This window comes from Gallinula chloropus, assembly GCF_964237585.1.
Source record: "Gallinula chloropus genome assembly, chromosome: 8".
NCBI classification, from domain to species: domain Eukaryota; kingdom Metazoa; phylum Chordata; class Aves; order Gruiformes; family Rallidae; genus Gallinula; species Gallinula chloropus.
Window position 1 is genome coordinate 921,216 of NC_140093.1, and position 141,977 is coordinate 1,063,192.

At 49.8% G+C, this 141,977-nt stretch overlaps 3 protein-coding genes across 4 annotated transcripts; 1 reads left to right on the plus strand and 2 right to left on the minus strand.

Moving 5' to 3' along the window:
* Window positions 1-6,538: 6,538 nt before the first annotated feature.
* Window positions 6,539-49,810, plus strand: ARHGEF26 (Rho guanine nucleotide exchange factor 26). Its single transcript, XM_084267265.1, has 14 exons — window positions 6,539-7,585; window positions 9,050-9,089; window positions 10,980-11,125; window positions 15,445-15,501; window positions 18,698-18,858; window positions 32,765-32,917; window positions 33,912-34,041; window positions 35,944-36,018; window positions 37,170-37,259; window positions 38,237-38,391; window positions 43,629-43,838; window positions 46,760-46,827; window positions 47,262-47,366; window positions 48,085-49,810. Exons 1-14 carry the CDS (start codon window positions 6,554-6,556, stop codon window positions 48,225-48,227), a joined length of 2,565 nt encoding a protein of 854 aa, XP_084123391.1. The 5' UTR covers window positions 6,539-6,553; the 3' UTR covers window positions 48,228-49,810.
* Window positions 49,811-50,123: 313 nt separating this feature from the next.
* DHX36 (DEAH-box helicase 36) lies at window positions 50,124-70,494 on the minus strand (the record flags this gene model as incomplete). 2 transcript variants are annotated; one of them, XR_014617435.1, is made up of 26 exons in its annotated part: window positions 50,124-50,314; window positions 50,403-51,025; window positions 51,897-52,049; window positions 52,597-52,717; window positions 53,553-53,643; window positions 53,739-53,838; window positions 53,932-54,015; window positions 54,620-54,706; window positions 54,999-55,172; window positions 56,092-56,190; window positions 56,774-56,891; window positions 57,458-57,601; window positions 58,063-58,127; window positions 58,237-58,292; window positions 59,157-59,244; window positions 61,648-61,750; window positions 62,912-63,052; window positions 63,520-63,601; window positions 64,151-64,317; window positions 64,461-64,535; window positions 65,820-65,899; window positions 66,753-66,923; window positions 68,031-68,069; window positions 68,743-68,938; window positions 69,665-69,786; window positions 70,291-70,494. XR_014617435.1 is itself a non-coding variant. In XM_084267264.1 (25 exons), 25 exons carry the CDS (start codon window positions 70,492-70,494, stop codon window positions 50,840-50,842), a joined length of 2,946 nt encoding a protein of 981 aa, XP_084123390.1. In that variant the 3' UTR covers window positions 50,124-50,839. The 2 variants fall into 2 exon arrangements, 1 of the variants encoding a protein (XP_084123390.1); XM_084267264.1 differs by having other exon boundaries at window positions 50,124-51,025.
* A 3,636-nt stretch (window positions 70,495-74,130) lies between these two features.
* On the minus strand, window positions 74,131-96,008 carry GPR149 (G protein-coupled receptor 149; the record flags this gene model as incomplete). The annotated part of the gene is made up of 4 exons (XM_084267524.1): window positions 74,131-74,703; window positions 90,829-91,205; window positions 93,853-94,045; window positions 95,040-96,008. 4 exons carry the CDS (start codon window positions 96,006-96,008, stop codon window positions 74,131-74,133), a joined length of 2,112 nt encoding a protein of 703 aa, XP_084123650.1.
* Between the last annotated feature and the right edge of the window lie 45,969 nt (window positions 96,009-141,977).

Genomic DNA, 141,977 nt, shown 5'->3' on the forward strand with positions numbered 1-141,977 from the left:
GCTTACTTAATGCTTGTGTGTTCAGCACAGAGGTGCTACATCTAAGTGCTGAGGTGTGCCTGAGGGTTTGGTGAGCTTGTTTTATAGAGACTCCCAGAGATGCACACACACATACCCTGTGTGTTGTTTAAGGATGAGAACTGTTCTGGTAGAGCTAGATGGGTTCTCGTGCACTACCTAATTGTGCTCACTACTAACAGTCTCCTATCTTAAGTTATTTGGGAAAATTATTTCAGAAGGGCTTATTGTCAGAAGAAGGAAGAGCATCAGTTCTGAAAATGGAGGGGTAGGGGATGAGAAAATGGAAGGTTCATCCAGTACCTGTCTCCTTTCTATGGGATCTTCTGAGAAGCAGAGATAAAACTGAATTCCAAGTTCTCTCTGGTAGGTCAGGAAATGCGTCACAGCCAAGGTGAAGGATGAAAAAGGACTTGGATAATATCATAGAGTCACAGGCTGGGCAGGGTTGGAAGGGACCCCAAGGGTCACAGAGCTCCAACCCCCTGCCACAGGCAGGGACACCAACCTCCAGGCCTGGAGCTACACAAGGCTGCCCAGGGCCCCAGCCAACCTGGCCTTGATGTGACAGAAAGTTTTCCCAAGTGAGGAGAACGCTTAAGTGACTGTGAGAAAACAAGCATGAATCTGACTGGGAGGCAACTGCAGGAAACTTGAGGCTAGAGAAACCATATAGCTGAATATTGGCACACACACCAGCTAAATCCCACCAATTAGAATGTGTTTGGGCTAATGAGTGGGTTCAGAGTTGAATTAGGAAAGCTTCTAATAACTCAAAGAGGAACGATAATAATAGATGAGCCAGTTTTTCAGAATGTTTAGGAAAGGAACAGTTGTACCTAAACTGCTCTTAACCCAGATGAACAGCAAGGGTTCCAGACAGACTCCTCATGTGCTTCTCATCAATACATGGTGCACAGTGTGCTGCGGGTAGGGGGGCTGCTGAAACCTGGGAATGCTGCTCACCAGGTACGTGGGGAATCCTGTCAGACTCACCTCAGTCAGTCCCTTTGCAGCCAAACTCACGGTCTGGTCCCAGTTAGTAAGGAAGCTCCCACAGCCTTTCCCAGAACCAGGGGCTCCCCCGTTACGCACAGTTTCCACTGCAGGAACTGCAGCCAAGGAGCGAAGCATGGAATCTGCATGCAGAGAGTACAAGTGGGAAGCTGGAATTGAAGGAGAAAAGGCACACTGCAGAGTTACAGCTCACGAGGGAAAAACAGATAGCAGCTTCCAGGCCCCACACTCCAGACTGCCTCACTTTCTGTTGCCACAGCTCCATGAAGTTCCAGCATGTTAATGCAGCAGAGGGGTGGTCTGGTACCTAACTGTGGGTTAGTCAGCTGTCCAGCCACTTGAAGCTAAACCAGGCTCAGCCCTTCCAAAAATCAGCCCGATTTAAGTGAGGCATTCAGCTGAGGTATCCGACCTGAGGGATTCAGGCTTGACAGTCTCAGCCCCCACTTACAAGATCCAGCCCATGTGCAGGGGTGGGAGCCTGGTACATAGGGCCAGCAGCCAGCAGTGGGCAAGGGGGACCGTGTGCGTGAACCAGAGTGGTGACTCCAACCCATAAATTATTACCTGTTGTTAAGGAAGCCAATCAAACCCAGAGTGGTTCTCCAGAGTTAGAAAAAATGTTCTGTATGAGCATAGACTGGTCTGGGTTGGAAGGGACCCCAAGGGGGTTCTTTAAAAAAGAAAAAAAACCCCAAACTTAAAGTCAGAGGCAGCTCTTTGGAGCCGTCCCCACAGTAATGATCTCTCTTCCCCCTGTCACTTGTTCAGGCATTTTCTGTGCAATGTGCAGACAAGGAAAGAGTAAAGAGTGAGCAGACATAGAGAACAGCATCCTTCAGCTGCAAAGAGGTGTTTTTGCAGGCTCCCAGGCTTGCTTTAGTTTCTCATAGCAACCACAAAATGTCTTCAGCTATGGCAAGCAATGTTTCCATCCTTTTGTTAGGAAATGTTTGAAATACCTTATCTTCCTGCTGAGCTCTTTAAATAGCAACATCTTAAGAACTATAGTGATCAGTTAAAGGAGTTTAGATCTACATTTCTCAGAGTCTTTTCCTTCACTGTTGTCCTACAGAAAGGATGTTCTTAGAATTACGGGGTTGAAATTCACTCTCAGAATTTCAAACATATAAATGGAATCCTAAAACTGGGAAAACAAGGTCTGTGAATAAAGTGGAGGTGAAGGGACCCAGTTTTCAGTTTCACATCACATAGACAAAATTGGGTTAAGATTCTGACATGGCCAATACTTCTGCTGGAAGCCCCAAGCACCTCTACAAATGATGGAGCTACCGTAGCTCACAGTAGCTGATCTCTGGACCCAGCTCTGAGGCCATAAGTGAATCAGCTTTATCAGGAATATTGCTCTGGAAGTTTCTGGGTAACAAGTAACATCAGCTTAAGTGTTAGTAAACAGGAGGTTACTTTCAGGACGGTGCAGATGGGATTTGTGTTACAGAATGAAAGCGGGAGCAGTGCCACAGCCCCCAGGCACCCTTCTCAGTCTGCCTCACTCTCTGCTGCTCTGTTCCAAGCTACTCCCAGTTTAACAGTAAAAATAGCATCTTGTTTCAGCTCTGATACTCCGTGAGCATTAACAGGTTCGTTATTACTGCAGTACAATGTGATTTGGTTTTCCACTAAAGGCTTTTTAGTTAATGCTGAAAAGCTTTCTGCTCTTCTGCTGCTGACTCGAACAGCAGGGAAAAAAAAGAGAAGAGAAATAATTAAAACCCTATTGTCTGCTGCCTTTGATTGCTTTCTAGTTCAAATTTAGCTGGGCAGTATTCAGAGCAAAATCTCTCACAGTCTGCAGTGGTACAGAAAAGAAAGGGGGGGCTGGGAAGGCTCTCCCCTCGCTTTGTGGCGGGGCTGTAAGTGCATTGAGATCCCTCGTGTTGCTGGAGTAACAAGTGTCCTCGTGGTAACGCCGCTGCTCTGGCTGGCAAGAAGCTCTGCTCCCTTGTAGTTATGTCCCTGCCAGAGGGGAGAAAACAGTAACATGAGTATTCACCAGTGGCCTGGCTCCATCACGCTTCCAGCTCCTCTTTTCTTTTCCTCAGTGTGTGGTGACCTCTGTCCCTCCTGTTGTGGTGGTAGGGCTCTGGTGGGACAGAAGAGTCTTATTCCTCCATGCGTGCTAATCATGAGACAGGGACTCGGGCTGAACAGCTGGCTCTTTTTCAGCCCACTGTAAACAGGCTGCCCAAACTCTTGAAGAGAGGAGCTTGAGAAGAAAGTTATGGATGGGAATATTCCCTGGCTGCTGGTTGGCACAGACAGGACACACAGTGGATTGCACTGCGGACCAGGGAGCAGAGAGGTGCTTCCCCTTCACCCCTGCCTGCCTGCGCAGAAGGGGATGGGTGCTGCCCCAAAGAGCTGCGACCCCAAACAGCAGAGAAGCTCCTCGGTGGTTCGGGCTGGTTTGGGACCTGGTTTGGGGAAGGGGCAGTTTCCAGAGCATTGCAGCCCGCAGCGCTGCACGGGAGTGGTTTCTGCTGCAGTGGGTTTCCCCTGGCACGGGTCCTGGTTTCAGGATCTCCATCTGTACAGAGATGTACACTGATACGAGTGTGGGTTAGGGACAGCCAACAGCATTAACCCAGTTCATTTGAAAACACCAAATTACAGGTGTTTCCTGAACATCTCTAGGGTGAAGAGCTCCAGCCCAGCACACACCAGACATCCTGAGCTGGAAGTCAGATTTCTGATGGGTTAGCAATTCAGAGGCCCAACTGAGGTTTTACAGATCTCCTGCACGTTACCACAGAACATTTGATTTGGTTTTTACACAAAAAGGTATTTATTAACCCAGTAATGTTTCCAAAGCTGTGCTTAATCTTACTGCTACTTGTTGCTTGTTGTCTTGAGGGAATCTCCCCTGTGTCTGTGACAAGACACCACACTAGCGTTCAGGCTGTTTGCCCCAGCTAGGAAATGGTGGATTGACTCCAGATCTTCACTGGTAAATGCCAAGGCTGTTAACTGGAGGGCTCCAACTGCCACCAGGACATGGCTGAAGGTGTCACTGCCTGGCATTGTGGGGCCCCATGGAAGGACACGCTGTCCCTGCCTGTGCTGCGCTCACTTCAGGCCTCTGTGCCCTCACACCCAGCCCTGCCTTTGTCTGAGGAGCTAAGAACAACTGATACTTTTCCTTCTTCTCCTGACTGGTACCAGTGGGTTTCTGTGTCTGGGGATGGCAATGTCATTGCCAGGGGTTTATGAGTTTTCACCTCGCGTGGAATCGACCACCGAGGCGGCTGTTCAGACACACAAACTGCTCCTGGGATTGCATCACAGTTAATTACTGTGTGTGAGAGCCTAAGCTTGTCAAAGCTCATTACCTGGGTTATTAATAATTGGGATTGAGGAGTTAAGGAAAATGCTGCGACTGTGTCCAATTCCTGGCAATTCTATGTGGAAAGTCGGGGGATAATCTCAGGAACAATCCTGTCTGTGAGCTGTCTCTGCAGTGAACTCATGGGGCTGTGAAACCCCAAGCGAGGACTGAATTAGCCGGTTAGGTAACACCTGTGGCTTTTCTGGGGGGGCTGTGGCTGGTTGAGGCCAGTGTGGGCATTTCAAGTTTTGTCCCATCTGTGGGACTGGCAAAACTGTCGATTTTATTTCCATTGGGCTTTGCTCAGTTTTATTCTCAGCAGGATTTTTGGTTTTCCTGGGGTTTTCTGGCAGAAGGAGGAATACATCTGAACTTCATGTGCGTGTGTATGTGGTTGGCTGTTCCTAATGTTCCCTTCCAGATTTTTTTCTGTTTACTACCATCTGAACAGCCTTAGTGTAAATAATACTTGTATTTCAGAAGATAACAGACCACTTTAAATCTATCTTTTTTTCCTGATTCAGCCATAGATGAGCTCCTGCCAGTGTGGAGAGAACAAAACTCTAACCATCTTTATTATGGCCCTTCTCCCTTTGAGTTTAGCCAGGGGCTTAAGGGGTGCCTGCCTTTAAATAACCAGGGGCGTAAGGGGTGCCTGCCTTTAAATAACCAGGGGCTTAAGGGGTGCCTGCCTTTAAACAACCAGGGGCTTAAGGGGTGCCTGCCTTTAAATAACCAGGGGCTTAAGGGGTGCCTGCCTTTAAATAAGCAAGTTACTTTGTTGAACCTGAGCTGGAGAGTTCGCAGTCCTGAAGCTGGGCTTGTGTGGATGCCCCAGAGTGAGCCCAGCCCCTTCTCCGAGGGAGGCACCTGCCATCTTGTACCGCAGGCCCGGTCTCCACAGCAGAGCTTCTTCCCTAACTCTTTTCCAGTTAAAATCTGGGGAGAAATTGGATTTGCATCTCACAGGTAGTGAAAGCAAAGCGGGCTGAGCTGTTTGGCCTAACAAAGCTCTCTCAGCTCCCACCTACTTTCCCATTTCCTGAAGCTCCTGGAATGACCGGAATGTTTCACCCCTGATTAGGGTGCAGAAAACCAGTGGGTGAGGGTCCAGGTCAAGGGCAGTAGGCATGTGCCACATGTCAAGGTTAACAGGAGTAAGTATGTGCCCCATTTCCTTCCGTCCACAGCTCTGGCTGCCACGTCCCAGGCCGGGGAGGCTGAGCTCCCGCATGCTCCAAGGATGGATGTCCACCTGGGCTGAGGTGTTGCGCAGCAGCAGGAATCGCACCTGGATTTGGTCGAGGTAAGCCCGACAAATACCAATGCCGTTTCGCGGCCCCGGGCAGCGTCCTGAATCCCCAGCCCCCAGCCCCGGGAACAAGATGGCGCGGGGCCGGGTCAGCGCACAGGTGGCCGCGCTCCCCAGTCCCGGCCCAAACCTCTTCCGGGCAGGGCCCCGCTGGGCCTTCGGGCGGGGAAGAGGCCCCGGAGGCCGCCGCGCTCCCCCCCCCGCTGAGCTGCTTCAGTTTGGGTCTCGCCGGGGCGTGACCCCGGCTGCCCCTGCCGCCTCCTGGGCTCCTCCCAGGCCGCGCCGCCCTTGGCCCGGGTTCCCTTCGCTGAGGGCGGGCGGCGGCCTGACCCGCGCCCCGCTGCCCCGCGCTGGGCGGGGGCGGAGGGCAGGGGAGGGGCCCGGCCCGGCCCGGCCCGGCAGTGCCCGCGGCCGCCGGTGGAAGCCTGCGGGAGGCTCGTGTGCCGCGTTCCGCCTCAGCCGCGCCGCAGGTGGGGCGGAGAAGGGAAGCGAAGTGAAGCGGAGGCGGCGGCCGTGTCCCCCGCCCCCGGGGGCGCTGCGATGAGGTGAGGCCAGGCCAGGCCAGGCCGGGCCCTGGGCGCTGCGGACGGCGAGCGGGAGCGGGCCCGTCCATCCCCGGCTCGGCGCAGGTGGGAGCGGCGGGAGCGCGGCTGGGGGCGGGCGCGAGCCGGGGGCGTGTCCGCACCGCCGCGCCCGGCCCGCGCTGGCCCGGCGCCCGTGGGGCTGCCGCGGCCCGAGGAGCGGCGCCGGCGGCGTCCCCTTGGCCGGGCTGCGGGAGCGGGCGGCGGCGACGGGCGGGAGGCGCCGCCTCCCTCCCCCGCCTCCCCCTTGGAGGTCGCGGCGGCCCCGCGGAGCGGGCGATGGATGGGGCGGGCGAGGCGGATCTCTCCGGCGACGAGGCGGCGCCACGGTGGAGGACGAGGTCGGCCCCCCGGCCGCGGCCCCGCGCTTGGAGCAAGCCCCGGCCCCAGTCGTACCAGACCCCCAACGGCGTGCTCTGCACCGACTTCCCCGTGGAGGACAGGTGCACCTTCACCGTGACTCAGCCTGCCGGCACCGTCAGCGCCCGCCCGGGCGACGGGGCGCTCCGCAGGGGCCCCTCGTTCGGCGGCGCCGGCATGGGGCCGGCGTCCAACGGGCAGGAACGGCCTCCGGGCCGCCGGGCCGCCCCCCCACACCTGCCCCCTGCGCGCTGCCCCCGGGCGCTGCCTCTGGTTCCCAGCGGCTTCGCGGGCCCTGCGGCCGGCGGCGCGGTCTCGGCGGCGGGCAGCGCGCCGGGCCGTGCCCCGGGGAGCCCCCGCCAGCGCCAGCCGGTTGCTCTTCCCGCCAGCCCGCAGCCCTCGCCGGCCCCCGGTAAGAGGGAGGCGGCGGCGCCGTCCCCGCGGTGCGACCGGGTTCCGAGGGCGCCAGACACGGTGCCGCCGGCCCGGCCCGCGCTGTCCCCGGCCACGTCCCCCGGGCACGGAGTCGCTCCTGAGAGACCCGCGTCCCCTGCGGAGCAGCCCGTGGTGCTGAGCACCAACAGCCCCGCCGCTCTCAAGGTGGGCACGCAGCAGATCATTCCCAAGGGCTTGGCTTCCGAGATAAAGGCGACCAGCAAAGCCAACAGCCAGAGCGCCGAGACGAGCAGGAGGGTGCTGAAGGTGCGCAGCATGGTGGAGAGCCTCAGCCTGCCTCTGGTGGCCGATGCCGAGGAGGAGCCCGAAGGCGACCTGGACAGCCCGGGCACGCTGCGGCGCGGCCTGAGGTCCACGTCCTACCGCCGGGCCGTGGTGAGCGGGGTGGACCTGGACGGCTCTTCCAACTTCAAGAAGAAAAACAGAATGTCCCAGCCCCTGCTGAAAGCCGTCGTTGAGGACAAGGAGAAGTTCTCCAGCCTGGGGAGGATGAAGGTGAGTTGTGCCGGTTGTGCTGAGTCCAGCGGTGTGCACAGGCCGCGTGGGAGCGGGACTTGCAGGCTCTGTTTTCCCTACGTGATGGGTTTTTCACAGCTTCTTGCCACTGCAAAGCCTTTGGAGCTCGCGATGGGCCCCACGATCGCTCACAGGTGACTTCAGAGTTCAGCAGGGAGGTGTCAGGGCCGCGGTTCATCCGCAATCAGGGCAGCTCGCAGCGGGGCTGGGGGAGCTTCACACACTGCCTGCCCCTCTCCCCCGCTGCCCCCCGTCCCCGCTGCCCCTCCTGCTCTTCCTCACACTCTGGCTGATGGTTTGAAACCTGTTTAACAGTAGGGAGTAAACAGGGAAAAAAAAAGAGGCATTAACTTCATAAGAAGTGCCTGCAAGAGTAAATAAACTGTCAGAAAAACGACCTTCCTTCCTTCCCTACTTCCCTACCTGAGGCTTCAGTTTTAAAGTATTTTCTAACACCAGAGTGTGATCGTTTTTTTAAGTTGGTAGAGGCCACTCCAGGTATCGTATTGTAGTGTGGGTTTAATGCCTGCAAGCACTGAAGAAATGTAGAATGCCTGTTTTTAATTGTAATCCCTCAGATTTATACTGAATGTTAATATAGTAAATGATAAAGACTTGCTGAAAAAATATTCTCTTGCTTGCACATACATTGTAAACTTGCATTTCCATCTCTTTAAGTATACTTTTTAAATTTAGAAACCTAAGCTGTTGGCAGAGTTCTGGGAGTGTTTGGACCTGTGTAACTAACGCTGTACAACAGGCTGAGGGCTAATGCTGTAGCTATTAAAGTAATTAATCAGCTTTATGAGGGTTTTCAGCCAAATGAAAAATTATGGTTATGGAAACTTGAGTGAAAGTGCTACAAGTAGGGAAATAGTAGTGGAGCCAACTGTGAACCACTGAGTGGGGAGCTGGTTGGGTTGGTGTGGGTGGTGGTAGAGTTTACCAGGAGGCTGTGAGAGAGGAGGACGTGCTGTTGTCCTGCCTTTACACACAAAACTCTTTGCTAGGAGCACAGAACTTGTTGTACCAAACCAGCTGTTTTGTTTCAAAGGGTTGTTTTGGTCTCAAAACGTTAGTTTATAAAATACTTAATGTGGTGGCTCTTAGCAGAGCTGTGGAGAGCCAGCCCCCCTCAGCCCCGGGTCCCCCAGGAAAGCCCCCTGGCAGGGGGATGAGTTTCAGGCTCGCTGACCCCCCCTGCACAGCTCATGTCCTGTCCTTTGGACAGACCAGGCTGGGGACACATCCATGTGAGCAGTGCACAAGGGGAGGGGGAACTGGAGGAGCTCTTCACTTTCTGTGATGAAGCAATTGTGTTCATGAGTACTTGTCCCGTGCCAGAAGTTGATATTCAGGGGCTGTTAATAGCAGCTCCTGTTGCTGTTGGCTATTTTGCATTGTTCTTTTAACATGTGTTTTTCTCTCTCCTGTTTAAACTAGAAGAAAATGCTGAGAGGACAAGGGACGTTCGATGGGGAAGGTAAGCCTGTCCTGCTCAGTCCCAGGAGGCATTGGCTTCAGTTTGCACCCTTCTTCTGTACCTTCTCAGAGACTGAAGTACCTTGTTTTCCCGTAAACTGCCCAAAGGACAGAACCATGCCTGGCACTAGACATACTTGAGGGAGTATTTTGCAGAGTGTAGAACATCAGGTTAGAAATGGGGGTTGTTTGAAGGGCTTCTTTTCATCTTCAGCTCCTGCCCCTCCTTGTAGCTGTGCTGATGGCTGTGTCTGTCTCAGCCCCAGCAGTTGTGTGCAGTAGCAGAGGGAGCTCGTTCCTCCAGTTGGGACTGTCTCCTGCCCCCTCACTCTGCCCAGGTGTAGGACACAGTTTTTGTGGGGCAGCTGGTGGTGTTTTGGGTCAGCTCTTGAAGCAGGCACTTGGGTTCTTATTCCCTGAGTTGATGGTTCGTGCAGCTGTCTCTCTCCCTTCCTCATAAGGCAAGGGTGCTGGGGTGAATTCCTTGGCTTGCTGATGCTTTTCTTTTCCCTTGCTACCCAGGCTTCAAGTTTAAGTGTCAAAAAAAACCCTGTCCATGTATCTGCTCTTTTATGGTGCTCATTAATTCCGGGCTTTTCCAAGTTTGCTGCTTTTCCCAGTATTTCAACAAGAAAAAATGCTTTCCTGGCTACGAGTCCATGGAAGTTTCATTATAGTAACTGCTACTCTCTTGGCTTTTCTCTGCTTAATGCCTCCTTAAGGTCCTCTCAGCTGCCGTGTTACCTTCCTTTTCTTCTTGTTTCTGTTTCCAACCCTTCCCACTTTGTTCTATTTCATCACCTTACTCTGACTTTAATCCTTTCTCACACTGCTGTCCCCGATGACGTTTTCTGGGTTCCCTCCCAGTGGCTCCCTCCTCTCTTGGACGGACCCCAACTAATAACTTTCTCTGTAATGCCTCCCAGAATTCAGTTACTGTACACAATTTCCTGTCTTAAAAGCATATAAACGGCACAGAGTCGTTCCAGAGAAGAAATGCCAGAGGGCCAGACCTTGTGTAACACTCAGCCAGGGCTGCACGGTCCGAGCAGGTGGGATGGATCCACCCAGCCCAGCATAAGACCTCAGGAGTTGCAACCAAGGGGCCAGACCTTTCCCTTATTTCCCTTTTCTCTTGTAGGGAACACTGGGTATTGTTCAAAGCCTGGCCTGTCTCTAGAGTACCTTATGGAGCTTGCTCTCTTTACAGCTTAATCTGCCTGTCAGTTGTTCTGGTGTTGGATGTCTCTGTGCTTCCCTGCGTGCTGTTGAGAGGGGTGGGTGGTCAGGGCGGCTGGGGGTGGCCAGGGTGTGCTGGTGGCACCGCTGAACCAGCGCTGTGGTGCTGGAGGGTGTGAGGAGGCCCACAGGCCCGTTGGGACAAGCCTCAAAGTCGCTATTTGGAATCGTTCTGACCTCAGATTCTCAGCAATCTGGATCGTTTCCTTCTCTCAGTGAAGTGCAAAGGCTGTGCTTCGAGCTGGCAGCGTGGAAGTTGGCACAGGGAGAGGACTTGTCTCCTAGATTAAAAGAGCTAGACCTCCAGCTCAGTGACTCCCCTGACATGCTCCTTGCCTCTCCAGACTGCTGGCTGATCATGAAACCTCGTGCAGCAAACCAGGCAAGGGAGAAAATTGTGTTCTGTTTTTTCTCCACAAAGGACACAGCTGTTCTTTAATTCAGTCAGTGTGGATCTTTTTGGTAGGGGTACAGTGATGCATTGTTACTGCACTGCACCATTGTCCATCCTAAATGGGACACTGTCTGTGGCCCCAGGAGCGGTGTGGTGACGCTTCGCCTGCTTCCATTGTTTCACTGTTACTTAGGATGTTTAGGAAAGCAGTTAAGCTAACTTCCTAGTGATTAATGACATGCTCTTGTTGTTTTGTAGAAAACGCTGTGTTGTATCAGAACTACAAGGAAAAAGCTCTGGACATAGATTCTGATGAAGAGCCTGAGCCCCGGGAGCAGAAGTCGGATGACACGGTTGTGTTTCCATATAAGCCCCTGAGATCAACGTGGAGCCAGCTGTCTGTTGTGAGTACTTCATCAACATATAGCTGGAGATGTCTGAACACATGAAGCAAGTCTTCCTGCTTGCTGCTGGATGTTCAGCTGAAGTTTGTCATCTTTTTTTTTTAATTTTTTGCCCCTGCACTGGGCACTGGTGAGGCTGCACCTGGAGTGCTGGGTCCAGTTCTGGGCTCCTCACCATCAGAAGGACACTGAGGGCCTGGAGCAATTCCAGAGAAGGGCAACCAGGCTGGGGAAGGGGCTGGAGGGCAAATCCTCTGAGGAGCAGCTGAGGGAGCTGGGGGTGTTGAGCCTGGAGAAGAGGAGGCTGAGGGGAGACCTTCTCCCCACCTCCCCTGCCCTGCCAGGAGGGTGCAGAGAGGTGGGCGATGGTCTCTGCAGCCAGGGGACAGGAGGGGATGGGACAAGGGGCAATGGGCTCAAGCTGCCCCAGGGCAGGGTCAGCTCAGCTGGGAGGGAAAGTTCTTCCCTGGCAGAGTTGTGGGGCTGTGGCACAGGCTGCCCAGGGAGGGGCTGAGTACCCCCCTGGGGGTGTTTAACAGAGGGGAGATGAGGTGCTCAGGGAGCTGGTTTGGCACAGGACAGGAACAGTTGGACTTAAAGGGCTTTTCCAACCTTGTGATTCTGATTCTTTTTTCCCTCCCAAACTGTAAAGTATCTCTGAATACTCTTTTATCAACAGATTTGCAACTGCTCAGATGTTATCAATCCAAATGTAGAGCTCTCAGTTTAGCTTTCATTGAGGTTTGCTCCAACAGCTTCAAGAAAGCACAAGTGAAGTTTTCCCAGTCAGTTTAGTGGGTATAGACTGGTGCTCCTGCCAGAATCCATTTCCCCCATTGCCTGACACTCCCTTTTCCTGGCACAAGTGTTCCTGAGTTCGTGAGGCTGCACAGACTGGTTAATGAGCATCTCATCTGAAATTGCCAAGAAGAAGAATTTGGTGTGGTCTGAGATGAAATTAAGCCCAACTTTGAGGTGCAGAGGAATTAGTATTTCATCAGCTTACACTTTAAGATCTATTTCTGTTTCTTTCTTTTCTTTTTAAACTAGCCTGGGGAAACAAAAACCAGGCATGCCTTGAGAGTTTTGCTTGTGTGTTGAATTGAAGACCCTGATGTTGTACCTCCTGCAGTCCCTAGAGATGGCTGTGTGGGCTGTGCCTCTGCAGGGTGTTGGCAGCTGTATGGGTGTAGGTCCTGGGGAGAGTTACAGCTGTTATGGGGTACCACCAGAAAGCCTGAACAGGTTTAAAGCCCAACAGCAAGTAAAAATCAGGTGAAGCCTGTGCTTTTCAAGCTCCTTTCAATAAGTTGTAGTGGTGTGGGTCAGGACGACGTGGAAGTCCTGTTCATTACTGGTCTTTACTTCAGATGCAGAGCAGCACAGGTGAGAGTCCATTTCAGGGTCCTGTGTTGTTACTACTTGATGGGATCACCTGGAGTATTGGACAGCTGGGGCCGTTGCCTGGGTATATCCTACAGAAATCAGGTATTAAGCCTCAGCAAGATGCTCTTTAGATTCTCTTTAGCAGAGCTGCCTCATGGATGTTGATGACTTTCAGCAGTTTAAAGTATTCAAATGCAAAGCCCTCTTTGATTCAGTGGCTATAAAAAGACAAAACAGTGTGGTTTTGAAAAGATTTGCTTTAAATTTTCCTTCAACAACTCGAGTACTTCAAATGTCATTAATTTGCTTAATGTTGCAAACACGTTTGTTTATAATGAAGTCAGATTAATTTCTGTTCTGCCTTCTAGGCAAGCAGCAGTCAGTGTCTCAGCAGCTGAGGTATTTTGGAAGGAATCCTATTCAGTAATAAGAATTTGAAAAACACTAATTTGTTGTGAGAATAAAGCAGTGTGAAGATCATCTTGGGCAGAGAACCCTTCCTGTGCCATGACTTCAGCACAGCAGACTTGCTCAGGGTCTTCACTTGATTTACGAGGCTGGAAGTGGGGTGTGTATGGGAGAAGGTGAAACCAGAATGTGGGAATCTGAATCTCCTAGTGTCTGTGTTTATATCTCTCTGGAAGAAGTACACACTGTCCATGCCTGTTCAAAAGGGAGTGCACAGTTGGGACAGGAAGTCAGCTGGAGGATGTCAAAGTTGGGTTTCAACATACGTTAGGAAAGGAGGAGAATAATAGTTGCTGGGAGTGACTGTGCTGGGAAATGGAGGGGAAAGGCAGCAGAAAGAGCAGACTCATTCTGCAGGATGCTTCTTCCTCCATACAGCCCTGACACCTGATGATGCACTTCTGACCAGACTTTCTATTTTAGGGAGGTGCTGAAACCTTCATGTGTGGAGTGGTCAAACCCTTCGTGATAATAGCAGTGAAAAAGGGACATTTCTGTCTTCCTGCAGTGCATGCACACTGTGAATCTAAGGTTGAGCTTCTCAGCAGCTGTTTAAAGACTGAAATGAGGTGCTATTTAGATCCAGTCCTTTCAAGTTGGTCTCTTGAACCCTCTTCTTCTTCAGATTCCTGTCAGAGATAAGACAGCCAAGCAGATGATGAGGTAAAGAGCCAGCTTAGCTCTGTTCCTTCCAACCTTCAGCTGGTAATTTAAAAGTTCTTTGGCCAAAGTGTATCCCAGAAGTATCTCTGCAGTGAGAGTAATATATCCCTTGAAATCCCAGGGGCAGGTGGAATGAGAAGAGAAAGCTGTTGGTGGTACATGAGGAGCTGGTGTCCCATGACTTGCTGCTGCTCTCACAGACCTGGTGTTGTGTGGTGGACTCCTTAACTCTTTGGTTTGTTTTGGGGGTTTTTTAATGTTCATAGAATCACAGAATCTTTCAGGCTGGAAAAGACCTCTAGGATCATCAAGTCCAACCTTCTGTCCAACCCACCATGTCAACTCACCCACGTCCTGCAGTGCCACGTCTGCACGTGTTCTGAACCCCTCCAGGGATGGGGACTCCACCACCGCTCTGGGCAGCCTGGTCCAAGGCCTGGATGTTCTCCTGTTAAATGACACAATATATGTGATTTGCAGCAGGAAAGAATAAACTTTGGGGTGTCTGGTGTGGCCTGTGGCAGCTGAGCAGGTGGCTTGAGGCAGTGGGGAGCGTGGCTCTGGCTGGAGCTCCCCATGGCTGTGAGGAGCACTGGGCCAACTTGCCTTGGCTGACCTGGCAGAGGGTGCAGGGTGGGGAGGGACATCAGGACTCAGAGCAGAAAGACAGGGCTGTGGGTGGGAGACGTGGCCCTGCCTGCTTAGGGTAAAGCTTTGCTCTGGAATCACTTCCTGGTCAGTGAGCTCCTGGCTGGGCTGATAGGTGTGTTTAGCTAATGAAGACACAGTTCTCAGGCTGACCCAGAAAAAGAACCTTGTGCTGTACGTGTGTCAGTCCAGAAATCCCACGTGAAAGGAGAAGACTTTTCATGCTGGGGTGTGTAAAACCCAGGCAGGCTGGGCAGGGTGGCTGTGCCTCAGCTCTCTCTGCTTCTGCAGTGCTTCCCTGGGGAAGTTTTGATACATTCTTAAATAATGAAATGATTTAGTGCTTCCATTAAGTCTGTCAGGCATTGTCAACATACTTTGTTATTTCTGATGGCTCGTTGCTGGTGTTCTGAAGTGAAAGCTGAGTGTGCTCTGGCAGCTGGGAAGGGCGATGGGACCCTGGGCTCCATCAGCAGAGGGGTGGCAGCAGGGACAGGGAGGGGATTGTCCCTCTCTGCTCTGCCCTCCCCAGCTGGAGTCCTGTGGCCAGAGCTGGGGCCCAACACAAGGAAGATGTGGGGCTGGTGGAGAGGGGTCAGAGGAGCCACAGGGATGATCAGAGGGCTGGAGCAGCTCCCCTCTGGAGAGAGGCTGAGGGAGCTGGGCTGGGTCAGCCTGGAGAAGAGAAGGCTGTGGGGGGACCTCACTGCAGCCTCCCCGTCCCTGAAGGGAGCAGAGGAACAGGAGGGGAATGGGCTTGTTAAAGGGCAGAGACTGGCAGGACAAGGGGATGGGGTGAAGCTGGAGGAAGGTTTAAATTAGATATCAGGGGGGAGTTCTTTGCAGAGAGAGTGGTGAGGGGCTGGAAGGGGCTGCCCAGAGAGGGGGTGGGTGCCCCATCCCTGGGGGTGTTCAAGGCCAGGTCGGCTGGGGCCCTGGGCAGCCTTGTGTAGCTCCAGGCCTGGAGGTTGGTGTCCCTGCCTGTGGCAGGGGGTTGGAGCTCTGTGACCCTTGGGGTCCCTTCCAGCCCAGCCCAGTCTGGGATTCTGTGGTTCTTGATAATTCGGGGGGGGGGGATTTATTTTTAAATCTCTTTTTTAGATTTCTATTTCTCTACACAGGATGCTAAAATGTTACTTTATCTTTTCCCTCAGGTAAAGAAGAATGGGCTGTCAGAGGCAATCAGCCAGGAAGAAAGGAAAAGACAGGAGGTACTCCTCAGAGAGACACCCTTTGCTCTGCTCCTGTGTGGGGATGCGCCGCGTGCCTGGGCTAACGCTGTGTGTTGAGAAGGAGTGGAGTTCATCACTCTGCTTCCTGTCCCAGGGTGAAGCTCTGTCCTCTCTCCCCAGGGAGGATAAACAAACAAAGCCTGGCAGTTGCTGGTGTGCACGTGTCCCTGCCACGGGTCTCCTGCCACTGTCCTGGCTGGAGGAGGGGTCCTGGGTGCCCTGCAGCCTGGCTGGCGGCTGCACAGCCCCTGCCAGGGGAGGTGTGAATTAACCTTGCCTTCTCACAGGGTAGGAGGTGGCTGTGAGTAGCAAAGAGCAGCTTTTTACAGTGTCCCTTAGCTGTAAGTAACCCCTGAGCAGCTCTGGGTGTGTGAGCAGTGTGTACCTGGTATAACTCACCACCTTCCTGTCCCGCTGAGTAGGTGCGTCCACGCTGGCGCCAGCAGCAGTTACTGATGTAGTTGTCTTTTCTCTCTCTGTCTCTTTCCCCTTTGCTCCTTCTGTCCTCCCTTACCTGCTCCCCCTTCCTCTCTGCTCCTTTTGTCCACTTTCTGTGCTTTACCCTTACTTACAGGGCTATATCAAAATGAATGAGAGGTGTTGAGCAGAATAGCCTGACCTAGCCAGCTCTGTCCCTGCAGTTCTGGAGGTATGTCCTTCCCTAGGAGAACACCCAAGTCTCTTCTGGTTTTGCTCTTTACTAGCAATGCTGTAGCACTGCCTGCCATGGTGATCTGTTCCAGGATTGTTTGGCTTCAGGACATACCTGGGGGATGGTAGCCCAGTGAGGCCTGACTGAGGCTTTCTGTAACGTTGGCAGATGTGTTGGGCAAACCTGGAACTCTGATGTAGCTGTGTGACCTACAGCTGCTGTCTGTGTCCATGTGTGCAATGCAGAAACGTCTTGTGTTGCACACAGACAGCAGCTTGTGGGGCTCTCTACAGCACTCTGCTTTGTTGGTTGTCTTCTGCTTTTTTGGGCAGGGGTTGTGCAGAGGTTCAGGCCTGTGGCTGTTTTTCTGTCTCCTGCTGGGAAGCCTTTGAGACACGAGGCATTTAGTTCAGTCCTGTCCTTTAGTCTCTGTTTCCTGGAGTCATATTTACATCCCTGCAAAGAGAACAAGTTCATTATGTGCCTTTAAAATGTAAGGCCTTCGATGTTACAGAAAGGTTTTCAAGCCTGAGGGGTTTTTATGTGAATATTAGAGGCTCATCCCTTCAGAGGGAGCCTAAACAAGTATTCTTAAGATGTAGCTGTTCTACCAAGTCATGCTTTTGCTGTGTTTCTTTCAAGTTGCCTTTTATCAACTCTTTATCTATTCTTTAAATTTCTCTTTAGAGCCTGTTAGATTATTTTTGCCATCATAATATGCTGTTGTCACTGCAGAAAAATGCAGCTGGTTGCTTTCTGTCTTGCTTAAATGTCACTGTCATGCATTCATACACACCCCATCTTCCAGAACACATCACTGGGAGGAGCCTCTGCATCTTCTGTCCAGTGAAAATGTGGCATCCAGTCCTAACTAACATCATTTTTCTTAGATCTTCTTAACTGAGTATGTGTGTGTGAAGTGCAGATGCATCTGGCCTCTGAGGAGTGTCAGTGTCCATCAGGATTTGCACATCTGCTTACCTTGACACCAGTATGGACACAGTATGGGTTCAGGTGTTGAGAAACGCTGTTGGCAAGCACTGGGGAGCTGCTGCCCAGCCTCTGGATGTGATGCAGTTACTGTGTGTCAAAGTCATGGCTGTTCCTCAGTCCTTTCTTATCTTTTATTCTCCACAACACAGCGGGGACATGCTAAGATGATATTCTCTCCCCTTCCTTACACATTAGAAGCAAGGTGTCTTTCTTTGTCCCATTCATTTCTTCCTGACTCTGAATGGCCTTCTCCTGCCAGACTGGAAGAGGTCCCTGAGCATCCTCAGTAACAGCCTAAGCACAACCTCTCCAAAACAAGGAGAGTAAGAGAGCTTGTGTATTGTCCTGTGTTGGGAAATGTCTGGGTACAAACCAGTTAGCCATGGCACTCTGCAGGTAACTCCTTTCTGTGGGAGCACAGCCTGGAGAAGCACCAGGAGGTGGAAGCTTGGGAGTGCTGGGCAGAGGGCAGAGCGCTGCTGCAGGCACAGCTCTGCTGCCGGTGAGCCAGGCAGGAGGGAGGTGTCCTGACACAGCCTGGCTGAGGGACAGAGGTGCTCTGGGGCTTCTCAAGGCAGATGTTGCTGGCAGGCAGGCAGTTTAGCCTTGGTTTAAGTATCACCTTTGTGTATCTTCCTGCCCAGCAGTGTGACTCTGGGCATCACATGGATCATGCTGTAGCTGTTGCCCAGCTGCTGCGCTGCCTCTCGCCAGATCCCTGCAGCTTTTTAGGCAAGAGATGAGATGGAGACAGTGCTGATGGGTACATTCAGCTTCCTTTCCTGCTGGTAGAATGGGCTGTAGGTTTTCTGTTGAGTGCAGTTGTCTCTGAGCTGCAGAAACCTTCACAGCTGGGAGGTGAGGGAAGGTGTGGGAGGTGTCTGTCTGGTCACTGGTGGCTAAAGGGGATGATGGCTCCCCTTCCCATCTGCTCTGCCCCTGGGCTCCTGTCCCTGCTGCAGACAGCTTGGCTTCTCATGTGCCTGCTCCTAACCTGCAGCTTTGGGGCAGCCCAGGTATTGCTGCTGAGAACTGGAACCTGAGCTTGGCAGGGGGTTTGCTTTTCTGCAGGTGCTTGGCCAAGCAGAGCTCTAACTTAACAGCTTCTCTTGAAATAGAGCAAAAGCAAGTGCCAGTGGGTCAGCAGTAGGATGACTGCAGGCAGCTTCCAACCAGAGCACAGAAACAGACTTCTTGGGGTTTCTTAGATTGTTTATTAAAAACCCCCAACCCACCCACCCACCCACCCACCCTTACCTCTCAGGACTGTCAGTGGGCAGTGGTTGCAGTTGGTGTCAAGTTTTTGTCTTCAGGCTCCCAGTTTGCAGTAGCAATCAGAGCTCTGAATGTAATTAAATCACTTCTGAGTAAATGGTGCAACTACTATGGAGGTGAAAATCCATGTCAGAATGGCTAGCTTCTGTCCAGTACCTCCTCTTTGCCCCCTCCCTTCCTCCCTCCCCGTGCTCCTTGGTTAACCCTCAGAAGAGGCCCCCTGAGCAGTAAGCCTTGTCCCCCTTCACTTTGCAGGCGATATTTGAAGTGATCTCTTCTGAGCACTCCTACCTGCTGAGCTTGGAGATTCTGATCCGGATGTTTAAAGACTCCAGGGAGCTCAGCCTCACCATGACCAAAACAGAGAGCCACCACCTCTTCTCCAATATCACGGATGTTTATGAAGCCAGCAAGAAGTAAGTGTAGCAATGCATTTCCACAGCTTCACAACCCTAGGCTTTCCTACAATTAGAAACCTGAATTTAAAATTTACAAGTTAAATTTCAATGATTTACTTTTTTTACTTATACCTGAGGACTTGTTCCTAGTGCTCAAAATGTCTTTCAAGCAATTTTCAGTGAAATCCAGTAGACAAAAGTGTCCTTGGTGTTGCCACTAAATGCAGGAACAGCCACAAGCTAGCAAATCCAGTGAAAGTTTAGGCCTGAGGGTTCCAGGATGAAAAGTCAATGTTGCATGTGTTAATGTGCAGAGCCTTAATTTATTGAGACTTACAAAAAGCCTGGAGTGGGATTTGATTCTCTGCTCTTTGAGAGCACCAAAGTGTGTGCTCTGCAGTGTTGAAGAACTGTTTCCTGTCTCAGAAGGAGCTGGGGTTTATTTTGCCTGCTTATTTGGTGTGCAGGAGGAGTAAGCCCCTGTTTGCCTGAGTTTTGTTTCCTTTGTGGACCTCACCAGTGGATCTTTGAAGGGTAGAGCCTGGTTACACAGTGGTGTTTGCAGGCTCAGGCTGTGCCTTACCCACACTCCCATCCTCTGGAGCCTCCTGCTCTTAGAAAAATCTGAGCTTTTCCTGCCAGAACACTCAGGTTGAACAGTTCTTACTGGTACAGCCAGACCATAAAGGAGAACTTACAGGGAGGCTGAACAGGAGATGTCCTGTTGTTATTTTCATGCCCCTTTGACCATAAAAGCAAGTTTCTTACTGGAATCTCAGCTACTGGTCTTGGAGTGGTAACTGTTTCTTCCCAAGCTGTCCTGCTGGGGTGAAGGGGGAAGATACCACACATCCTGGTGGGTGTGCAGGTGAGTTTGGCAGGCTCACCTTGCCACTGAGTTTGAACTCCTGTTTAATGGGATGGGCATGGTATTAGCTTCTCTGAAAGCTGGTAGGAAAGGAGCAGTAAGCACCCTTCAGATCCAAACAGTCCCCAAGCTACGTGTTGGTCTGCTGAGCATTCGTTCCTAGCCTTTGCAGCCTGTCACATTAACCTGTCTGCCTCACTGAGCTGTTAGAAGTTGAGCAACTTTCAGTCTTGCCCTTAAGAATGGACTCTTACCAGCTGAATCACTGTTTACTCTCTGCTGAGTACTCAGGGTGCAGCACGAGTATCTTCTGTGTAAACAGTGTCTTTACCTCTGCTGAGCAGTGCTGAGCACCTGGCACAGGGACCTCAGCTCTCTGGAAAGGGAGATCAGCTGGGCTGGGCTGTTTCCTGTGAGCTCCTCTGTGCTGAGTCAAGGGAACCAGACACCCTACACACAGTGCCTGAGGTGGCAGCTCTTACACCATAGTGCTGAAGAACCTGGTTAGGGTGGCTGATGGTTGCTGCTGGCATTGTTTCACGTGGGCTGTGCACCTGCAGTGTGCTCTGGGGCTGTGGATACCTCAGGCTTGGTTTGCTGAGGCTGTGCTTTGCAGGAACGTGTTGGTTACCCTGGCCTGGGTAACAGCAATGTTACTACTCTGTGTAACTAGAGAGTAAGGATGTCTGTGCCTTGTACCTCCTTTCCAGTTTGACATCAGGCTCTGTGGCTAAAGGGTGAGTTCAGATACAGACTGGTCTTAACCCCAGTGCTGTGCAACCTTAAATGTACCCATGGAGCAGAAAAATACCAGCCTTCTTTCAGAGTGGGGTTTCCAGTTGGATAGGGAATCTGTGGGGCTGGGAATCTCTCTGGAGTCAGTCCTTGCCACCTTGTCAGCTGCTTTTCTTTCTTTCCTTTCTTCTTTTGTCACCTTTGTTTCCTTTTTGGCAGAAATTGGGAAGTCCTGAGTTCTTTAGCATTAAACCCATGTTTACCTCTCTGATATTTCTCAAGTTTGATGTTCCCAGTCATGAAGATGTCGTTTTGTGGCTTCTGTTTCTCTGCAGCCCCACAGGGTCTGTGGGACTCTGCATCTGTTGGGCAGCAGTGTGACTTGGTGGCTTCTGAGGTTCATGCAGTAACAAGGCTTTGTTTCACGTGGCATTGGTGTGTTGTCAAGCACAGACCTAGTCTGAGGTGTGTAACAGGGGGCAGAGCAGTGAAGGTTTGCCCTCTCAGCCCCTCCTTCCCTTCTGTTTCCCCCCTCCCTTACAGCTGAGCTCTCCTGGGGTTGAGGTCTCCTGGCTGGCAGGGAGCTGTGCCACTGCAGTGTTGGGAGAGCTGCTTGCCAAAGTCCTCCAGGCCAAAGGATTGTACCTCTTAAAGGCACCTGCTTTACACCTACTGTGAGGTGTAAGAGTGGAGTACCAGGAGCCCCTTTTTGACAGATGTCAGTGTCACAGAACCATCCTGTGTTGGAGGGTAATTGCTGTCTTTATTAGGCAGTTTAACAGGAGGGTCATGAAGATGCTCAGAGGGCTGGAGCAGCTCCCCTATGGAGAGAGGCTGAGGGAGCTGGGCTGGGTCAGCCTGGAGAAGAGAAGGCTGTGGGGGGACCTCACTGCAGCCTCCCCGTCCCTGAAGGGAGCAGAGGAACAGGAGGGGAATCAGCTTGTTAAAGGGCAGAGACTGGCAGGACAAGGGGCTGGGGTGAAGCTGGAGGAGGGAAGGGTGAGAGGAGAGATTGGGGGAAAGTTCTTTGCAGAGAGAGTGGTGAGGGGCTGGAAGGGGCTGCCCAGAGAGGGGGTGGGTGCCCCATCCCTGGGGATGTTCAAGGCCAGGTTGGCTGGGGCCCTGGGCAACCTTGTGTAGCTCCAGGCCTGGAGGTTGGTGTCCCTGCCTGTGGCAGGGGGTTGGGGCTCTGTGACCCTTGGGGTCCTTTCCAACCCAGACCAGTCTGGGATTCTGTGGTTCTGTGAAATCAAAGGTTTAATTAGCCCACAGGCTTGGCCTCTCCTTGGATCCTTCCTGGAAGGCACAGCTGACTCTGCTGCATCGTGGTGTGAATAGGTGTGTCCAGCTCTTCCCCCTGTTCAGCACACCTTCCAGATCATTACACACCCCAACACTTTTCCCTGCAAGTGTCTACAGCAGAGATGGGGGTGGGGAGAGCAGTTTTAGGGGAATTCTTACACCCTTTTGATTCAGAGGCTTCAAAGGAAGTGGGACCAAACAAGAATACGAAAGGAAAAGCACCACACTGGCCCAGAACGATCGTCTCACCCTTCTCATCTGGAAGGTCTAAGGGTGCAAGGGCCTGGGGGGTGATAACTTGGAGGGAAAGCACAGTTTGTAACTTCTTATTGAGAACTTGAAGGAAAACATAGTTTGTTTGCAGAGTTATGCAATGCTGTTAAACTGTAACAGAACTGTTCTCCCTATCTACAACCTCACTTGTGTAAACAGTGAAAGTGATTTTGAAACAGAAGCCTCTTTCTTGCTGTCTCCAAGCTGCCAGCTTCCCATTTTCGGGTGTTTCAAGGTAGCCAGAGCCATCCTTTTGTTATAAAACTGTAATAAAACTCAGCATCTGTCCCATCTGGCTGTTTTCAAGCAGTCTCTCCTGTCCTTAACCATGTGAAGTGTGTGTGTGTGGGGAGTTATCAGTGGCTTCGGTTGCTCAGACAAAAGTCTGGCTGGTAAAGAATATGAACTGATAAAAATACTATTTTTTTGGTCAAAATTGCTTGAAGCTTCTGTCTGTGAACTTTGACTTGGAACATGTTGAATGGCACCTCTCCAGAAGCACCCAGATAGGCTTCCAAGGCGTGAGGAGGCTGTTGCTGGTGGGACAAAGGCACCTTTGTCCCAGGCAGAGTGCAGACAGCCTGGAGCTCGCTGCTTTGGGGAGCTCCCTGGGATTGTAGGGAAGAGCCGAGCTGAGTGATTTGTGCAGTGTGTTTGCTTATGGAAATGCCCTGTGGGGTGGCCTCAGAGAGCCTGAGGCCTGATTGTGTGTTTGCCCCTGTGTGTAACACGGGAGCTGAGACCACAGAGCAGAGTCACACAGGGCAGCCCGTGGGAGCTGTTGTGTGGAGGTGTGAGCTCAGGGTGATGAGCCTGGGAATACTGCACAGCCAGTCTGAACAGTGGGAGAAGTGGGAGAGCTGTCAGGCAGAGAAGGACCTGGGGTTGTTGGGTGGCTGCAGGCTGAATGTGAGCCAGCAGTGTGCCTGGGTGGCCAGGAAGGCCAATGGCATCCTGGCTTGTGTCAGAAATAGAGTGGCCAGTAGGTCTGGGGAGGGGATTGTGCCCCTGGACTGGGCACTGGTGAGGCTGCAGCTCGAGTGCTGGGTCCAGTTCTGGGCTCCTCAGAATGTCCTCAGGACACTGGGGTCCTAAAGCGAGTCCAGAGAAGGGCAACCAGGCTGGGGAAGGGGCTGGAGGGCAAATCCTCTGAGGAGCAGCTGAGGGAGCTGGGGGTGTTGAGCCTGGAGAAGAGGAGGCTGAGGGGAGACCTTCTCCCCACCTCCCCTGCCCTGCCAGGAGGGTGCAGAGAGGTGGGCGATGGTCTCTGCAGCCAGGGGACAGGAGATGGGACAAGGGGCAATGGGCTCAAGCTGCCCCAGGGCAGGGTCAGCTCAGCTGGGAGGGAAAGTTCTTCCCTGGCAGAGTTGTGGGGCTGTGGCACAGGCTGCCCAGGGAGGGGCTGAGTCACCCCCTGGGTGTGTTTAACAGAGGGGAGATGAGGTGCTCAGGGAGCTGGGGCAGCACAGGACAGGAATGGTTGGACTTGATGATCTTAAAGGGCTTTTCCAACCTTGTGATTCTGTGAAAAACTCTCCGGTCCCAGGTTGTGGTGTGAAAGGGGTCTGTGTCCCTGGAGCCTGTCTTGGGAGAGTGGAGTTACTGGGAGTCAGTGAAAGGTCTCAAAGAACAATTACTTTGACAGGTCAGATGACTGAATTTATAGGAAGCCATCAGCATTTTGTGTGTGTGTCTGCCCTTAGGCCAGCAAAGGCAGGATGCTTGTGGAAGGTCACAACACAACCCCCCCCCCCCCATTTTGACAGGTTCTGACTGTATTTAAACTCTGTGTCTTGATTTCAGTGGAGAAGCTTGTGCAGGTTTGTGAGGCAGCTCAACATCTTGTCTGAGTATCTCAGTTTTATGTGTGAATGTTTGTTAGGAACCAGGTCAGCTTTCTCATAGTGCTTTTTAGTAATTTAGGTTAATGTTTCACCTCTTCCCAACATCACAGAATCATAGAATCCCAGCCTGGGCTGGGTTGGAAGGGACCCCAAGGGTCCCAGAGCCCCAACCCCCTGCCACAGGCAGGGACACCAACCTCCAGGCCTGGAGCTACACAAGGTTGCCCAGGGCCCCAGCCAACCTGGCCTTGAACACCCCCAGGGATGGGGCACCCACCCCCTCTCTGGGCAGCCCCTTCCAGCCCCTCACCACTCTCTCTGCAAAGAACTTCCCCCCAATCTCTCCTCTCCCCCTTTTCTCCTCCAGCTTCACCCCATCCCCTTGTCCTGCCAGTCTCTGCCCTTTAACAAGCTGATTCCCCTCCTGTTCCTCTGCTCCCTTCAGGGACTGGAAGGCTGAACATCCTTTAAGTGATGCAGCCCCATGTTGTAGCTAGGGGATACAGCCCCAGTGCTCGTGCAGACCTGTGTGTGCAAGGCATTAAAACCAGGACCTGAGGAGGACACAGGGCTCTGTTGCTCAGGGTTCAATTTCTTTGGAAGATTGGCACCCCCCAAACCTAAAAGGTGCATATAACAAAAAAAGTAAAGCCCAAAACTTAAATGCTGTGAGTTAGCCCCTTCTACTGCAAATGGGGTCTCTTTTGTTAGCCAGGAGGTTCCAGGGATTCCAGAGCACCAGAATACCCTTTTTCTTTTCTCCCCTGTAAATATGAGGTGCCCACACAGCCCATCGATGGGTTTGCATCGTACTGGTGACCTGGACAGTGCTCTCATCCTCATGTTTCCTCAGCCTGCTTCCTTCATGGTCTGTTTTGACATCATCACTGAACTCTTTGCCTTTAATATCTGGGGTTTGTTTTTTTAGAGAGTTCTTGTGGCAGCTGAAACAACTCCTTGGGATGCCCTGCACTGTTTCTTTGGAAGCAGCTAGCAGTGCTGGTAAGCAATTCCTTAAAAATACTTGCATTCCTGACCCAGTGATTGTTCCTTTATAATTAGGTTCCTTGTTGGAGCCCAGATTAGATACGACTTGGATACACAGGCACAGCAAATCTGAACAGTCATACTTCCCTCAGGTTTCTGGGGTGAACAGAACTGAGCAGAAGGAATGCTCCTGGTGGGGTTTCTCTTTTTAAACAAGCTTAGAATTTTGTATATATGCATGCACTGTCTGATGCTTATTTAGTAAATACCAGTGACCTACACAAAAAGTGCCCTTGAAGAAAAAGCCCAGTTCTCCAGACAATAGAAATGATCCTTTAGCTTCAGGTTACTCACTGAGCTGTATTTAAAAGAACCCCCCTACGTTCCATCCATCGTGCTCAGGGTGTGCTTTCATCACACTGTGTGCACAGGCTAACCCCAGCAGCTGGGAGCTGCAGGGGGAAGCAGTAGGAAGGTACCTGGGCAGTGACTGTGCCCTGGTGACTGGTTTCTGTGAGTCCACACGTCCCACTGCTGCTCCTTGGACACCCAGCCTGTGATCCCAGAGCTGGTGCCCCTGGTGTCACCTTGGTCACAGTGGTGCCTGAGGCAGGGGAGCCTGGTTCTGGCCGGTGCCTTTGGAGGGGTTTCTCAGCTGGGTGGTTACTGGTGATGGTGAGCTGGGTTTGACTCTTCAGACTGTTCCTGAGAACAGTCAGTGTTCACAAGTGGGCTGGTTTTGTGGCTCTCATTCTCCAGTGTTGAATCTATGACTGGTAATATTACTTGAATGAAATTCTGTACCCCAGGGGTCATTCACAGTGTCGTGTCACTGCTGACCCTGTACCCAGGTGTATTACTCCCTCTCTAGCATCCAGTCCCCATGGTGTTTTACCTGGTGGAGCTTGAAATGCTTGTCAGGCTTTGCACAGATGCAGTTTAATCCCTTTAAAATGATATTATTAGCTGATGCAGTCTTTTAAGGCCACTTCCAGGTCATGTTAATGATAGTGTTTATTTCCTTTCCTGATTAAGATAGACACTATGTAGCTGGGTTTGTTTTTTAAAGAATGAAATAAATCAAGGGAAGTGATTTGCCTGCGTTTTCCAGCTCCCTGGAGCTGCCATCTCGTGCTGTGCTCAGAGCAGACCCTTCAGGCATTGTTTCTGAGGGACTGTGTGCTGCAGTCTGTGCAGTATCTTGTTTGGGTTTGGGGGGTTTATCTGGCAGTGGAGATGTACCCAGCACACGTCAGCTCTTCCTACCACGTAAGCAAAACCCAAGTGACCACTGCTGGCTGAGATCAGCAGCAAGAGTTGAAGGCCCTCTGCACTGCTGAGTGAAGGTCAGGGGGAACCCATCCTTTTGATGAGTTTAACTCAAGAGTTCTCTGGAGTAAATCAGGGGGTTTCAGGATATTCTCTCTTCTTTCCCTCCAACTTCCCTGGAATAACATGAGTAGGATGTTCTCAAGCAGTGGCATGCCAGGGAGGGGAGGATTGAAGAGCCCTCCTGCTCAGCCTCCCTTTCCTGGTTTAAACTTCCATGACTTCACCTGGAAAGACACAGGCAGCATGTTTAGCTGCTTGGCTGTGTGGGTGTTACTTCTTGGGCTCCTCTGACTGCCTTCACAATCCCTCCCATGTTGTACTGTCTCTCTCATTCTCTCATCATTTGTTTCCCCCCCCTGCCAAACCTGGTTCTCCTTCCTTCTTGCACTGGTGCTGGGCTGGCAGCCAGTGACACAAGGTGGTGAGTGGTTGGTGTGTGTGTGTTTCCTGGGAAGAGGGTTGGGAAAGCCATGGCAAGGCTGCAGCTGCAATGGCACCTCTGCTGTGTGGCTGTAGGTGGGTGCTTTGGTTGGCTTCTAATCATGGTTGCTGGAGCTTGTGGATATTAACAGTGTCTGTTGGGTGAGAGGTTACTCAGTTTCTGTCTTAAATTTATGAAAACTCTATTCTTGAATAGCAGCCATGAGAATCTCACTTCATTTCAGCCCTCTGGAGGATTCAGTGATCCTTCCCTGCCTATCCACACTCGTGTTCAGAACTCCATCCACGGGCTGTCTTCTCAGTGTTCTTCATGTGCTGGTTACTGCCAAAAAGATTTTCACACATTAATTGTCTTTGTGGCCCTTTCTGGAAGTTTTATGACTCTGAAGCTCTGTACTGTCAGTTTGTCTTCCTGCAGAGATGCAGCACAGATGGTGCCTAGCTCAGTGTCCCACATTCTTGGGAGGAGAGACTCAGTGTCGGGTCCCCTTGGAACTTTTCCTCTTGTAATTAGATTGCTCCTCAGAACTCTGCTGCCAGTCCTTGGTCTGGGACTTTGTGTCCAGTTTTTCCATTGCTTTTATCGCTCAGTACTTTTGGAGATACCTTCCTCTAGCTGAGGTCCTCAGCCTAAGCACAGACGTTTCTCCACCCAGTTGTCTTGTAATGACCATTTGTAGTGTAACAGTACAGCTGCTTTTCTCAAAATAACAAATCCCACCACCCAAGCCCCAGATCTTCCCTCACCAGAGACTTACAATGCCTTGTGTTATCCAGCAACATACAGTTTTGGCATCAAATAGAAATAACTCATTTTGAGATGAAGTTTTGTTCAAAATGAGGATTGAAACCATATTCTAGATAAATGGCTTTAAAGTTGGGAGTTCAGCCAAGTCAGAACAGCCCTCTCCACTACAGCAGGCTTTTGTAGGGCCAGCAGAGTAAAGTTTGTTTGTATCCTTCAGTTTTTGCACAGGGATGTGGAAGGTTTGGTTTTGGTGCCTGGAGGTTCCCCCTTCCCCATTACTCCCTCAGTTCAGCCCGCTGACAGCCAGAGATGGAGCTGGGAAAAGCCCACAGAGCAAACCTGGCCTGAGCTGGCTTTCTCTCCCCTCCCTCCCATCCCCATCCCCACAGTTCCCAGGTCTCATCAGGTGCCAGCACACAAGCAGTTGAGCTGATGTGCCTGGGAGAGGGTGGCAGGAGCAGGAATGAGTGAGCTGGGTGAGAGCTGTGGCAGCTGGCATCACCAGAGCTGGGCACGAAGCTGCCATCTGCCATAAGATTTATTGGTACTGAAACCCATCCCTGTGTTATATAAACATATCTTCTGTTTAAAAATAAATAAACCCTGCAGCAGCAGTCACAGCAGCTCAGTCCCTGAGCTGGTGGAGCCTCTGGCTCTTCTTCTGAGGCCTAACCTCTGCAGAGAGTGCTGCTTCTGTGGACCTTTGGGTAAGGACAGCAGAACAGAAGCACTCAATGGTTTCAAGGCCTTCCAGCTGTGCCCAGAACCTCTGTATCCAGCGGGGGCTTGTGCCTCCTCTCCTGCAGAGCATCACTGTCACAGTGATGCTTGGTGCCCACGCTGGCCTCTCCAGCTGCTGGGCTTCCTTGCTGGGTCTTGCCAGGTTTGTTCCAGTAGCAGCTTAGGAATCTGTCTCCAGTTGTCAGATTTACTCTTGCTGCAGGAAGCACAGAGGAGGAAAACTGTGTTTATCTCTGTATTGCTTTGGTAGCAAAGTGGGTGGATGTTCAACAGCTACTCAAACTTGCATCTGTGTTCCTCATACAGAGGCTGATAGGGGATGGAGCAGCAGACTGAGTGATAAGCCTTCCGGAGGCCGGTCTGGTTTCGGAGCAGTGCCATTGCCCTCCTTGCATAAAAGGCATCTGTAGCTTTGAAAAGGCACCAGGCTGTTAGTAAGTCTAGAAATATCTGTGTTTAGCAGGGCTGTCACAGTGGGAGGATGTATGTGTGTTCCCTTGGCTCCTCTCATGTATCCCTGGGTCAATGTGCTTTGCTGCAGTGGGAGTTTTAAAGCTGTATGAACTCATATGGAGCCTCAACTTCCTGAGATGAACGCTGTCACTGCAGACAGAGGTGTTACACCACACTGCTCCTCTGGACAGCTGTGAGGTTGGTCTGTGCAGTGCTTACAGCTGGGAAGCCTGGCCTGCCACAGCGTGGGGTTCACTGTCATAGAATCCCAGACTGGGCTGGAAGGGACCCCAAGGGTCCCAGAGCTCCAACCCCCTGCCACAGGCAGGGACACCAACCTCCAGGCCTGGAGCTACACAAGGTTGCCCAGGGCCCCAGCCATGGGCTGCTGTGTGTGCAGACCTGGCGGTGCCTGTGGGGCTCCAGAGGGAGCACAACGGGGTCTGGGGGGACTCAGACTCTCCCTGGAGAGTTTCCCAGGCGAGCTGCAGGTCACCATTATTTCTAGACTGGTGGGGCATTCCCTGGCTGGGACACTTCCCTCCTGCAGTGGTTTTATGTGGCTCATATCCTTATATTAACAAGAGTGCTTCCCAGAGAGCGGACGGGTCAGCTCTGTGCACACAGTAACACGGAGGGTGGGTGTCTGCTGCTGACGTGGGTGTTGGAAGTGAGGGGTTGCAGGTGACGAGGCAGGTTTGGACAGCCTGCCACAAGTTGGTCCCGGTTCTCCAAGGCCTTTGCTTGCTTGCTTGGCCCTTGTAGCAAGGGTGCTACACAGGAACAGCCTCAGCCCTGTTGCTGGAAACTTCTCAGAATGGTTTGTACATGGGTTGTGACAGATGGTGTTGTTCTGTGGCAGATGAGCACACGGGTAACTCCTCAGGCTTGGGAGACAGGCAGAAGCACCCTGCCTGTTCTCTGCAGCCTAGAAAGCGTTACCTTGTTCAGCATGGGAAAGGCTGCTTTAAAATGGAGATTGCTGTTGTGATGTCTTCATGATTTACCCAGAAGATTGATGTTGCCAGTGCCACAGGGTGTTCTGTGTGGGGCCGTGTCTCAGCGGGCAGTAATTGGTTGGATGGAGACGTGTTTTCCCGAGAGACACACCACTGAGCTGGGTGCTGCGAGCACTGAGGTGCCACCTCAGGAATCTCCCTGTAGCAGAGTATCTGGACAGGATTGCCATGGCCTTTTTGTTGTGCTGGGCTCCTGCCAGCACACTGCAAACAGCTGAGGAGGCCAGTGCCTTGCCTGCAGCGCGGCGCCGTGCGGGCGGGCGTGCTCAGCGTTGCTCCCCTGTGTTGCAGGGTGAAGGAATGGGCTCTCGAGGTATTTCTTCCTTCCTTTCTTGTTTGGCTGTGTGGATATTGCCTAATAAAAGTGCTTTTATGGGCTGTTAGCTTTGCAGTGTTTGGTGTGTTAAATCCTGTTTTCCAGGATTCACCTTGTGATAACTCCTGTAACAAGGTGATTCAGCCAGCGCCCGTGGATGCAGTTCCTTGCTGTGGCCGTGCTCTCCCAGCCTGTCTTTTGCTAAAACCTCTGAATCAGCATTAAAAAAACCCCCAAACCTGTGAAAATAAGGCTGTATTTTTTCCCCCATTTTTCCTATTAAATTCCTTCCCCTCGAGATCCAGCTTTGGAGGGGCTCAGCAGTGCTAACATCACTGAGAGGCAAAATCTGCATCATAACCTTCTCCATGCCAGACATCCAGGTCACTGTAGCTTCAAAAACATTAAGCAGGGATAATGAATTTGAAACCTGTGCTGTACACACCACGTGGCAGTCCAGTTCCAGTATGGGATGGCTCTGGTGGTGACAGAGTGATGGTTTTGGTGATGGTGGCAGAGAAGAGCATGCTCCAGAGTGGTGAGCAGTGGAGGAGTACATCAGGGGTTAGGAGGTTGGACCAGGCTGTTGCTGAGCTCCCTAAAGACATGGGAAGACCCTTGTCAGGAGCCACTGGATCTGTGAGGAGGAAGCTCTTGCCACAAAGAAGGGGTGTGCTGCAGCACTGGTGAGGTCACCGTGCTTCTGGCTCTTGTGCCATGAAGACAAGGAAAGGGAAGGTGACCAAAACCTGTCTTCCTAAATTCAGCAGCTCCCTCTGGGTGAGGGGGAGTGATTGGATGTTTCTTTTCAACAATGTAAGGCCAAGATGAGGGAAGTCAAATGCTGTTTGACTTTCCCTTAATTGGATCTAAGTTGGACCAGGAAAGTTCTGGATTGAACAGAATCAAATGCTTTAACCCAATCCTGGTGTTAAGCACCAAAGCCAGCCACACAGAGCCCTGAGTTTGTAGCTGGTTAAACTAAATGTAGTCACTCAGCACTGATCTTTGGCAGATTCTGTCATGGAAATTCTAAATGAAAGGGGTGTTTTGGTGTGTCTGGTCCTCTGATTGTATCCAGCAAGTAGCAGAGGGGCCACAGTAGAGGACAGGCTTTGACTCAGACTTGGATGTGGGATTTCCACAGGGTGTGTGCTGAGGGTGGGACGTGGCCATGCTCCTTCTCTGCCCCTCTCTCTTCTCTTCCTTTCTCTCTTATTAAATATTGTACTGTACAGGACCTCTGCTGCTCCTTCCTGTGGCTCCAGTGTCATGGATGAAGCACCAGGGCAAATCTGAAAGGGGAAGCTGTAGCCCAGTGTGGTGGAATGCCCTGTCAGGGTGCTGTAACATCCAGTGGGAAGAACCCCTGCACTTCCCAGTTCCCCCAGCTGTAAAGGTGCTTGAGCAGAGCAGGAGCAAATCCCAGTTGTCTGCAGCCCGTGGTGGTCAGCAGTTGAAATCTGTTGTGGTTCATGAGAAACTAGAGACTGTGTGACTCGGAGGCTCTTCTTCTTGTAATCCTTTTTTTCCCCCTTCTTGGACCTCAGTGGAACTTCAGGCAGCTGGGGACTTCAGTGCTTGTCCTTGTGTTGCCCAGGGTTTCATCACAGCTTCCTGGGCTTTGCCACTTTGTGCTGCTCTTGGTACCAAAAGCCCTGTCAGCCACAGCTTGTGCTTTGAAATGGGAAGGACAGAGGGCAGAAGGAAGCTGAGCTCCCTGCCTTCCAGGGAGAAAAAAGAAGTTAGTTATTGCTTAAAGTACTGGGAAAAATACTGCTGCACCACTTAAAGGGGAAGAGTGAGGAGAACCCTGTGTGCTGTAGCACAGTCTGGTCTCTGGCTGAGGGCAGTGTCCTGTCCTTCATGAAGTGGCAGTGCTGAGAAACATCGCTCAGTGCAGCCTGGAGTTAATGGGTCAGAATGGGAAAAGACCAAAGGAAACCCAAAACCCAACCCAAACCCCCACTTGGTTCCTCTGAGTGTGTGCTTGATGGGGGGACAATCTGAAACCAGGTTCAGGCAGCTGCTTCTGAGCACACCTGAAATCCAGGGTGTGCTGTAGGGAATCATCCTGTACAAAGGCTGTGCACAAGGCTGGGAGTGGAGAGGCTTCCCAGCAGCCTCTGGATTTTTAGGGATTGCAGTGCCAGTATGGGTAATTTCCATGGCCTGTGACAGATGTCATGCTGGTCTGTGTGAGCCATCACACCCCAGTCAGCATGGTATTTCTGGTGAGCGTTGTGGAAGTAAAGGAGTTTGTCTGGTGAAGCTTTCTGAGGCCAAAGGGAATTTGATATGGAACAAGGGCTGAACAAACATGTTTAGGGGAAGAAGTCAGCTCAGGACTTTGGATTCTGTTCCCACTTTCACAGTTTACAATCTGTGCTTGGTTTCAGGGGTGGATGGATGGATGGATGTGGTACCTGAGCCCTTGCTCAGCTCAGCCAGCTGTGTAGGGTTTTGTTGCTAGTTTGGCAGTTCACACATAACTCTATTGCATTAAACATCTCTGGGGCTGTAGTTCCTTTATTGCAAGAGGAAATGTGTTTAAAATTGTGTTTGAAGTTTCATTTCTTCCTCAACCCCGTTTCTGGTAATTCTGGTCCAACCTGATGAGTGGTGCTGCTTTGGTTTTGGCGGGTGGGGAATGGGAAGTAGCCCTGCCAGCACTGCTGGGTCACACCACCACCCTTCCCTCCCCTCCCCTCCCCTCCCTGCCCTGCCAAAGCAGCAATGAGCTCACCCTTCCCCCAGCCTTTCCAGCTGGGAAGGTTACAGGTTGTGTCAGGTGAAGTGCTGGGAAGTACAATCTGCTAATTCATTTTTGTGTAAAAATGAGTCCTTTCCCTTGTGTTTCCACAGGTTCTTCAAAGAACTCGAAGCAAGACATCAGAACAACATCTTCATCGAGGACATCAGTGACATAGTGGGGAAGCACACCTCTTCCACCTTTGACCCCTACGTGAAGTACTGCACTAACGAGGTCTATCAGCAGCGAACGCTGCAGAAGCTGCTGTAAGAACTGCTTTCCCAGGACAACCTCAGAACCACCCTCTGCTGTAGCAGAGTGCCAGGCTGTGGTGCTTGGTGCAAAACCTGGGGCTTCCAGCTAAGCATGTGCTGACATGCTCAGCTCCCTGTAACGTGCACGGTCCTTTGAAGTAATGGAGAGCAAAGCTGTGCCTGGCTGTGCCATCCAGCCCTGGCTGTGGCCACCTGCTCCCCTCCTGCTGAGGAGTACAGTTTAATTAGTGTCAAAGATGCTTTGCCTCTGTGTTCAGAGGAGTCTGTGTGCTCGGGCCTGGGTATAGGAGAACGTGTCACTACTGGCCTTGGGTATCTTGTGAGGCCCCAGCTGGAGTCCTGTGTCCAGAGCTGGGGCCCCAGTACAAGGAAGATGTGGGGCTGTTGGAGAGGGGTCAGAGGAGCCACGGAGGTGCTCAGAGGGCTGGAGCAGCTCCCCATGGAGAGAGGCTGAGGGAGCTGGGCTGGGTCAGCCTGGAGAAGAGAAGGCTGTGGGGGGACCTCACTGCAGCCTCCCCGTCTCTGAAGGGAGCAGAGGAACAGGAGGGGAATCAGCTTGTTAAAGGGCAGAGACTGGCAGGACAAGGGGATGGGGTGAAGCTGGAGGAGGGAAGGGTGAGATGAGATATCAGGGGGAAGTTCTTTGCAGAGAGAGTGGTGAGGGGCTGGAACAGGCTGCCCAGAGAGGGGGTGGGTGCCCCATCCCTGGGGGTGTTCAAGGCCAGGTTGGATGGGGCCCTGGGCAACCTTGTGTAGCTCCAGGCCTGGAGGTTGGTGTCCCTGCCTGTGGCAGGGGGTTGGAGCTCTGGGATCCGTGGGGTCCCTTCCAGCCCCGACCAGTCTGGGATTCTAAGGGAAGCAAGGTGCAGGCTTAGTTGATATGGCTTGAAGCCACTCTTTCCTGTTAATAAAAATCATGATTTATTTAAAATCTCACAGCTTTCTCCCTTCTTCTCAGTTTAACTCTCTGCCCCTGTCCCACCAGGGCCACCAACCCAGCGTTCAAGGAGGTGCTGTCGCGGATCGAGTCGCACGAGGACTGCCGGAACCTGCCCATGATCTCCTTCCTCATCCTCCCCATGCAGAGGGTCACCCGCCTGCCCTTGCTGATGGATGTGAGAACAGATTGCTCTTTCTATTTTTCCTAATGCACAGCCTTTTCATTTTAGCATTATTTCATACTCTCTTCCTAGCTCATTCCAGCCTCCTCGTGTCTTCTCACGGGGCTGTAATGCTGGTCCCTTGATGCTGAAGTGCTGCCCAGTGTGCTTGCTCACTGTGCCTGGTGCCCCTGCTCCTGACCTCCCATGCAAAAATGAAACATTTTAGGCATTCTAGGGGAAAAATTGGGCAGTAAAGGGTCAAAATGATTCTAAACCCAAGGAGGACCCCAGCACAGAAATTGTATGTAGTGTTAGGATTAAAATGAAGCCCTACAGTTTGAAAAGCAAGGCCTCCTGTCCCAGGGAGTTGGGGAGGGTCCTTTTTGCAGTGAACACTTACTTTCAGGAGCAGGGTTGTTAGGACCCTCAGTTAAGGGGGTCCTGGTGTAACCCTGATGAATGAGCTCTGTTCTCAGGGGTGCAGGAGCTGTTTGGGGTGATGCACTGGGTTTCCCACCAGTGTGTGACGTGGTGAGTTGCTCCCTTCCAGTCACAGGGTGCCTTAGGATGAAGTGAAGTGCCAGTGAGTATTTGGGAAGCACAGCTCACACCACGATTCATGGCATTTCACATATGGTGTTAGAACTAAATATGTGGGCTGGCTCCCCACCAGTGGTGTGGATTAAAACCCAGGCCCAGATCCTGCCATTAGTAGGATCCAGAAACAGGACCAATAACTGTGTTCTCCTGTAGATTTATAAATTGTGCACTGATTAATTTGATCATTTGGATAGGTACTCAGTTCAGTCACAGACTCTGAGTGCTTTCTTCTCTGCAGTACAGTTCTAGGTTGGAAAATGTTCCAATCATCCTTCAGTGTGTCCCTCCATGTGCCTTCCCTGCTTTTCTTTTTCTCTCTCCTTCCCCTCTCTGGCTAGAAGAATCTAAAGAACCAAACCAAGTGTTTTATTTTCCACTGTTTCAGTTTTGTATCTCTGTTTTTCTTGGTAATGGTTGTTAAGTACCTTACAGTGAGACTTCAGAGTAAACTCGGTTTTTAAAGTTTCAGTTCCAGAAATGCTGCTGCAGCTCCAGTCAGAGAAGAGGAAACACAGTTAAACCAAAGGCACTGTAAAATACCTCACAATGGTTTTGTTTCCCAGTCAGACAAGTGGTTTAACTGATGGGTCATTGAGTCCAAATCCCTGTTTCTGAGAGAACTTTTGTTTGCCCCAACTCAGGAGAATAAACTCTTGTCAGTAGGTGTGACTGTCATGTGTAAGACACAGATTGGCTTTGCCTCTCATTGCTTTCCAGTGCTTCCTCTGTTTGGATGCTGCAGCTGCCTTCCCTTCAGTGTGCTTTTAGCTTTGATGAAATAATACCACTGGGTATCTTTTCTCCATGGTGCACATCCCAGTGTAGCCTTTAGAGCCTTCTCTGTTAATCCTTTGGCAACACCTAGCCTCCACAAAGATGTCAGGCACCAAAATCTGGCAGTTCCCTTATTGAATTGCAGCTGACTGCAGTGGGCAGCTCAGTTCCTGGAAAAGTGGAGCGTGGTGCCTGAGGCAGGAGGAACCTGCCTGTGTCTGGCTGCCATGAGATTTCACCGTGGTTTGCCACAAGGTAGAGGCAAGGCAGCATCTTTTCCTCTCCTGGAAGGATGTGGCTGCCTCTTCCACTGTGTTGCCATGGATGGAGCTCAGCTGAGAGGTGCAAAACAGCACTTTGCTCCAAAAGGCTTCCAAGGGGGGTGTTCAGAGCACTCTGAAGCAGTGATTTGGTGCTCCCTCGTTTATCCCAGCCCACAGTTGTGACTTCAGCTCTTTGATTTCATTAATATGTAGTAAAGTTCTGTGTTTGGTGCAGTCCTTGCTGCTTAGCCCTCTAAAGTTACACATTTTATTTCAGACAATTTGTCAGAAAACTCCTAAGGATTCACCAAGGTATGAGAGCTGCAAGCAGGCACTGAAGGAAGTGAGCAAGGTATGTTCTTGGGGGCTTAACAGGGATGCAGAACTCTTTCTGCTTTGGCTTTTTTCCTCCCTAAATGGCACAGCATGCTTTGCCAGTTCACAGATTCCCTGAGAAGTGGCTGCTTTTGTTTTGTGAGTCACTCAAGAGCTGGTTTTCATGGTCATTACTCACTTTGTTCACCTGTTTCGTTGTGCAGTTGGATAAATTGACCCTGCTTGCTGGCAGTGGTTCCAACAGACACCCTGGTGGCCCATAGCTGTAAAAACCACCCCAACCACCCTTCTGACAGCAGAGACAAGAAAGTCTGAATCTTCTAAACAGAATGAAGCATTCTTTCTACTTCTATTTTAAGTCAACCAGACCACCTTCTGTCACTTTCCTCTCCTGCTGCAGCCATGCTTTTGTGCCAGGAGCCAGTGGTGGAAGAGCAGCCAGTCCATTTCCATGTGCAGGCTGTGTGTGCCAGCAGCACACACTCCTACCCTGAATTCCAGTTCCTTCCATTTGAACCTGAGCAATGGCATTATCCATTTATGACTCTTCTTTTTCAATTGGCTTGAAGGTCCAGTCCCTGTGTTAGTATGTTTGTGTGCTGGGAACAGGCAGCTCTTTAAAACAGAAGGTTGTGGGATGAAGAGAAAATTACCTATCTAAGGACAGGCTGTTGTTTGCCTCCAAGATCTCAGAATTTTAGGGGCTGCAGCACATGACAGACTGGTGTGGAATGTGAAGTACTGGCCATTGATGTTTAAAAACAGCAAAGCAGTTTTGTCTCTGTGTGCTGGGGCTGGGCATTCCCATGGGCCTTCAATGCTTGTGTCTGCCTGAAGGCTGCTTGGTTTGGGTCAGAGAGCTGTAACCCTCCTCAGCCAGGGCTCGTGGCTGAACCTGTGGACTCCCTGAGGAATAACTCACCATCCCTGTGTTGTAGGGTGATTGGGGTTGAGGGGGAGCTGGGGAGGGCATCCAGTCCAGACCCAAAGCCTGGACCCAGAGCCACGTTCAGTCTGGTCTTGAAGACACTCTCTCTGTGGCCCAGTGTGAAAATGTGAGTTCTTGGTAAGCTTTATGTTCCTCAGATGTGCACTTTATAAAGAAAGGAGGTTTGTGTTCCAAGTGTGGAGCAGGTGAAGGCTGTTCAGTAGGTGTGTCTCTTCCAGCTGGTGCGTTTGTGCAACGAAGGTGCCCGGAGAATGGAAAGGACAGAGATGATGTACATGATTAACTCCCAGCTGGAGTACAAGATCAAGGTATGGTGGTGAGATTTCTGACCATAAATCACTGAGCACATGAAGAGTTTTGACAGCACAAACAGAGTAAACTGGTGTCCAGGAAGTTGGTATTCTGGGTGGCTGCAGCCCTGGAAACTCCACTGAGGACTCCTGGAACTAACCTGGAAGTTAAAGTTTCAGGTTGGGGCTTTTCAGGGAAAGAGAATATCAGGATATAGCTCTGCAGAAGAGTAAATTAGCATTAATGACTGGAGGATGAGGTATGCCCAGGCTCTGGGTTTACCTCTGTGGGTGGAAGCCTGGCAGTACACTCAGCAGTGTTCAGCACTGTGTTAGGGCCAGCCTCACCCTGTCTGCTGTCTCCATCACTTGCTGTCTGCTTTCATAGGCTCAGAACGTTCCAGAGTGGATTGCAGGGGGCATTTCTGTTAGAGAGTTCTGAATTCTGTGGGTGGTGGGACCCCCCCATCAGAGAGAGGGCACAGCATCCTTGCAACTGGCCTTAGGGACGTGGTGCAACACTGTGTGTGGGCTTTCTGTGGTGGAGACCAGAAGCTGACAGGTGCCTTTCCAACTGTTGAGGCAGAGCAGCTGAAGCTGTGAGCTGCCTGGAGGAAAACCCAGTGTCCATGTGCTTCAGGAAGGATTGCTCACTCTGTGAAATCTTCCCTATTCCTGCAAGAGTCTTTTTATTTCTTTTTAATCTCCTTGGGAGATCTGACACAGTCTGCTCCATCCCAAGTGTGACTGATAAGCCTGTTCCTTCTTACCTCAGGTGCCTGAGTGACTTTCAGGTATTTGCAGGCTGTCACTGGTGTGTGCAGGAGCCAGGGGGTTACCTCAAGCCACGATAACATCTGCTGCATGCTTGTACCTGTGAGCTCTGAGCTTTGAGCTTATTCAAACATTTTTTCCCCAAATATACAACAGCCTACTCTCTGTTTTTGAAAATCCCTGCTTTTGAAGAAGTAAACCCTTCCTTTCCCTCCTTCTAGCCATTTCCACTGGTTTCTTCTTCACGCTGGCTGGTGAAGAGGGGTGAGCTGACAGCCTATGTAGAAGACACTGGACTCTTTTCCAAACGAACTTCCAAGCAGCAGGTGTACTTCTTCCTCTTCAATGACGTCCTCATTATCACCAAGAAGAAGAGGTAAGAGCTTCACTGCTCTAAGACTGTCCCTGGGTGCCACTCCTGGCATCCCAGAGAGCAGCCGGGTCACCCTGGCACCCTGTGCCTCACCCTAGGGCAATGGAAACTGAACCTTTCTGGCTCTGGAATAGCAAACCTGATTGCATCCACAGGGGGCTTGCCTGTTTTCCTGCCACTTGCTTGCTTGTGTGAAAGAATGAAGGGGTTTCAAAGAGTAGTAAGTGAACCTGATACACCTGCAGCATAAACCAAGAGAAAATACAGACTGAACATGTCTCAAGTCCAGTAAACACCTCTGGAGGCATTTATGTGCTTTAATACACCATGGCTGAGAGAGCAAAGGAATTACCTGGATGTTTGGGTTTCTAGTAGGCTGAGTTTCCCAGTGGCAAGTGGCCATTCCCTTGACAGGGTGTGCTTTTGGCAGGTGCAGCTGAAATTCTGACTTGTCAGACTAATTAAAGTTAATCCTTGATGCCTGAGCCAAGGGGTTGGGAAGGATAAAGAACTGTTCATTTTCATTCCCTTCCACACTCTGCACAGTTGGGCTGCTTGAGGCTGAAGTATGAGGCATGACTTCTGCCACTCTCCATTCAGACCTTCAGCACTAGATCCGAGGGGACGTTCAAGTGAAGGCAGGGAAAGGAATGTGCATCCTCTGCTGCAGGGACTGGGTAGTACTCAGTAGGTGAACCTCAGTCCTGAGACTAGAGCCTGTTTTGAAGAACAAATATTTTGCTTCTGGGTTGGCTAGTTAAGCCAAAGAAGAGCTCTTTTTAAAAGAAACCCTTCTGTGGAGCTTAAATAAGTGTAATTTAAATAAGAAGTTTTGAGGAATGATACAAAATCTGGGGAGAAAATGCTGATGGTTAAGCAAAGAGAAACCCAAATGAGTCATGGAATGGCATGGGTTGGAAAGGACCCCAAGGATCACAGAGCTCCAACTCCCAGTGGAGGGGAGAAAATACCTGAGTGAAAGGGGTTTATAGAGATGGGAGGAAAAGCAAACAGGTCCCTCCCCAGCAATCTCACTGGTGTGAACTGGTTTCTGAGGCTGGGTGTTTATCACAGCTCAGTGGCAGTCCCTTGCTAAGTCACTGGCAGCACATCAGAGTTGCAGTGCATGTCCTCCAGCAGTGTGTTTCTCTTCTCAGGGGAGTATGGATAATGTGTTATGGTGCTGGTAGCTAAGTAAATGTTTGAGCTGGGAAAACAGTGAGGAATCTATTGTCTGTGTTGTTACAGTGTTTATTGGTTTCCAGTGTGATGGCTCGTTGTCCAGATTATAAACCAGATTTTTATAGCACTGTCTCTGGTCCAGGCTTTGGGGCTTTTGATTTGTAACAGCTTCCAGCTGCTGGGATTGCCCTGAGTGTCCCCAGCAGCCCTTCATGTCAGCGATGAGCTGCTCCCAGCCGCTCTCCCAGGCCCCCCCAGCAAAGGGGTGATTGCAGGGGACAGATTCTGCAGCCTCTGGGGTGCTCTGAGCATGGAGTGAGTGCTTTGCCAGAGAGAATAAGCTTACTAATGGTATCAGAGCTTCTGGTGATGTGTTCCCCCACCCACAGCGTTGCCATGGGTGCCACAGCCACGGGCAGGAGTCCTTGTTGCTAGTTGAGTTTTACTGTTTGTGTTTTTATTTGAGCTGCTGCATCTCAGAGGATTCCTAATGCTGCCCAAAGAAGCCCCAGCTCCTCACTGCTGGGCTAAAAATACTAATTACTTAGTGCTCCAATCCTGCTGTTGAGTACCCAGGAGCTGAGCTTCAGCTCCCCATCCCAGCTGTTTGCCTTATATGTAGAACCTTGCACAGAGCTGGGAACACTGTCCTGGCTGTGGAAGGCTGACAACGTGGTGCTGGCCAGAGGGCTCAGCTGGTAACTGCCTGAGCAGACACATCACTACTCACCCCCTTGTTTTGGGGACACTCTGCATTGCTGGAGAGCTGCAGTTTAATGCTGGGTGAGCAGATGCCCCAGCAGCCTTCCATAGTGAGAGCAGCTGAGCAGTTACTTCTCAGCTGGAGGAAACACAAGGGGAGATCTGGTGTTGGTGATTGCTCCAGCGTGCTCCAGAGTCCTTACATCTTAGTTCTAGTGATGCTTTATTATCATATGCTTCCTCAGCAAAGCTTCAGCTCCTGGCTGGAGGAATAGCATCCCTAGGTGGTGTTGCTGGTCCTGCCCCTGGCTGCAGAGGGATTGTCTGGGCTGAAATCCTGAAGCTTCTTCCTTAAAAATAAACACACCAAACCCAAAGCCAAAGGCAAGCCACCAAAAAAGCCCACTGAAGAGACAAACCTGCCTCTCCCTGGGTTAGGGGCTGTATTTTAAAAAGAATGAAGCAGAGGCTCATGCAGATATAAAGGGTTATTTTCCCTCTTCAGTGGGAGCCCTCAGGTGCCAGGGTGCCCCTTGGAACCGGTGTCCTCGAGCGAGAAGTAGCAGCATCTTGTTGGCAAACGAAGGAGTCTGGAGCTGGATTTAGGGGATGGGAAACCTGAGCCCACAGTCTGTGCTCCCTCCCCTCTCCCAGGGGCTTTCCAGCACAGGGTGACCACAGTGGTACAGGGAAGAGCTGTGTGTGCAGCCCCCCCAAAGCTGCATGCTCGGGGTGCCCGTGGACCGAGATGCCCTTCAGCATCCCTGGGCTCTGGCTGCAGAAGCCAAAACGTGCTGCAGTCCTGAGATTTCTCCCAGCTTCTCAGTGTGCTCAGGTTGGATTTCTTTAACTAGACCAAGACCTCTGTGGAATCTGTATTCTCTGACCTTTGGGGCCCCAGAAGTCAGGTCAGGTGTAGTGGTAATTAACCTGGCTTCCTTGTTACAGAGCTCTCTGAGAGTCTGGAAGCAACAGTCTGATGGATCCCAGCTGTGTGGGGAGGGGGTTTAATGCTGGTTTAGGTTCCTGCAGTAGTGCTTTCAGAAGTTTTGGGGTGTCTGTGCCTTCCCCAGTGGTACCTGAACAGGGAGTTGTGATTCCAGTACAGAAGGAGATGGGGGTGGGGAGGGGAGGTGTTGGTGTCTCTTTGACACTTGGAGACAAAGAACTGGTGAAGGAAAGTGTTCATCTTCTCTCATAAATAGTTCAGTCTCTAGGATTAGAACCTGGTGCTGCTGGACCTGTCCATGGTTTGAGGATGCACAGAGCTGCACTGAACCCCCCAACTCTGCAAGTATTTAACTGAGACAGGAACTCTGGTTTTACACCCGGTGCACAGGCAGGAGCTGCCCCCACACACAGGTACAAGCACGAGCCCTGAACCTGTCAGCACCTGAACAGGGGAGTTCTGATGCTGGGCAGCACCTCCTCTCTGCAGTCAGAGCTGCTCAGCTGAGGCTCAGCCACCCCTTCTCTGAGGGCTTAGAGGAGGAGTGAGCCGGGGTGCGGGTGTGCTGCGGGGTGCAGTGTGCCCTTCAGTCCGGCTGTGCAGCCACAGGGGGAGGCATTGCTGCCCCTGCCCCTGCCCCTGCCAGAAGGGGTTTGTCAGCTCCAGGTGCTGGGGATTGATTTGTACCAGTTCAGTGCTCAGGTTTCAGTGTGTCTCTGGCAGCCACACTAATCTGCTCAGGTATTTATTCAATTTACATTCTTCTAACGAGCTGTAGTAAGGAGAGGCTCTGGCACAGCTCTTCATCACTTGAGACTGAGCTCGGGATAGATTTTACTCTAAGGTGAGGTGTGTATCATTGTACCTTAAACCCTGCCAGATTCTGCAGGAAATCCAGCCCATCAGTCACAGCCACCACAGAATCCCAGACTGGTGTGGGCTGGGAGGGACCCCAAGGGTCCCAGAGCCCCAACCCCCTGCCACAGGCAGGGACACCAACCTCCAGGCCTGGAGCTACACAAGGTTGCCCAGGGCCCCAGCCAACCTGGCCTGGAACACCCCCAGGGATGGGGCACCCACCCCCTCTCTGGGCAGCCCCTTCCAGCCCCTCACCACTCTCTCTGCAAAGAACTTCCCCCCGGTCTCACCTCTCCTTCTTCCTTCCTCCAGCTTCACCCCATCCCCTTGTCCTGCCAGTCTCTGCCCTTTAACAAGCTGATTCCCCTCCTGTTCCTCTGCTCCCTTCAGGGACTGGAAGGCTGCAGTGAGGTCCCCCCACAGCCTTCTCTTCTCCAGGCTGACCCAGCCCAGCTCCCTCAGCCTCTGTCTGTAGGGGAGCTGTTCCAGCCCTCTGAGCATCCGTGGCTCCTCTGAACAGGCTGGGAGGGAGCACTGGCTTTGTCCCTGTGGAAGCAGACTTTTCTGGCCTGGTCTCATTGCACCAGGGCAGGACAGGAGCCTGAAAAGGGTTTGCAGGCTTGGGAGGGTGAGGAGGGAATCACCTCATCCGTGTTGGTGCTGTACCCTGGAGAACTGGCACGTAAGCCAGTTCTGGGAAACACACTCTGAAGCTTCCCCAGACACCCAGAGGCCTTTCCAGCTGGCATCTCTCTTCCTGTCACCAGGAGCTGGTTCTTAAGTGATGAGGAGTGTCCTTTGGCTCTTGAGATCAGCAGCACTTCTGTGCTGTGACTGAGGTGCCTGTGTCTGTGAGGTTCTACCCCTGGGAAACCACCCTGACGTCCTTCCAGCATCATTCAGCCTTCAGCAGCCTTGACATAAGAATTAGTGGTGAGGTCCTTTGTTCTGTGTGTCACACCCAGCACCCTGCCAGCCAGAGGAAGCATTGTGCCCCTCTCCTGCAGCCCTGGGGCAGCAAAGCTTGGGACTGCTCCTGTCCTGAGGGCGCTGGGAAGGTGCTGGGGGTGTGTGTGGCCACCTGCCTCTGGAGCACCTGGGCTTGTGCACAGAGCCCTGCCTAAGAGGAAGGTTGGTTGGAAGCAGTGTACAAACCCAGGGCCCCACAGGCACAGGGGAAAGGACATTGTTCAGCTTTCCCCATCACACCCTGCAGTGAGGGTCTGCTGCTTGCTGGGGTGAGAGGGGGATAAGCAGCAGTTCTGTGCTGTCACTGTGCCCGTTTCCAGCCTGAGTGGAGCAAGTTGAGTTTACACCATCTCAGGAATGCCAGAGTCTCTGCTGCTAAATGACATGGGGTTTAAAAGCTGTTCTGCTTTATAACTTGGAAAATGGGGAGTTTGGAAAGAGAAATACAGGGAAAAGATGAAGGTTTGGGGTGCCAGAAGACTCGACAAGGGGACTCTAGGATGGAGTTTGCTTCTGATGCACTTAATGGAAACACTGAGCATTAAACCTGTGGGTCGGTTTCTTCCCTCCTGTTTTGCAGTGAGGAGAGTTACAGTGTCACAGATTATTCCTTGAGGGACCAGCTGGTGGTGCAGCAGTGTGACAGTGAGGACCTGAGCACCTCTCCTGTGAAGAACACCTCGGCGATGCTGTACTCGCGGCAGAGCCCCGCAGCTCACCTCTTCAGACTCACTGTCCTCAGCAACCACGCAGGGGAGAAGGTGGAGATGCTCCTGGGAGCAGAGACTCAGTAAGTAAATAGTTAGGGGTCCTGTGATGTGTAAGGGGATGTCTCAGCAGGCTGCTCCCCCCTGCCCACGACAGCAGCTCGGTATGAAACCCCTCACCAGCTGTAAATGCAGGTCGTGGTGGTGGTGTCTGTCTCTTCCCTTGAGGTCCCAGTGTAGGGAGAATGGGAAATGGGAAAGCAAGAGCTGGAATGGTGTTAACTGAAGGATCCACCCTTGGTGCTGCCACCTTGGGGCTTCAGGCCAGGAGTTAAGCATGGCTCAGGGGTCACTGACCCCCTCTGGGGGCTGTGGGACAGAGCCATAAGAGGTTTGGATTTCTCAGGGGCTGGAGGGGTGTGGAAGGACTCTCCAGTTAATTTATTTTCAAGTAGTGATGCCATGTGTAAAGAAACTGTAAAAAAATCCAAGTTGTGCCAGGAAATGCAGGTGTGGAGTGGCTGTGCAGTGTGACAGTGACACCTGGCTGTACGAAGCCTCTTGCTGTTTAGTCTGAACCACAGCTGTGACTGGAGTATCTGGTTGTTACTGGTGTAAGTTGTACCACGAGTACAGTGTGTATTTAAATACTTCTCTGAGACACCCCCTGGGAAACAGAGGCAGGTGCATCCTGAGCCAGGACTGGCAGCAGCAGACAGTGGTGGGGTACAGATGCAGAACACCCTTGTCCAGGAGCAGTGACTTGGGGATGATTTATTGCAGCGATGGATGGTGCTGAAAACAGCACTGGAGTCAATGGGAGGAGGAGCTTGGCCCTGCTCAGGGAAGCTGTGTGGGGAGGGATGGAGGGATGGATGGAGGGATGGATGGATGGATGGATGGATGGATGGATGGATGGATGGATGGATGGATGGATGGATGGATGGATGGATGGATGGATGGATGGATGGATGGAGGTGGTCTCTGTTCTCTTGGCGCAGTCCTGGAGAGGGTTCTGCTTTAGCAACAAGAAGTTCTTGTTCTTTGGGGTGTGGGTACCCAAGAGGCACCATCACTCCTCTGCAGAGCTGCCACACACCCCTCACAGAGTGAAAGATGTGTCTGTTTGGTGGGAGCTGGAGGCAGGAGACACCGAGTGCTCCAGACGTGCCCTGAACGGGCAGTTTTAGGTTTGCTTTCAAAGTTTAGAATAACCCTGAAAGGAACTATAGCTCATTAATGAGTTCTATTAAAGATCTCATTATGAAGGGAGCAGATGATTCAGGCTTGCTTGGAAAGGCCTTTTCCTGGGGAAGAAATGCAGGACATTTTTAGTTGTCTGGCCCTTCTGTGAAAGGATGTTCTGTTCTGCAGACTCATCATTGATCTGCAGTACAGTGTTTGTCACGTGGATGGGCTGGCAGATTGTCACTCAGAGGATGGGGCTCTGAGGAGGACTTCACTGGAAGGAGGGGCACTTCACTGGATTATCCAGGCCTGGAGGTTGGAGCTCTGTGACCCTTGGGGTCCCTCCCAGCCCAGCCCAGTCTGGGACTCTGTGATCACCTGGTTTTGTGGAGTATGATCAAGTACACAGAAGGTGCAGAAAAACGTTGCTTTATCTCAGTGTTGAGAAGGCTGGGAAGGGAGCTGCAGCAGGAAGCCTGGCTGGCCCAGCCTGTGTGCCAGGCAAAGCTTCCTGCACATCAGACTTGTGGCTGTGCTGACACAGGTTTCTCACATGGTTTGAGGGTGTTTTGTCACTTGGGGTGTGTGTGGCGGGTCAGGAAGGTCACATTGCCCCTGAACAACCCCCCTGCTCTCCCCAAAACACAGCACAGGACTCTGAGGCTGATGTTTGCAGTGGTGGGACTGTCTGTGAGGAGGTGAAGGAGCGTGAGGAACCCGATGATCCCTTTGCCCCTGGTAGCAGCTCCAGAAGCAGAACCAGATTTGTACCCCTGGTGACACCTGTGACCACATCAGCACCCACAGCTGGGGCAGTTGGACAGGCACAGTGGTGCAGGTCCCTACCAGCCTCAGGTGGGGCTGGCTTTGGCTGTGCAGAGACACTTCAGCCAGGAGATGCTCTGGCATTGTCCCAGTTTGCTCAGCTGTCTGGAAGGAAAGGTGCTTTTCCTGCTGCAGGGGAAGGAAAATGAGAGGCTGAAAGTTAAACCTCAGGGTTAAGCTGATGGGGGCTGGGTATGGTTTGGGCTGAGACCCCCCTCTGACTCCTTCATCCAAGGGCATCTGACCAGGACAGGGCTGGAGCCAGGGAGAAGGGCAGGAGAGGGGAATGGACTGGTGACCTCTATGGTGGAATGAGGCACAGTGGTGTGTTCAGGGGGTCCCTGCCCTCCCTCTGCTCTCTGGGCTGGGTGTCTCAGGCTGAGTACAGCCCCTTGCCTCATCATGCCTGGGTGCTGAGTGCTGGTGTCAGCACGAGGTCCCAGTTCCCAACCCCTCTGGAGACTTTCCAAGCAGAGTTCTCCTCTGACAAAGGGAGGTCTCAGCAGATCCAGGTTCTTCATTGCTTTTAGTGAAAACTGGAGTTACCCAACACTAGCAACAAGGAGTATTTTTAGGGGATGGAGAACTGGACAATTCACCCCCCCAACTCCCTGGTGCCATTCCAGTCTGTATGGATGGAAAGGCCCCTCAGCAAACAGGAGAGAAAATCCAACTGCTGAGGATGTTTTCCCTCAGTTTCACAGGGTGAGATTTGGGTGGCTCTGCAGGGTCCCTGGGTTCTGGAAGCAGAAACGTCTCCTGTGAGAGGACAGAGAAACATCCCTTTCTTTGCTCCTGTTTCTTGTTTTCATTCTTCCTTTCCCACATGCTTAAAACAGGTAAATGTGTTTGAATAAGGTGACAGAGATGGTGTCACACCCTCTGGCCATACCTGGAGTATTTATATTTACTATAAATATAAGTATATATATAAATATAAATATATATAAAACCCAGGTGGGAGGCTGAGTTGTGTCTGTGCCCTTGGCAGGAGTGACAGAGCTCGCTGGATTACGGCGCTGGGGCAGGACAGACACGGGCAGAAAACGGACAGGACAAGTAAGTGGAACCTGAGCTGCCACCTGGGGCTCTGCAGAGGGGGCGATGGACACGCTGCCCCGGCGCCGGGCCGGGGGCTCCAGCCCCGGCACAGGGGAGTTCCAGCCCTCCCTGCTTGGGGGCTCTGCTGGGGGGTCCAGCTTCCCACAGTCGTTCCGTTTGCCTCGCTGCTGGGTTTGGGCAGCTGTTTGTCAGCACATGCAGAGCCCCTTCCATGCTTATCCCCAGCCTGGGTGTGACGCTCAGGAAGCCATCGGCTTCACTTGCTGCCCCCCCCGGGTTTCTTCTTTGGGTTGGGTTGGTTGGGGGTTTTGGGCTGGGGGGTGTGATACACTCTGAACTGGCATTTTAAAAAAATGAATTGTGTGTATATTTGAATCAAAGAGCCTCTGCTCCTGAATTCCTCAATTGAGGCAGGCTTGTTTCCTCCCCAGCCTTGACGCAGGTGGAGATCACCCGCACGTACACGGCGAAGCAGTCGGATGAGCTCTCGCTCCAAGTCGCTGACGTGGTTTTGGTTTATCAGAAAGTGGCTGATGGTGAGTGAGCGTTTTGCTGCCAGTGCAGCACGTGGAGCTGGGCAGACAGACCCTCCCAGTAGCGCTGGCTGGACCCTGAGTGAGGGTTTAGCTTCCAAGGAGGCCCAGGGCGTTGGTCGGGGTTCCTGGAGGACGGCCTGTGTTTCGGGAGCATCTCCCAGGTAACTCACAGCCCAGCACACTGCAGCTGCAGCAGGTACGTGCTGGCTGGTGTGGATGTGTGAAACATCCACAGGTAAGGAATGGGTTGTACATAGAAACAGAGCAGAGGTTTTGGTGAGTCAGCACCAGGACTGCCCGAGCAGAACAGCCAGTGGTGGTGTCATGTACCACACTTACTGCCTGTAGGGCCAGGGGCTGAGCACGGTGCCTTGGCCCACATTGTCCATAGTGTCAACTGCCCCGAGATCAAAACTGATTCCTGGCTGGAGGCACAAGTGACAGGCTGCCTGGTGCTGGGGGCTTCAGGCTGCCTCATGATGTGCGGACTCAGCGGCGCCTGAAGCCACCAGCACTTGAAGGGACCATTGAATGATTTGATAGTACATAGGGACTGCCTTGTCCTGAGCCGCTCTCTGTCACGCCTGTCTCAGCCCAGCACTTTAGTCCCCGCTAAGGCAAAGGTCTGTGTGATCAGTGTCAGCTGCCTCCACCCCCACACAACACAGAGCTCGGGCAAAGAACGTGACCCCACTAAACGGGCTGTGGCTCCTTGCAGGCTGGTACGAAGGGGAGCGCTTGCGGGACGGCGAGAGAGGCTGGTTCCCCATGGAGTGTGCCAAGGAGATCACGTGTCGTGCCACCATCGACAAGAACATGGAGCGGATGGGACGCTTGCTGGGCCTCGAGACCAACGTGTAGACACTTGGCTTCCTGTCACTGCAGGATTTGCACTAGCTGGGGCCGTGGGCCTGTGCCCTGTGGCTCTCCTGGAAAGGGCATCGCCAGTGAGAACAGTCTGGGTAACGCAGCCCTGATGCTTCAGCTACTCCTAATTTATGGTTTTGAGAGCTCTGACCCAAAACCTGGCTCAGCCAGTAGCAGATTGTGGCCAGAAGTAGCTGCTGAGGTGCTGGTGGTCGGCTGGGCGGCCCCCTCAGCTCCAGTTCCTCCATCCCTGCCTTGTCTTGCTCCGTGCTGAGAACGGGGAGCGTCCGGCTGCCACAAAGGGGTGTAGCAGCAGGTGTAACGGACCGAACACCAGAACCTCCCCCCTCCATTGAGCAGGAAGTGAACGTCCCTCCTGGGGGGTCCTGCTCCCAGAAACCACGTTTCTCAGCTCTGCACAGCGCAGCTTCAGCACGGCTGCCTCAGAGGAGTCCAGCTGCCTGAACTGCCATGGGCCAGCGTGTTTGCCCCATGTGTTTAACTTGGTCTTCACAGTAAGTCACTGCTGCAGCTCTGGGTTCACTTCATGGGGGTTTGGGGGGGGTGGGGTGCGCTCTTCTGTGCTGGAGGAGTTTTTATTTCCTTCTGTGGAGGCAAAAAGTTCAACTGAACTGCAGTTTCCCTGCATCTTCAGCATTCATCAGGTGCATTGGAGCCCTCGTCCCTAGAAAGGTAAGGCCACCACCAAAGACAGACACGGCAGAGGGTGGCTCAGCCTTGTGTTACCTTTGCCTCCCTGTGCTGTGTGGGGAGGTGGCAGCCCAGGAGTGCTGCAGACACAGAGGGGGGGAAGGGAACCTGAACACGGCCGGTGCTTGCAGCAGAGCTCCCCAGCTGCTGCTCCCCGGGCCGGGCTCTGGGGCAGAGTCTCACAGCCACCCACACCTCACCACAGTGTGTTGGGGTGAGGAAACCACACTCAGGAGTGAAGTGCTGGTGGGTCCTTCTGACTGCAGGTGTGACAGCCTGTGCTGTGCTACAGAAACCTGCCCTGGTGTAAGGACCAGCTGCTGACTCAGCAACAAAGGGAAAAACTCATTGTGGGAGGGTTTGTGCTTGTTCAATCCCCGTCCCTCCCCAGGGGCTGGACGTGGGGTTGTTGGACTGTAACATGGTGATACTGGCTGCTTATAAATGTGTAATGACTTGTATCTGTGTGGAAGGTGGTAATGCTGGAGGGAACTCCTTGCCATGGCTGCCTGACAGCGGTTTTACAGCCTCGTATATTGATCTATATGTGGACTGATAAACCAGCAGCAAGAGAAACTGTAAATCCAACCCAGAGACTTATTTAACATGGAATGGTAGTGAAAATACTGCTAACAGGTGTTTAACACAACTGAATGTATAGATCCAGGCCTTAATTTTATTCAGATTTTTTAATACACTGTATATATTTTCAAACCTCCTGTTTCCAGAGATGCTGTAATGTTTTTTAAAGACCTTTTGAATTTTTCCTATTGTCAGACAGAGTCCTTCAGGCATTAAGGACTTCTCCAAGTTTAAAGGGCACCAACCAATAAAACTTTCAAGCCCTGTCCTGGGTTTGGCTAGGACAGAGTTAATGTCTTTCTGGCAGCGGGTGTAATGGTGTTTGGGAGTTGGGATGGGAGTGGTGCTGGTAACATTCTGATGGTTTAGCTGTTTGCAAGCAGCCAAGGAACTCTCTGTTGTTCATATAATGTGAAGATGGGGACACAGCCAGGACAGGTGACCCACAGAGGGTATCCCATGCCAGTCACATTGTGCTCAGCATGAAGGGGAAGCGCTTTATGGAACAGGAGGCGGCCCCACAGAAGGGTCAGCGTGTTCTTACCCAGTGACAGCACTCGCAACAGAATGCCCAAAACATGAAGAACTAAGAGGAGATGAAGTACCAGTTCAAGAGGAGACATTTAATGTAGTAACACTCTGATCCATACATGGCCTGGTTTAAAAAAAGAAAACTCAGGATGCAGTGAAACCTCCCAGCGGGTCCCACCGCGACCCCCCGACCCGACTCCTCGTCAGCAGCGACACGGGATGGGCACAGGAAGCCAAGAACAATGAACTCAACAGGGCTGAGAGGCAGAGAGCATTTCTGCAGATTGTTTCCTCCCCCAGCACAAATTTAACAGGAAATTCCAAGTTTAATTAAGCTGTAATTACCTTCTGTGGCAGCGTTGGTGAGGGGACTGCTGCCCAGCTGAAGATCACAGCAGCGTGCTCTCTCACCACCCACTGTAACAAAGTCTTCAGAGCCTTGTGAGATGTTTCTACCAGTAGCAAGAACAGTTTAAATAGTAAGCAGGATTTTAACAGGTGTTTTGAATACATATTTGTTACCCAATGGGTAAAAAAATAATAGAAAAGAAAGCTGCAGCAGGACAAGAACAAGACATCAACTACCAGCACTGCACCTCTCGCGGTACAAAGCTACACGAACACAGGGATCATGCACACAGAGACTGCCAACTACTCTGACATCACTGCTCAGTATGAATTAACAGCTTACCCTAAAAAAGTTCTTCCTCTAGCTAAATAAATGCTATAAAAACAGACCAAGAGAAGGTGAGCACGTTGGCTTTATGGATACAGGTGAAGTGTCAACTGTAGCGCTCGCTCTGGAACCGGGGCGCGTAGTTTCTGGCGCTTTCGTTCTCCTGGGTGGTGATCAAGTCTATAATCGCTGTCAGCACGGCTGTGTCCCTGCACCCGGTGTCGTTCCAGTCCACGGGCTGTGGGCTTTCTATTTTCTCTTGTAGAAGGTCATCGAGTTCTCGTCTTAAGTTCTGGAAAGAGGGGAGAGGTTATTGGCGTGGAGGGAAACAGAGAAGAGAAAAGCCATTACTGTTACGCTCATCATCATCCCAACAGGAGGTCCAAGCCCCACAGCCCCTCTGTTCTCCTGCCCATCACACCTGCTGTGTTCCTCCTGCTTCATTCCAACCTTGCTGTTTCCAGGATCAAAAGCTGCTTCTCAAAACCCAGCAGGTTCACATTTTATAATGGACAGCCCCTCTCTGTGCTGCTTTTAGGGACCTACACATCCATTAGCTGACTATGTTTTTAGAAAACCCCTCACAAATACTGTAACTCCTGAGCTAGTCAGATAGGATTTCTAGGCTCTGATGCTAAGCAGAGCGCTATCCAGGTCCTACTTCCTTCTGCTGGAACTTACTACCACCAACTGAGGAGCCCCAGCTTCAGGTATCCATGTTCCTGTGGACATCTCGGGGTGGTAAGTCATCCTACAGCTTTTGCTATGAAAAACTAGAGATTAAACTCTTCAAATCTGAGTAGGACAGGTTTCTAAACCCTTTAAATCCACCCTGTGACTCTGGCTCTGAAGCTTCTACAGTTTTTCAGTATCCCCAAGAATCTCTCTTTCTTTCCTGTTTTACTCCTGCCCAGGTTACCAGGGGGTGCAGACTGTTCCAAATAGTGTTTTCCCTACGTGTTTTACCAGGCACTCACCTGCACCCCTTCAGCAGAGGGCTTTTCTTACTTTGAGTGCTTGCACTGGTTATGGGGAATAATCAAACATTATTCCCTCCCTGTTGGGACACAGCAGTGGGCACACACCAAGAGCAAACATGGGAATCTCTAGTAAAACCAGTGCTACACTAAGGCTTCCACACACATCAGTAAAAAGCCAGTTACCTTCACTAAGTGTGCTATTCTTGCTGGAGACTGGAAAACAATCCATTCATCCACAGCGATGGTGTCCTGATCTTTGTCCTTCTGAATGGATATATCTCCTCCAAAGAACAGCAGACAGTAGGGAGAGACCTCTGTACAATCATACAGGTAAATCTGCAAGGAGACAGAGTCGTCCCATCACCCTTCCAAGCCCCAGCAGTGATGCAGTAACCCTTGTGACAGAATTCCTCATCACTTTTCAATCACTCCTAAGTACACAAGGCGTAGCTGAAGCACCTCAGCTAGTTGGAAAACTTCCATGAAGTCAGATGACACCAGAGCCCCCCAGTCCCAACCAGCCCTTTACACAATGTGGTGATCAAAGATTTTTTCCATAACAGTCAGAGGATAAAAACCAATTCAACAGATTCAAAACTACTACAGCAGATCAAAACCCAGTAAAATAATCTACCTGCTGCTGCCAGAAACTTAAAAAAACCCCCCCAAACTCCCTCAAAGGAGCAAACCAGCAGCAGAATATTAGTCACCTGTGGCACAATAGCACCAGTGTGACAAAGACCATAACTCAATGGAATGTAGCAGGAATGGCCCAAGACAGGAAGGCTTCACACAAAGGCTGTGTGCACAGCCCCTGTGAACAACATCCAACCTTATTAAAGGGCTACAGCAAGAACTGACACAAACAGAACCGGTGACATACGCTGCTGGTTCTCATCTTCAGATGGTACACCAGCCAGTTGTAATGGAATTCTGTCTCTTCCACGTTAACCGACTTGGGATGAATATTGACTGTGCCATCTGTCTTGGTGCAAACCTTCACCCTTCAAAGACAAGAGTTTCTTGTTTAGGATTGAAATAAAACAATGTAAGTAAGTCAATTGTATCCCAACCTAAAAAAAAAAAAAAAAACCCTCCAGTTGTCCACTACCACTCTGGGCTCTGAAAGGACAAGGCCAGGTGTAGAAGCTTCAACCCCTTTCCCAACAGGTTACCTCACAGTGTGGAGTTTTCAGGCCCCTCTCTGCATTTAAGGAGTTTGAGTTCTCTGCCAGCTTTGTCCCCTTAACAAGTTTTTCCATTCTTTTTCCAAATGAGGGGCTGAGCTGCTGAATTTGGTTACATACACCAAGTTTCCAGCAGTTTCTTGGAAAAGCCACATAAAGAACACACACCTCCCAGTTCTTTGGGGGCTGGCCCCAGTGAGGCTCTGTCCAACCCCTGTGATTCTGTGAGAGGCAGTGCCTGTGTGGAACACATTCCCCCCCAGAAAAATCAACCCAAATGGGCAACCCTTCACTCAGATCAGGTCCATAAGGAAGGACAGCTGTATTCCAGCAAGTACACATCACCTGTTACAGCAACAAAGCAATGTAAGTTGTGATGGATCAACTGACACTGATTCCAGGCTCCATGTTGGCAGTACCATGGAAAGATCGTGTCACAACTGAGTAAGGCCTCACACACAGCTGCAAAGACCAGCAGGGACCCACATGTTAAAGCTTCTGAACCCCAGGCTCTCACCTGCCCTTCGCAAAGTGACCCACACCTGAGCTACACACTCACTCACTTGTGCCCTGCAGCCACTGCTTCACCCTACCACACTCCCACCTGTAGGAACCACCTTGCAAGCAAAAGGCTGTTACACCAAACCCTTACATTTTCCTCTTCTTGCTGAAGCTTGGCCGAATCTTTGCAACTTTGGGATATAATCCAGCACAGATGACAGCTTTGAGCAGCTTCTCATTATCTGTAGGACACAGGAAAGTAAATGATGCAGTTGTGCAAACTGAGAGTGCAGCCATCAGCCACTCCCCCCCCACTACCCCTCCTTCCACCCCTTGCCTGAGTTGGTATTGGATTTGGGATCCTTGGGGTCTCTGCTGTTCACAAACCCAGCTGCAAGGAGATGCTCAGCAAACTGTCCTTTCATGTTGTGCAGCATCTAGGAAACAAGAGTTGTCCCCAAGTGATGCTGGTGCCTCAAGGCTCCTCTCCCCTTTCCCCACAGACATGATCTAAGTCCTCAGGGTCTTACCTGGAGGGTGTTTGGAGACAGGAAATACTCCCAGCAATAGTCCTTCTCAGTCCTGAAGCCACGGCACCGAGTCTTCTCCCAGCCCTACAAATTAAAGCCACAATCCAAAGACATTTTTAAGTGAACACTGACTAAAGAACTAAGGACAGCACAAATTGGAAGGTCACAAACCATGTAGTTAGTCTTTTTCACAAGAGAGAAGGCAAACCCTCTGCTCTCTGTGCATTATGTGTATGTAGCACAGAGAAGTAAAACACAACTTCCCCTCTTCAACTGCAAACCTCCTTCTATTGCAGGGACTGAAACCTGGCTAAGTCTGACAGAACTTCATCTGTCACTATTACCAGTCCCAGGCAGAACTGCACTACAGCCCATTTATTTCCTTTTCTTCTCACCCCAGGACTGTGCCACTACACATCCAACACTTCTGAAGCCTCTTGTAGAGGCCAGAAAGACAAGAATTAATGATGTCAGGAAGGTACCTGTAACATCTTTTGTCTAAAGAAATGAGGTTACTGTGCTGCAGACAAGATTAAGATTCCTCAGCACTAGAAGGACGAAAACTGATTTAGTTTTACATTTCTGTGCAGAAATACTTCAGAGCATAACTGGTCAGTTCTCTCCTTAGAGTAACTCCTGTTCCTGCAGTTACCATGTCAGAAGCAGCAGCCCCATCCCACCCCCTTACCGTGAAAGCATTCACCACAGTCAGATGATCACTCTTTGTGTTCTTGGACAGTTCCTTTCTTCTGGCATCTGCAACTTTCTCTTTGCCCTGAGAATAATTAGGACATTTGAAATATGCATGACTGACAGCTCTCTCCTCCCAATCAAAGTACATAAACACAGCAAGACTCTGCATGCTGTGCACAAGAAAATGAAAGCTACTTCCAACACTGTGTGGGCACTGAGGTACTTCCCAGCACGTGGAGGCAACCTCTTACCAACAAAAATGTACTAACATGAGGAGATGAAAGTGTTTCTACATTAGAACATCACCCTGAGTCTCCATGCCCTTCTGAGATTCTTAGAACCTGATGTGCAGTTAGTTCTTTCAGAAACTTTACCAGAGGGATGACAAAAGGGTCTTTGAAGCTGAGGCTGGCTGCAATGGTGAGCACTGGATCCAGGCAGCAGAATAAAGCTCCAAAGAGGATCATCTTCCCAATATGTGGTTCAACTGGTAACCGTGCTAGATGGACACCAAGTGGAGTGAGTTCTTCTTGTCTGTCCAAAGCATTCTGTCAGGAGGATTTAAAGAATAAATAGAAAATAAAGGCAGTCCTTGACAAGGGGAGGATTTCCTCCCAGCAGCCAACAGCATACCCAGAGAACAAAGGAAAGCCTCATTGCTGGAGAGCACAGCTGGCTGTAGTAAGGTGTGGTAGGGAAGTGATCAAGCAAGTTATGAAAAAACAGAAATGTTCAGTTAAAGACAAGAAAACATCAATGGTTTGTGTCTGAAGTGGCTTATTAGGGCTCAGTGTCTTCCTGGACAAAACATGAAGACACTTGAGTGTCTTCCTATGCTCCTGATCAAGCGTAAACTTAGATCTTGCCATCCACAGCACTCCTGTGTTTACTACTCTAGCCTTTGTGTTGCCATGGAAGACCAAAGCTGCAGCTGAATTTTAGTTTCATCTAGACATCATGCCACCCATCTAAACACTGCCCATCACCTAAATCAGATGCTTCACTTTACTGCTGCAACTGATTTTCAGGGATACCAGGGCAAGTGGTACATGTTACTCACCTCTCCTTCCCAGCACCCAAAGGGGCAATGACCCACAAGATCTCTCCCCTATACACCTTATCTGCCCACAGAGTAAGTGTCTCAAACTCTTCACTGACCTGGCTGGGACAGGCTGCAGCTGTGAGCAGGGCAGTAGAGAGGCAGCAAGTAAGATAAATAGTGGCAGGGAACTTAACTGCAAAGCATATGTCTATGTGTTGAGTAATTAGAAAGTATCTCAGGAACTGCCCTATGCAGCCCATAAACATCAGGTACAATGTGAACTTGTTTCCTCTGTTCAGTGAGGATGTATCAAGGGTCTATGAAGTACAGGACAGGGTTGCAAATGCCCAGAGCTCTACCATCAGAGCTGTCTGGTACCAAAGGATGTACTAACAGAGCTCTGCACAGGTCCAGCAATACTTTACCAGCTCCATTAGATGGTTTATGGCCAGCATGACAGCATCACGAGACGGGGGATCCATCAGCTTGCTCAGAAAGTAAGCGATCCCACCAAGCTTTAGGATCTGAAAGCACAAGAGAAACCCCCCCAGAACTACAGCAGCTGGAGAAAGACAGCTGCCTAAAACTGGCAAGCAGTGACCACACTAATTATAACAGTGTGAGTAATTCACAACCTGAGTTATTTGTGCTAATGAAGAACTAAGGACAAAAATAAAACTGCATTAATGATGAAATGTGAAACAAAGATCTATTCTTCAGTATGCTTAAGGAATTGAATCTGAACCGCCAAGAGGAAACTCACACCAGTTCTAAAGCCACTATTTATCAAGATTCTTTTAAGACATCATACATCCCCTGACTCACTGGCATTCTCACTGAAGGTCCTCTGACCGAATGGTGTTTGGGGGGACAGGATGGGCAGCACAGCCCAGTTTTTTAACAACAGAGTTCAGCTGTTACCTGCTCCAAACAATCCTTTTTTCCCTGGGTTTGATGCCTCTAGGTACAAGAATGCATTGTGCAAAAGCTGAAGAGAATTATAACGTCTTGAAGACAGCCCTGGTTTCACAGTGTGTTAACTTCATCTCTCAACCTCTTACCCCAGTGGAAAAATAAATACTTATGTTTCAAGATGCCTATGTTTACCTTGATCTGTAAGCAGAGTTCTTCCAAGGGCGTCCTCAGGATTTCTGGCAACTGATAATCATCTAGAAGGCTAGCACGTAGTCCATTGTAGAGATGGTAACAGTGGCCTGGCTGAACTCTGGAATTATTTAAATAAGGAACTGTTGGTTTGTTGGGCTTTGTTCCCCCTGACACTGTGACATTTCGATTGTGTGTGTTTATAAACAGTTCCAAGACACCACAAGGAATTAGAACTGAGGTGTATTCAGTTAAAATCCATTTCAGCTTCCTGAAACAAGAGGCATGCTGAGCACAGCAGTCTCCCAGTGACTGCTGCGAGGAGTAATGAAGAGCCCAGAGAACTGCAAGTCTGAACAAGGCAGAAAGTGTTCCACAAGCAGGGGGAGGAATTTCAAAAGCTGGTATTAATTTGCAGGCAATTTTCAATTTCATAAATGTGGTGTGAAGGCAAACAGTAACAACAAAAAAGTGTAAAGTGTGGGACTTACAAGGAGGGAAACTCCTGGCTGAAGTGCAGCACAAGTGCCATCAGTCCCCCAGAAAGACAAAGAACCCCCCCAGAAGAACAAGATACCCTGTGTTGGCACCTGCTGCTGAGCACATGGACAGCAAAGCAGTACACACCACCTGCTCCATGGCTGAAACTGAGCATCACAAGAGGTCCTGCTTATCCCCCAGGCTCACCTTCCTGCTCGGCCTTTCCTCTGCTTGGCGTTGGCTTTGCTGACCCACTCTGCTGCCATGGTGCTGATGTTGTTCTGGGTGTCAAAGTGAGTTTCCTTTATCTTCCCACCGTCTATAACGAACACGACGTCATCGATCGTAATGCTGGTTAAAAGGAACACTGAGATTGAAACACAGCTCTCGAGCTCTGCAACCCAGCCCAGGGTTACACAGGGGTTCAGAGCCCCTCTTTACCCCTCCCAAACTGTGAGCCAAGGATAAAATAATCAGCTCTGTGTTTGGAATGTCACTGAGAATCACACTGCTGAGCAGTTCAAGAGGCACCTGATTTACTCTCCCAGGTCCAGTGACAGTCCCTACATGGGGTCACAAGTCTGCAGACAGGACAGGCAGCTCAGACTCATCATTACAGCATCATCCCCATGTCAGTTGTTTAAAACAATCACAGGAAAACTCCTGTTTAGTCTATAAACATTGCTAAAGATAAAGCACTAGAAATGAATGGCACAAACCCATCTATTTCTGGAAACCCCAAACAGGGTTACACTTCATGCCAGGGTTATCTGGTTGAACATACAGCTATTTTGGGTTGTGTAGCTATTTACCTGGTCTCTGCAATGTTGGTGGCAATCACAATCTTCCTTACTCCTGGGGGGGTCTTCTTAAAAACCTGCAATTATCCATGGCCAATTCATATGTTTGCCAAAGCCAAACATATGCCTAATTAATTTTAATAGTTGTGAAATGTTATTTTACTGCATAAGAAGAGCAAAGCATACCTGAGTCTGGTTAACAGTAGGCATCAATGAGTGTAAAGGTATGATGACAAACCTATCTGAAAATGAAAAATGAGTAGAAGATACAGTGTGAGCACAGAAACTTTAATTTCACAGGGAAATCAAGTATGCAAAGCAGAGAAAATCTGCTGTAAGCCAGCCTAGTGCCTGTGTTTGGGAATTCACAGGCATACATATCATTATGGCACATTCTAAAGTAAAAGGGTACAAAGGAAGTTTGGGCTTTAAAAATTATGCTATAAAGACAGCTTTAAGAAAAGACATGAAATGAGGTGTAGTAATTTGCATTACATTTAAAAATTCTTAACTTATTAAACAAATGCTCAAGTTTAATCAAGAAACTGGTAGTCTCAATCTTTCAGTACCCTGACATTCCTTATGGAACACACACAGCACGAGCTGCAAGACAACTATCTGAACAGTTAAGAGCATAGTTAGGGGAGTCAGATGGAAATGTGAGTCAAGCAAACAGGACAAATTAAAGTGTATGGGAGAGGCAGAGAGTATTTTAGTGTCCTGGAATAAACAGGATTTAAAAAGAGCTGTCAGTGAGGCAGTGGATGGAAGCTGCTGTAGAATCAAGGAAAGAAGTGGACATGGAATGCAGAGCTTGGGTTTGAATGGCTGCAAGGGAGGGCAGAAGGAAGGGGAAAAAGGATGTAGATTTGAGATTCTTTTTCAGGCTGTTCACTCCTACACTGAGGAAAGCAAGTCATTATCATCAGCAGATGAGATAGCACAGGAATGCAAGAAATGCTCAACACACTCAACTGTTTTGAGACACAAAGACTAAAAGGAGGAAAAAAACACCAAACCCAGTGCAATGCCAGCAACCCACATGCAGGAATTAAGAGTTTCCACTAATGCTACTGCTAGAATTCCATGTAAAATTGGGTATTTACCTGACTTAAACATGACTTGTGACATCAAGAGATCATGCAAAGTGCTGATGTTGTCCCAGCCTGGAAGAAACACTAGAATTGCTCCATCCTGTGAGTAAAGGAGGGAGTGAGGGGAGAGAGGTCAGAGTAGGGTACCTGTGATGCAAAGAACCACCCACCTGCACACTAACACAGATGTGCTGGGCAGGAGGTATCTGAAACCTCAGTGACTCAAGCTTGGAGCAGAGTTTGTAAGACTGTTTTCTGTGGAAGAGCCAGCTGTGTATATTTATCTGAACATAATAAATAAGGGATTGAGCTTAAGCATTTCCCCCCCCAGTGTTTCAAACACTGCCATGCCAACACCAGAGTAACCTGAGCTGCAAAGAAAAGGAGAAACTAAGGTGTAATTTTCAACACATGGAGAACAAAACATGAACCAGCAACTGATCTTCATTACCCACAGCATAAATGCTTTGTCAGTTGAAGTGTTACATTGGACCTTTTTAATAGCTTGAATTCTTTTATATTTCTAGTAATAAAAGTTCTTTTTAAGGAATCAGCCATACTGTCAGCTCTGCCACAGATGCTGCTGAGCACAGAAACAAATAGCTAATTTCAGGTTATGTCAATCTACATACACTACACCTGTGGTGACAGCAGCTATTCTTCTGTTTGTACTGCTCCAGGTACAGTGTCCTCCTGCTGTCAATATTCAGATGAGGCTATTACTAATCAAGGTAAGGCTCATTCTGGGATAACCATTAATGCAGCTGGATTAACTACTGATTGTGACAAGCTGGAAGAGTCCCCTAGCTGTGTGTTTAGTAAGTGCAGCCAGACTTTTGCCAGACTCTATAAATTTCTGTCTTCACAGCATCCAAGTCATATTGGGGCAGAAAAACCTTTAAAGTCGATTGGACAGGGAGACAGGAGGCAGAACACATCAATTCCACATACTGCTCCTGCCCTCTCCCTCCCACTGCCCAGGAGTTAAGCATGGAGAGTTAGCTACATGAGTTAGCTCTACACTCAACAAGTTTTCACTTTTCTAAAGCACAAAACATACTTCTACAACCCACTACAAAGAAGGCTGCCTTTGACAAATGCATACAGTCACAGAGAAAGCTAAAAGTTCAAATATAATTTGTTATTCTATCAGTCTCCATCAAATAATTAAGGTGTATGATTAATTTGAAGGCTTATTTAAAAGCCTATCCAAAAGAAAAAATAAAAATGCAGTGATGTTAATTAAAACAGCAGCCAAACCTTGAGCTATCTACCTTGTTTTGTGAGACAATCCCTGCTGGCAGTGAAAGAATCCAGGCTTTTCCCCCCTTGCTCAGAAGGGCCCATAAACAAGCACACCAAGTTCCTTATGTACACAGCTCTCATTGAGACCCACAGCCCTTCCAAGGGAGCACTTAGAGCTGTGCCCCCCTTTCAACATGGATTCTATCCCATCCTGTCAATAAATACTAACCACATTCTAACCTCAGGGCTTAAATAGTGTAAGGCTGAGCTATACACACAGGTTCCAATAGTGCCTAAACAGAGCAGGCGGCCTACGGGGAGTTGTAATACACAACTCAGTCTTGGGCTGCTTTTAAGCTCTTTGTCTGCGGAGACACCTCATGGGGAGCTGTGTAGATGGCTCCGACTTGAGTTGTGTTGTAAACAGACTGAAGCGGGCACTTCACAAAACCTGAAAAACTTGTATGGAGCCTTGCTAAGCCTTGGCTTCCTTCCACAAACATATGTCCTGAGTCCCAATCAAACCACTACTCAAACTGTTTGACAAGCCCTAAGGGTCCGCATTTGGTTTCGATGGGCCAAGACAATGGGAATATGCAAGAGATAGGGCCGGAGGTGTCAGGCCCAGCCCTGCATCCTGTCACACACATCAGCAAAATGAACCAAATAAAAGCCCTGGCATTCGAGCTAATATTGGGAGCCGTTCCTCCAACCTTAGGAGGAGACCCTTCCCCCTTAGCCGGGCGGCTGGCTGAGGTAATGTATTGGGAGCCCTTACCTGAGAGACGGGGTAAGTGGCTATTTGATATGTTTTAAGTGTGTCGTTCTGGGTGACTAACGTATGGGTAATATTTTGTGTGCTTGTGAGCTGTGATCCTATGTTTTAGGGAAGCCACAGTGGTTGTAGTAAGAGTATTTTGTGGATCTTTTGTGATTGTAATCAGTGTGGTCATACTTCCAAACTGCAATAGTGAATTCCCCATTGTATCCAACAATAACCTGCAAGTGACGTACTGAATCTGCATTCTGGTTTTTTTTTTTAGAATAAATTACTATTAATTCTATTTTAAAAGCCTGTGGTTCAGTGTCTTTCCGTCACAATAGTTATCAGGTATTTAAGGCTGTCAGCTTCTTCTCAGAACAGAAACCAAACCCATTATTCTTCTCTGTATCTGCATGACAAGCAAAAGGAATGAGGAGCTCTGACACCCCCAGCACCGACCACTGAAACTGGTGCTGCAGGTGACAGCAGCCTTACCTCTTCTTCCAAAACGATGTGTCTGATAAGTGCTGCTATGAGGTCAAGGTCGACCTTGTCATCATCCATCATCTCCAAGGCATCTATGGTACTTGCTGAATACCTACAGGCACGGGAAGCATCCAGATCAGTAACTGATGAACAGTCACACGCTCCTGTTTCTGTTACCTGGCCCCACAATCACACTCACATGCAACCCACACTGCACAATGATCTGTCTGTTCAGTTACTGCACCTCCAGTGTAACTGAGATTTAGTTTAGCAGGATTATCACCAGTTAGATGAGCTGGTTTAAGAATTACCACATTATGACTGAACTGCATTTGAAGCATTTACATGATCTCTCCTCATAGACCTAAACTATCCGAGTTCACCCTTCAATTCCTCCCCCTCTCACAGTGAGTACAGGAGGTGTGCCCACCCCTTCAGGCCTTTCACTTGGTGGAAACTAACACTATGGAAAGAACTGCCAATTGGTTCAGAAGGTACAGTGGAAAGGGAAGGAGGGGTACAAGTGGGATGAGCAGAGCACAAGACAGGCTGCAGATACAGCACTGAGGACTCAGCCCTTAGAAAAGGGGAGATGAAACCAAGCCAGCTATATTCATTATTGTTACCAGGCTGGAAATACAGAAAGACCCAAGATGCAGAGGACTAAAACAAGAAGATGCTGTTCCTGAAACCAATCAGCCAGCCTACCCAAGCAAGACACCTGTCCAGATCACCAAATGCTCACAATCAAAATATTCTGAGCACCTAGTAGAGATGATCCTCTCTAGAGGCAAAACTATTTCTCTTGGCTTTAAGCCATGCTAGAGGAATGTTAAAACAGTCTGAGGAACAGGTTGTGGAGGGTTGATTTTATTTTTTTCCTGAAGCATTATTAAGCCCAGCACCCTTTGTATTATGCTGATTATGAGCTAAAACCTCGTGAGATCTCTCTCAAAGACGCTGCCTGAAGAAGGGGAGAATTCATCAGAAGAGAATGAATGAAGCTCCAGCAGCCTAAGGCTTTGCTGAAGACCCCAACGGACAACACCAACGTCCAGCAGGCACCTGGGAGAGAGCTGGCAGCTTGCACATGCTCTCTCTGGTAACTGCAGGGCCCTTCAGTGGCTGCCAGCCAGCTCCATCCTCACTGTGTCCCACAGCAGCAGCTATCCCACCGCCAATAAGGGCACAGGCACAGGCACAGCACTAATCTATGTTTCTTGGTTAAGAAGCGTCTGGAAAACGAACACAGAAAGAGTAACTGGAGAACTACCTGCCCCGCAGCTGCCTCAAGTAGTCTGTCCACCTTTCTCTGTAGATTTCCTCTTTTTCCTCCTTTTCTGGCCTGCTGACATGCCCTTGCATGAAGCCTTTCTTCCACCGTGGCCGACGGTCTGTGTTTTCTGGAGTGTATCTTCACAGGAGAAAACAAACCTCATTACACCGGGAAACTGAAGGAGTTAAAGCCAAGCAGCTTTCCAAACTGCAGACAACAGGCTGCACTTAATGCCACATAAATAAGGTTCCTGTAAGGTTGCTTTGAGAAAAGAAATGTAAAACCCCAGTATCATCTCTGGTGAGCATGAGAACACGCAGAAAAAACCCAACCCTGGACAAACAGAACAACCAGCTTGACTGAGCAGCCTGAAAATTAACCACAAGACAAACAAGGTGTTTCTTCCTCCTCAAGCCAACATTTCCAGGTGCTATTTTTAATTACCATAAAAACTACCAAACTTCCCTTGAGAGGTTTTCTGTTGGAATACACAGCTAGGCATTCCACTGGCTGGTGACACTGAGATAATCTTTGAAAAGAAATCCTAAGCAACCCTCTGCCCCCAAATACTCTCTCTATAATGGCTCTCAGAAAAAAACACTTACCTCAACTTCTCAATTACATCTTCCAGAAGATATTCCACCACAGGGAAAGTGAACCCAGGTATGTGAATCATTGGACAATTATCTGTTGAGGAAAACATTGCCCAGTTTATAAACAGCAAATAAAATACTGCACTGAAATAACAGAGGCAGAAAAACATTCTTTGTTATTCTTGCAGTAGAGTTGCCAGGTCTACAGGGCTTTTCTGTTTATCCTTGATTCTCACAGATTCAATTGCAAATAAAGCTGCTGAATAAAACCAGCAGAGGCAGGAAGCAGCACACTGGAACCAGATGAACATGCAGAAGAACAGCTACGTGACAGAGCTGGAAGACTGAAAAACTAAAGGCTTGAATCTGGCTGCCCACTCACACCAAGACTTCTAAAATATGGTAAATATTAGTAAATATTTAATGGGAAAGCACTCTAGAGATGCTGTTTCCACAATATGTCTGAAAATACAGATGAGGAGACAAACCTAAGGGAACAGACATCTCAGCAGCTGGCAGCTACCTGTAAAACTGAAGTCATTACCTCTTTTGATAAAACTCCATCCCAGAATGTGAGAACTGCATCACACTGCAGGAACCCCAGTGACTTAAGCAGAACATTCCCAGGAAGCACTCCACCTACCAAAATACTCGGAGAACTTCTCAGCATTCAAGGTAGCACTCATCAGAATCACTTTCAGGTCCAAACGGATATTGAGAAGATCTTTAATTATGCTCATTAAGACATCTGACTGGAGATTTCTCTCATGAATTTCATCAAGGACTACATGACTAATGCTGGACAAGTGCCTAAAACACAAAGAGCAGGCAGTGAAATATTTCTTTTTAGTGAAAGTAAAACAACCAAGCCAGAGCCAAGCCTCCTAGGAGCAGCCTGGTAGTGAAGTCATTTCATAATTATATTCAGTTTCTTATTAAACAGGAAAACTTACTTATCTGACTGGAGCCACTGTAGGACAATTCCTGTGGTACAGTATAAAATTGAACCTTGTTTCCTTGGCAACCGACTGGAAGAAACACATTAAGAATTCCTCAGTTCTCTCCTGTATTTTACCAAGTACTTCAAAAGCTTAAAAATCAAAACACAGGTAGTCATGACAGGCATCACCAAGCACCCCTCATCCTCCAACTCACTCACAGGTCAACTGGAGGAGCAGGGAACTAGGCCACAGTTGCAGCATCTTTCTGGGTGGGGAATGAACTGGTCTGAGAGGAGCCCCGACTTCCCAGACATCGTTTCTCACCATGTGCACAGTGATCTGCTGGCCCCACATTTCTGCAGCTCTATGAGCTCAGCACAGATGATGACAGCTGAACATGCAGCAGTGTAACAGTGATTAAATAGTTAAAAACATAACTGAGCTTCTATAAACTCAAAAAGCTGGAACCAGGCTGTCATCCCTCACCAGCAGTTTCTGATGAATGACTGAGATTCCATTATTTGCTGGTAACATTTCAGATTTTGTTTTTAAACTGTAGATGACTCCAAACATGTCCAGAGGAGGGTGACAGGGCTGGGGAAGTGTCTGGAGCACAAGTCCTGTGAGGAGCAGCTGAGGGAGCTGGGGCGTTTTAGCCTTGAGAAAAGGAGGCTGAGGGGAGACCTCATCACTCTCTACAGCTACCCACAAGGAGGGGGTAGAGAGGTGGGGGTCAGTCTCTTCTCTCAGGTGACAAGCCATAGGATGAGAGGAAATGGTTTCAAACTGCACCAGGGAGATTTAGGTTGGGTATCAGGAAGAATTTCTGCACTGAAAGGGCTGTCAGGCATTGGGACAGGCTGCCCAGGGAGGTGGTGGAGTCCCCATCCCTGGAGGGGTTTAAAAGGTGAGTGGACATGGTCTAGAGGTGGGCTGGGCAGGGTCAGGCTGTGGTTGGACTTGGTGATCTTCCAAGGTCTCTCCCTACCCAGGTGATTCTCTGCAATAGCTTCTGCTCTATGGCACTACACCTGTGAGTTCTTATCAATGCACCTAGCTTTACCACCAGATCCCAGCAGGATCACTCAAGAGGCAGGTGTACACATAATTCCTGCAGGAAGACAGCTTATAGTATTCTCTCCTTCAGCATTTCCATTTTTCTTTGTAATTCATGGATTAGGGACATCAGTTTTCTCTCTCACTATAGCAGAGCCTTTTAGAAGAGCTGAAAAGGACTTAATAGACAAGCAGGACTTGGTGCTAACCACTTACTCACTGCATAAAGTACAATCATCACACTCAAACCTCCTGCTGCACCTCAGAGACGTTTTCCCTGTGCCAGCTCCTCAGAGCCAAGGGAGCCCCTCTCACCTCTGCAGACGGATCTGGTACCCTGTACTCTTGCCATTACCACACACTTCTGCCCGTTCAGCAGCAACTCTCTCAGCCACCTTAGAAAAATCATATCAGATTGTGCATTACAGAAATGTTTTCAAAACCCTTCAAGACTCATCTATGATTTAGCTACTCATCCACAGATAATACCCAGAACCAAGAAATCCTGTAGACAACAGAGAAACACCCCAAACCCCACTATTTCTCCTCCACAGAGGACAGCATTTCCTGTCAGCATCCCAGGAACAGGACCCATCTTAGAGAACCCAGCCACTCAGGCATTAGCTACAAACTCACCTGATCAGTGAGCTTTCCCCACAGGAAGCAAGGTTCTATGATCACTTGACAACTATCAAGAAGAGTAATTACTGTGCACTTAAAAGCCAAATTCTTACTCCCTGATGTACAGGTCTCACACAACATTAGTGTTTAGCTTAATTCACATTTGCACTGCCCAAGTCCATTAATAGCAGAGATATAAACATGATTAAACTCAGAGAGGAATGGGGCTTGCAGAAGTATCAGGTTAGTGTGTAGTAACAAAACTGTTGCTTGCAGTAGAATGGAAGGTGACAGAACACACAAGAAGCCACCTCTGCTGCCACCTCAGCTGCCCACTGCAGGCTGACTGCTCCTCCAGAGCTCTGCATTTTCTGTGAGGACATGTGAAGCAGAGCAGCCTCTCTGAGAGGAGTACAGACCAATCCTACCCAGTCCTTCGGCATTTTCTCAGATGTTGACTTCAGATCACCCAGCAGACTGTACACCCCCATCATAAGCCTGCCCATGGCTCCCAGGCCCGGTAAGAAACCCTCTGTCATTCAGTGACTCTGAGTAAGGCAGCACTTCTTCCTCTGACCTACTGGGGGAGGGAAATCCCAAGTAAGTTACCCAGCTTGTCAAACCTACCGAGATAGCACTGATCCTCCTGGGCTGGGTACAGACAATCCTGCACGTGGAGCCCTTCCCTCGCTCGATGTAGTCGTCCAGGATGAACTGGGTGACTTGGGTTGTCTTCCCACAGCCCGTTTCTCCGCTTATCACAGTCACTCGGTTATTGTTGATGAGGTTTACGAGTTCCTGTTCCCAAAGAGAAAATATTGACTGTCTTGTTGCTCAAAACAGATTTGAGGAGGATGCTCTGATCCCACAGGGTGAGCTCAGTGTCACAGCAGCACACCAGTGGCACAGTATTAAGCAGATCAGTTTAACCCACACACAAGACACTCCTGCACGTTTGCACGTCGTGTGTGCATGGCTCAAAGCACATCAGATCTCAGTACTAGTTTTAATTATTAAAGATCCTATGTGAGAACAACATAGAGGAGGTAAAATGAAAGCCTGAAAGGCATTTTTTTAACCTTTCTCCCTCCTCCTTCCCTATCCTGGGAGACTAAAAACAATGATTCCCCCAGGCCTCCAGCCTGTGCTAACTCAAGTGCGACACTTCAACACTCCTTACACCAGAGCAACAGATGCTGATACTCCCACCCTCTCCCTCCCTCTCCCTCCCAATCCAAAGGATTCCAAAAGGGAGCAGCACTATTTTAAGGAACAAAAAGTAGCAGGAAGAACCACAGATACATTAATTTTACAAAGGAAGGCCACTAATCATTCATTGAACGTGCAAAAGAAAACACAACAGAATACTTAGTTTCTACTTCATACAGACAACAAGTGAAGAATTAACACCAATTAATAATGACCCATACTATTGCTGATGTTTGGCTGGAAAACCAGTGTCAGTAACAGCCAGCAGTGCAGCCACGTGATTAAAAAAGGTTTAATCAGTATTATATTAAATTCTAAACTGGACAAATGTTTGAATGGCCACAATCTCTTTACTGTAACTGCACGACAGTTTACACAGTAACTGCTCTGTATAAAACTCAAGTAACTAGGAACATTCTAGAAGTTTAACTGGAAGAGAAAGAAGAAAAGCTCTATACTTTGAAAAGGTCTCCAGCATCCAACACCATTTCCACACCTAACGCTGCCTGTACTGAGAGAACTGTACAGGGCCCCAGAGGAACCACATGCACCTCACTGAGCCGTGAGCCTGAGCTACTCCCTGGGCACAAGCAGAGTCCAGCACTGGAACTGGGGAGGCTGCAGCACCTTCTTCATGGGCACGTCCCAGTTACACACCTGTCTTACCACAGAGCCCTTCAGGTTAAGCACATTTACCTGTCTCATCCCATAGGAAGGGAGCTTCTCTCGGAACCTCTGGGGAGAAAGAAAACAGCAAGATGTATCTTCAAACACCTGCCCAGCACAGTAAACCAGACTTCATCCATGGTGTGGGCTCAGCCACGAAGTAACACATCAGACTGTTCAGCCAGTACTTATATATAAACACAGGGCCACTAAAAAGGAGTTTCATTCCATGTGTGTTTAGCACAATTACCTGAAACCAAGAGCTCAGCACACAAACAGGTACACAGGTAGGTAGGGCTGTAAGACAAGTGCCTTGTATCAAAGGGAGAGCACTTCTCCATGGGAAGAATGTTCTGGTGACTTTATGCCACACTTAAACTATGTTTTTAAGAGGCAATTCCTTCAGAGTCCATTTTCTACTCTCAGTTTTGGCCAGAAAAGCAGGAATACAATCCTTTTTAAAAAAATATAAAGTCAAACAAAACCACCACCCAAAGCTGAATGACACACGCTTAAAATCTTAGATTTTATGCAACCAGAATCATCACAAAGTCTGGTTTTAACTGCTGCCCTACTGACAGGTATGTATTTTGTAAACTCTGAAGGTAATTTTTAGCCAGAGTAACATCATGACAACTTCTTAATAAAGAAATTCCAATAACTTATTTTCTGTTTAGTTTAGTTTGAAAAAAAAAAGGTAAGATAAACCCAAAAGCTTTCTATGTAACACATGGAAAAGTACCTGCATTTCAATGTATCTAGGATCAGACTTCTTCTTCCTTAAGTCTTCTTTAAGTTGCTCATCTAAATCATTATCCTGCTCATTTTTTTCAAAGAGATATTCCACATCCCGATCAAGAAATGTTTTCTCCAGGACTGGTCTCTGTCTTACAGGGGCTTTTTCAGCTTCTGGCTTCACTTTTGCAGGCTGTTCTGGTCTGAAGTAAGTACAGAGAATGGAAACAGCAAAGATTACCCAAGCTGTGCCTGGCCACTGTGAAGAGTACATCGACCCTTCAAGGCAGACCCTACACCTCCTTTTGAGACATTACACCCAGGAGCTACTCAACCATCAGCCAAGAGCGTGTGCTGCCAGAACAGTTCAAGCCTGAAAATTACCAGCCATCAACTTTCCCATCAGCATCTAGAAACAGAACGTGTTCTCAGGCATCTAACAAAGCAAGAACACAACCCCAGAGAACCACTGCTCAGACCCACAGCCCTGTAACTGGATCCCTGGCTCCAGTGGGTTCAGTCACCTCCCTTGTCTGCCCATTTCCCTGTTAGCATTCAAAATTTGTAGGTGTTAGAAACAGACCCTATTTCATGGAGACAGAGGGAACGTTCCAAGACTGCACAATGACTGGAAAACAAAGTCAAATGTCACCACTGGAAGAGGTCAGGGGAGCTTCAGAATCCCATCTCTCTATGCCAGTGGGCCTGGAGATCAATTACAGGAAACAAATTAACAGCCCAAACTCAACAGAGTTTTCCAGTCATGGTTACAACTGCTTCAGTATGAGGACACAGGTGGGAATCCCTGAGTTTGTGTTCAGTTATTTCACTCACCAAACCCAAGCAGCTTCTGACACACCTTCCCGCCAGCCTGGGGGGAGAGTGTTCACCTTGGAATGCATAACCCCCGAGCAATGGCCTCTCCTTACCCCTCTTCCTCCCCAGACCACCAGGACATCGCTTCTTGCTCCTTCTCAGTTTTAGCCTGGACGGTGTTCAGCAGCTGCACGATCCGCTCCTCCCTGCGCTCGTCCATCTGCACAACGGCTCTCTGGGTAGCGAGAAGAGGGTGTCACCGGCACGGGCAGAGCGAACCTGCCGCCCCCGCCTCACCCGCGACCTCCTCACGCACCCCCGCTCCCGCCTGACCAACCTCGCTCCCGCCTCACCCGCTCCCGCCTCACGCGCCCCCGCTCCCGCCTCACCGGCACTTCAACGCCCACCGCGAGCCCCGAAACCGCCGCTCGGGGCTTCCTTCGAGGAGCCGCTGCCCAGCCGGACAGGGGTCCCGCCGCGCCGGGCAGGACCCGCCCCAGGCCCCCCTCACACCCGCCGTGCCGCGGAGGGTCCGGGGCCTGCGGTTCCTCCCGACACCCCCGGCCAGGCGCCGCCCGCCATCCCCGGGGCCTTGCTCTGCGCTGCGGGGCCCAGCAGGCCGGGCGCCTTCCCCGCCCGCCGCAGTCCGCCCGCCCTGTGCCCAGAGGCCGGGCCGGGCCGCTGGAGAGCGGCTGAGCCCCGGCGGGCGCGCCGGGCCCGCGGCGGGCAGAGCCCTCACCTGCTGCCGGTCCGTCTCCTTGCTCTTCTGGCCCTGCTTCCGCGCGTACCACAGCCCGATCTCGCGGCCCTTGAGGTGGCTGGGGTGGCGGCCCCGACCGCCGCCGCGGCCGCCGTGTCCCCCCGCGAAGGAAGAGTGGGCCGAGGAAGCGCCGCCATCGCCGCCGCGGTCCCGGCCCCGCTCCCAGCGGTGCTCGAAGCTCATGGCTGCCCGGCGACCGGCGACCGGGGCCGCCCGCCCCATCCGCTGCCTCACTTCCGCCCGCTGCGAGGGCCGCCGGTTCGAGGCCCCCGCCCGCCGCCGCGTCCTGGCGTGAGGCAGCCTGGGCACCGCGCCGTGTCACCGCTGTCCACCTCGCTCGCTTCTTCCTTCACAGCAGCTTTCATTTCCCTTTCTGAGGCTGCGGGCAGGGTGTTCAGGTCCCGCGGTCTCCACCAGCCCCTGGGGCTGCCCCTGCATGACACGGACTGAAACCGGCACCGGGGCCGCACGAGGGATCCTCTGCCCAAGATCCCTGCAGCACTAAACCTCTTAAAGCAGATAAAACCATCCACAGAACTACCACCCTTGTGCATGACTCAACAACCCAGGTCCTGAGAGCAGGGCAGCCCAGGGCCCATCCAAGTCACACCTCTGAGAGACGAGGCCTCTTCCGAGTGCCCTTCAGCCAGCCAGCCACAAGCCCCTGCCCTCACATGTCAACCTGTCCCTGAAACACACTGAAAGGTCAGACAGGGGAAAAACAACCGAGGAGGAAGGAAAAACTAACCCTTGGTTAGTTTTAACCACGTTTCATAACCCCTTATGAAAGAATTGTTTTAAAAATCAAGTCCAAATACATGGAATGAACTGATAAACGAAGACACCTCACCACAGGAGTGAGCAAGCCAAGAGCAAGTTATCCCCCACAGGAAGTCTCCTGTGCTTCCTGCAAGGAGCTGGATCTACTCAGTAATTACACATTGGGTTTGCAGACATTTTGTTTAATGATCTAAGTCATTTAGAGCAAAAAATAAAATAATCAGACGTGTACATCATCAAATTCACAGATTCATTAAAGAAAATGGTATGTGGTAATACAGCAGCAAGACAACAGTTGGGTCACTACAGCTGGGTCAAGCTCTGGGTGGCAGCTGCATTGAATTTCAACACCTCTGACTTCTAACCCTTTGGAAATGTATCAGATTAACACATCCACGGGGCCAAATCCCTGCCAGGGAACAGCTAAAGCTGTGGCAGACTGTCCCCTCCATCACAACTCACAGAATCACAAGGCTGGAAAAGCCCTTTAAGATCCTCAAGTCCAACCGTCCCTGTCCTGTGCCAAACCAGCTCCCTGAGCACCTCATCTCCCCTCTGTTAAACACCCTCAGGGGGTGACTCAGCCCCTCCCTGGGCAGCCTGTGCCACAGCCCCACAACTCTGCCAGGGAAGAACTTTGCCCTCCCAGCTGAGCTGACCCTGCCCTGGGGCAGCTTGAGCCCATTGCCCCTTGTCCCATCTCCTGTCCCCTGGCTGCAGAGACCATCGCCCACCTCTCTGCACCCTCCTGGCAGGGCAGGGGAGGTGGGGAGAAGGTCTCCCCTCAGCCTCCTCTTCTCCAGGCTCAACACCCCCAGCTCCCTCAGCTGCTCCTCAGAGGATTTGCCCTCCAGCCCCTTCCCCAGCCTGGCTGCCCTTCTCTGGACTCGCTCCAGCACTTCAGTGTCCTTCTGATGTACCCAGCACTCGAGTGTCACCTGCCCCTGGATGTGTTGCTGTGAAGACACCTCCCGTGTCCCCTCTGCAGACAGCGACGTATCCAGAGGCAGCCGAGCGCGTCTCTGCCTGTGTGAATCCAGATTTATTCCATCAATTTACCACAGATTGCTCCTTCTACCATATTTTCTTGTTAAATCTGAGATACCACACAGCACCTCAGTGGAACCAAGAGCCCTGAGGCACTCTGAGGAGAACCCTTGTTTCCAGCTTGGCAAGGCGCAGCTTGCAGAGCGATCCATCTCCATCAGAGCAGGCTGCAGTCCTCCACCCTGATCCTCACTGCCAGAGCAGCACAGCCCCACTGATCGCCATGGCACGCCTGATTTATCACTGTGAAGTGGGAAGGCAGGTCGCCTGCTTGTTTCTGTGCTTCCAGACCAAATGCTGGGTGCACATGGACACCGTGGTTGGCCCTTCTGCTCTGTAGATAACCCACAGAGGAATGAATCCCCTGTAGCCTTGTGCTTATTTTCCCCAGCACGTTCCCACTGCATGGGAAACTGCAGACCCCTACATGATTATGTCATCATATGTACCACTGGAAATCAATTCTGTTCATTAAAGAAGTGGGATCATTTTTAATCAAACTGCTGACAATCCTGGCAGTATATTTACCTCTGTTTAACTGAAATGAAGGACAAAATCTCAGGAGAAAGAGCTCAGCCAAACACACCATCGTTTCAGGCACATGCAGCATCCTTAATGTAAGACTGGAGGAGTCCTTTCACTGGTTCCACTTTGGCTTGTCTAAATTTGACACAATATAGAACATTCACTGGCTTAAAGTTGGTTTTAGACTTAGTTCTAGGTTCCTTCTCAGTCAGTAGGTTGATGGGCGCCTCCTGAGGGTGATACAAGGCAGAAACTTGATTTAGGAAACCAGACTCAGTCTCTTGAGGTTGATGCCCAAGGTCAGTCTCTAAGCTCAGCTGCCTTCAACAACTCCTTCTCCCTTCCTAAGGAGTCAGCACCCAGCTGTGAGCCCCAGCTCCTGGCTCACATCTAAAACACAAGGGTCCATCTGAAGAGGAGTGACACAGGTTTACTGGCAGAAAAACAATTAAGTGGTTTTGCTGTGAGCCCCTGGGACCCCTGCAGCTACCTGCAAGCTGCACCCACTCTTGAGGTGGTGCTGACATGGGTGTTCACATGGACCTGTAGAACTGAAGAACTATTCCTCACTCAAGGACAACTCAGACATGAAAATTACTCAAACTGCTTTTGACATCCTAACTCTTCAAACATGTCACACCCTGCCTTTATCTGGATTGAGTGCAAACACTCTGTGAGGCTGGGAAGCCTCTGAGCTTGGGAAGAGATCACGGAGGCAAAAAGGGGACTCTTCTGAGAAACAGGCACAGAATCAACCAACACTTGTCCCATTTGATCCAAGACATGTCAAGCCATGAGAAGACTCTTTAAGTTTCACAGCATCCTATTTACAAAACGTGCACCTTCCACTTCAAGCACCTGCATTCAAAGGCCTGTACAACGGCCACTTCCATGGGTGAATGGGAGTGATCACCATCACTACATCATTACAGATGAATCACATATGGAGCAGTAGAAAATGAAACCATTTACATTTCCTTTAATCCTCTACTCAGACAAGTAAAGGAGCTAGTCTTGGGTCTGGCCACAGTTTTACAGATAAACATTTCAAGCCTGGCACATCAGTAAGAGCAGGGCTGCAAGGCAGCCAAACCCACAGTGACATCCCACCTGGGGACCTGCTCACACGTGTTCCACAGGTTCCCACCAACAGACCACCCAGTGCCAATGAGCAACCAAGGCTGGCTGTTAGCCTTTATTCAGGATTCCTTTTAGGAGCGTTCCTCAAACAGCTAAGTTATAGAAAGAACTTGGAACTCAGTATGCAAAGCTGTAAAGCACTTAAGGCTTTGTTATCCCATCCATGTACCAGTAGAAGTTTTAACCTATTGAACAGTGTACTCAAATAAACTTAATTTATATGCTAGGAAAAACCAGTTGGCATTGTATTTGCCAGGGTAACCAAGTCCAGGGGAGCAATGTCTGTCAGATCAGTTCCAATGAACGTCCAGGTTAATGAGATGCCTTTTAACTGCTGGTGCCATCTTCCTCCCGTTTCCTGTACGCCTTATTCAACATCTGAATCTCTTCCTGATAGCCACCCCTCTCCATATGCTGCTTTCTACTGTTCTGCCGATGAGCTTCCACAGTGTCTGGAATGGAGATGTTAATGTCGCTGTCGGGATTGCTCGAGGGGATGAAGAGGGAGTAGGAGGCAGTTTCCCCGAGGTCACAGGAGACAAACCTGTTCTCCTTCCGCGAGTACCGTAAGGATGGAGACCTTACCTGTGTGGAGGACTGGCTGATGTTGCTGATGATTGACACGGTGTCCAGGGCCTCCTCGTTGTCACAGATTTCCAGAACCTCTAAGTGGATCTTGACGCTGGTGTCAGCGAAGGTGCTGGGCGACTCCTCGGGGCTGGGCTCGTGACCCACGCTCTTCGACCGATACACTTCGACCTTCCTGGAGCTGGGAGTTATCTTCTGCCCCTCGGTGCTCACCTCGTACGTGGACAGGGAGAGAGTTTTGCCAGTGGGTGCCTGAAGAGACACAGTTCCTTGAAAGGCACACAGGGGGATAGCCAGGGCCCCGCCCGACCGCTGCCAAGAGAAAGGACGACCGTTACCAAGTTGGACTCCGTGCTGAAGAACCAGCTGAGCTGAGCCTGCTGACTTACTGCCCTGCTGCAGGCTCCTCCCTGCAGTACTGCAGAAACCTGGTACTCCTGACTTTAGAAAGATGTGTCTGATAACTGAAAGTGAAGTCCCAGGGGACTGTGACTTGGCTACTTCACACACACACACACACACACACACACACACACACACACACACACACACAGAGACACACACACACCCTGCAGCCAGCCCACAGCCAGCCAGCCAGCGCTCACAGGCAGGCACTGGCTGTACCCACAGGCACCTCCAGAAGTGTTTTCACTCTGCCTAACTCAGATCAAGACACCCATCTTCTCACGCTTCTCACACAGCGATGGAGAGGGAAGAAATGCCACTAGAGGGCCACAAAGATGCTCAGAGGGCTGGAGCAGCTCCCCTATGGAGAGAGGCTGAGGGAGCTGGGCTGGGTCAGCCTGGAGAAGAGAAGGCTGTGGGGGGACCTCACTGCAGCCTCCCAGTCCCTGAAGGGACCCCAGGAACAGGAGGGGAATCAGCTTGTTAAAGGGCAGAGACTGGCAGGACAAGGGGATGGGGTGAAGCTGGAGGAGGGAAGGGTGAGATGAGATATCAGGGGGAAGTTCTTTGCAGAGAGAGTGTTGAGGGGCTGGAAGGGGCTGCCCAGAGAGGGGGTGGGTGCCCCGTCCTGGGGGTGTCCAAGGCCAGGTTGGCTGGGACCCTGGGCAACCTTGTGTAGCTCCAGGCCTGGAGGTTGGTGTCCCTGCCTGTGGCAGGGGGTTGGAGCTCTGTGACCCTTGGGGTCCCTTCCAGCCCTGACCAGTCTGGGATTCTGTGATTCTATGACTGTGCAAACCAGGCCCTTACACCAACACCACCTGCCTCCCTCAGGCACCTCATCTTATTAACTACATGAGGTGCCTGCAGTTAGACAGCTTAGCTACCAAGCTGGACTTTCCAAAGCAACATGCCAGGTATTGTTCAAGGCACTTTTTGTGCATTTTTATTTATTTCTATGGTGGGAATAATGTCCACAGCACCAGCTGGGCACCTCTAATAAGGATGTGCAGGGCTCCTACCCTGATGGCCAGAGGGCTGTCCAGAACCTCTCTCCCAGACACATTTCACTCCAGTTCCAGCAGCCAGCACAAGGTTATTTCTTTTCTAGAACAAAGCTGAATTTATCAGTAGAGACATTTTCACACACTTGGAGGCAGAGAGAGGAAATTCAGTTACAGCTCTGTGGTAGTAAAGGTCATGCTCAAACCAAGAGGTTTTAGCAGTTGTGATGAAAATAGTGTTTCAGAGGCTGTAAATAAGGAAAGGCATTTGTGTGCCTGCCTGAGAACAGAGCACATGGCTTGCTCCTCTGCAGCCTGTGGTAGCTCACTGGGGGGGAGGCTGCTGCAGGTTCCCTTCTGCAGTGCTGCAGGACAGATCCTGACTCCTTTCCTCAGGCTACAAAGACTGGGTTTTAGCAGTGGAGGTGTCCATGGGGTGACTTGAGTTGGACAGAACAAAAGTGATGGCAGTAGGAGACACACAGAGCACAGAAACATCAGCCTTGGGTTATGGAGAACCTCACTGAGGGCTCATCTCTCGCCCCATCCTGTGCTAGTGGGACCTCTCCTGCCTCCTGAGGAAGGCAGGAATTAGCACTTCAAACCTGGCTCTTACTCACTTTAGAAGTACTGTTAAAACAAAGGGCAGCTTTGCCAAAAGCAGATTCCCTGGCAGGCAGAGCAGTGCTGACACTGGGACAGGGTGGCTCAGGAGAAGGGCTGCTGGAGGTGAGAGGGAAATGCAGAGCAGAGCAGACTGCTGAGATGAGAGGAAGCTGTGGCATCCAGCTCTGCATCCCCCCCAGAGCTGCCCTGAGGGGATGCACCAGCAGCCAAAGCAGTGACAGGGTGCTTCGTGTGGAGTGTGGGTAGCTGGGGGTGCTTATCTTCCTGCAGTAACTAGCAGCACTCCTCCAGGAAAGCAGGGATGTGGGAGTAGCTGTCTTCTCCACTGGAGGAAGCTCATGCCTTCATCCCAGGTGCTTGCTAAGGCGACTAGAGGAGAGCACTCAGGTCCAGCCCTGGGGAAGGTGAGGCAGGCAGAGGCTGCTGCTCTAAGCAGCACAGAGTGGCACATGCTTAGTGCCTCAGATATCACAGCACAGAGAGCCTGGGCACCCACCAGTCCAGCAGGACACCAGCCCTACAGCTCTGCCTCATTCTGCAATCAGCACTCAAAGTCCTCGGCAGGGTCAGCTCAGAGCCTCTGTGTTTCTGGTAGCTCATCAAGCTCAGAGTCTGAGGAGCAGCTCGAAACAGCACTTGGATATTACAGAAAGACATCTAAAGGGGCAAAAATTAAGTAAGATTTAGTAAGACCTGTTTTGCTTCAGTGCAAGGGTATGTTCTACCTAATAAACCACTGTGGGTTTGTCAGACAACAGCAAGCAGATGGAGTATGTGTCTGGGGCATCTGGAGAGAGAAGGAGCCATCCTCACCCACTGCAACGAGTGCTCCACTCCTGGAGAGCTTTTCCAGTGGCTCTTTCCAAAAATCTGTTTTCTGTTGAGAAATCAGCATTGACCTTTAGAAGCCAGAGGGACACACCAAGTCCCCTATGCCACTTCTCCACCACTACCCAGGAAGCCAGTAAACCATGGCATCTTCCCCTGGAACAATTCCTGTAGGAATACTGTTCAGTTAGGGACACCTTCACCTGTCTCTGCACGTGCAGAACCCACTTGACTCCCTGTGAAGCCTGCACCACAGCACCCTGCAGCCCCAGAACCACAGCCCTGGCAGCAAGCACCTCTCAGATCCCAGCTCAAACTCCCTCAGTGCAGCAAGGACACTGGAGTGTCACCTGTGGGCTCTGACCAGGAGCATGTCTGTGAAGCAGCCACATTCTGCACCAGGCAAAATGTTCAAAGGTTAAAAAAATCCAGCTAATTGCTGCCAAAACGTAAGCAGCATTTACATGGCAGTACAGAACTTGCTAAGCAGAGCTTATTAAAGATTAAATCAAACCCTGGAATTACACAATAGGGGAAGGCAGGGACAAAGCCTGAGGAGAGATCTGAGCCACTGACCTGAAAATCCACCCCAAGTGCTGTGGGGAACTGGTGCTACCTGGGCTGGCCCCAAAGTGCTGGATCCCCACAGACACTTCTGTGCTCCCTGATGGAGGGGAGCTGCTGTGGGCACAGATGGGACTGTCCCTCTGCAGCCAGAGCACCTGGCAGGACTCTGCATCAGAGCTGGGAAGGGACCCTCAGCATCACACAGCCCCACTCTGTCCAGCACACAGCTCAGCAAGCCTCTTGCCACAGCCTCACAGCCCAGCAAGCCCCATGTCACAGCCTCCCAGCCCAGCAAGCCTCATGCCACAGCCTCCCAGCCCAGCAAGCCTCATGCCACAGCCTCAGAGCCCAGCAAGCCCCATGCCACAGCCTCCCAGCCCAGCAAGCCTCATGCCACGGCCTCACAGCCCAGCAGAAACCCCTGTGAGTAAAACCAAGCGAGCCCAGGAGAGGGAAGGATGCATTTCTGGTTTTACCTACAGCCAGCTGAAATCCAGCATTACTGGAATCCCTTGCAGTGTAAATTACTGCTAATGAGAACAGAACGTGACCCTCATCCTGCCCTTGCTATCATGGGTAAATACCCATTTCTGCCTCTTATGACACATCCATGGAGACAAATAGGAATCTACTCACAAACCAGGCAGCCCTGGCACATCCTGGGAAGAAGTCCTTACCTTCCCCTGCCTTTGTCACCTACATTCAGCCCTCTGACTCTACCCCTCAGAGTGCAGTGTAACTCCAGAGCAGCAGGAAGAGGCAGCAACGCTGAGCAGCGGCCCCTGGCTCACCCGGCCCGGCTCCTGTCTCACCTCACACAGCACCCACAGCGGCAGCAGGGCTGTGATGCTGCTGGGGAACCTCTGCCACCTCCTCCCCGCAGCTTCTGAAGGGGAAGGAACCGCTCAGCAGCCTCTTTTCTTTTGCCCACACCCTTTGCAGCCCCGTGTTGCCAGGGAAGCCCGGCTTCGGAAGGGATGCGCACTCTGCCTCCTCCCACACGGTTCAAGCCGTGTCCCTCTTTAAAGCCCTGCTGAAGAGCTGGTTCTATGGAGGAACAGAAAACTCAGAGCCCCGTGTTTCTTGGGTCAGCTTCAGCAAGACAGAGTTTGATGTTGTCTTTATAATTCCTGCAGGACTTGGGCACCAGCATGAGGAAAGTGAAGAGAACAGAATGAAATACAGTACAATAAACCAACACAGAACAAACTCTTTCCAATTACAGTGCCATGTTGCAGCTCTGGGCCTCAGCAGCTTTGCAGAGTATCACACACACACACACTGATCACTATTCCTGAGATGCACATTTTCTTCTACAACTCCAGTATCTGGTGTTTGTTTCACTGTTCTACACCAGGACCTGTAGAACTGTCACACAGACTCCTCACAGCTCAAGTGCTGCCTTTCCACCTCTCCTGCATCCCGCCCCGGCTTGGCATCCATGGTAACTGCACAGGACAGGGAAGCCTTGCTACCAAGGATTCCCATCCCACAGAGTGAAGACTCATCTTTCTGAGCCCCTCCCCACTCAGAGTAGAGGTGAAGGACCCCCTCAAACACAGCAGATGTGAAATGAAGCACCTCCTGGTCCTTACACCCACCTGCAGACGCTCTCCTCTGCATGCACACACAGAGTATCTACTGTTTTACACCTGGTTTCCTCGTTGCTGCCAGGGCTCCAGGGAAGGTTTCCATTTGGACATCCTCAAATCTTCCAATTAAATAAATCACAGCACTGCCCACAGCATGCTGGAGATGTTCAAAGCTGCCTCCTGTGCATCCAGCCACATTTCATCACTGGGGAGTGCTGCACGACCTCTAACCCTGGGATGTTTGTCAACATCCTGCCAAGAGGGGCTGGTCCTTCCCCTGCCTACTGTGACTTTGTCCATCAGTCCTACACAGGGCATCCCCTCAGCACAGCTCCTGCCTCAGACAGCTGGAGGCTATGCTGTCTGTCAGAATCTGGGCCAGGGATTTCACTGGAGAGCCACAGGGTCCAGCACATGCATTTTTAACCAGCAGAGACAAAGCAACCTTCAATGAAATAAATCACAAACACACTTGTTCCTTAAGGAGCACTGGTGCATTCTGAACAGAGAGATCTCTGCATAATTGATACAGCAAATCCTGTTGTTATTAAATTAAATCATCCACCCTCCACGATCTGCTGAAGACAGAAAGCCATGGTTGCTATGAAGCAAACCTCCCTCCCACCACCACACCTTGGGCTGGGGCTCCCCTGTCCCGCGCCAGCTGGAATTGCTGGGGAGGAAACTGCTGCTGAAGGGAGGTTTCCACCTCTGCCAGGGGGTGAGGAGCCCCAGGGTGGCTGGGACACACCTTGCAAACCCAAAGCACCCCTTTCTATCTGCTCTGCAATGAAATTGATACACTTACATGAAATATTAATGAAGGGGCATTAAGCCACAAGGACACTCAGAGAAAATGTGAGTTTCATCCCTTGGCAAAGCAGAGCCTCAGCGTGCACACTGGGAAGTGCCTCCCAAGGGGGTTCCCTCCCTTCCCTGTGGGGCCTGAGCATCAGTCTGCAGAGCTGGGTGCTTGCTGAAGAGTGGGACTGCCTGGCTGCAATCAGCTCTGGGTGCTGCTCACTGAAGCTCTCCTTCACAGGTGATCAACAATTCATTCAGCCTGGACAATTCCTGAAGGCTGACATTAGTATTTCAAGCACCAAATGTTTCTCCATCCTCTTCACGTTTTACAGGAAGAGCAGCTGGATCCCTCCTGTCAAGAGGATCCTGGACTCCCTGGTGCCAGTTCTCCAGAGCTGAGCACCTGCAGAGACCAGCACCCAGCTGGATGGGCACACACTTCCCAGGGAATTCAGGGCTTGAGGGAGCAGCTGACCACACACAAGGAAGGGAAAGCAGGAACAAGAACACTCTCCTAACGAGGTTATCAATTAACATGTCACCTGAGAACACAGCTGGCTGCTCCAGAAGAGCATCCTTAGCTAGGTAAGGCTTGTTAGCAATGGAACTCACAGACAGACTGTCTGGAGCCACACTGATGTGGCCATACAGTGAACACCAGTGAGAAAAAACAGGGAAACAGGAACACTCCCAGCCTGGAATTCCTACGAGATCAAAGGGAGGAGAACATCTGTCTGGAGGACACCCCAGTGCTCCATGTGAGGAGCTGCCCTCCCTGAGCATGGACATTTGGAGGTGGGAGCAGCTGGCCAGATGTGCCATCAGAGATGCCACAGAAGATCTGGGGCAGCCTCAAAAAACTTTCAAGTGGCTGAGAGGATAATGGGAGCCCTACAGCCTCCTGAAGCAGCAGCTGGAGGCCCAGGGGGATACCCCAAAGCTTCTCAGCTGGCTCCACACGCCTGGGTCTGGGCAGTGGACTCAAGAACAAGGTACTTTGTGGTCTCTCCCTCAAGATCCCCCATTTTCCAGTGCCATGAATCACAGGCCCAGCAGTAGTAAGACAGGTGTAACAGCAGTGTTAGTGAAGCAGACAGCACACTAGAGTGTGTGTGTTGTCTCTGGAAAAGGCAGGAGAGCTCTGATGGGTGCTCCTAGTGACTCCCAAGCCTGGGGAGCAGCATGGTGGGACAGCCAAGCCCAGACAGAGGTTCTGCTGCATCCCAGTCCATCACCACTCCCACTGGGCCATGCAGCCTTCCCAAACAGAAATATCAGCAATCTAAAGAAAGCTCTAATGAGCTTGCATCCCTAATTACTTTGGTAGAATAGAGTTCTAGCTGAAAAGTCCTATTTTTAGAATGTTTCCAGTGAGGATCCCATCGTTTCTTTCCAGAGACAATGTGCTTTCTGTTTATCTTAAAATAGAGGCTAATCTTCCACTTCCCTAAAAATAAAAATTAGCTGTGGTAAAATTAATTACTGCAAAGATTTGCCCTTTGAATAGCTGGCTGCAGGGAATTTAGAGCTACCAGGGTATGACAAGAATAGACAAGCTCACCTCAGATGATCTGAAAACCAGTGTTTGTCACTGGGCTGCCCGATGCAGACAGAGCTTTACTGGGAAGAAATCAGTGACAGAAAGTGCACCAGAGGCACCCAAGGTGAGAACACCTGCACCTACACGCCAGAACTTCTGCACTCAACCATCTGGGGATGAGGTAAAGTCTAGATGCTCTGCACCTACTTATGCTGGTATGACTCCAAGCCTCTGTCTGCAGGCAGAGACGTGCTGTTTCAAACCTACTGCATTGAAACAGTCCTCTGCACGGGCAGAACCCCTGACTCTCCAAGAAACAACTCTCTCCAGTATGGAACTGGGCTTGCCTGCTGGGATCTGCTGATGTGTCTGGCTCTCACCAAACGTCCTGCCTCCAGGAGAACTCACATTCTACAGAGATGAGGATGTCTGTTGTGATTTGTGTGTTGGTTATGTTCAGTCAGGTCTCTAGAACCTGTGCAGGTCCTTCAGCCAGCCTGTGTCTTTGTTCTCACAGCACAGTGGGAGGTATTTATGACCCTTTCTAATAATTTATTTGCAGTTTCAGGTAAAAAAGAGTGTGCAGAATTAAAATGCCAGTGTTGGCTTCAGGCTTTGCATGAAGAAACAGGGATGTTATTCAAAATCAACACTAGAGGAACATCAGACTGTGAAGCCAGGCACCTGGAAGTATGAGAACACCAGCACTGTGGCTGCTGGGGCATATGAATTCTGCCTCCTGGATTTCTGCCTTGTGTGGCTTCCTCATGCTGTATGGTGAGGGTGGGCAGCAACTGACCATATGATGGAATGGCTCAGGTCAGGGTTGATGTGTGACGCCCACACTGAGAGGCAGGTAGAGAGGCTACCTGAGGTTCAGAAGCAGAGCACTGGGACAGCCACCTCACTGCAGAGAGAGCTCCACCCCTGCATCTCCCCCACACAGCATCCATCAGTCTCAAGGGATACAGGTTTTGTCACCTCCACCACAACTGAAGCAGTGCCAGTGTCTGCAGCTGATCCAGTCAGCTTCAGGAAGGTGCAAGGCTGCAATCTGCACATCACACTCTAAAGAACACGGTGCTTGCACACTCATACCCACCCCCACAGCTTTCTGGGCATCAACACTGGAAAATTACTTCTTATGGTCTGAACTGACAGGGCCAATTGCACTATCAACTGCCCCAAGGTTAGCACTGCAGAAGAGAGAAGAGCTCTTACCAGGCAGCACGTGGTAGGCTGGGGTGCCTGGTCCAGCTCCCTCCATCACCCCACTCCCTGGAAGCAAGGAGATGATCTGCTGCCCCTCGTTCTCTGTTCTGTGAGAGCTGCAGAGCCAGGCCTGACCTTCCCACCAGACCAGGTGAAGTTTACTTGACATGTGTGCTGCCAGCCCTGGGAAGAAGTTCCCCTGTGAGCATCGTGCTAATGGGCTTTCTGCTGAGCAGCAGGTGAAGTCCAACTGAAACGCTGGGTTTGCTTACTGGGGGAACATAATGAAGGAAAATATGCTGAAGAATAGCACAAACCTTTAAAAACTGGAGATCCCACCAGCCTAGAATGTAACAGCTTTACTGGAAGGTCTCTAAATCACACTGCTTTTGTAACTCCTAGCCCATTAAGTGGCATTAGGGCCAGTGCCCCTGGTCAGGGTGGTATCAATCTTGCCTGTAGCACTGGGGGTTCTCTCAGAGCAGAACACTGATACCAGTCAGTGGCAGCTCTTTGCAGGATTGATTCCTCTAAGAGCCTCCGACACACGTGTCATCGTCAGGCCACAAGACTGACTTATCCTCATTACTTCTCCACAGTCCAGTTTCCTGTTTCTCTAGTTCCATGTGTGCAGGCATCCTTGCCTCAAGCCCTCACAAAAACCTGTTCAAGCAACAGATCTGAAAGCTGCTGCTTATTCCTCTGCCCCAGACAGAACAAACAGCAGCTGTAGGGAGTGAGCAGCTCACACTGGGGTGCCAGTGAGGGAAGGGCTGTGGGAGCTTGCCCACATTCAGCCCTGCCCTCCAGCACCAGCACCTCTCCCCTTGGAGCAATCCACAGAGCACTGATTGAAGATTAGCTGCAAGCAGAGAGTCTGAAGAACAGCACAAGCCTTTGAAAACTGGAGACCAAGGACCACGTCCCCCTATCTCACTTTGGAGCAAAGGCAGAAGCTGACAGTGAAATGCTGCATTGAGTTTCCAACCCAGAGAACCCCAACAGCAGGAGGACACCAAGGAAGAACATCAGAGCAGAGTGGTGTGGGTACTGCTGGAAGGCAAACATCATCTGCAACTTCACTAGTAACTCAGCTGCTGTGCTGGGACTGGTGTTTACTGGAGTGTTTACAGCTGGAGTGAGAAAGATCCTGTGTACTGTCACTGCCAGAAACAACTGCAACTCCAGACACAGGGAGACACAGTGCTGACGACTCCTAATCGAGGTGATGTGCACAGCCCCCCCTCCTCCTCTCTGCAGGGCACACAAACAGGTTCCATACAGAAGGTTCTGTACACAAACAGGTTCTACACAGAGACTCTCTTGACAGGGTTTGCTTGAGGCAAGGCGTGGATGGGGTATGGAGTCCAAGGGAAAAATAACCAGAGGGCCTGTAACATCTTGCAAGCCTGGGAGATTTCAGTTGCCTGAAGGCACTTAAACATACAGAAAAATACATGGCATGTTTACAGTCCATCTCTTTGGGACAGGGAGATGCACTGGTGTTTTATGAGATGTTAAAGGGATCTTTCAAAACCGCAGCTGAGCAAGAGTTAGAAATGACAAGTACCATTTTTCCTCTCCCTCTCAATTACAGCTGGCCTATATAGGTATTAAATAAAACCTGCTGCCTCATTCTCCTTTCATGCTATTTTATTCCAGAGATATCACTTTGATGGAGTAACTATTTACTCACAGAACAGACAATGAGGAGACAAGCAGCTACAGCATCATCCCCATCACTCCAAGGGAGTGCTATCTTCCAAGCAGCACATAGCTTCAGAAGAACATCAAAGGCATCCCAAACACTGTCTGGCACCCTGCTCTTCAGAAAGCTGAGTGAAGGTCTCACACTAACTGAACACAAAGCACTGCTGCAGCAGCACGAATTAAATGGGACAGCCCCCTGCCAGAATCACCTGCAGCCCAGAGGGTGAAGCAGAAGGACCCCAGGGAGAGACTCCTCATCCCTTGTCCCCCTCAGGCATGCAGGCTGGCTGGCTGGCACACACTGTCCCCCCCAGCAGCCCAAATGCTGGGTGCTGCTGAGTTTCCTTCCCCTGAAGTGCTGGAGCATCTGACAGGGAAATGCCAGCAAGTTTTCAAAGGAAAGCTCATGCAGACAGTGGCAAAGCCCCACTAAGTGCAGTGCAATGTTTACCTGACTAACAGCTGGGCTGTTTGCATTTGGGGTGCTGTGGCTCAGACCCACTGCTGCTATTCACAAACTTCCATAAAACATGATGGGATTTTTTTTCCCATTTTGATGAAGTCCAAGTTCCTAAAGGCACCTTGTCCACATCTGCTTGGGACCCTCCAGCTTCCAAAGCCAAGCCCAGTTTATTACCTGGGGGCAGAGGTCAGGGTACTGGGGAGAGCTGTCCTTTCTAACACTGCCTTTTGCACACCTCTGTGTGCTGGTGTGTGGGCAGGGGTCAGGCTGCAACTCCCACCCCTCGCAGCGTGGGAAGAGGCTGTCAGTGAGGGCTGCATCAACACTGACTGCAGGATTGCCTGTTTAACTGAAATCCTCATGCCTTTAGCTCATGGTGTGCATCAGGTAACTTTAACCCAGCAAAGGCACAGCCAAGGATCCAGCTGCATGTGTTACTGGCAGGGTTTTATTTCAAACCAGTCCCCATTGCTGGCTCATGGACATCCAGCTCAAACACTGTCAAGGCAGCCCATTGGGTTTTAGCCCAACACACAGGTTTGCACATTTTAATTCTTAATCACAGCACAGGCTAATGGTTCAGTCCTCCCACAACACCAGACACTATTTCCAACTGTGCCTGAGCTAACACAGAGGAGACCTGCAGCCCCAGTTCCTGACCCCCTCAGTTGTCATCAGAGATGCACAGACATCACTGGATCCTCACCCTTACCTAGCAGTGCAAACCACCTTCACACAAGGTGGAAATTGTCACCCAGAATCAAGATGATTTCAGCCAGACCTCTGGCCTCAGAGGTTTTGCTTTACTGGGAAGAAGTGGGATGTGCCCTGGGCCAACCTGCCCAACTCTAAGGCTGGAGGTAATAAAACAGGGAATTTACCATTTCTTTGTAGCTGAGAGGCTAGAACATATCAGCATGATGAGTGTGACCACTGAACACCTCCTGCCTGAGCAGCAGAGGCGGGAGGAAATGTACAAGATGGCTTTATAGGACAGGAACATAAGGGGACCCATTTCCAGGGCACGGCGTGTGGCTCAGCCTCTTGACTTCCATTAGTGCTAATGGGGAAAAACCAGCTCTGTCCCTACCCTCAGGATGCAGCCCAGGAGGATCGTTCTGCCTGTAAACACTGCGATTTAGTAGCCAGCACTGCAGCCCCTATTCCCACCTCTGCCTTCATTTCAGCAGCGCAGCCACGCCACGCGCTCGCTCTGCAGCCCGGAGAGCTTTAGGGAACCTTTATTCCTGCACTTATTTTCTCTGAGCTGAAACAGAGGCAAAACCACAGCTTTTAGGTGAAAGGACTGGGTAAATTTACTGGGAAGTGCTAAAGAAAGAAAAAAGCAGAGCTGGCCTGGTAGGGAAGAGCCAGGGGGGAGGCTGGAGAGGTGACACTTTCACCTCTTCACATACCGACAGGCAGGACGGTTCCTCAGCCCCCCGACCCAGCTGTTCCCAGGGCTACCAGCAGCTTTCAAACCAGGCAGCACAGCAGGGATGATAAAGAACTGTCTTGTGACAAAACTACACTTTATTTTCAATAGGGCAACTCACTGTCCCTGTCCCACATGTGTGCAGCAGGACTGAGGGGATGTTTCTCCAGAGTTCTCGGCCCTTTGCTCTGTGGAAATTCAGCACATCAGGACAGATTTACCACAGCAATTAACAGCTAAGCTGAAAATCCATGTGTAATTGCTATTCTTCCTCCTACTGTAAGTTATTACAAGTGCTGCTTATTGAAAAGAAAGCTGGAAGTATTCTAATAAGAACATCTATATTTATTTCTGTGATCAAGCAGTTAGAGTCTGAAGGTACTGAAGGCGAGGAACTTTTATCCTATTAGGATAATCACCCATTTCTTTGTAAGGCTTCCTCTCTTCTCCCCAGTTGTGTAGTTTAATTGGGAAATTAAGCAGAAGTACATGGCCAATATATGCTAAGGAAAGACTCTGTTCTTAACAAAGGTGAGAAATGGAGAGTGATGAGGAGAAAGGGACTCTTCTTACACACTCAGGGACCTCTGGGCAGGATACATAAAAGGGGTGGCTTTCAGCTTATTTAATGTTTGGCCCAAATTGATCTTTCATCCAACATACATCTGAGAAATGCATTAAAGTTATTTTTACAGTGCTTGCTGGAGTGTCACATTCTGCCCTTTTTCAGCAGCAAAGCAAATGTCAGCACTGTGAAGCTCTGGAGCTCATGCTGAATGTCACAAACACCCAGATCTCCAACTTGGAAGCCTTGAACTTTCAGACCGTAGGAGCCTTAATGCCTGGCAACTGCACCCTGAGTTCTAACTTGGAAAATGTCAGAAGAGGAGGAACTGGGGTTCCTCATAATGCAAGCAGTGAGGAAGCATGTCCAGAAGTGACACAGAAAGCCCTGGGGCGGAGGAAGCCATCCACACGCAGCCGCTGCCAGCTGCTGCGCAGAGGGATGCTCGTACCTGCTCAGTGGGAGTCACAGGTCTCTCAATCTGCAATGGCAGCCACAGGAGATGGGAAAAGGGGTTATTTAAAACAAAAAAATCTGGAAACTACTGCAAGGAGAGGCACAGACGAACCCAGCAATACCCTGACTTCACTAACCCAACGATACACGGCACACAGGGGGTTAGGCAAGAACTAGGAGGTTAGAACCTGGCTGAGTCACCTCTTACTTGTGCCCACAGAAACAGCAGCTCACCCCTGCACTGCAGGAGAGGAACACCTGCTTCTTCATGCAAGGGATGATCAGATTTGAAGTATCAAACACATTCCTACTTGGTTCCAAACGAGGAACTTGTGTTGGTCAGAGCAGGAGGGGATCCCCTTCTTGGGATACAAAATACATCTTCAGCATCTGTGTAAGGGCCAAAGGAAGTTGATCTGGCACTGAGATCAGCCCTGCAGAGCTGGAGGTTGGATTGAGTGACATCCAGAGGTCCTTCCCAACCTAAAGCCATCTCGAGCTCTTGCCCTGTGGACTTCACAAGGGTCCTGCCCCACTCCTACCACAGGCAATGGCAAACATCTGCTGAATTCAGGGTGCACACTCAAACCCGCAGAGTTTGGTTCACACTCTGCAGGACAGGCTGGATTTGGCTTCTGGATTCATTGTGCCCCAAATTCCTGCCTCCTGCATCACCTGGGCTGCAGTGGGAGGTGGGGCTGGGGTTCCAAGTACCAGCAAGTATCACATTCACACAAACAGGGACAGGCTGTACTGAGTGTGGACTTCCCTGAAGGAAGGATTCATGGGTTCTGCAAGGAATGGTACCAAAGCACGAGTCCCACCTAGCTCAGCACTCGCTCTAGAGCACAGGGTTCTCATAACCCAGGCAAGGTCAGGTCCTTCCCTCTCATTAGGACCTTAAAATGCAACTTCCTTAATGCAAGTTTCCCTTCAAACACTGGCAGGATAGCTTGGGAACAGCCAAGCCTTCCAGGAGAACTACTGACCATCCTCCACTGTTCTCAAATAGGGCATAAAGATGGCACTGTGTCCCCTGGAAATGTGTGTCTCAGATTTAGAGGCTCCTGATTATTTCAGTGGAGAGACTGAAACCCCTCTAACAGGCAGCTGATAGTTTAGGCTGTGTGACCATCGAAGGCCAGTGGTCCTTCAGAGCACAACTGCTTCCATATGGCACAGCAAATAGCTTTCCCCAAATACCAAATCATCCTCCTGAGCATTTATGTTTTCAGTTCAAGGTTTGTTCATTACTCAGAAGAGAGATGTACACTCATTTTCTCTGTGTCCCAGTCCTGGAGAGAAGCAGGGGATACACTTTGCCTGTGGCCAGCATGAACTCCTCGCTGCGCTGTGCACAGGAGGGAAAGCAGTTGTTTGCCACACACTGCAAAACCTCCTACAATTTAATCAGATGAAATGAAAATTCCACCTCAAATTGTATTACTATTTATTACTCACATAGGAATAAAGTATTTTTTCAAATACTTTGCTGTTCTTTGCTTTAGTCCTTTCACATGTGTGTCCTGGATGCCATCGCATGAGAAATCCAGAGCTGATACTGGCTCCTTCTGGATTCCACCAAAGGAAACTTCCAGGGGGCAGGAGGTAGAATTTTAAGCTGCCTCACAGACAGTTTAGAGCAGCAGCATGGAACTGGGACTGTCACAAGTTACACATGAAAGCTGTACTGCTGTGTACACAGCACTGCCCTGGTTTATCCTGCAAAGGGGTACATAGCTGTGCTTCCAGAGCAGCGTGACACACACTACTCAGACCAAAATTGTGTCCTGGAGCATGAATGTCATGGTCCAGCTGCAGCTGACAAGGAAGGGCTAACAACCCCTCCCTTCTTTCCTTACAGCACTGAACCTGCAGTGGCTGCTGTGACTCTCTGCCCCTTGAGCAGACAGTGACCACAGGACCCTGCAGTGAAGCCTGGCAGGGCCCCTTCAGGCCTGTGCTCACACAGGGTAACAGCTGTCCCTTCACTGGGCACCATCTCGGTCCCTCACAGCTTTTCTCTAGTATTGAACTCAACTCTGGTCACAACCCAGCACAGCCCCTCTGCTATGGGCACTGCCAACACGGGCACCGCCGGGGCAGAGCCGCAGCGCCTCTGAGCTGGGGCATCGGTGACCTGGCTGCTCCTGCTTGGGACAGCCCTGCCCAGCAGGTCCAGGAGGGCTCTGTGCTCAGGCCACAGCCTGGTAACTGCAAGCAAAGCCCCACTGTTGTGGTACATTCCACAGGACAGCCTTTTTGGTCAGAGAGTCACATGGCAAGACTGGCCCATGCTCTACTCACTGTAGATGGCATGTCCTTGAAGGCTGTGGCTTGTCTTCCCCCAGGCTGTGAAAACCACTCTGTTTCAGTACACTGACAGCATGTGTGAGAGCAGCATCAAAGCTCTAGAACCACACAGGCTGAGGCTACACAGACCTTTAACCAGCCCTTCCCCTGAAGCACCAACACATCGACACTCATCACTCACTTCCCCTCAGAACTCCTGAAAACCAATACTTTTCTCAGAGTTCATTCTTCCCAGTAACTGCCACCATTTGAAGGAAAAGGATGAACAATGTAATATTTGGAATCTTTTTCTTTGAATCTTTGTGCCCAGAGTGAACTCTGTGTTCCATTGTGGGCTTACACCAGCCCAGGGTGCCCCCAGCCCCATCCAACCCACCCCTGAACCCTGCCAGGGATCCCAGGGCAGCCCCAGCTTCTCTGGGCACCCTGTGCCAGGGCCTCCCCCCTCCCCAGGGAGGATTTCTGCCTCCCAGCCCCTCTCCATCCCCCTCCTGCAGCTGGAGGCCGTTCCCCTGGGCCTGGCCCTCCCTGCCCTGGGCACCAGCCCCTCTCCAGCTCTCCTGGAGCCCCATGAGGGACTGGAAGGTGCTCGGAGCTCTCCCCAGCAGCAGCCTTCTCTTTTCTGGGCTGAGCCAGCCCAGCTCTGCCAGCCTGGCTCTGAAGCAGAGGGGCTCCAGCCCTCCCATCATCAGCATAATAACAACTATTAAACCCCCATGCTTAAGAAGACAAGTGACAAACCACTGCAGGAGGAGAATCAGCGAATTGGTGTGTTGTGGTTACTGAAACACACAACGCTAAGCAGGGCTTTAGCTAAAAGTAACTCCACTCCCAGCAGGACTCAGGAATTTCAGGGTCAGTAAACGTGCTGCCTGTTTTTCTAGAGGGTGCCTCTGCCCCCGGGGACCCGGTGCTTTACCTGCCGAGGGGTCCTCTCCGACTTACTCCTGCACCACTCCCAGTCGGTGAGCTCGGGTTTATGGCTCTCTTCGTGGGACAGCCTCCTCTCCGGGCCCTCAAACAACGCCGGCTTGTCAAAGCTCGAGTCCTCGTCCCCCCGGCCGGCGGCGCGGGGCTCGGGCGGCGGGGCCCGGGCGCTGCCCGGCGCGGCCGTGGCGCTGAGGGCATCGCCGCCGCCTCTCGAGGGTTCTTCCGAGTGGGCGCCCTCGCAGCTCACCAGGTTGTGGTAGGACGCGGAGCTGCCCTGGGCGTGGCGGCGGTGGCTTTCCTGGGATATCCGGTAGATCCCGTAGCCCTGCTGGAAGGAGAGGTTGAACTCGAAGCCCCTGCGCCTGCCTGGAGGGGATGGGAAGAGTCACAGCAACAGGAGTCAAACCAGGAGGGAACACGAGGTTATCACAGAATTATAGACTGGGCTGGGCTGGGAGTGACCCCAAGGGTCCCAGAGCTCCAACCCCCTGCCACAGTCAGGGACACCAACCTCCAGGCCTGGAGCTACACAAGGCTGCCCAGGGCCCCATCCAACCTGGCCTTGGACACCCCCAGGGATGGGGCACCCACCCCCTCTCTGGGCAGCCCCTTCCAGCCCCTCACCACCCTCTCTGCAAAGAACTTCCCCCTAATATCTCATCTAACCCCTCACTTGTACACAAGGACATCCTAAACCATGGAGTAAATGATTTAACCACTTCTACAAAGAGACAGTTTTCTATCTGTACAAAGAATGAACTACTGAGAAGAAAGCCTTCTCAGATAGGATGTGATTATGCTGCCTTCTTAATGAACTCAGAAATTACAGAGTCCAAAGCTAATGGCTTCCCAGAAACGGGCAGATTATCTGCCATTCTGCAAAACACACAATAGATGGTGTTTTGTGGAATACACACAAGGAGAAAATATTTAAATCTTGTAATACTACTTTTGCACAGCCTGTTCCAGCTATATTCCAAGGGGGAAAATTGTACAGAATGAGGAAACATTTCTGGAACCAACTTTCAGTAGCAACAGTCGCGCAAGAAAACCAGAACTTACAATAAAACATCAATACCTGAGTTATTTGCACAATGAAACGTTTGCAAATTATCCATTCTAAATCCAGGGATCCAACTACCCTCACACAGTGATTCAAGGGTTAAATAGAAATTCTCAATCATGACTCCTGCCCTCTCCTCCTTCCTCCCTTCTAACCAGAGTCATCCTCTCTGGGAAAGCAGTTCAGGTGGCACCAGGCGCAGCACAAGCTGTTCTGTGCTTGGACAGCCCAGCTCACAGCAAGCTGAAGCTGTGCATGAGCAAGGGAGCTTGCTTCTCTGGGATTCGGGAGCTTGTCCTCTCCCTCACCACAGAGGGGATGTCAGGAATCCATCCCCTTCCACTCCAAGCATGGCAAGCAGCCCCCGATCCCCTTCCCTGTGGTGGCTGGACTCGCTGGCCCTTGCAGGTCCCTTCCAAACGAAGGATTCTCTTCTCATTCTGACTGGAACCTCCTAAATAAAACCTGCCAGCACTTTGAATTCCCCAGGGGCCAGGCTTCCATGGACAACTGCATCAAACCAGCACTGCAACTGTCACTTCTGGAACACGACTGCATAGATGGATCATTTTTACACAGGAATAGAACCACAGCATCATAAAAAGGAGATTTCAATCATTTTTGTTAAAGTCATTCTTGATAACGACTGTGAATAAAAACATCAACTACTGCTCTATCTTCCCTCCTTGCAGTCTTCTTCACTGATGTTTTGACCAGAACATATGTATTATTTGTCAACAGAGACCTAACTGATACAGATGGATTTAATATCCTGTGGCAGATTCTGTCCTTCAAACTTCCCCTAATTCCCTTCTCTTGCAGAGCTGCAGTTTTGTAAGTTCATACATTGTTTCTTGTCCCAGAAAGCAAACAGGTGTCAACACATATGCACACATTTGTATGTAAGGAATGTAAATTCATCACTAACAGAGACAGTGAACTTGTATTGGTGGGATTAATACCAAGAGCAGCCACTTCTCTCAGAAGAATGCAGTTCAAAGCACAACCCCTCTGTGCAGGCACGTCAACTTGGAGACTGAGGTGTTTCCAAGTAGCTGTGGGCAGGAAATGTGCAGGAGGGCACTGGGCACCCTTCTGGGCACCACCAGAACGCTGTTCGTGTCCCTTGATGTGTTTCCACTAGAGGTAAGTTCATGGAGCTGTGGATCTGTCTCCTTATCCCACACTAAGCACCAGCACATGATGAAGCTCCTCATGGAAGGCAGGGACGTGGTGTACCCGCAGAGTCGGGCAGTGGCAGTCGGCGTGGGCAGGGATTCCTCCAGCTCTTCCACATGGAAGCCCAGGAGAAACAGGGCTTTAGGAGAGTCCACAAAGGTTACCAGCAAAGGTCTGGCTTCCTCCTTTACAGCAAGGTGAACTTTATAAAGCTGCAGGGAAATAGCTTTAGACAAAACCTATACAGCAGCTCCTCAGCTTTCCACAAGCAGTGTGAGTGTGCTGAGATACAGGCCTGTCCCAAGTATCACCTCTGCCATTCACTGGCTGGTGGTGCTGTGATTCCTGCTCAGCAGCACCAGCTCAGGTGGAGGAACAGCAGCTCTCAGACTCTGCTCACACTTCACACGGTTCCCCCAACGTTACACATGTCCAGCATGGCCCATGGATTTGATTAGTAAAGGTCAGATTTGGGCAGATCAGCTTTTCCCAGGGTAGGAGAGTGGAACTAGGGCTCAGAGTCCCTCAGAGTCTGCCAAAGGATCTGACTGACCTGGGAAGATCAGCCAGGCTCCTGTGCCTCAGCGCCCGCTGGTTCCACCCCGCTGTCCTGCGTGCATGTTCTGAGTCTCACATTGTTCTGAGCCTCACATTGTTCTGAGCAATTTGGGTACACGATTCCAAGGAGCACAAAGTACTGCTGTGACACTACCTTCCTACCCTTTCTGCTACAAGACACCCTCCAGCTGAGCATCCCCCTGCCATACTTACTTTTGAGCTCCTCTGAAGACACGGCGTAAGAGTTCCTCCTGCAATTAATGATGCAGCCGCAAGGCAGGTGGATCCAGTGTTCTGACAGGACAAACACCGGGGTGATGGTGGCAGCCAGCAAAGTCAGCAGGAAGCTAAGGGTCTCGAATGAAAGGCTTTGAAAGCCAGTGATGTGCTGGACAACCATTTGTATCTGAAAGGCAGAGCGTTTTGAAATGTAAATCGCTTCAGGCACAGGAGATACTTCCAGGAATAAAGAGAACATCTCACTATGAAGATGACACAAGTAAAAGACACAGGTTGTCATTAGTGTTTGCTGAGCCTAACAATTCTGTTTCTAACAGAGTGGAGCAAACACTGACAGAGGCTCTCCTCCTCATTCTGCATTTCTCAGAAAAACCCTCACTGGAGCTAAATATAGATGCCCAAGCACCACTAAAACAAGCAACTCCCAAGCCCAGCAGCTCAGAAGAGACCAGCAGGTCTGTCTCCTGCACAGAATTGTGGAACCCCAACTCCAGGTGGGGAACAGGGGAGGGAATTCAGCACCAAATGGGGCTGCTGTGCTGTGCACGCCCTGTAACGTGCTTTCTGTTGAGAGAAGCTCAATGCTGAGTCTGTGCACACCGTGGGGACAGGGGTGATGCTGCCCCAGACCCACATTCCCTGTCTCAAGAGTCCTTTCTAACTATCCACAACCGTGCCTGCTCCCAAAGGTGCTAGTGCATGCACATGGACAGCACCCCCTGCCAGCCCCAATGCCACAGAGATTCCAAAGACACCAGCAAACCTCATTTCTCCAACAAACTCCTGGGTTTTAACCAGTCTGCCAAAGGACGAGGCTCCCAGCTGTGAGGAGGGGCAGCGTACAATTCACACACCCATAACACCAAGCAGACGCTTGTCAGGCAGCCAGCAGTACAAGTGGGGGGACCTTACTCATCCCTGTACTCAGGTGTGATGACAGAGGAACACACTGATGAACCAGGCTCTGCCAAACCTGCTGAACATTGGCTCAATCCATGCAGTGACACTGACCTGCTTAAAAGGATTTCTGCTGGCACAACCTGTCCTGTAAGGAACAACTGCAATGGCTACAGCCCCTCTGTTTGAACACATGGCACACCAAGGCACACCCCACCTACGTGGAAGGAAACATTAGAGAGGAAAGCAAGCTGATGATTTACCATCATTGGGAGCCAGAGAACGACTTTAGTCAAGGCAAGAATGAGGGAGAATCGTTTCTGGGCAAAGCCCACGGTGAAGCTCCTGCTCTGACCGCTGCTCACGCACCGGGGCTCAAGCGCTGCGCTCTCAGCCACACCTTTCCTAAACACTGCCTCTGAGCTGGGACATGTGTTTGGGAAATGCTTCAGGGCTTTATCCACGGGGTCCAGAGGTGAGAGAGCTGGGGTAGCAGCACTGCAGCCCGCAGGGGTCCCGGGGGTGACACAGCCTCGAGAGATCTCCTGGTAATCCATGTGCAACAGCTCTTCCCCATCTGAGCACAGCAGCTGGTATGTCAGAGGGACAGACAGCACCGTGAGGAGGCAAAAGCACAGTGAGTAGGTAATAAATAGAAACAAGATGTAGGAGCTGGCACAGTCAGGGAAGCAGCCCCAGGAGGTGGGGATGTACTTGCCCCAACCACAGAGAGGCAAGACGCAGATCAGCAAACTGACAATCCAGATGGTGAGGATGGCCCACACCACGCTCACCCGTCGCTTGGAAGTGCTGCAGCTCATTGTCTCCGTTTTGTTGATGGTGTAGAAGTTGTAAGAAACTATAAGAGACCCTTTCAAGTTGCTAGAAATGCCCTGGAATAAATAAATAAGCGCTGAGGTGGTGCACAGAGGCTTGGGGAGGATGTCACTCGACCACTGGCTGAGCATGAAAATAATCACTGGCACAACGCTGATCAAATCATCTATTGACAGGGAGGTCACAATCATGGAAACCGTGGTTTTGCTTTGCATTTTCAGCAGGGAAACTAGTGAATAAATGCTGCCCACAAGTCCTGTGAAGGCAATGACAGAAGTCAAGCAGAATAGAAAGACATTCAAAGTTCTCTGCTCGCTGGGCTTGTCCAGCACACTGTGATTTTCAGTGAGGAAGCTGGTCCCATTGAGTGACAGATTACCAGGCGTTACCGACATTGTCCTTGGCAAATTCTTTTCCTTGCCTTCTCACTGACTCTGCAAGTTTTCACTAGCTGCAGCCAGAACTGTTAGCTCCACATCACAAGTTTCTTTGTATTCCTAGACTCTCTTTTGTGGCATCTGAAGAATAAATATCAAGGTGAAAGAACTCATGCTCTGAAAAAATCAGGCAGCAGCGGAGTACCAGAGGTACTGAGGGAAATGCATTCTTCCTAATCCCTTCAGTACTGGAAGATGGTTAATTTAGGCTCTTCAGGTAATAACACGCCATTCACTTCTGACAGATATCAGCAATGGACCTTACTCACGAGTTCAGGTGAAAGGAAGGCAGCATCTCAGGTACGTTCAAGCTCTAGTAGCTCGGGGAGCAACATAGTAGAAAGGAGAGGCTGTTGGATTCACCCTGCGCTGTGCTGAGCTGCAGGAGGGAGGAGTCAGATGCGAGCAGGATAGCAGCGCGGGGGGAGCCAGGATCTTCTCGATGGAGCTGCCTCTTAGCTGGATGAGAAGACTGAAACAGTGTCCCCGCTAAGCCACACCTCCGCTGCTGACACCGGAATCCAATGCAAACACTCCCGTCTGATGTCAGCCGTAAATGTCATTCCCGCACAGCCCCGGGGCTGTGCAGCACCAGCTCCAGGGCTGCTGTTATCCTGCGCTCCAGGCTCGGCGAAGGGGAGAAGCTGCAGGAGCCTTTTCTGAAGAGGAAGCAGAAGGGGTGTGTCTGCTGTGTCTTCCCTACTCCTGCTCCCGCTGCCGGCATGCCCCTGGCCATGCACACCCTGCACACTGATGCCAACCGCGGGTCACTCGGTGACAGCCGTGCCCCAAGGACAGGTGACAGCCAGGCAGGTGCTGCCTGCTGCCCATGTGCTGCCTCAGCTTGCTCTGGGGTTTATAAAACTTTCATTCCCTGCATGATTCAAACCCGAGCTGCATCCAGTGCTGCCAGCCTGGCTGGCACAGCCAGAGTCACAGCCAAGCGCCGCCTGGCTCCTCAGGAGGGTTTTCTCCTCACAAAGTGCAGTCCTGGTGAAACCCATAAGCTGACAGATTTTTGGATGCTCAGATGTGGAGTGGACAGGCAGGTTCAACGCAGCGTTCTTGGAGGGCTCTGTCTCTCCTTTCTGGCATCCCTTGGAGTTCAAATACACAGTGGGGACGCAGGACATCTATCTTCTGATTAAGGGTAATATTGTAAGGCTGCTGCAATCACTTGCTGGTCTGGGAAACATTGCAAATGCACTCTGTTAGAAATGAGTGTCATTAGGAACCCAATCCTTGCTCAATTCCACCCACTCTGAAGCACACTGGCTGTGTCAAGCCCAGAGCTGCGCTGCTCAGGTGGGCGTTCTCCTCCTGCCAGGGCAGCCCAGGTTGGAGACGGCAGTTCCCAGTGCTGGAGCCCCGAATGGGACTGTGGAAGAGAACATGTGGCTGCACGGTGTGACAAGAGCCCACAACAGAAGGGTCAGAGCAAAGGGCAACGACAACCTACCTGAACAGCCCCTCCTGCACCTCCCGTCTCCGGGCTGCCCTGCTGGCACTGGGAAGGCTCACACCCAGGTGAGGTCTTCTCATCGAGCCCATGCGTACAGCCCCAGAACTGTGCTCGCTGCAGGACCCATCATAAAGTGGTGCTTCTCCTACACAGCCTGGGCCTTTGCCTCTCTGCTCTCCTGGTCACATCGCAGCTGCCACTCTTGTGAGGATTTTGCAAGATTTCCCAGGACCAACTGTCAACCCTCATGTCAGGAATTTGCCAAAGGGAGGAGCATCCATCCTGCCCTCCACACGAGGCACAGTCCTGGATCTGGACCATCCATCTGGCCTTTAACTGTACAGGATTTGACTTGGCTTTTGTGATTTATCTGTCCTGCTGGACAATTGATCATTAATCTGTGCTGTGCCAGCTAAAGGCCAGGGCTCATTTCCTTCTATTTACAAATCACAGTCACCTCTGCCCCCGCAAGTCAACTTTAAATTAAGGACAGTGTTTTAAATCTTAAGATTAACAGTGTGAGCCCGGTCAGAAGTACAGTCAAGAGATAAGAAGGGAAAGAACCATCATTCACCCTTGTTTGGGCCATTATTTTTCAGCCTGGCTTCCTCAGGAAGCACATGACCACCCTGCCTGAGCGTGGCTATATGCCTGCGCATGTCTCGCTCTCACACCCCACCCCTCGATTCCTCTGATCACTCTCATCTCAATCTGGGGGTGTCAAAGCTATTAAGTTCCCACAAGTTTCATGGAAACGAGCAGCTCATCAGAAGAGACAGCTCACAGCAGGCTCCAGCAGAGTTCCCTCCTCACTAGATACTAGTGAACACAAGGCAGAGCCCTTCCAAATGCTCCAACCTTGATGGAAGAAGCTTCAGCTGAAGTTTGAATTCACCTGGACACTAACTGTGGGAAACCAGGTTCATTTGTCTGGCACATCCAAGTGCCTCCTGCTACACCACCAGTTACCTTCACTCTTACATTCCCTGACTTCCTTTGCCTGTGTCACCTTCATTTGCTCTTCCCACACTACTGCTGGGTCTTCAGAAGCCACTATAATGACACTTGGGAGATTTACTTTTCCCTACTTGGTAAAATCTTTCTCCTGTACCCCGAGTCATTACACCCACACCTACTGCACTGGCCCTGCTTTCCTGGCCGTACAGGCACACTGTCCATGCCATGCCTCTTGGGACACTTAAGAGCAGTCCATCCTGCGCCTTCCCTCTGTATTTGGAATGAAAAGCTCCTCAGTGTTGTCGGGAAGAAAGTCCCTTTTATCCATCACCATACCCACTCAAGGCAGATGACCCAGTACTCTAGTTTCTCTTCAGTTACACACGAACTGCACCTCACTACTCTCTGGGGCAGCTTTTACCAGAACTCACAATACCATGAAACGTTCTTTCCTCCCATCATTTCATTTACAAACCAAAGGTCTTGGGAGTGATGGGTTCAAGAAGCTTCCCCTCTTAATTATCTTTAACGTGACTGATAAATTCTGATAAACCACATACAGAAAGATCAGTTCCATCCTAGAACTAAAGAGAGAATCTGGTGTAGGAAGAAACAAGCAGCTCTACAAGGAGAAGCACTGCTTCCCATGGAGCTGTGCCTCTGGGTAGTCAACTCATGTGCCCAGCAAAGCCAGAGCTCTGAAACCTGTGGCTGGGGCAAATGAATCTGAAATGGAAACTCTGACCTCTTCCAGAGGATGAGTTTACATTGCAGTCTATCACAACTGACAGGAACACTACCTTTGTAGTTGTCATTTCACACCAAAATCTCCCCCAAATGCATGAGCAGACTCTGCAGGAGGCAGAGGGGCAGTGTCAGCACACGCTCTCCTCCCAGGTTGTCTGAAGAAACAGCACTGGAATGGAACTGTACAGCACTGCCTAAAGCCATGGGTAATATCCTGCAGAAACCAAGGGAAAGGAAAAGGAAAAGCCACCTTTGTCTGCTGCTGTGTCCTTGGTGCGGGCTGTGCCAAGGTTTGTGCATGAAGATCCTTACAACCTATTCTCTTTCTTCTCTGCATCGAGCCTCCGGAATCACAGGCTGTTCCCAATACAAATGCTGTCCCTGCCAATACAGGTGTGTATCCTTCATCCTGCTGTGAAGCCTCCCTGCTGAGGAATGGCCACAAAGACAAAACGCATCAGGCATGGAAATCTCTCTGGCCCCACTGCAGACAGCACTGCGCAGCAGCGTCTCTTGAAGCAGGAGTCAGCCCTGCTCCACAGTCTGTGGAAGGATTTCTAAGAGACACACTGCATGGAACAATTCAGAAATGCCTGTAAAGAGAATCAAACCCTCACTGTTCAGAAAATACAACCAACAAATAGGGTATTAAACATTTATCCTACTTAGTGCATGAGTCACGTTTGATTCTCACACTGTGCACTACGCTGAGCACTGACTTAGGGTGTCGCTTCCTTTTGTCACTGAGGAGAGACAAGGTTATTACCACAGCTGTACAAATACCTCACTTCAGAGGGTGAGACGACCTCTGTGCCAGGCATACAGTTATGTATATGAAATCACATAAATGTCTCTGTAATTTACTCCTCAGTAGCATGGGGGAATAAAACGTTTTCTTTTTTCCTAGAATTTTTTTAAAGGACTTTAAAAATGCATCAAACTAAATGGTGGGTTTTGGCCTATTGGACTCCAATATCACTTTCAGATACAGGATGGTTAAACTGCAGCTAATTATTTCATCGAGTCGTTTGCCTCAGATAAATTGAATCAATGGTGGCTCTGAATAAAGGGCAGATACTCTCCTACTTGCTCCATTTCCGCTGCAGCTGTATTGCTGTGCTGGAGGAAAAGGGTGCTCACTGATTTGGAGCAATTAGAGCAATGTAAATCAGGAGTAATTCCATTAAACCCCCAAAATATGATTTAACTCATGTTCACTGCAGGCTGGACTGCGCCAGCTCCCACTGGAGCCAAAGGGAGCCTTGCTGTGCAGATGCTCCTTTGGGAGCCAAGGGGCTAGTGTTACTCACAGCCCCATGTCCCTCCACGAGGTCACCTCCTCTCTGAGCAGAGGGGCCAGGACTCTGAGCTGCAGGGTTCTGCTTCTGGGCTGTAATACAGACACACAATGAACTGCACGTTTTTGGAGGATGATAGGAAGAGACAAATGGAGCTACAAGTGTGCAAGCCCCAAAGTGCCCATGAGGTGAGGGATAATCCCAGCATGCATCTTCCTCCAGACCTTTGGAAGCCCAGGAGCAGCATGGCCATGGGAAGCAGGAAGGGGGCCAGTGCATCAGTGAGGCTGCCAGAAACAAGGTGGCTGAGAGATGCAAACAGATCCATCAGTGCTGTGCTGGGTGCAGGCTACCAGAGATGACTCTGTGCTGCTACTCAGGAGATGTCCAAGGTGGGACAAGTAGGAGAGGAACAAGCAATTCCAACCAGCTGTTCCAGGAGGGTGGTGCTGCAGGGGAGGAGGCGTGAGGCAGGCAGTGTATGCAAGGAGAGGGACCGCTCTAGCCAGGGAGGTGCTAGAGAAATGCCATGGCAGAGATGGCAGCGAGCCCTGCAGCTACCAACGTGGAGAGCAGCTCAGTTCTACATGGAGACTAAGACACGCTGCTGGGCTGGTGTAGCTGCTCACTGGAGACACAGCACTTCACAGTGTCACTTCTACTGAGCAGCCCCTGGCTCAGCACAGTGACAGGAGACAGGCAGCTGGCAGGGAGGCCATCCTTCAGCACACCTCCTCACAGCAGCTGTTTGCTTTCTAACACTGAGCACAGCAGGCTGGGAGTGCAATTCATGAAACAGCAGGATATGACTGTGTTTAATTTTGCTGTGCAGCTCTACCAGCAGTAGAACAGCCCGAATGCAGCTGTGTTTGTGTGATCATACCTCGTCCCAGACCAAACCCAGTACATGTGACACCGTGCTCAGCCATCGCTCCTGGAAGCTGGGCAGCAGTGATGCCAGCTCCTGGGGAACACTGTGCCCAGAGAGTTAACTGGAGAATCCAAAGAGCTGGGAAGAAATAATTATCCCTTAATGAAGGAGGGAGGAAGAAGGCATATGCCTTGGAGTGATCCAGCTATGACCCCCTCTGGAAGCAGCAGGGAAATCAGCTGTGTATGTGGAACTTTCTCCAATAGGAACAAAATTAAAGCCCCCAAGAGCCATCCACAATCCCACTGCACGCTGCCCTGCCTGTTGTGCAGCGGCTGTCTCAGCCCCTCACTCCTCTTCCCATCGCTACTTCCCCACCACTGTCCCTCCCACTCACCTTCAGGGAAGGAGCAGAACAAGAACTCAGCCCCAGGAGTTAGGACAAAGCCCAGTTTTAATGAGTGCAGAACGAAAGCTCCACAGCCAAATTCTGCCTCTGGAGGGCTCTTATTTGCACGTTATCACTGCCTGTCCCCACACCAACACACTCACTGCCCTTCCAGCACAGACTCCTTCCCTGAAAACAGACTGTAGTTCAAAAAGCTTTGCAATGAAACCAGCATTTTAAGCATTGCTTCACCCTGAAACCACAAATCTAAATGCTACCATGAATGACACCTAGAGAATGTGCACACAGCACAGGAGACAGCTTGCTGCATGGGAAAACAGAGAAAACAGCTCTTTCTTTACCAAAAAGGGAATCTTCTCTCCTCATACGGCACGTGGACTTTAGGGGGCTCTAAGGGAAGAGGGGATGTCTGTACAGCAGACCAGTACTCCTTCTCTAGGGGAGAAGAGCTGCAGCCAGGGGCCTGAGGAGGAGCCCTGAGCTCCACAGAAGCCAGCAGCTCTCCCCAGACTGAGAGGGAAAAGGCTACAGGGAGATTTCTTAAGCTCACCTGTTAGAGAAGGCTGTGTAGAGCACAGGGATTTCTTCTGGGGCTTCCTTAGGGTGTCTTCTGTTTTGACTTGAAGCTTTGGAAAAGTTTGGAAAAACAGGGAAAAATGAGTCTGGAGTAAAGCTGGAAACCCCCTCACTGCCACTGTTGAAGAAATACAGAAGATAAAGCAAATTTGGTGGATTTCAGCTGTTCTGTAAGACCACTGAGTAAAAGCAGTGAATGTTTTTTTCTATAGCTTTACTGACCTTCAGAAGACACGAGGAGTCTCCTGGGCTGAGAACGCCCGTGCTGCTGGAGCCACATTCTGGAGTCCTTGAAAACCACCCTTCCTAACACAGCCATGTCCTCCAGCCTCTTCCCTAAGGGTAACCAATGTGCATGTGTGTTTGAAGTGGTTTCAGAGTGCTGGATAAAGAAAGGGATGCTAATTAATTGGTCTGTTAGCTGTGCTGATGTGAAGGATGACTGAGTTGGTATCTGAAGGGTGACACTGGTATACAAACCAAAACCTTCCTCCTTATGGAAGCTTCCTTTACTTTTGTAATGGGATGGTTCCACTGAAGTATCAGCTCACCAAAAGGATGGTGTTTTCATCAGATCTGAGGAGTGGCAAGGCAGGAACACTGCAGACTTCAGAAGAAATCAGCTGTGCTTTCACAGAATCACAAGGTTGGAAAAGACCTTTAAGATCATCAAGTCCAACCATTCCCATCCTAAGCCAAACCAGATCCCTGAGCACCTCACCTACCCGGCACCCCTCACGAGGTGGGATGCATCTCAGAGAGGAGACACTCCCTTTCTGGGTGCAGATTCTCCTCCACAAACTCCACTTTTCAGTAATCCCATTTCTGCCTGTATTTCTAAAGCCCAGAGAACACAGCCAAAGGCACCAGCTCATGCAAGGAGAGGAGATGTTGGGACTTTCTCAGCAGGTCCCTCTGGTGCCCAAAGCAAGACAGCTACACCCCTGGGCACTCTGCTGAGACCGCTACACCCCGCTCTGCCTGTTACCCATCCCTAGCTCCAGAGCTTCTGCACAGTGTTAATATTCTGGCTAAGGGACACGATCATCCTTCCCCCACGAGCTCCAGAAAACCTTTGCTAAAACACAGAGTTAACCCCAAAGCTATTTTGTGTTACTCTCTCCTCAGGAATATCTCCCTGAGCCAGTACCGCTGCCGGTAGCATCCCAGTGCCGGGCTGATCCTACGCCCAGGGCAGCAGCAGCAGCAGCAGCGTGCTCTGGAGGTGCTGGGAATCACCTGAGTGCCTTTAGTTGTAACTATCAGCTCAAGACTCAGGTCACACAGGAGACCTTCCCATTTAAGCTGTGCAGTACAATCATCTCCCATGGTGGGCACTGGTACCGAACTGTCAGGAGCTGAGCTGAAGAGAAAACTCCCCGTGTTCCTCCCAAACCCCACTGCCCTCTCCTGTCAGTCCTGTATCATTTCCAGGCATTTCCACAACAGGGGCCCAGGGGTTCTCAGTAAGGTTACTTTTCACACAGCTAAGGGCTGAATCAGTAGTGTAACAGCCTGTGTTACACCAACAAGCAGCCAAACAGCCCCACTGGTCTCCTGTAAATACATTCATCATTACCCAGTATTCATCCCAAACTGGTTCTGAGGCTTTTTCTAACCAGAGGATGACCTCCCAAAGCAGGGGCAGAAAGCTCATGTATTGTGACCTCAAAGATCTGACAGTTGTTGTGTGGAACCTGTGAAGAATATATCCTGTCACTGAGGAGAAATCAGAGAAGAAACATATTGAAAAGGATGAGACACCCAATTTTGAGACAGTGGGTGCTCTCCCACCAACTTAGCACTGCCCTCTGTGTAAAGAGAGAGTGGAAGGTCATTCAGAACAGCTTCACCCTATGCAGGATGATTAATGAACCTTGACATTTTTAGAGTTTATCAGGATTCTGCAGTAACTCCATTGGTAATTTACAGTCAGAGCAATTTATATCCATGTACAGGAGCTGAAAAATAATGCCAGGTACCATCAAACCCACCTCTGGTGTGAGACATCTGGCATCTTCTGTGGTCAGCCCTGGAACAGAGCAACAGCCCATGGCCACCACCATGCAGCTTAAGTCCTGAACAGCAGCATGAGCTGTGTGCTGGTTTCCTGGCTGCAAACCACCCTGCCCCAGTTCACTGCACCCCACGAAGCTGAACCTTGAGAGACTTCACCTGTAGGCTCAGCCTCCTGACAAACTGCTCTGGCTGAGGTGGTGGCTTTGGCAGGAGCAGCCATGGGGTACTTCCAACCTTTTTTGACAAAGAACCTCATCTTAGATTTTAAAAGCAGCACTGTAAAATCACTGAAACACGCTGATCACCACAGAGATGCTCAGTATACTCTGCAAAGCAGATGCAGCTTCCAAAACAAGGGAAGTGTCAGGGCAGATTCCCAGCTGATGGGTGTAACAGTTACAGCAGTGAGTCAGCAGCAGCCCTGAGCTCATGGAGACATTTCCTCAGGAGGACAGAAGTTGCAAGGCAGGAGCAGAGATGGGCTCAGAATGTGCTCCTTGCCCCCTGGAGCCAGAGCAAGTTGTGCGTGTCCTTGTATCCAGAGGGGCTGTCTCCTCACTGAGGAGCCATCACAAGTTGCCCCCCAGGCTATCTGCACTGCAAGGGACACAGGTTGTATTTCCTCCTCTTTTCCATTGTGGTTTGTATTTTATGATGTTATTTATGTAGTGGGATTTAAAAACCAAGCTCAATAGATCACAAATATTTCCATTTCTTTTCTTTCTAGCAAGGAACAGCTAGTGCAACAGTTTAAGTGATGACAGAAAAGCAGAGACTTTAAATAGTCACCTCTGGCAGCTCCAGGCACATTTATAAAGTCAGGTCAAAAGCAGTCTGGACTTGTGCACAGTCACAGCACAGGGAGAACGTGGCCAGAGCCCCTTCCATTCCCACCGACCTGCTACACAGGACTGTTGGGCATCTTCCTGCACTGCAGGCTGCTGAAGGACACACCTTTCTCCCACACTGCATTTTTCAAAGCAATTATAATGCTTTCCATAATCTACTGAGAACTCTTCTACCAACCTTAACAGTGGTGCCCACCCTCCAAGCCAGCCTCTCCTACAAAAGGATCCACAATGGATCTGCTTTGAAAGAAATGAGTTTACAGGGATGTCTAAGAGCCAGAATATCCCAGCTGAGACACCTCTAAGTGTGACTGCCAGTGAGCTCCCTTGCTTTGGAGAGCTCCCCAGGATGAGTGAGGGATGAATGCAGCCCCATTGACTATCTGTGGGTGCAGGGAATCGAAGGGCTTTCTATTGACACTGTCAGCAGAGGAGTTCAGGGTTAGTCTTTTGAACTTCTCAGCTCATAATTGTTTTCTCTTTATGTTGGGAACACACTGAGTCATTAGATCAGTAGCCTTTCCAATTTTGCCAGCCTTAGTTTCTCAGCTGTGTGATGTGACAGACATCTTCAAAGGACCAATACATCCCTGAGAATTAAATCCTCCACAAAAGCACATCACCCCAGATCTTCTCCTACATCTCTGCCTTTAGTTTTACAGCACAGTTTAAGGTGTTCCAGCCTGCACAAACATGTTGATGTGTGGTTTTCTCTGAGGAGAGATGTCAGGAAGAAATACCAAGGGTAAGAAGTCTCATTATCTTTACTTTGCTTGGTAATGTACCACGATTAAATGAGGACTTAAACACCCACCCATCATTTCCAGCTGGATGGGCTGTACCAGCTCCCAGTGTCTGGGAAAGGTACTCACTGCTTTAGTTGTACTCACAGGATGGTCAGTCACTTGCTGTTAGCATGTACAAAGCAACCCAAGCTGGTCCAACAGCCCTCAAGACAGGGCACCAAGTCTCACTGCAATTAATGAGCTCATTTAAGATGTTATGTACTGAACCATTCCAGTGCTGAACTGCAGAGCTGTAAAGGGGCAGGCCTGGGACCTCCCAAATTCAGCTTCATTAACACCACACAGAGCCACAAATGGGTTCAAGCAGAAGGAAAACCAGAAGCCCTTTTTGTGTATCTCTCACTATGGACTGACTCAAAACCTGTCCCACCCCTGCCAAGCCCTAGTTACAGTTTATACATTTGCTTGTTAACTTCTCCAGTGAGTTAAGCACCGTGGCAGATGCAGCCTCTGGTGCATCCCAACTAAAGCAGGAAGCTGAGGCACTTCACACCCCTACAGAGCACACTGCTTTACTACACAGAGGAAATGTGCTTATGGCTGTACTACTGCCAAAGTATTCCCTGCATACCTGCTAATACCTGTACCACACACCATCCACAGATACCTGGTAATAGCTAGACCACAGAATCAACTTGCTTTGTATAGTATTTCCACAGAATGGAGGATTTAATTCAGCCTTGAAATCTATTTTGTATGTAGGATTTTCAGTACCTGAACCTAACTGTAACCCTCTGTGCAGAGTTGGGTTTGGCAAGGACAATGACATGAGTAAGGCTGTAAATCCAGGTACCCATTAAACAAACTCTTCTGCATTGTAAAACAGGAGCAAGACTTCCCTGGTGCCTGTGCAAAGTTATATGCTGGTTCTGGAAACTGTCTTGCTAAGAGCAAACCTGGAATTAACGTTTTCCTGGGAATGTTTCAGCACTGCCCTCAGCTCAGCTCCTCTGAACCAGCCCCAAGGGCAGGTGATGTCTCCCAGGGAAGAAATCCTCAGGACTTGCAGTTCTGTTCCACGCTGCAGGGTATCTGCACACAGAGCCTGGAAGGGTCATGGTGAGGATGTTCAGCACCGGTCTCAGGGAAGAAATCACCTCCCCACCCAAGCGTTCGGGCTCCCTCACCCGGACAGCGGAGCAGCGCACCCCCCGTGTCCTCCAGGAGATGGCATCAGCGAGGAGCTGCTCTCCCCTCTCTGCCTTGCTCAACGCTAAACACCTCTGTTTATAAACACAAAGCCAACACATGGAAATTCCACCTTCTTGGTCATACCCCCGTTTGGGCTCCGCTCTGCACACGTGGCAGCAGGGAGGTTCTGAGCCAGGGGAGCCCAGCAGGCTTTTACCTGGCCATTCCCAAGTTACAGACACTGTAACTCCCAGAAAAAACAGACAACAAAGGGATAAAGGTTTCCTAGAATTGTCAGCACACTTCTAATGAAGCTTTCTTCTCTGATACTGCAGTTTGATCTTTCCCAGGCACAGCATCTGAAGCTGATCACTTACAGAAGTAAAACAACCATCAGCAGATCAGTAACAGGTGGCACCATGAAAGATCCAGCATGATGGCAAGTGCAGAGCTACATCACTCAGCATCAAGGATTTTCTTAATGATTCCAGTCCAGAGAAAGAACTTATTAATGTTTTAATGAGATTGTGAAGGAAAACCTCCCCAACACTCAGAAGACAGCCTTTCAAGTGCCATGACAGGTCCAGCCTCTCTGATCTGCAACTCCTGAGGCTCAAATTGGGACAGAGAGACTGCAGGATCCAGCCTTGGTGCCAGCACAGGCTGGATGGAGCATGTCAGCAGGATCCTGAGGCACTACAGAAAGCCCTGCCATGGAAACCTGTCGTCAGCAGGAGATGGAAACCATGCATGGCTGCCCACAGGGCTTCAGGCTTCCCAGAACAAGGAAGAAAGGATGCTCGAGCAGAACATCAGATCATTCTCAAACACTGAGTCTTGTCAATTCATGTGTCTCTCTCACCCCCCCAGGGCTGATGAAAAGCTTGGCCAAGGGCAAGGCTGAGTTGTCATCAATGTTGCTGTTGGCATAACAACCCTAACTGGGAACACACAGCCCCCTGTACTGGTCTGAGGTCAGAATGGGTGTCCTTGGGTGCAGCAGTCTGAGGGGAAACTGCAGCAGGCTGAGCAGATGCCAGCTCAACTTCCCCTCAGAGACACAAAGCAAGGCCCAGCTGGGCCACGGGCTGAAACCTCTCCCGTGCAGGGACTGCAGAGCCTGGGTGATGTGCTCCTACCCTGGCTCCCCAGGGCAGCTCATGCTGCTGAAACCATCACCCTGGGCACAGCGTGGGTTCCCTCACTGAGCACTGACACAGGAACAATCCCCTCCAAGCAACCTTGCATTCTCAGCCTGTTCAAACTACAGATGGACAATTTCCATGGAGACATTAAACACCCTGATGACTGCTCTCCCTGCTCTGCTCTGTGCTCCTGCCTGCTTCAGATTTACACCTGAACACAACCAGTGTGTGTCTCAGTGAAACACACAAGGGTTTGCTCAGCAAAGTCCATAAAGTAACTGATTTGGTTTATCACTATCTAGTTATAAAAATGTATCAGGGGAAGCACAGATCAGGGGCTCAGGTTCTGCTCACCCATCACATTCAATTTCTGCCCAAATGCCTAGCTGCATCCTGAGGAGAAAAAGCCCTTCCAACAAATACAAAGGAGAACAGGAGATTCACAGGAAAGCAAAGCACTTCAAGGGGTACAGCAGAACCTTTTCTGGCAAACACCCCTTTCATCTCAGGAGCATTCCATGACTGGGGTCTATTGCTGGCATCTTACAGACAACCATGTCCTCCCCCCAGAGAAGCTGCCACTTCACCAAGTGAGCATCTACACACTGACCCCACCAACTGGAGCAGAATCATTAATAAAAGGCTGATAATTCAAGAGTGCAGCAGGCCAGCAAGTATTGCTTGTGGTCCAGCTGCCAGCAGGCTCCACCAGTGCCAAGCTCTTGGAGCCAAGGTTCCTCTCCTGTCAAAGTGGCATGGCATTCTGTATCAACAGACACATCAGTACCACTTCCAACCTAAGAGGCCCTTTATCTAGACTCACAAGACACTGACATGACCTGGTATTACAGAAATAAGGGGTTTATACACTCAGCAATTTGAGCTGCTGCAGTGTCTCGTTTCTTCCCTTGTGTTAAATGATCATCAAGAGTTTTCAAATCTGATCTGTGGAGAACTGTGCATTTCAGGTGTGGCCTCCCTTCACCTCAGGAATTCTCAGATCAGTATCCCAGTTTACAGTAGATCCTTGACACCAGGATGTTTCTGAACTGTTTGAATTACACAGCCAAAGATTCTGCTGCTTCCCTCAGGCCTGACACACACTGCAGGAGGGTGTATCACCTCCTGGGGTGAGAGAGAACACCCGTTTCTCCAAGTAAGCTCAGTGCCTGATGTGGCCTCACCTGAGTGTTACCTGGTTGACAGAGCCAAGTGCTTGTGCTCCTCCAACACCAGAGAGGCATCAGCCAGCAGCCAGGCTGGGACTGGAATGGTTCTTTATGTCTCACCACTGGAGATCTGCCACTCTATTCCCTGAAAGTATTAAGACAAAAAATCCAGCCAAGACACTCAGAGTCTCCCTGTAGTGCAGCATGCTCACTGTTCATTTTAAAAGCTGTCTCAGCCACCATGGAAACAACCACCAATTAAACACCAATCCATAAATCAGTATTTTTTTCAATTTGAGAACTACCCCTGCCTTAGAAGGAAGGGTAATTCTGATCACATTCTGATCTCAGGTATTTTCAGTCTGTAAGTAGAAATGTCATTCTTTTCTACACCAACAGGCACTTCTGTGATGCTACTGAAAAACAAGTCTCATTTGATAAGCTCAAAGCCATCCAGTTCTTACTGCTGTGCAGCCTGTGCCTTTGTGGCAGTTACCCTACTTTATAAGGTAACTCCAGTTTTTGAGACAAAGGAAATGAGAGTGTATTTTTTCTGCCCATTTGTAAATGCACAGCACAGTATCATCCCATCATGGACCCAGCAAAGCATCACCACAACACTCCAGTGCTTAATGAATACCTAGATTTCTTTCAAGAGTTGAGGCTTGGTTGGTATATTATAAATATCCCAATCTGAGGGTCAGTGGTACTCCAGAAACTGTTTCAAGGCTCCTCTGCTATCCCAACAGCAGTCTGCTTTACTCATATGCATATTGCTGTTAATTTTGGTCTCCTAAAACAACTGTGAAGGCATATTAAAGCCCAGCCCTGATTCAGGTGTCTCTGAGCTGATGCTCATTCCCATCTAATGAGGAAGAAGGACTCTCCCTGCCTGCTCATGGTGCCTTTGCAGTAAGCACACACCAGGGGTTGGGGGACTGAAACAGGAACAGAATACACTGTAATTAACCTAAGAACTGATTCAAGGTCAGGCTCATCATCTGCTGCTTCATTAGGTTTTAATGTGAATGATCAGTGAAACACTGCAGACCTCTTCCTTAGAGCCACAGCAGATGACACACTCACCCCCAGGACTGCTGGAGAGGTTGAGGTTGGAGGGAGCTCTGGGGTCCAGCTGGGCCCAGTCCCTGCTCACACAGGGTCACCCAGAGCTGGTGCCCCCGACCACGTCCTGACAGCTTCTGAGTTACCTCCAAGGTGGAGGCTCCACCACCTCCCTGGGCAGCCTGTGCCAATGTCTGGTCACCCCTGCAGTGACCAGTAAGTGTTTCCTGAAGTTCAGAGGGAATCCCCTGTGTCCCAGTGAGTGCCCCTTGCCACTCACCCTGCCCTGGGCACCCCTGGGAAGAGCCTGGCTCCATCCTCCTTGCAGCTTCCCAGCAGGTCAGTATGTGCACTGAGGAGATGGCCCTGAGCCAGGCATCTGAGGCTAAGCAGTCCCAGCTCTCTCCAGCAGCCCTCCACCAGACTCTCTCCAGTATATCCACGTCTCTCCTGTATACTGGGGAGCCCAGTACTGGTCCCAGTCCTGCAGGCAGTGCTGAGCAGACGAAGGATCCCCTCCCTCTACCTGCTGTCACACGCAGAACGCAGCCCAGGGAAGGTGTGACAGTCAGACCACAAAGATGCCCTTTTCTGAGTTGGGCCTCAAAACAGGAGCAGTGTTCATTTCCTCAGGCCTCTCCCTAGGTCAGAGAGCTCACTCCCTACTTTCACATGATTCTTCTGGTCCAGAAGGCAGGAGACCAGATCTCACTGCTGAGCATCATCTGTAACGTCTCACAGGCAGTCACTGGGGCTGGCAAGAGCTGAATGCAAGAACTGCACTTCCCAAGCACACAGCCCAGGCAGCATCAGCTCCTCTTACCCCTATTTCCAATGAAAACCTTTCTTGGATTAAGTCAGAGTTGGCAATATAAAGAGCAAATCACACATTAGTGTTACTCCCAGTGAAAAGACTGAGGATTCTGTCCCTTCATGGTCTGACTGACAGACACCACCAGCTGCTCCTGTTTCTGTTATGAATATAAACAGGTTTGGAACTGGAATAAAAAAAGGTTTAAACATCAGCTGGTTTCCCAGAGTGAAAAAGCTGCTGTCAGGTATCTGCCTTGATCAAACACGGCTCTGAGTGTTCTTACAACACAGAATATGAGGAGGACAGAGAAAAAAATAAACAGAAAACATCATAACATTGTAAGAGGAACCTGTAGAAGACAGGGATGGTAACAGGAAAGAAAAGAGGAAGAAGAAAAATCCTGTTCTCAGCCTTCTATCCTAGCAGCCTTTTCTCCCTCCCACTTTCACCTTTTTGCAGTGGTTTCCCAGAGACTTTCCATTACTTGCTTCTGAAAGGCTTCTGGTCTCCCTCCTCTACTTCATTTCATCCCATTCTCTTGGGGTTTTGTTTCCTGTTACACTTGTACCTCTTCTGTTCTTTCTCTGCCTCTTGTTATTCTGTTTCCAGTTTCTTCTCTTTCCCTGTTTTCCACATCCCAACTCCCCACAACCTGCATGTCACAGCACTGAACACCTCACCATAATTTAAGGACACAGAGAGATCCAGCAGTTACCTTTGCCAGTTCTGACCAACATTCCTCTTCAGTTACAGCAACTTCCAGCAGAACATTACACCACCAGGATCCAGCATGGTGCCCTGCATTCAGGTCTAGAAAGAGAAATGGGGGAAAATGATTCCCAGCCTTGTTCTGCAGCCCAGACTCAGGGGCCATGCACCATCCCTACTGAATTCTTGGGTTTTATAAACAAGGTCATACATCTGAGGACAGATTACAGGGCTGAGACTGTCCTTAGCATCTGTGCACTGAGGAGAAGGAAAGCAGCTCTCTCCTACTGATGCAACCAGACTGTACAACCACCATACCAAGAATTAACTGCTCCACAAAAAGGGAACAGTTTTTCCCAATCCTCACACTTGTTTAAAGCTCCTGTAAGAAATGGTACAAGATCTGTATTACTAAACATGATTTTCTATTGTGGATAAACAGGATAAATACTCAAGATGGTCAGGTTTCATAAAAGCATGCTTGAGTTAAGAGGATAAACCCAGAAACACTCAAGCTGACTGGAGAGCTTTATGATTTGAAGCTTCCTCAGGCATTTCTCTGATTCAGGGTGTTACTGTGATGCCAAACTGGCAAAAGGAGCTGAATCCATCATTAAACTGGGACCATTTTTGGCAGCTTCATTTCATGAGAATGCTTTACTGCAGAATTGAAACCAAATCCCAGGAGCTGTGTCTGGAAGCCCAGGACTAACTGGGGAGGCTGGTTGTGCAGTGTGGGGAGCCCCAGACCTAAGGGCCCTTTCTGAATCCACCTTCCCACTGGGTGAAGGCTGGAGCCACACACAGTTCCCAGCCTGGGGCAGCTGCACTGTGCTTCACACAAGGAGCTGGGGCATCAGCAGCAAGCTCTGGAATGCTACAGTCCTCTCATCAACATCCCTCAGCCACAGGTAAACTAATGAGGGGGAAATCACTGCACTCACTGCTGAAGCAGGAACCAGGGCTGGGGGCTTGGAACAAGTGCAGAAGGATGGAAACACCTGCAGTGAGTGTTCTCCAAGACAAGCATGGGATATTTCAGGTGCCTGAGGTGTTCTGTCAGCAGGCACCCTGCACTGGCACACCACACCCTGGAATGTCTGTCTGCAGGCAGCAACAGGCAAAGAAAGGCTGGGAAAGAAAAGTTTGTAAGGGAAGTTTTGGACAAATCCATTCACATAACAGAGAACAAGAATCTCAGCAAGGCAGCAAGGTAAGAAATGAGCCAAGAAACACACAACTGCATTACAGTGAGGGAAAACGAATCACTATCACTTCTGGTTTCATTTTCATGTGCTGCTCAGGCTGTTTTTACTATTTTTATTTATTATAATACAACCCAGTGAGACTCTGGAGCCCAAGAAAGCACTAGATCATCTCCCTAATGTAAGGATGCAGCAGGTAAGAAGTGCAATGAATCTCAGAGGAAAGCACTTCACATCCCAGCCCATCCCCAGCCTTTCAGTAACCCTCAGGTGCTTTAGTTCCAGAGGTGCAGCTTCAATGACTTACACCCTGAAAGTGTCTGGAGGTTTTTCTTTTGGGTTTATTTCAGAGCAAGTGGCAGAGTCCTGTGAAGGTAATTTAATTTGCTGGAGGAAACTGCAGTGTCAGGTGTTCTGAGGGTGAGGCAATGCCAGCAGGAGGAGCTGGCTGTCCTGTGCCTGCCAGCCAGGCACTTCAGTGCTGCTCAGTTGTGTCTCAGCTTCCCTGTTCAGGAATAAAATGGCAGACAAAGCTCCTTCTAGTAGCCTGGTAGAAAACCAAGGTGTTCCCTAGTCTAATGAACCGTGGGGTTTGGCCTCATGTCTGCTCAATTCCAGGTGGTGTGACTTGCCCTGTCCCAGGCTGCCCTCACCCATCACACACTGGTCCAGACTCCAGAGCATAGGGAGGCTGAGCCTTTAACAGCCACTTACTAAGACCCACCAAGCTTATGTAGGAAAGAATCAATAAACACAAGTTTCCTGTTGCATTCACTGTGCTTCCTAGTCCACCCAGCAAGCCTTGTGGAGTGGCTGGGAAATGGGCTTCTTCCTGTCTCTCTGATGGCTAATGTAGAGTGAAAGAGTGTTCCCAGGCACCTGAAGCTGTAACTGCACATTTCAAGACACCAACTACAGCATTCAGTGCTGGATCAGACATGCAGCAAAGAAGAAATGGAGTTCTGAACTACTAAATCAGAATCAACTCAGATTTTTCAGGTAGATTTGTTTGACAAATTTTTCCCACATACTTAATTTAAAGGGTAAAATTCAGCTGAACAGGGTGGTTTGTTCAGGTAACTGTTCAATCCAAGAGGACTTAGGACAAAGAATATTGACTTTCTGCATGTATCATTAGTATCTCTCTACTTCTCTCTTCAATTTTTAAGCCCAGTCAGAACTCCTTCAGTACTCATGCCATAGTCTGGTATCTTCCAGGGGTGCACCCACAGCACAGTTGTAAGACCACAGATTGTCCCAAAGCTGATGCTCCAAGAGTCCTTATCCTCAAGCCTGGAAAGGTATTTTAGAGAGCAGTGGAACACAGGTGTCCACTTTTCCAGGCAGATGTTGGAATCACCAGGCTGTAAAGCCATCCTTTTTCTTCAACCTGTGCCACACAAAGTCAAACCCCTCCAATGAAACAGGCAGGAAGGCTGCTCTCAGCTCAGGGCTCACCCTCCCCAGGATGGCTTTGGTAGCCCTGTATCTGGTGTATTCTTGTCCAGCAACAAAACATGAGAAAAGTATTTCATTTCCCTTCTTTCCCATACCAAGGAATCACCTACTCACAGCAAACCTCTGAAGAAGGCTTCAGGCAGAAGCAGGTACTGGTGGCTGAGTTGGAAAGAGGAGACAACTGACAGGAGTGTTGAGGGATCAGCAGTGAGAGCATCCATCTCTCAGCACTGCTAAGCAAACTGGCTGCTGCTACTCAGACACAACATCTCCTGAGACGTGCATACTTCAAACAAGCCCATGCATGGGAGGGGGGGACTGTAGATGTACCACAAAAACAGGCATTGCAGCCTATTCCCATCCCTTTTTGGGATGCAAGGCAAATCTGAAAGCAGATGTCCAGACTGGTACCCATTTCTCACAGAGGGGAGCTGCAGGAGGTCATGTCACGATCTGTGCTTGGTCAGCACACAAGGTGAGGCAGCACAGACCATGTTCTGGAGTGTGAATACATTTCAGGCTTTTCCCAGGCTTTTTAGCACATCTCTGGCAATCATCCCATCCTGCCTTTTTAAGGTTTCCCACTACAGCATGTCCAGTGTAAGCTCTGGACCAGTCCTTCCTTCTACAGAGTTCACTGGAGGGCGTCTATGTCACAGCAAGACTTGTCTTCCCTAATTCCTCTGTGTAACACAAGATTAGAAGCTTTGTTCTCTTCATTCCTCCTCCTCTCCATCACACAGTGCCATCCCATCTGCAGAAACCAGCATGGGTTTAGTAACCAAAGGCCCTAACACAGACTTGTTCCCAAGGCATGCTGCTCAGCTGAGCAGAAAGGAACTGCTTCATCTCTTGAAAACCAGCACCAAAAAAGCAAAACATTTTACTTCACCAGACTATTTTCTGCATAAACTAAAAATCCCTGGCTCACATTCTCATTAGTTCATGCAGCAACAGCCTGGCTTGTGAGGAAGCAGCTGAGGGGAGCAGCCCCTGTGTAACAGCCGCCCCTTGCGCAGGGTTTGCTCTGCAGAAGGTGTCCCTATGAAATATGCATGTGCTGGGACGTGACTGGGATGCAGGTCTTCACTCTGATTAAAATGCTGCTCCTGCTCTGGTTCCTGAGGTTCACAGCCAGCCTGAGCTGAACAAGCCTGAATGCTTATATAGTATTTTCTCTCCTCCTTTTTTTTAAGCAGGACAGGATTTGCCTTCACTGCCATGCAGGCAAAAATCCATGGAAATACTGAACTTGCTTTAGCTTCTGAGTATCAATCTGAGGGGTAAACTAGGAAACTGAGCTCAGAGCCCAAGATGAGGACCACTTCTGATGGCAGGAAGTCCAGCAGCCCGGAGCCAGGTCTGGGATCCACCACAGGGAGCACGGAACAGACACCAGAGAGATGCACCACGTCCCCAGAGAGCATGAAGCCAACTAGGCCAGAGGAAGAATGAGAGGAACAGAGGCACAGAGCAGTGTTAAGCTCATGCCTGAGCAGCTCCACAAGTCTGTCTGCAGTCCTTCTCTTCCTCCTTGTGAGGCTCATTTAGCACTTTCTGCTCGTTTCCCCCTATGCAGTTTCACTATGAAATGAAAATGGACATTCTGAATGTGCACATTGGCCTTTATCATTAAGTAGATGAACTAGCAAAATACTGCTCCCTTTCCTCAAAAAACCTCCTTTCATCCCAAAAGCCTTGCTTTGATTAGAGATTTTTTAAAGAGCATTTCAATGGCTTGGTAAGGACTGCTTAGCTGAATGATACATCCCACTCCAAAAGGCTGATCAATAAATCAGCTTCACCATAACTACTGAAGAGCTCCTTCAGGACGTGGCCACAGCTGCATCCTTAGCTTAATGCAATGTTTTCAGGGAGCTTAGGTGAGCTCTGCTGCATTTGGGTGGGTTAAGTGGGAGGAAACCTCAGTGTAAGATCCACACTCAGTGTTGTGCTTCTCCCACACCCAGCAAGCCCAGGTAAAACACAACAGCTGAGCAGCACCAGAGTGGCACCCAGAGATGGGATTCTTTCAAAGCCAGGGATATTAGGTGCATACATCCTAAACAGTACCCTAGAAGAACTTATTTCCCACCTCAAATATAAGGGAGATGGACCAGACTTCAGAGAGCAGCTCTGCCAGCCCAGCACACGCTCCTCCCCTCCACATCACCATGCAGCACCAGCACATCACAGAGGATCCACACCAACTAATCTGGATACTTTAAACTGGAATAAAGAAACAAACCTTCTACTTCTGTATCAGTTACTGTGTGGCCATAGTCATGTAAAGGTGAATTCATTCAATACCACTGTGTGGGAGGGTTTTAGTGTGCTCTTCCCCTCCTTTCTTTGAGCTCTGTTTTGTTACCCATTATTAATGCACAAACTTGCCTGGAACAATTTGGAAAACATTTCCACTGTGGCTATTTTATTGTCCTTCCTTCAGAGCATTAAGTAAGCTAACATCATCTGCAGCATCCTGTCAAAAGCCCTCTGTACTGGAATTCCTGAAGAATACCTGCAAAATAATATCACAGTCCAGAGCAAAGCAGAACCTCCTTGGTGCAAGGTGCATTCAATGGCAAAAGGGGTCTGCCTTCCCCATAAATGACAGAGAAACAATGTGGTGGCTTGGCCCTGGCTAGAGGGCAAATGCCCACCAAGGTGCTCACTCAATCCCACAGGAGACACAGGCAGAGCCTCTGTGGGTTGGGATAAAGACAGTTCACTGCCAAATATCACCATGAATGTAGAATGATAGTGGCCAGTTACACTCACACCCAGTGCTCACACAGAGCACCTGACTGACCCAACAGTGCCAGAGGGCTGCCCAACAGCAAAGACCAACCAACTGACCTACCCAACATCCTGGCCACACTCCCACTGTCCCAGAGGCAAAACAGCCCCCACCCTTCCCCAGCCAGCTGCTTTTATGGGGAAGTGATGTCAGGGGGTGTGGAAACACCCCCGGGTAACTCAGCTCACCTGGGCTGACTCAGCTCACCCGTGCTGGCTGCTTGGGGAGGTTAACCTTGGCCTGGCCAGGACAAACAAGCAGACAGAAAAGACAGCTTTCTTCCTAGGCTGAGGAGTGATGATTCTGTTTTCCCAGCAGTTTCAGCAGTACTTTTATTACAGATTTTGTATTATTCATGTCTTATTATGTCTCATCTTAGAGCCCCTAATGGTCTGCTCTCTGTATTGTAAGTATTATGAGGAGATAGTATTTGAGTTCCTCTCTGACACTGCCCAGCTTCCCTTCAATCCTTTATTTTAAGTGAAGCAGAACAAATTCTCATGGCTGCAGTTGGGCACTGCTCAGGGAGGATCTCCAGCTGTCAGCACCAGGCACCTGGGGAAACTGGTAGCCAGCCAAACTGGGCACGTTTCCTTGCTCAGTGAAAAGGAGTCTTTTTAAAAACCTGTGTTCTCCCAGCAGTTCTTACCTAACCCTAAGCCCATCTCAGGGTCCACCCCAGCCCCCTTTTCCCAATCAGTCCCTTCTCACCCCTGTGCAGGCAGGGTGAAGCCTCGTCCGGGTAGGTCGGGCATCACCCTGCACCCAGCGCCTGACCTGGGAAGGGCCAGGCTCCTTCCCTGCTCCCTCCCACCAAGTACACACACCCACTGCCAGAGTGCCCCAAGCCTTTCAGACCCTGAGCAGTGCCTCCCCAATGCTCTTCCTTCCTTCTTTAGCCTGTCCTTTCAACAGCAGCACCACACGCCTGTTTGGGGATGCGGCCACCGCGTTTCCAGTGCCACCCCAGAAAGCTCCTCCTGAAGGTCCCCTGCATGGGTGCACAGTCAGTCACCCAGACTTCAAAACACATTGTAAGAATCCTGCTTACTGCTGACTCCCTGACCAAGCAGACTCAGTGCAGCAGAGCTCAGCTGACGATCAGGTTTTGCTTGCAGGGCACCAGGCTCTCGTGCACCTCTGGCTGCACACACAGTGGAAGGGCTGCTGTGCAGGGCCCTTACAGGGCATCACTGAGGGTTCGGTGTGGCACACGCAGGGAAAAGACCAACACGTCCCCTTCAGAGCCCAGTGGTGCCTGGTGCTGCCATTCTGCCTCCAGTTCTGAGAATTCAGGGCTGTAACTGTGTGTTTTCATTTCACCACTCTTCAGTGAAATATTTATGAGCATTTGCTATTCTCTCCAGATTCTTAAGAGCTGTCACACCCTTTATCTGCTGCTGGATCTGAATAAGGATGGCAGCAAAGGTCATGGTGACAATGGCAGCTTTAATCACAGTGTATTTTAGCACTGCACATTGTCAAGCTCACTTACAGACACAGGGTGACTCCTGAATGTCTACTGCCCATTAAAAAAATGGTGATGCTAACTGTAAGTGTGGATTTTAATAAAAAAATACTGCAGATCTCACTGTACCTAAATCATCCTTGATCGTGCATGAACTGCTTTAGAATATTTCTACACAAAACCCAGGTGGCTCCATATGTCTTAGAAATACCCCAACAAAGATGCTCTGACTGCTGTGTCACCTTGTGTTCACACACTTCTGCTCCCATCAGCGTGGGAGACAACAACCAACTGCATGGGCACTACAGCTGTTCCCTCTGAGACCCAGTTCCTTGTCATCCAGCAGGTTAAAAATGCTCCCAGCACCAGGTCACAGAATCCCAGAATCACAAGGTTGGAAAAGACCTTTAAGATCATCGAGACCAACCGTCCCTGTCCTGTGCTAAACCAGCTCCCTGAGCACCTCATCTCCCCTCTGTTAAACACCCCCAGGGGGTGACTCAGCCCCTCCCTGGGCAGCCTGTGCCACAGCCCCACAGCTCTGCCAGGGAAGAACTTTGCCCTCCCAGCTGAGCTGACCCTGCCCTGGGACAGCTTGAGCCCATTGCCCCTTGTCCCATCTCCTGTCCCCTGGCTGCAGAGACCATCACCCACCTCTCTGCACCCTCCTGGCAGGGCAGGGGAGGTGGGGAGAAGGTCTCCCCTCAGCCTCCTCTTCTCCAGGCTGAACACCCCCAGCTCCCTCAGCTGCTCCTCAGAGGATTTGCCCTCCAGCCCCTTCCCCAGCCTGGTTGCCCTTCTCTGGACTCACTCCAGGACCTCAATGTCCTTCTTGGAGTGAGAGGCCCAGAACTGGACCCAGCACTCAAGGTGCAGCCTCACCAGTGCCCAGTCCAGGGGCACAATTACTTCCCTAGTCCTACTGGCCACACTATTTCTGGTGCAAGTCAGGATGCCATTGGCCTTCCTGGCCACCTGGGCAGCGTGCTGGACCACCCACACCACAGTCTGTCACAGGAACACAAAGCACACAGGCAGAAGCAGCCCAGTTTAATGAAGGCAGCATGGAGGTGCCAGTGTGTGCAAACCAGTGCCCGTGAGGGGCTGAAGGAGCTCAGGGGGCCCTGTCAGCAGAGCCCTTCCCCACATTAGGCACAGATGATCTGGGGTAGCGGCTGGTGAAGACAGGCTGCTCTTGTTTTGTTCTGGAGTTCCTCACAAACCATGATACAAGTGCCAGAAACTCAGAACCAGATGCCAAGCTATGCCATGTGCAAGGTGAGAACCACAACATTTAAAAGCCTGATACTGGAGTACCCCAAGGTCTGGTGTCTGTCTAAAACACCACGTGCAAAGCAACAGCCCCCATCACTCTGCTCATGCAGTCATGGTTGGTCCCATAACCAGCAGCTTCCCAGCTGGCCCCAAGCACCTCAGCATCAGGAGTGCTGGGAAAGAAACAAAGCCCAAACTAAAGCAGGAAGAGCTACAAGTGAACATCAGTGAAGTGACATGGTTTGTGTCAGGTCTGTATGTGTGTCAGGTGAGTGGGACTGTGTGAGATTTCCCCCATTCACCCCCATGGGAAAGGTTCTGAAGCGAACTGGGGGTCATCAGTAAGGGCTGATGTGGGGTACACTTGGTGGTGGTGCCCTCACTTGCTCCCTGCACAGAGATTATCAACTGACAGAAAATCCACAGAAGAAAATGAGAAGATGCTTTGTACAGTTCCACACCTGTAACTGCAAAATCAAAGCCAACTGTTGTCCTTCACCCTTAGGCACCTAGTCAGGTATTTTCAGTTTCTGTGTTAAAACAGAGCTCATGCCTTGGTAGAAGGGTCTTCCCAAATTCTCCTTGTCTAGCTGAAAAGACATACTTCACTTACTACAACAGAGCATCTGGTTATCGTGTTCTGCAAAGCATTGAAGGATTGAAGCCAAATTTGCTGCTGGGAGTTTAACTTGCAGGGAAAAGCATCAAAGAATAAATCAAGAGTCTTTCTTACAGGGTAGCTGCAGTACAAAGCCTGTTACATTATGTCCTGGAGGTAAACAGTTCCAGATAAAATCTTCTCTGCTTTAACCCAGAGACAATCACTTGTTCTACATTCATCCTCCTGTGATGTCATCCAGGGTACACAAGACTCTCTGGTGAAACACAGTCCCAGCCCTTGTTTTTCCTTCTAAACCCACAACACTACAGAGGGTGCTTCTTCCACAAAAGCAGAGCAGAGCACTGACACCTTCAGCACACAGCATTTGCAAACATCCCTCTTCCAGATCCTCCTTTCAATATGGATAATTAAGTAACAGGAGCCCTGTGCCAGCATGCAGAGAGGCTGACAGGTAGGAGGGAAGGGAAAGCATTACTGACAGCGTTGAGACTCCTCTGCTCCAGGATGTCATTGCACATCCCAACCACGTGCACAGAGGAGACCCCTGGACAAGGCTGGGGGTGACAATCACTGTGGTGCATCAACTAGACTTCCACTGGCACTTTACTTCCAGTACAATGCACTTAACTAGCAGGGACTCTGGCCATGATGGATTTATCCAGTACACTGCTTTATCACAGTAATTCACACATTTGCTTAGGAAACTATTTACTGTATTGACACACCTCATGACATACTATTTCTACAGAGACAGTGGGACCAGAAGTCTGCTGTCAGTCGTGTGCAGATCTTCACTATGAAACAAGAATGATAACTGACTCATTCCCATTCCCATCACCCTGCATTTTCTGTGCCAGGGAAGTCAAACTGACATAAATATTCTGACATAAAATCACAAAGTCATCACACATTTAATCTCACTTAACTAAGCACAGAGCAGTACAACAGCACTGAGAGCACGCTACCCAAGAGCACTTTTTAAACCCAATTTGTAGTGCTGATTTCTGTAACTTCTGAGCTACACAGAAATGGGGCATTAATGGAAGAAACACCCCTGGAGCTGGTGCCAGCGGAGCAGCTGTGCCACAGCAGTGCTGTGCCTTACAAGCCGTGCTGCAGCGCTGGTACTCAGCAGGAGGCAACATGCAGTGACACACAGTGTCACAACAGGTGCTGTACTGAGTTCAGTGAAGATTTAATCAACATCAGGAAGTTTTGTTTTGTAAAGCTTTGGCTGAACTAGGATGGGCCTCAGCAAGGCCCCAGAGTGTCTGAAAGGCACCCAGTGGCATCACTGTACAGCACTGGCGGTGTGTGCCAAGGACACAGGATGGACATGGGGAGGAGCCTCAAGCATCCCTTGCATCGGGCTTCAGAGAGGCATCTCCCATCCTTCATCTTAACACCACTGTTGTTTCCCCTGACAGAGTTTACCTCCCCTAACCAAGAGGAAACCGAGGTCTGGCTGAGCATGTCTGTCTGTCTGTCTGTCTGTCTGAGGCAGCGGCAAGCGGGAGGGGATCAGTGCTCAGCATCTGCAAAGACTTCTCAAATTCTACTGAGCTGTCACAGGATGATACTGGTAGGGACAGAGCAGATCATCTGTGCCTTGGTGTGCTACACTGTCCTTAAGGCTGATGGCACAAGCTCTGGACAAACACTCAGAACTAGATTTGTAACAGACTACAGCCTCTTATCGATGGATCTCCAAGACTGAATCACTCCACTCCTGTTGTACCACTGCTCTGTCCCTATGTTCAACCTCACTGAAAGCAGGTAGGTAGTTATCTCCAGGATCCCCTGGGGCCACAGCCTCACCTCTCCCACTATGCTCTTCTCACTGGCTTGACCACACACTCCCACAGTGGTGCTTTCCACTTCCTTTGCCAGATCCAGCTCAGCTTGACTTCTGCAATACCTTTTATCCCTAAACTTCCTTCACTCCAAGATCTAGTACTTGTCATGAATCCCTTTTTCCATTCCTCATAAACTCTCTGTTTACTCCTAACAACCTTTCACCGTGGAGCTGCCCTGCCTGACCCAAGTCAGCGCCCGGGCGCGGTGGGCACACCTCGTGTGAGGTGGGGAGCTGCAGCACACCCACTGTGGGAACATCAAACCCCTCTTGATGCTCAAAGCATCAGCGTTCCCACAGGGGAAAAGCACTTACAAAAACCTGCCTTTAAGCACAAAAAGATAATGGATGCTGAGAGCCTTCTCATCCCTTGGATCAAGCACTGTGCTGTCCAGAATTTCTGCCAGGAGTAAATGCATTTTCTCTTCTTTTACCTACTCACAGTTTCAGGATCCAGTTCTTTTTCCTGGAGTGTGTGGCCTGTCCCTGAATATAAAATATCTAGCAAGTCCAAAACATAGAGGCAAGAGGTGCTCTACCAGGCACAGAATTACTTTGCATCTCATTTTTTTATATAAAAAAAGAAGCTGATTAGACTATAACCAGGATGAGAGCTGGGCTCCAGATCACAAAAAATGTTCCATTTATTAATCTACAACAACCTCTTCAGAGACCTCAGACATTTTCTTCCTCCTGCACATCTAGAGCAATTTGCCAACAGTCTCTGAAGCTTTACAGTCAGCTGTGGAATACCACTCAGCACCACCAGAGATCTGTTGAATCCCCTGTGAACATTTCCATCTTTTATCTCTACAGGGGGCAGGACACAGGCAGCCTTCAGTGAAACAGACCCCTTCCCCTCCCTTTGAGTACCAGTGGTAGGAACACAGGGGTCCTGTAAACACCCTGAAACCCTCACAGCCCCAGTGTGCCCTGACCAGCCCATCTGTCCTGTCCAGGTGTTCATTCATTGGCTCTCAAGGTGATCCCACTGGCTCTCTCAGCCACCAAACTTTTGTTCCTGTCCCACCAGAGAACAGTCCAAGGCTACTGCTCTGAAAGAAACTTTGCTTCTGTAAGTAATAAATCTCAGCCACATCACTCAAGCTTCATTAGGAGTTCATGGAGGGAAGAGAGCAGCTGTAATAAGAGCAGAGCTTTCCTCAAGCTCTGCCACTCAAGGCAGGACTATCTCATGCTACATTTTCACTCAGTTTGGTTCCACTTTATGAATTTTTAATCTTTCCAAACAACTTGAAAAGGCAGAAAGAAAATGTTAAAATTCAACATTTAGCAATTAGTCTTCCTTGCAAATTGCAGCTTTTAAATATTTTAGATCATTCATATTATGGAAGGAAAAAAGGCACAGAAAACAACTGCTCTGGAATCTATAACCAGCAAATCATCTGCCAGGAAGTTCTGCTGCTGTGTCCTTATCTTCACAGATATTGATTCTAGTCCCACACCTTAGTCTCTTGGAAGGTGACTGGTAAATCTTCCTAAACCCCCTTTTGTAGCACATGAAGGGCAAGAAGGGGATGGGGAGCAGGCACTGTGGATTTTCAAAGGGGAAAGCACTCCTGACCAACTGACAGCCTTCCTCAAGGAGGTGAGTGGCTCAGTGGGTGAGAGGACAGTCCTGGATGTTGCTCACCTCCACCTCCTGACACCGCCTCCCACAACATTCTCATGAGCAGCCTGACCAAGCACAGAGCTGGCAGTGTTGGGCTTGGACCAAAAAGCTCCAGGGCAAGTCTGAATGAGTGCCACCAGCCCAGGCTTCCACACTTCTAAATGACACCATGTGGCCTCACTGCAGATTAAAATGATTAGCAGCAGCACAATAATCATCTGGAAATGGCAAATGCTTTTCAGTTTGTATTTCTCCACATCATTTTTAACAACAAAAATCCTCCAATGAAGGACTAAAGTTGATCCACAATGCAGCTCTCCAGCCAACTTGTTTTCTGTTCTGTTGTCTCTCCCTCCCCTCAAAAGATGAGGAGATCCCAGGACTCAATTCAGGCATGTAACCAGGTACCTAGAGTGAAGTGGGCTGAAGCCAGGCCTGAGGGATGAGATCTAGAACAAGACATGTGGGTTCTGGGTGGGGGGGGAAAGCCTTGGACACTTGCACAAGGGGTAAATTCTCACAAATCTTCACTATACAGAACGTGTTGTACAAGAGAAAACTAACAGTTATTTACTGTGTCTCCATAAACAAATAACAGCCCACCACTAGAATGAGCAGGAAGTTCTCCTCTTAATGAGGCCCATGGATGTGTAAGAACTGTGTCCTTACTGCCAAAACCAGCCCCCCACTCATTGCATAACTCCTGCTCCATGATGCTGCATCTTCACATTAACATACCCTATTTGTCAGCATATTTGAATCTCATTAGGAAGAGGCCTAATTACCACTTCATAAATAAAACATGCTTTGTCAGAGGAGCAGAGATCATCCTGAGACAGAAACTCCCAGAAAAGCAGTGTGTCCAAACTGTCACTGACTGAATTCCAGAACTAAACACGTTTGGGCTCCAGCATCTCACAACCTGTCCCATGCAGACCCTGCCTGGGGAACTGACCCTTGGGGGCTGCAGTTCAGCAGCCACCAAGGGAGACACCTCACAGGAGTGGCTGCCCCTGTACTGGGCACTGGTGAGGCTGCACCTCGAGTGCTGGGTCCAGTTCTGGGCCTCTCACTCCAAGAAGGACATGGAGGTCCTGGAGCGAGTCCAGAGAAGGGCAACCAGGCTGGGGAAGGGGCTGGAGGGCAAATCCTCTGAGGAGCAGCTGAGGGAGCTGGGGGTGTTGAGCCTGGAGAAGAGGAGGCTGAGGGGAAACCTTCTCCCCTCCTCCCCTGCCCTGCCAGGAGGGTGCAGAGAGGTGGGCGATGGTCTCTGCAGCCAGGGGACAGGAGATGGGACAAGGGGCAATGGGCTCAAGCTGCCCCAGGGCAGGGTCAGCTCAGCTGGGAGGGAAAGTTCTTCCCTGGCAGAGTTGTGGGGCTGTGGCACAGGCTGCCCAGGGAGGGGCTGAGTCACCCCCTGGGGGTGTTTAACAGAGGGGAGATGAGGTGCTCAGGGAGCTGGTTTAGCACAGGATGGGAATGGTTGGACTTTATCTTAAAGGTCTTTTCCAACGTGGTGATTCTGAGAAATCCAGCAACTCCTCACTCCAAGGATTCATCCCTGAGGCAATGTCACGTTGAGACTAATGAGGATTCCACCAAACAGCAAAGTGAGGCTTCAGCTCTGAGAACATGCCAAAAGCTGACTGAATTCCTGTGCCAGAGTGCAGAGAGGTGTCCAGCCAGGCACTGGACACACACAGAGCATCAGCAATGACAAGGCAATCGCCCAGAACTGAACAAATAAACCTCAGACCTGTGGGAAGTTCTGGAAGGAGTACTGCAGGGACAGCCTGGAAACAGAAGCACAAATGGGCACACACGAGGGAACAGACAAAGCTGAGTGGTCACTGGGTGGGTGACTGTCTGTGACAGTGTCAAGAACTGACAAGGGATGACCAGGCAGGTTAGATCTAAGTGATTTGGGAGATGGCTAATTGGGTTAGATTAATGCTGAAAGGAGGTTTGTGCCCAAATGCACACTGGAGGGACACGGTGCTGGCACACAGACAAGCCAGGCAATTAAACCATGTTCAGATCTGTGTCAGAAGGTGTCTGACCAGCCTCCTGTCCCTGGGAGCTCTACAGCTGCCTTGCCCTCGCTGTGAGAGGATCCTGGAATCAGAGAGGCTTTGCAGTGCTTTAGACAAAGCTGGGTATGTTTGTGGCAGGGATGACAAGGTGCCCTACAGGCTCCTGGGAGGCATTAAGAAAACCTTGTCCTCCCTGCACGTGAGCAGCCGAGGCAGAGCAGGCCTGTGTCTGTTGCTGAAGCCATCAGCTGGCCTGACCCTACACTCTTCATTCATCTCAGGGGCTGCAAGGCAGCCCCCTCCCCTTGCCTGGCAGAATTCCAAGTCCTCAGCAAGCTTTCCAGTGTCCTAACAAAGGTCTGTGATGGCAAAATCCTGATTTCATGCAGGGAAAGTGACTTCTGTCTGACCACAAATCAGGTTATTTCAAAAGCCTCCCACTGAACTACCCCAATAGTTAGTGCTGAGTTTCTTACTGACATCAGTGGCAGAAGGTGCATGTTCTTATCCACATTTCACTACTAAATCACAGAGTCACAAGGCTGGAAAAGACCTTTGAAGATCATCAAGTCCAAACATTCCCATCCTAAGCCAAACCAGATCCCTGAGCACCTCATCTACCCTTTTTTTAAACACATCCAGGGAAAGTGATTCAACCACATCCCTGGGGATGTCATGATTATAAAAAGAACAACAAAACCAAGTAACAGAAAATCTTATCAACTCTTCTGCCTTATGGAACATAACAGCTTAGGGAGAATTCCCATCTGCCTGGCAGTTCAGCAGGCAGCAGGTGAGGCAGACCAGGTGGTATCAATAGCAGGTCCAGCAGGAATGTGTCACAGATCATTTTATAAGTTTATTTTAAAAAAAAATCCTTGTCCACTGGTCAATTCTGGCTAGTGCCATTCATTCATTAAAAGCCCACACAAGGTGTGCTCTGGAGTTGCATGTCTTTGCACACACAGGACTGAGCTTTGCAAAAAAACCCGAATAAAAAGAAAGAATTCAGCTGCAACAGAAACTCCCACAACTATGAACCAAACAGGCATCACACTGTTCTGACTTCCCAGTTATAGCCATGTTCACTTGAATAAGAAAAAACACATCAGAAGAACATGCAAACAGAAGAACATTTACTGCAGCTAATGTAGTCATCAAGAAAGAGACGTGTCAGGTCTGTCACAGAACAGCTGTTCCTCCCCTGGAGACACCACACTGACGTGTGATGCTGAGGAGATGGATTCACACAGCAAAACTCCACAGCAGCATCTGGAGTCACACAAGAAGTCATCCAGCAGCAGAGACACTGAGAACTTCCTTGGGCTCACGATGCCTCCCATGTGAGTTCATCAGATGACCAGAAATGAATGATTCATGGAGGGCTGGAAGAGCTAATATTAGAGTTTTGATTTGATGCATAAGGGACAGAAAATTCTCTGTCTGGGCTTTTTTTTTTGAGGGAAAGCAAGGGAAGTTCTGATAGGTTGGACTGGTTTATGTCCATTTTACAAACTGTAAGAATAATCTGGTTACAAAGACAGACCTGTCCCTCTTTTTCTCCTGAGAAAGCTCCTTCAGAAACCCATTCTTCAGTGGAAAAGGTATGCAATTTGGGGATGATTTCTGAGTCAAATGGACTATTATCTGGAAAGCACTGACCCAGTTCAGTGCCAGCATGAAAAGAAGGCTTACAAATGAAGAGTGAGTTTCTGAAATTATTTCCCTGTCTACTAAAGAAGCTTGCTCCTGAGCTTCCCTACAGCCTAGCTGGGATGGAACCTGACCATGAAAAATGATGCCAGGGACTTCACATTTAAAGATTAAAATAGCTGAAGCAAAATAGCTTCATTATTTAGGGACACAAATCACAGAGTCACTTGGAAGTGATGCTGGTGGGGTCCAGAAATTCATCTCAGAAGTTAAGTCCCAATTCTTCTCTCAGTGTAGAGTAAAATAAGGGAAGACAGGGTTGTGCATTGAATTGTTCACCATGAGATTTGTTCACTGGCACCAGCAACAGGACTAAGTATGTCCAGTAAGAAAATCCCAGTCAATCATGGTGACATCTTCAGGGAAAGCAGCTCAGCCAAGTGTGACAACAGAAGGTTGTCCCCTGCATGTCCACACCAGGCCACAGGTCCCCTAGATCTGCCTCAGACTGAAGCTACCAGTGCAAAGAACATTCCAGTAAATCGCACCTCATCACTAATTTTGGGGTGAATTTATTCAGATGGCAAACATCCTCAGTGACTTCAAAGCCCCATCCACCCTGACCTTGAGCCCTGCCAGGGATCCCAGGGCAGCCCCAGCTTCTCTGGGCACCCTGTGCCAGGGCCTCCCCCCTCCCCAGGAAGGATTTCTGCCTCAGATCTCACCTAAACTTACCCTCATCCAGCTTAAAGCCACTTACCCCTTGTTTTATCTGTACTTCATCTTACATCTACATCTACATCTACATCTTGATCCTTCACAACATAAATCTTACTGAAAAGGACACAAATCTTTTCTCCCAGTTGTGCAGGACTTTCCAAACAGGCTTCCTGAACAACTGCTCCCCATCCCTGGGAACATCTTCCATTTCATTTTTCCAGTCAACTTAAAACCTGCTGAGTAGCTTTTGAGTAGAGCTTCATGAGGAGCTCTAACACAGAGACACAGATTCTCCTGTGCTTCATTTAGCATAAACTAATCTAAGGAAATTCCTGGTACAGGAGTGTTGAACTAAGAACAGAACAGGCACTGGAACAATGCTGCTCAGCTCTTACTCCAGCACAGGAAAGGCATACTCAGTGAGAGATCTTTACTTCAAAGCAAGTGTGCTGGGTTTATATGGAAACTGAAGGAAGAAGCTGCCAGGATCCCCAGGAGTCAGCAGAACTGCAGCATCCAGATCAGCAGAGGTGTGCTGGTGTGTATGTGTGGCTGGGTGCAGGCAGGTCAGTGTCTGCTTTCATGCCTGCCAAGATCCTGTGCTCTTCCCTGCACAGCAGGCTGTGTTTCAGCCAGCCAGTTATCTGTATGGAAGAGGAAGAGATGCACACACAGAATGGTGGCTAAGACTGGTTTTAGGCTGTACCAGTATTGTTTTCAAATCCACTTGCTAAGGAAGCTGCAGGAGACACTAAGGATGTGATATCACACAATACACACAGGTATCTGCTTCAATTCATCTGCTACCTTTTCTCTTCACAGAACCAATTCCTTTATAACAGAACACAGAGAGAGCTCAGCCCATGCACAGTGCTGCAGCTCTGCATGCTGGGATGTCCTGGGGTCTTCAGTCAGACTGAAGATCTCAGAAGAACTCAAAATTAAATTACATTTTCAGCAATGGCTCAATAACTGCCCCAGGCTTCTGAGAACAGCCTCTGAGAAGCCTCCTCAAAATCGAAGGTTAGATTTACCTGAAGCACAGAAGAGCTATGGAGAACCTGCTGGGCTCACTGCAGAATTACACCATGGAGGAGCACAACTCTGCTCTGGCCTCTCTGCAGTGCAGAGCAAGAGACACTCAGCATTCAGCCATCCACCTGGAATGTCTGGTTCCTTCCTTGGCAGAACAATCTAATGAAGGACAAAATTAATGGATGACAGTAGCTCCACTCCTGCCACTGGACTTTCTGCTGCCCACAGATTACTCAACATAATTACATCTCTAAGAATCTCAGTTTCTTTTCTGATGCAAAAATTCACAGCAAATGTATTCACAAAAGAGTGCAGTCCTGAAGTAGATGCTGAGAGCATCTGCTGGGGTGATAAGGGCCTTTCCCAACCCAAATTAATTGCCATTCTTTTATCTGTTGCTTTCTTTTGGCCTTAGAGCTGAGCAGCTCTGCACTACTGAAGCCTGATCAATGTGGGCCATGCACACATTATCTTCTCACTGAAATGATTCTGAGTCATCACACACACTCCCTGTACCAAAATCATGCACAATGTTGTAACAGGTACTCCACTTTTCTTGTGTCTGGGTAGCAATTCAAGGTCAGACAGGTCAAAATGAAGTTGTGCTCTGTGCTGCACCAGTGCAGCCAGTTGGTCAAGGTGCAGGGCTGCAGTCTGGTGCTTTATGACCTGTGGAAGGTAACCCAGGCAGTGCCCTGGCAGTGAGCTGCTGGCCTGTCAGCCCTGCAGAGCAGCACACAGCAGCGTCCCAGCAAAAGGGAGGTGTGAAGAACTCCTTCAGAGAGGCCTCTCCAGACACTCTGCCCTCCCCACACTCAGCACTTTGCAGACACTCCTCAGCACCCTCAGGTCTGACACTGAGCCAAGCGTTACAGTACAAGAACTGAACTGCCTTCTGTGCTTGAGAGCTGCTCAGGGAGTTTTATATCCCTTGCAGTGAAGTTGGTGGAGGAATAGTGAAGCTGCACTGTGGGGCAGTGTGAGGGGGGATTCAGACACAGCAATAAAGCCCTCAGTAAGAGAGGCTGTTCACACACTGTTTTGGTACAAGTGCCATGATGCCTCAATACACAGAACAAGAGTTCAAGCAGATCAAAGGTATTTGGGTAAGGGGGTGGAACTCTTCCTACAGGAGAAGCAAGAGGTAACTGGGGCTCTTCCTGTGCCACTGCAGAAGGCAGCCTGTCACTCCTGCAACGCTTCAGTGGTGCTGACAGGAGTGCACTGTGCTGCACAGTATCTACTGGGAGAGACACCAGAGGAGACACCGTTCCAGTTCCTTTCTTGCTTTCATATACACAAAATAAATCCTAAAAAATCAGAGGCACATTTGAAGCTCTTCTTGTGAAATGCCCAGAGCCATTCTCTTCCTTTTCTGATCAATAGCTTTGCACATACAGAACACCCCAAAGCTCACAGCAGCAAGTGTTCATACACACACAGAGCCCCTGGAAAGCTGTCCCTGCATGGCAGCACCTGCTGCAAAGAGCATCCTTACTGCCTCTGCTGCCCACGCTCTGGGCAGGATGGGCAGGAAATTACACCTCTGTCTCACAGGGAGAGGTGAGGTACAGGTAACATGCAGCCCATCCAATGGTAGCTGTGCATTTACATCCTTCTTACATCCTTTATTTATATTTATATATATATATTTACATATATATGCATTTATATCTTCTTACAAATGTCTTACTTCCTTTGAATGATTTGAACACTGTTTTAAGCAGGCCACAGTGGCTTTTCTTTCAATACCATTCTTGAAAAGATTTTAGTCAGTAATTATCCTTCCAGAAGGGAATGATAATAATAAGAAAGGTTATTATTTTCATTTGTATGGCAGAAATGCTGTGCAGACAGAGAAAGACAGCCTAAAATCAAAGTAAGATTGAATGGGGTGCCAGGAAAGATGGGGCAGCTTCAGAGCTCCATATTCTTACACTCCACATGCACAGAGCTTCTGTCCCAGCTCACAGGGAGACTCTGTCCCTTGACATGCAATGGAAGTGAGTTATCAAGGAAGCCAGCAGAAGGCTGGAACTTTTGGTTCTGTGCAGACATGTCAAAATGGTTCATTCATCTGAATTTTTGTTATTTCAAAGACAGCAAATTCACTCCAAACCCAGAAACTTTCCCTGACAGCAAGTATTTGTCCTTGTTTTGCAAAGAAACCAGGACAGAATATGAAGGTCAGAAAAAACGTGTTGGGATGTGATTTCTTACACTGGTTATGGGAAGTCTTGCCCAGGGAGGAGTTCTGGGGTAGGATCATCCCATGCCCTCCTCCTTTCCCTGCCTACAGTGGGAAGAAACAGAATTTTCAGAGCAGTTAAACCAGATTTACCTTTTCTCATTTCAGCTTTATGGGTCAAAACAAGCACATCTATTCCACCAAGAATAAGCCTGTACTACCCTAAAGCAGGTCTGGTTTAGGTAGGCTGCAGGCAAGTTTTACTGCCATGCTGGTGAAAGACTCAGCTGAACTATATGACCAGAGCAGCAACTTGCTGTGGTGTGTGTCAGCTACTTAATACACGTGCAGTAACCCAGTCACAAGCAGATGATCAGTGTTAGTCCATATAAGTGTTACACAGACATTTATGAGAAACAAGACATTCAAGCAGCAAAAAGAAATCAAATAATTAAGACAAATGCCAGTAGCAATGATATGAAAAGCTGAAGGAAGGAAAGCCAGTGTCTTTCCAAAGTCAGAGAAAGGGGCAGATGTTTTCCTGGAGCAACTGGAAGTTGCAGAACAAGCTGCAGCTAAAACACCAGAAGGAACAAGTACACTGGAAATGAATGAACATTTCCCTTCAACCTCAGGGCTCAGAGAAGAGTGAGGAGTAATGCCCCGTTTTGCCTGTTCAGTCAAGGCACATGCGTCAGCGTGAGGTACAGGCGCACAGGACTGACATCAGTGAGGAGCTCACACTGCTCCCCTGAGAGCAGCTGTCTTCAGACCTGCACACTGTGAGGAAAACAGCTGCACAGTCATGCTTCCCAGCCCCACAGCCTGTTCTCTACCATCCCACTACCCGGACAAACGTCAGTCAGAAGAATTAGATTTCCCCCAGCACACCAAGGGAAACAGGAAGGAAGATGCTCCTCTGCTTTGCTGTCTTCCTAGAGAGAAACAGACACAGCTGCCTTTCCAAAGCTGCCTTCTCCAAACCCAAGAATGAGCTTCCCATCTTAAACAGGGGGTAGGAAACACTAAACACTGCTTTTCCTTTCCTCCTCCCTACACAAGCTGTAGGGGGGCAATTTGCACAGTCTCTCCCTAAATCCCCACAAACACACTAAGCAGGGCTTGTATTAGTGTAAGGGTAATAAGAGGGACATTTTTACTTCTACTTAATTTTGTCCCCACTCATTTTCCCACACTGTCTGGGTTTTTCTTACCTCTTTTGTAAGACCACTAAGACATTGCTGAATGCCAGAGCCTCCACCTCCTCAGAACACAAGTATCAGCAGGAGTTACATTATCATAGTGCTTAGGAAAGCACCTATCCTAGAAGGAGCTCAACACATACCCTTTGTGTTTCTATAAGAAAAGCAAGTGTAAGGCCTCCCAAACACCATCATTTCTTTTGGTGTGCTCCTGAGCACAAATACTCCCACTTACTAACACAGCAAGTCCATTCCAACCAGAAAAACCTCTCTAGGGCTTTGCAGTACCTGGCTCTGCTTAGTGCATGTTGCTGTAGCCACTAACCATTATTTACACTAATGAACTAAAATAATTTAATTATTTTAATTAACTCCCTTAATTTGCAGGTTTTGGTATTGTGTCTTTGGGGGAAAACCCCAAAAGAATAGCACTGTTTTGACTTTGCATTGCAAGGAAAAAAATTACCACAGGTGGTTTGTGGTTCTACTGTGAGACAGCTACATACCCTGCCCTGCATTAATTGGTGACATTAAAAGAGAAATCATTACACTTTCTAGTGCCAAGCAGAACATGTATCAATAAAAGCCACACTATTACCCACTCCCCTTGTTTCCCTCAAATGTCACAGGCATGACTCACTGGTGATCTAAAAATAGCTTTTATCTTGAATAAAATGTAGGAATCCAGCTGCTTATTTACCTGCAACCCCCTATTTGTCAGCTTCTGTTTGAACAGAAACAATATGCTGAGAGGAGTGATTTAATGAAGAACTGTGTCAGACCTGAAACAAAGGAACCTTCCCAAACTGTCCCATCCTGAACCTCCAGTAACCATATGGACACACAGGTCTACAGCCTTGGTAACAGGACAGTACCAGCTGCAGTCCCAGGTGGATTTGGCAATTTAACTTACAGTTTGCTGAGTGTCTTTTGTCTTCTAGGTAGGTGTGACAAGGAGACTGAGCATTCCCTATCCACTCTGTGCTGTTCCTGACATACGCTGAGTTCATGCAGCCTGTGTGAGGGTCAGCTCAAGTGTCCTTCCTGTCCTTGTGAATTCAAGCCACAACCTGCTGCAAATTAGGTGCCCTCATCACCCAGGGAGACTTGTGCAATTTTATATACATACAGCATCTCCTTCCCTGCAACTGCAGCTGTGGCTGTTTGTGGACTGTCTATCCCAAGACCTTTACCTTTTCCTTTCCTTTGCATTCCACAGTTGCTCTGGACTTCCAGGTAGAACCCTAAGATCCTTGGAAAGAAGCAGGACTGCTCTATGTCCAGCTACACAGTCTGCTTTGGACACAGTGACTGACAGTACAAGGTCTTCTGCTGTATGATGCAGAAAGCTCTGGTGCCTCAGGCACTGGGTACAAGTTGTATGGAACAGCTGGCTGACTGCACACATCCAGGTGACAAACCTGCTTACTCTCACAGCCCTGGATGTGGTCCAGGTGTATGCCTGCTATATTCTGCTATTTCAGCAGTGTTTCATACAGGAAACTAGTGTTTCCTACAGGAAACTAAGTGCTAGCTTCTCATTAGCATCACTGCAGCATTGTTTCATCTCTGACCTATTAATTTTATTAAGAAGAAGAAATTGCAATCAGGCTGCACAGAATTCAGCCTCCTTGGAATCCAATTTTAGAAGCTGTGGACCTGGAGGACTAATGATGAATTCATTCATGTCCCTGAGTTCAAGAGAAAAGATTTATCTGGTGTGCTCTAGTGCAGCTAGAAAGAGGCAAGCAAGCAGTGTCCCCCAGCGTTCACCAAGGCAATAACCAGGAGCAGGACAGCCACAGCAGCCCAAGCAGCAGTCTCAGACAGGGTACACCATTCCTACTGACTGTGCTGGCTCCAGAGGGAAAACAAGGCTTAGGAGGGCAAGGACAGTGAACAGCATCTTCTAGTGCCACTCAAAACAAGGACAACATGGTAGAGCTGTCACACACAGGTAGGCACTGATACCAAGGAGAACAGAGACATGGACAACACGGATATGGGTGACTAAAGCCACCCTTTCTGTAAAGAATCCCTTAATAAAGGAAGCTGAGGTCAAAAGCAAACATTTCAGGCTCAGGTCGCTGAATGAAGAGCAGTCAAGAGCACTTCTGCTGAACCCTGGAGCCTCACAGCACCGTAACAAGAATGAAACATCCCCCCCACCCCCATACTGACAAGGGCACAGCAGATAAAAGGAGCATTTGTGGTCTTCTACAACCTAACACGTCTGGAAAGTCTCAGAACTGAGGAAAGCTCCACACAAGTGCTCAGAATAAGCTGCCTGATCTACAATAGCCCAACCTGAATGAATTTTCATTACTTGTTCTCAAATCTGTCTGAACATCTGTGTTTTACTGGAATTTCAAATGTGATTGTTCAGACAGAGTTAGAGAAGGATTTATTCTGTGTGAGAGGTATGATAAAAGGAAGAAAATCACAGCTTCACAAGGTCTTTGTGATGCCATTGAAGAATTTTACCTTTCATTCTACTCTCATGCACCTTATTTGTTGCTTCTTAAACCAATTCAGGGATGTCCACAGTTGTCTTCTCATTTTCAACAGTGTAGAACTTCACTCTCTCAGACAGCAAGGCTGATTTCATATTCTGAAAGGAAAGCCCAGTGTATTTCTAAGCAAAGGTTAAAATAGAGCAATCAAAGAAACATTAATCTTCATTGCAGACAGGCACCTCCCTGCCAAGAAGCTGGAGACCATGGAAGGGTTAGTGAGATAGAAGCATATTTCCCTTCTGCTTTGTTCAGTCAGGATGTATTGAGTTTAGCTTCTCATGACAACTCTGAGCCGTTTTCTTCTGCGTTTATCTTCCCTAACACAGGATAATGTCCCTAAAAGCAGAGTGAGAACATCAAAACAACTTCTGCAGCCAAAGTTCAGGCACTGGAATCAAGGAGCCCAGCCTCTGTAAAGGGCTGCTCAGCACATGCACTGCCAGAGAACAGCTCCTCCACTCGCTATCTCGCTGCACCAGTGCACGGAGCCATCAATTCGGAACCTGTATCCTGTCAAGAGACAGAACGCTGGTGAAGGACTTCAGGGCAGTGGAGCCAAGATGCCTGAAGCCAAAGAGAGGTTTCCTCTCAGGAAAGAGTTTGAGATAGTCTTGAACTAAATATAACAGAGCCTGGAGGAGGCAAGGAGGTTTTTCAGCACAGGGACACCCCCACTCCTTACATGAACTGAATTTACTTAGGAAACAATAATTAAAAAAAAAAAAGGCATCAGAAACTGAAGATGGGGAAACATTTGGCAAGTTGTCATTGGGAATACTGCAGGATTGATTTTCCCTTCCAAAGTGTAACACTGAACTAGTCTGAACTAGATTTACTATTACACTACTACTTGCCTACAAGCTCAGGCACTACAGAGCTATTTCTTCCCCAGCACAGGGGGAAGGGCTACAGGTGAACAATATGCACTGTGGACAGTGGCTGAGGGGTGAGAGGATCAACAAAGCTGGTGAGCATCAGGTTATCACAATGTTTGTCCTCTGCCAGGACTACCAGCACAGAACACGGGCTCAGTTTCCCACCTGCTTTTCTGGTTTATTTTCTCCTCTCTCACTTACCTGTACATTCATACTGCTGATGCAGCTTTCCCACTCTCAGTGTCCCTGAGCTCGGACTTGGCAGCTTTGAGCACAACGCCTGGCACCAGAAGTATGTTGGGTAAGTGCCTGTACACAGAGAAAAACAATCCCCAGGACACAGAAAGCAAAGCTGTGCTCTTAGTCACCTCTTCACAGGGTGACAGAAACCCCAACTAGGGTCTTACACCACCACTGGATACTATGGAGTTCACTTTCTGTTTCAGGATTAAATGGTAGAATCGAGCTGAACAGACCTGCTGAGCAGTAAGGGCAGAGTGAGAGCAAGGTGCATTTCCTCACTAGGGACAGCTTTTTCTCCAAGGAATCCTCCAGTCTCCACTGGGGTTTGAAGCTGGTGACTCCCTTGGAAATCAAACACTACTAACAGTCACATTAACAAAACATTCCTAATTAAGACGTTAATTTTCCAAGTGTAGGCTTCCACTGTCATCTGACATCCTGGAAACAGTTTAATCTCTCCAGTCAAAATCTCTTTTCACATGATACAGCCAAGAGAAATGGAACATCTGCCTGTGAAGTCATGTGAATGTTTAGCTGTACAGTCAGTAAAGAGGCTTCACTTCCAGGGTCTGAGGGAAGGAATCACTTTGAAAAACGACAAGTAGCAATCAAGCTAACAAAGCTGCAGAGATCAACTGCTTGGCCTAAACACACTGCTCTTTCTGTGCAAACAGATAATGGATAAAATCAACACTGCACTGGGTGAAACACAGAAACCCTGCTCTCAGCAGAGTGTAGAAATCAGCACATGTGATGGCTTAGTAAAGCTTGGCTGAGGAGCTGGTGAAAGTGATGTCAGCAGAGCAATATGCTCACCTCTCCAGCCCAGCTCAGCAACTACTGAACCCATATACCCACTAGACTGACAGAGCAGCTACATTTGCAGCCTTATTGCTCAACAAACCCCGTGACTGTAATGAACCAGGTACACTCATTTTCAGACTAAACCACAATCAGCGTTAATTTCCATCCTATTAAATTCAACGTAATTACCTAAGTGCTTCCTCCAGAGGAAGTACTAGTTATCAGGAAGGGTAATGTCAAGTGGCTGAGTGATTTCACCACACACTTCTCACGTCTGGTTTACAGAACGAAATAACTCTGACATTTTGACACAGTATGAGGTAAAATGCCTTCTCACTCCATGGCTGCTCAGTTTAAGTACTTCCTATGGGTATTTTTCCAGAGTGGGTGTTTGATCATGCTTTTCCTGCAGATTTTCCTGTTGTTTAACAGTGAATAATCAACTGGCATGCCACAGAAGTAGAGCAGCAATCCCAGCAAGGCCCAATGATGCTTTAAGGTCTGCTAACAAATACATGAAAAAGCTGCTTTGAACTGGAAGAAATGAGGCCAAGCACTGATCAGTTCCTGTGGTTTCAGCCAGGCATCTCTCTCATGAGCAACTCTACCAGTGTTTGTGACAGGACACAGAGAAAGGGCCTGACCACAGAGTACCACAGCAGCCCTATTTCCTGTCATGCCAGTGATGAAAACAAAAGGTTTCATCGTAATAATTGAGATTGTGCAAGTATTTCTCACAAAATCATAGCACCATTTAAACCTATGCATGTGAAAGAGAAGACATTAAATATTTAATGTAGACTGAATACAATTTCTTTAGAAACTCAAGCTCATAGCATGACTCAGAGCAGGAAACCACAAGCAAACAGAAAAGAAAGCTACAATAAAATCAAAAGGCTTCAGTGAATAAACTCACCTCTTCCTCACCAGTGGTATTGACTTGAGGTTAAAATGTTCCAGCCTGAAACTTACTGGGCAAATGATTTTTGAAGCCTCGAAGAGGTTTAAAGAAATGCCACTAAATGTCAACACTAAGGGGCATTTTAATAATAGCTAAGATTTTCTGTGTAAGGGAAAAACCATCCCGGGAAGAAAGATCACCCCTCTATCTGTGATTATCATTATTAATCACCTCCTGGAGCATCTCCCCTAAGGCTGAGTGAGCTGGGACTGGTCAGCCTGGAGAAGAGAAGCCTGAGAGGGGATCTGATCAATGAGTATCAATAGCTGAAGGGTGGGACACAGGGGGACATGGGCAGCCTCTGCTCAGTGTCTGTGGGGACAGGACAAGGGGCGATGGGCTCAAGTTGGAGCACAGGGAGTTCCCCCCCAATCTGGGGAAGAACTTCTTCCCAGTGAGGGTGAGGGAGCCCTGGGACAGGCTGCCCAGGGGGTGTGGAGTCTCCTTCTCTGGAGAGATTCCAGCCCCGTCTGGACACCGCCCTGTGTGCCCTGTCCTAGGGACCCTGCTTGGGCAGGGGGTTGGACCCCATGGGCTCTGGAGGTCCCTTCCAGCCCCTACAGCTCTGTGAGTCTGTGATTCTGTGATTCTTTATGCACTTACAGTTAAACAGATGACAAAATCAAGCAGCATCCAGCTGCTTTGCTGGAAGCCAAGCAGAACACCCAGCACCTTTCAGCATCGAGTCCTCGAAGGTTCTGCAGTGCTCCTGAGAACACAGATTGGGCTCTGGGCTCTGTGGAGGAGGAACAGTCACCTTGGGCAATTTTAACCTCAGCAACACAGAACTTTAGTGGTTACTTCTGCAGAATGAGGGAGTAAAACTAGGGAAGTGGGCCCATGGAAACACAAGACAGTAGGAGTGCAAAATGCATTCCAGATCTTGGCCTGATGTTAATACAACTGAAAATTCCACTTTAAGTCATTTTAAAAATTCCCTACTCACTGTAGCCCTGTGCTAACTGACAAGAGGGTGTGAACTCGTGGGTTCCAGTTCGGCAGGTCATGGCAGCAAGCTCACCAGGTAAGCTCCTGTATTTCTGGATGAGCTGTGTGACACAGCTCCCAAGCTTTTTGTTCCCCAACCCTATCTGCACTGGTCAGATGGAAATGACGAGTGTTTCCTATCACTAGAGGGAGCTACTTTCCCACGCTAACACACCACGAGCCAAATGCAGACCCTCGCTGGGACAAACTGGGTGATCTTTGCACAAACTGCACACTGTTGGGCTCACCGAGTCCACCCGGGCTGGGTGGACTTCATCCAAGGATGAAGTTTATGTTCAGACTTTGAAAGGAGGCTTTAGGGAGGTAATAGCCGTGTTTGGGTTGGTTTTATTTCCTGTTTAGTTTAGTTTAGCAGTGAGCAACGTGTGCCATGGCTGCTGTCCTGACAGGTCACAGATTATTCTTACCTGTGCTGTGCCCAGATACCACAGGAACAGTGTGTAACAGCAAGATGTAAAGAAACTGGCCAGTTATTTATTGATAAACATATAAAACTACATCTTCCTAATTATCCTCCTTTTCTGTAGCTCACACTTTTGGGTCAGATTTCTCCCTTCCCTCTAGCACACAAACCCCAGGTCCCTCTCCATCTCTGTCACAGCAAGAAGTCACAGAAGTTTAGGGTGAATCATCAATTTTCTACAGGCAATGGTGAAATGCATTGGTGGTTTCCATCACTGCACACAGGAGAGAAGCAAAACAAACACTGAGGTTCATTCAGCAGGACTATCAGCTGCTGCTTTATTAAAGATGCTTAACAGGGCGTAGTTCCTTTGCCCAGTAAGAGGCTTCAGTGACCTCCAAATGCATAATGAAGATGAGTAGCAGAAGGAGGAACTTCTATACTTATTTCTCAACCTGCAGCCTAAGGCCTGGCTCCTGCTGCTCTGATGTGGGTTTCCCCTGAGGTCAGTTTGTCATCACCACTCGGGGTTTACTCCACATTGTGTGCATGTAGGATCCTTGCTGATACGTTGATGACATTCAGTGATTGTATTCACACCTCTCACTCCTGTACTTGGATGCTCAGAACAAAAATCAAGCTTGTATAGGGCTGGTGAAGCAGGGACATGATCAGTGTTAGCTGGTCAGCAACAAACTGTGTAAAGGATGTGTGAAGTTCTACCTAAAGGACCACGGTGTGTGCACTGTGATACCTCAGGAGAAACGCCTGGTCTCTGAGAAGGGAGTGATAAAAGGAAGAGGGAGGAAGAGCAGGAGGTGCCTCAGGGCTGCAGACCCAGCCCGATGGCTTTGTTAACAAGACAAAAGCTGAAACTCATCAAAAGGACCTGTAAAGGAGAGAAGCAGATGAAGTAAAGGGCCAACAAATGTCTCTGTAGGACCAAGAGATTATCAGGGTGGGGTAGCTGAGTGGGTGATAATGAGCTCCCTAATCTGGCCAACAGTGCACATACTTCAAGGATCTGTGGAGTTAAAACGTTTTCTCCCAGTTCTGCTGCTGCTGAGTTGGCTTCAGGGGTTTGCAGGGCTGTGAGAGGGGAATTCGGCTGAAGGCGTTTTCTTTTGTCTCCTTGTGGCATTCATGCTGCTCACCCCATCGCTAGAGCACAACAAAAGCAACTTGTGAAGTCAGTTCCTAAAAACTCATCTCTGCCTGCGTTGTGCAAGTTCTGGAGGCAGTTGGGGGAGTTTAGCGATATAAAAAAGTGTTTGTTTTACATGCACTCCCCTTTGTTTCAGGAGAACAATGTCAATAGGATGTCTCCCCCTCCCCTGACAAGGGAAGGCTTCTCTTCCCTCTGGGGCTCAGCAGGAGATCAGAGATGCCCAGCGGGTGGATGTCTCGAGGGTGTCCCAGAGGTGTCGGTGAGACCTCTGGCATCTCTCTGTTCCTAAAGCGAAGTGCAGCTGCCAGAACCGGGTGGACTCCCCCCCTTGGGACCCCAGAACAGATGGCGTTTTGTGGCAAAACCAAGTATAAACAAGAACTGAAATAAGCCTGGAGAGCACAAGAAATTTCCTTAAAATAAACATTTTCTGTGTATTTTCTTTGTTTCTTTTGGTAAGTTTTCATTCTTCTGGATAAGCAGATGGGAAAGGTAATTTTCTGGGCCCTTTTTCAGCAACACTCTGCTCTTGGTCTGGTGGAGTCTCTTCTACCTTTTGGCACCATATCCACTGGTCCCCAGCACATTTTCTTCTTATCTTTTTAGAGAAGCTTCACATGCTACAGACATGAAACATAAGGCTGAGCTGAGCCACCTGTGAGAATGGGAAGGAGAATGGAGAAGGATGGCTTTTACACCTGGATGTTGCTCCCACTGTGAAGAAACCTCTCTGGGGTGGATTAATACACAGGGTATGTGAAATGCTTGGATCCAGGT

Bases quoted from the DNA above. Each gene is read 5' to 3' on its own strand.
- ARHGEF26 (XM_084267265.1), top strand. From the start codon at position 6,554: ATGGATGGGGCGGGCGAGGCGGATCTCTCCGGCGACGAGGCGGCGCCA. The intron at 32,918-33,911 runs GTAAGAACTGCT...CTGTCCCACCAG, and splicing joins CGAACGCTGCAGAAGCTGCT to GGCCACCAACCCAGCGTTCA. The intron at 37,260-38,236 runs GTATGGTGGTGA...CCCTCCTTCTAG, and splicing joins AGCTGGAGTACAAGATCAAG to CCATTTCCACTGGTTTCTTC.